Below are 144,179 nucleotides of genomic sequence, written 5' to 3'. Positions count from 1 at the left end.
TAACTTTGTTTTGTTGTGGAAAGGAAACCATTTAGATACTCATGCGTGTAAGAACACACACACACACACACACACACACACACACTCCCACACACAAACAAGCTCTCTCAGACACAAACACAAACATACCTTCACTAGGGTTCAGGATGATGAGGGTGCAGCTACAGCTTACAGTGTGTGATTTATTAATACCTCCAGCGCAGGTCTGATAGAATACAATGCTGAAATGCTAAAATGAGCATCTTTCAATATAGCTACTGACAAGAGGCCACTTATTATTCAGATTAATAATTAACAAACAGTGTTAAAAGGCATTCCGAAAAAATCGAAATCGAAAAGTGTTGTCTCTTTCATTTCCACATGATGACAGATGGTGGTCCTCTCACTTCTTCGTCAACACATTTTTTTTCTTTTGTGTTATTTTTGTGTCTGCTATCCCTTAGTCTACCCACAGACAGATGAGGCCTTGGACACAAAGCAGTCAAAAAGCATCCACTCTCTATTTTCCACAATGGCTGCTCAGATAACTAGCTCAGCACTCTTTCATGCAGTGATGCAAATCTCTGCCCAGTCTTCAGGGTGAATTTTTCAACACACCTGCTGAGATGGGAAGGCCTTATATCAAAACAATGCCCCACCAGACAGTTTTGAATGACTTCTGCTGCGAGACTGAGAGAAGTAGTTCTTTGAAAGAGTTAAGTTATGCATACGTTTGTCATGGAGGAGTAGCTAGCTTTCCAAAAATAGCTGGCAGTGACAGCACCATTTTATGCTGCTGTTTTCATGTTGTCATTTCAAAAGTGAGCTGCATAGAAAAGAGGGAAAAGTGTAGAAAGTATATTGGTGGTCCGTAGCACAATGAAATACAAATACCAAAAAACAAAGAAGAGAAGGAAATAAAGCAAAAGAAAAGAGGAAATAAATCAAAGAAATTATCCACAAAAGACATTCCACAATGATGATGATCATAGATAGATAGATAGATAGATAGATAGATAGATAGATAGATAGATAGATGTAGATTAGCAGCAGACACAGAAACTATCACTCTACACAACACCTGCTTATTATAATTACCTTAATAGTAATTATCCTCTAATGATGCAAAACCTTGCTTTTATCTCACAGTGAGGGAGATCCTCTCTCGTGGGCGTTAAGTAGAAATTCTCATCGCAGGATACATCCGTAGATGTGAGCATCTTGTTGTGCTACATTACAGAGAGGAGGGCAATTTGACTTATGAGTCTTATTCTGTTTGCATAACACTCAATGAAAGAAAATCAGGAACAGAACAGGTAGCAATTGGAGACTGTGTTGTACACATAACTCAGCAAGCAAAGCAAACCCTGAACCTAATGTGTTAAAATGAGGCTTTCAAGATACATATAGGTAGCTTGTTTAAATTGCATGTTACTGTCATGTGACACTGAATGCCTTTAATTCAATTTCTATTATATTTGATAACAGTATTTTGACCATTTCTTGAGCTATCCAAATCCTGAGCAGACTGCTGAGAGACATTGTCTTTAAAGTTTTTGGAAGCTAAAGAAGGTAGAAGGCAGCACCTAATCTGCTGATCAATAAGAGGATTTTACTTCATACAAAAGACAGCTCATCTGCATTCACCACAGCAGCCGGGAAGCAGCCTGCAGTGGTTCCGGAATACTATCTCTCTTTTCCTGTGTTCTTTTCCCGCCCTGCCTTTTCTCCATGTTCACCTATCGTCTGTTAATCCCTGTCTTTCATGCCAACAGGAATGGGCGGATTAGAGCTGGGAAAGTATTCACACAGCACACAGACCTCTCACACTCTGGCTATATATCCCTTCCCCAACCCACACTCTCTTCAGCAATTGTCTGCATGCAGTTGTGTGTGTGTGTGTGTGTGTGTGTGTGTGTGTGTGTGTGTGTGTGTGTGTGTGTGTATGTGCACAGTGTATGCTAACCACTATGGGACTTCCATGTAGGTGTGGGATGCGTGTGGGTGGTACAGTGCTTTACAACACAGTCCATCTCTACTTCATCTAATCCAGTTTAAATAAGCTTCTTCTGAAGAGATGCTCAATACACACACACACACACACACAGACAGAGCATGCACGCGCCACACACGCACACACACACACACACACACACACACACGCACACACAGGCTACAGTTTACACAGACATATCGTTCGTCTTTTTCTCCCTCTTCCTCTCTCACACACACTTGCGCACCCTCACTCACACACACACACATACACGTCTATATAATTAGCAACAATGGACTATCAGGCTACACCAACCAAGTGTGGACTTCTATTTCTGGTCATTTAAAAAATACAAAAATAGAAAAGAACATTTACTTTTAAGATCTTTTTTTTATAATATTACTGAAAATATGATGTTTTTTGCCAAGCGGGGACTTGCATCCCTACGGGATGTCTGCATATTAAAGAGGGGACCTCCATATACTGAAGTGAAACTGTCTGTACCCATTCTTTTAATGATTGTTTGTTTAGAGCAAATATTTAGTTTTTATTTTAGTTTTTTATATTTAGTCAAAGATTGATAATTCAACTTTATTCAAACATGTCTCTGTTATACAAATATTAAGAAATAAACAGGCCACTTAAATAGAGAATAAATAATGTTTTACCTGCAAATCAGAAGTAACTTGACTGCATGCACTTATATCAAGGACTGAAGTATTAGCAACAACATTGATTTTATCAGGTTCATTTATATATAATCTTCATATTTAACTGAAATAAAATTATCAAACAAAATTGCCAAACATGCTGTTGAGAAACACACACGCACGCACGCACGCACACACACACACACACACACACACACACACACACACACACACACACACACACAGAGACACAGACACACACACACACACTCCACAACAGCTGAGTCTTTTTAGCAACTTTGGAGAAGGATAAACACACCTGTTTAGAGCAGACCAGTCTGTCTTAGGCACCGTCCAAATGGAGTTAGCTTTTAATCCTTTTCACTCTCCCCTGTCATTCATGAGCTTCCTTCATCTGTGGGTATAGCTAAACCAGCCCTGCCACAAACAGACACACACACACACTATACACTCAAGCTGCAGTTTCACTTGCACTGAGCCTTTGTGGGACTGAAGCAGCAAAGCAAGCAGTCTTTCACAGATGACGGGCGAAGACTGGCAGCATCTAATAAAATGGTATAAGACGTCCAATCTGTCCAATCCATTTAGGGCTGATGCCTCTGCATTCCTTCTCACTGCAGATGGTTTGGTTATGGATTAATTTCCAGACCTCTTGCAGAGGCAAAGCACTGCACAAGAGGAGGGTGACCCTCTCTCTCTCAGGTCACATGCTTGATCGACCACAGAATGCACACAAACACACATTTATTCTGGGGTTGGAGTGGGTGCTATTTCCATCATCCATTAGTAGTTGTATTAACACTCCACCTATCATTTTGAGACCTCAAAGCTTTCAGTGGTCTAGTGAATGATGGGTGCTCTTAAGGCACTTAGATCTGCAGACCTTGACACAAGCAAACCCAAGTGCACATGCCCATACACACAAAGGTCATTTAGTCTTCAGTGTGTCAGCCACACAGCAATAAAAAAAGACGAACAAGGCTTTTAAAGACTCTTAAAAACATCCAAAATAAAAAAAAAAAATCTTATAAAGAGCACAAGGTATTTAGGTGTAAAGAGCAATATGGTAACAAAAGGAGGACTAAGCTATCCATGCCATGGAGAGCAAGAGAGTATGCACATTTCTATTCCAACCACAGACCGCACTTGGTTATTTTTGCTAATTACACAGCTCAGTGAAATCATCTGGTGCAGCCTTAGATGGTTGCCTATCAGTGATCTATAGTATGTGTGCTGCGGATCATCAATGACTGAGTAGAGAAAAAAAAGCTCATACTGCACAGCCCCAAATAATGGTTTTGCATTATGTGTCAAGCCAACGCAAGACGGAGCAACATTTAATTAACATTTCTAATTGTGCCTTAAAGGCTGCCTCGAATTAGTGGCGGCTTCATCCACGGCTGATTATGTTGGGATGATGAGGTTAATGGTGCTGGAGACTTGGCTGCTTGGCAAACAGTGAGCGCGAGGATGCTGTGGGGTCTGCGTTGCCTCTGGAAACCCCATATTCAGATGTGAATTAATAAGGGCTGTGTTTAAGTGTGTGTTTATTCAGATTACAACCTGTGTGACCTTTTGTGTGTGGCTTTGACCATGCCAAATGTTTTATGAGGCTTGACTTGAATCAGTTTATTCAATGCAGGCTACTTATTCCTTTTAGGGTTGGGTATCGCCAATGATTTCCGTAATCCCGATTCGATTCTATATCAATTAGGTTAGGGCAATTTCAGTACCAATTTTGCTTGGCTATAAAAGAGATTCTCTGAAACTTGTGCTGTAAATTATACAAGCAAGAAGCAACCCTCAAATATTTTAAATAATGCACCAGGTTAATGTTTACATTAAGAATTGACCCCTAAAAAGCAGTTTTTACACATACATCCATGGTAGTAAAGTATTTATTAAAAGATTGGTTTCTGGATTTTATGAATCAATATCAGATCACTCAAACAAAAAACGATTTTATTTGGATAATCGGTTATTTTAACCCAGCCCTAATTGCTTTCCTTCAAGGATACAGAGTTGCTGTCCACAACCTCAACAGTCAGAGCACGAGTATATACTGGAGTCCTGCTGTCCATATTTAAAAACACCACTTCTACCAGACTGAGGCATATTGCAAGTCCCAGGCCAGTTAGTTGCTCTGTGTGGATGGCCTGTTATATAGAAACTAACACAAAGTTGTTGAGCCACTCATTTGGAGCAAATTCAAGCAAAGCCTTCCACGAAGAGAATCATGGGTTGTGCACCAGTGAAAGCAAACACACACTTGGAAAGGCACATTTCAGCCCACCACACTCAGCCCATATTATTCTGCCTCACTGAGCTCACTTGACTCTGCCAGTATAACTGTAAGTCACCCCCCTCCCGTCCCTACTTCTGTCTACACTCCTGTCCTGACTTTCCCTTCCTAAGTTGCTCCTTCCTTCTCTCCTTGCCTCTTCAATTCCAGCTCTTCCTCCCATTTCAAAATAAACACCAGTCATCCGGAAACGAATGAGGGACATAAATGGGCCCTTAGTTTATTGTTAACGGATAGTATGCAGCATAGAAAAGCATTCATTAGGACACAGCGCCGAGCAGCTGTTTACAATGGTCGTCCAGAGGAGAAGATGGAATTGGTAGAGCAAATATAACAGCTCTAAGATGAAGAAGACAAACCTGCTAACACAGAAAGAGTCAGAGACGCACCTAGAGATCTGAAAGCCATTAACTCTGGTGCTTGCTAGGAGGAATGGGGTCTGTGATGGCCTATTTCTGTAGGCTCTATATCTCATCAGGGGCTCTCACCCAAGATGTTGTGTGATTTATTTGGCCTCAAAATCCTTTTTTTTTTTTTTTTTATCAAGTGTGTGCATATGTGAGCCCAGTTGTACAAGCCTGCTCCAGCTATGTGTTCCATCACCAAAAGGCCTCAGGTGCAGTTGTCATGGAGATGGGACACAGGTGCTCCAATGGCTCCCTAGACACTTGTGATGTCATCATCGAATGGGAAGAGGAAATAGTTCTGCTCGTAATTACCCTTGCATACAGAACTACTTAATCTTGGCCGCAACATTGTTATGACTCAAAACAACAACTTCAGCAAATTTCTGGGTCACCAATCCGTGTCATGCTATTTAGTCTGATTCACAATAGTCCATTCACTAAGCACAGTAGGCCAGCTGGTAGGGTATAGCATCCGCATTCAGCCAAAGACTTTATAATGAGACTGAGAGCTGTAACTTTTCTTTGATGATGCTGTCCAGTCATGTGAACAAAAGGGCCATTCTTGATCGTCCATGTTTGGGCTAAATGTTGATGGTAGTGGAAGGGGAGGACAGGCCTCGAATCTGTGTCGAATGATTTGAGTTAATTGAAACAGGCTATTCAATAACAAAATCCAGTTAAAAAAGTATTCACATGTAATTCCAAAAAAAATGGTAAAGGAATGAGAAAAATGTAAAGGAATTTCTAATATTTATGTAATTCGTTCTCTTGTGATGACCCCTCTCACCACACAGACACTAACACAACTGAAGAGTAGGAACTTGGCAGAACAAGAAACATGGGGTTAATGTCCGCCTGTCCTCAGGTCTCAACTCTGACGCAGGAAATGAGCTGATGTGTCCACCAATATCTTTAGATAATAGAGAGATTTATTAGAATGAGGTTGCTGCTGCAGCTGTGCCAACCCTAATTAATTTTCCTGTGTGTGTGTGTGTGTGTGTGTGTGTGTGTGTGTGTGTGTGTGTGTGTGTGTTTGTGTGTGAGACAAAGAGAGCGAAAGAAAGACTATGAATGAAAGAACTATAAGTGTGAATATATGTGAATGAAATACTGTATGTGTCTAAATGTAAATATTCCCACGTAGGGAATGGATAACGTTTGTTTTGTTGAAAGCCGCAGGTTCCAACCCGACATGTACTCCATTCGTTGGGAGACAATGTAAAACATGTGGGCTTGGCAAACCAGAGACCTATAGATCAGACAGCCAGCCCCGGCCAGATGGCCCTGGCCAAGCAGCCCTCCTCTCTGTCAACCTCAATACTAATTAGGGTGTTTACATTGGGCCGCATGTGTCTGTGTGCGAGTTTAAGAGTTTCCTAATTGAGCAGAGAGATGAGTGAGGCGCTAGTTGAAACTGCAGTGCTTAACTGCTTTTTCGGAGCCCTCAAAACTACGGTAAATGTGCAAAATGTGGCACAGGCATAGCTTGGCAAACAAATGAATGCATTTTGAAGGTTTTAGGCAAATGAGAGGGATACTCTCTTGACTTGAAAGTCAACTTTCAAGAGTTATTTTAACTTATTGCTATGGCAACATCAATCAATAGGTTTTAGAGCTACATTCAAAGATTCAAAGTTATATCCTGGGCTGGGATTCACCACTTCTTCTCTGCTTGAACATAATGAACAGGTTGATGCAGCTTTAGAAAATAACCAAACCCAACTGTCTCTATCTGAAGAAAATCCTTTGTTTATACACTCAGAAACAAGAGGTTTGTCAAGTTGTGCCGAAGAACACACCTTACCAGTCCCACATCTACCCTGCTACCTTCATAATAGCTATTGAATGAGAACGACATTACCTCATCTCCTCTCTGCTAAATCACTGCCCTCAATTTCTCCATGGGTGACCAGTTCTTTTCTTCTATCAATCTCAACTTCTGCCACCACTTATTTCTTACCCCTCTATTTTACATCTAAATGTTCTGGATCTCTCTTGGGTTCTCAATTACTTAAAACCTTCTTTTCTTCTTCCCTACACATCACACTATTTTACTCTTCTGTGTTGCTGTATGAGTCTGGAACCACAGCAGTGTGATGGCTGACAGCAGGGGAGTGTGTTGAAGGTTTACTAAATGTTTAACATGTAGTCAGAACCGGCCCAGACGGGCAACCAGCCAACAAGCTTGTTTTATTTGCAATAATGGCTTCCTCTTAACAAAATATCTGTTGGCGGAGGCTGTTGATATTTGTGTCTGTGTGTGAGGGAAATTTATAATGTCATCCATGAGCGGCCATAACTTGTGACTCGAGATACTTTAACCTGCTCATCACAGATCTTTTATTATGTGTTTGTGTGTGTGTGTGTGTGTGTGTCTGTGTGTGTGTGTGCATGTGTGTCTCTGTGAGTGATTGTTTTTTGATACTGTGCTACCCCATACAATACATCTTCTGTAATGGCTGGATGACTGGACAGGCCCCTTCTAGATGGTGGGGGTGGCGTAAATCAGAGTTGATTTGGCTCCCTGCCACAGATGTGTCAGCTCACCCTGTCCAATGAGGATCCAACAAATAGCATTCCAAGTCACTCACATCACACTCCATAGATCTTCCAGACGGCTACAGTATCCCTCTGACTTTTTAAGACAGACTCCCCCAGACTTCTGGTAGTGCCCCCCAACACGTCCCTCCTATGGATTTGCTGTAATACAATGTCATCTCTCTTCCTTTGGCCCCTCAAATAGGCCTGTCAGAGTATTTCCACTGGATCAAAAGCCCAGATGGCTACAGTCAGCGGGAGTGAGAGGGAAAGCCTCCAGTACAAAGACTGGAATGGAATCAGATGACACGGAATATACTGTGTTCAAAATCTCATTGTGGTGCAAGAACACATAGATTGATCTGCCTTCATTCATGTGCAGCATAAATAAATGTAGCAAGATATGGGAAGGAAAAAAAAAATGAGAAACAGGGTGAGACACTGAGAATCCCTTTTTTCCACCAAACCATACCTGCTGTTCTCATGTCGCAGTTGTTTTTGAGAGAGAGGCAGAGCGCTGCTCCCATTTCTGTGTGATTGTCTGTGCTTCCTGCCATGTCTGCTTTCTGTGTGTAATTGCTCCAGTGACCATGACAGAGGAGCAACTGTACAAAGTGTGCAAAGACAAAGCGGTGTGTGTTCACGCTGCTGTTCTCCTCCTGCCTCTGCAGTAGGACAAGCAGATTGATGCTACAGCAGTGAGCACTATTTCACTAGCATGCCAGGTCACTAGCTGCACACTGTGCCTCAGGAGAAAGTGAAAGAAGAACATTGTTCCCCCCCTTTTTCTATGTCCTCGTCTGCCTCGTTTTCTTCCTCTTCCTCTGACCACAGGCTGTTCCTTCTCCTCAAGTTAACAAGGTTCACAATGTGCCACCCGTCATCTTCAACGTTTGACTGCCTGCAGAAGCACCGTTTCCTCCAGTGTCCAACTCCTGCTTGTGGAGATAGAACACAGGTTGGTTGAGCAGCTGACGTCAACAGGATACAGTACACTGGAGACGGAGTCACCGCAGACAATTATTAGCATCATTGATATCGCCACCGCCACAGCCACAGCCACAGCCACAGCCATTTGATTTAGAGAGATCTCATTATCAAAAGCAACTTTGTTGTCAGAGGATCTTTTGAAAATCAAAAGAATCAAACACTGCGATATGAGAAACTCATATGAACTAACATGCACACACACACACACACACACACACACACACACTCCAACACTGGGGACAGCGCAGAACATCTGTGATCGATTGAATTAGCATGAAAATCCAACTAACGACAGCGATAAAGGCGAGATTATTTTGGCACACAGGGAAAGAGGAGACCGATAGACAGTGAGGGAGACAGAAAAAGGCCAACCGAGATAGGGTTGTAACCAAACAGTTTGATATTTTCACTACTAATGCTACACTGGCTCAGATTTGTGATTTACTTACGAGGTCAAGGCAGCGCGTCTGAGAGCATGAAAATAGTTTGAGCAACTGCCTAAGCGAGAGGGATATTAGAGAGAGGGAAAGAAAGAAGAGATGGAGCTCAGAATAAATGGGAAGGGGAGGGAAAATGAGAGAGGCAGACAGGGGTACTCATTAACTTCTCTTTAATAAAGCTCAAGTCGCATGGGGACCCTTTCATTCCTTCATCTATCTAGTCACACACACGCACACACAAACAAAAGGCACACAATGTACTCTGGTGCCACACTGATCACCTCCAGATAACCACACAGATAGTGATCATACCCAAGTCTCTAAAATCATTTGACTCACATTACAAATCACTAACATAGAACTTCATTGGTGATGGGATGTCCTTGACAAACCTTTGTGACTCTAAAGTTACTGCAGTTCATACAGTGCTGACAGTAACCTCTCCACTACTTTATTATGTGAATAAATTACTGGAGTGCTGACAGAGAAGACACTGAATGTAAATATTGTGTAGGCTCAATCCCATAAAGAAACCAAAATATCTTAAAGCAACAGCACACATGCGTCAAGGAAATGAAGGAGATAGATAGGAGATACGAAGGAGAAGCGAAACATTTTTCACCAATTTCTCTTTATTTGCAAGCCATCTTCAAAGACTATGAAAGGGAAAAGCATTTCCATGATAAACATTGAAACTGGCCCAGTTCCAGATTCCCTTTTGTCGTTATCGCTTATGGGATCAGTTCGCTCTGACTCGGATGAGGACTTGGATGGTTGGATACTATACAAAAAGAAAGCAGGGATTGGAGCATTAAAGCTTCTTCTACAGTATATGTGTATATCCATTCCTTCCCTAGGGGCCAGACAGCAAGGCTAATTTAAGAAGCGTGGGCCCTGTCAGCTGCCATTAGCATGCCCGCTCACAGACACACACAAACACACAAGTGGGCACATTTGTCCCAAAACTCACATACCGCGCACATGCAGTCACAAAGCTAATTCCAGAAATGTGGGCAACTGTCAGAAGTCATCATCTGCGAGTACAAAGCCAACCAACATGTTACACAACCTGGCGCTCTAATGGGTGGAGGCAGGGAGATAGAGAGAGTCAGACAGATAGAGAGAGATAGAGGAAGAACTATTGATTTACACCTGAATATCAACTCAACAAAATAAAACTAAAATGATATTGCAAGTGTCTTCTAAGCATGGACCCCATCAATCCGGGCAGCAGGGCTGCAACTAATGATTATATTCATTGTCGATTAATCTGTTGATTCTTTTCTTGATTAATCGATTAGTTGTTTGGTCTATAAAATGTCAGAAAATGGTGAAATATGATGGTCAGTGTTTTCCAAAGCCCAATATAACATCCTCAAATGTCTTGTTTTGTGACCACAACTCAATGATATTCAGTTTACTGTCATAGAGAAGTGAAGAAACTAGAAAATATTCACATATAAGAAGCGGGAATTTTTAATCAAACCGATTAATCAATTATCAAAATAGTGGGCCATTAACTTTAATAGTTGACAACTAATCGATTAATTGTTGCAACTCTACCGGGCAGTGTGTGAAGCAGAGCTTTTTGATGTGTGAAGGTGTGTTAATCACATCAGAGAGTCTGTAGGGTCAGTGTATGTTTTGGTCATTTGATTTTCATTTCAATAACAGGTATTAAAAAACTAAAAAAACGAATGGTTATTTGATTTTCGTTTTAAAATACAAAATTGAAAATTGAAATACAAGGTGTCTTTTCCTTTTCATGGTCAAAAGGGAATGTGAAAATTTAAAACATGCTTCGATTTTCATTTTCTATTTCATATAACAAAAAATTAAATCACTAGAAAACAGAAATGAAAAAATGCCTGTTTTTTTCATATTCTGAGACCGGATGTTGCATTTCCAAGGCAGTAGAACGCTCTCTTAATACATCTGTCGGTACACGATCCGTGCTGCCTACACGATCCGTTCTGCGCATGCTCAAGATGTTCGTGCATGCGCAGATGATAATCCTGTTGTACGAGGATTTACAGGACACTGCACGATCTGTTCCACGCTTCTGGATCGTGCAGGCAGCACGGATTGTGTACCGACAACATCCATGAGTAGCACCGGTGTAGCCTACCAGTTTTGCTTTAAACCAGACTGCAGTTGAGGGAAACTGTAGCCTAACTTCCTGAGCGACTGATCATCCATTTTTTGCACCTCTTTACATAAATATAGGCTACATAAATATGGCTATGATGAAATACATCATGAAATACATAAATGAGGCAATACATATAAACATATGCATTAGTCATTATAGTTCAATAGCCTAAATACAGATGTTTTACTTTTATTTATTCCAGGGGACTTTTATTTATTTCCGTCTATTTATTTGCACGTTATAAAACACGAGCGCGGCAGATTCGTCTGATTCCCATCTTAGCTAGAGCAGGTAACGCCAGCTCTGCAGACGGACCAGAGTCAGTCAGCACCGGGGAGCGAACCGGGGTCCCAGGTCACAGGGTTGGTGGCTAGCTGCTAGCTAGCTGCAGCGGCAGAAGCGAACATTATAACATTAGACCCAGCACCGGAGGTCTGATCCCCATGATCTGATCCTGAACCGCCGGTGACTTTCTGCCAGATCAGCAAGCTTAACGGTAGCAACAGAAAGTTTGCTGGGATCAGACTTTGGCGCTTTGACTCTCTTCGGGCAAAGTTGTCTGCGGTGAGTAGAGACAGAGAGTCAGAGGAAGGCAGGGAGAGAGGGTAATAAATAAATGTGACATTATGAAATAAAAGTATCTCTAAGCATTATCAAGAGTATAGGTTTCCAAAGTAATTTTAGCCTGGGCTGAAAGCAACACTGGCGCTGTTGCGCTGGAAATGACAACATCCGGTCTCTGTATATGAAAAAACAGGCCTTTTTTCGTTTCTATTCTCGAGTGATATTAATTTTTGTTATATGAAATAGAAAATGAAAATCAAAGCATTTGTATGCATGTGGAAGCACCAGAGACACAAAATAACAGTGATTTTTCATAATATGGGCACTTCAAACTGATCTAGGAACTTTGTTTTGAATTGAAGACTTCAAGAGATTTCGAGATATTTCCCCACATCTCTCTAATGATTATAAAATGTTGTTTAGTTGTATAGGATAGCTCATGATTGAACAGTGTAGAGGGGCCTTTGGTCAGGGACATTCCCAACATGCAAATCTTGCATCTTTCAATGGTGTCCGTCTAAGCAAGGTCAGTCAAAAAACACAAGTCCAGACCGAGACCACACACACAAACACACACACACGCACGCGCACGCGCACACACGCACACACACACACACACACACACACACACACACACACACACACAGTTTCTCAACACCTTAACCCTACATAAAATCAAGAAAATTCACAAATACTCATACAAATCCTTTTTTCTTTACGGTTCTCATTCCCATATGAAATGATCGCATTCAGGTGTTCTGTGATCAAGAGGGATTTCAAAGCAGGGACTTGCATTGCCAGTCTCCAGGGGCGACTGCAGCCTAGCCTATCAGAGACACAGATTCCAATCCACCTGAATGGGCTTCACTATAGAGATCAAAGAGACTTTTAAACTGCAATCGAATAATTCTAACAAACATGATACACTGGCTGCCACCTATGGAATCCTTATGTCAGCAGTCATGCAATACGGTTTCTCTGTAATTACGTGCACAAATTCAATTTCACAAGATACTGTATGACATTCCTCAAGCAGATTTCCATCTCATTGTGTGCACGGTCGCTCATTCATGCCTATAATACAACTTAGGGGTTTGGCACTGAAATACATTAGCATTTTAGAAGACATTAGCATACCCAAAGGGAACTGCAGTAACATTGATTACAAATAACCGCATGCATTTAGATGCTGCTCTCCCTCTGATCACACACAATATGCCATCGCTACACTATGCCCTCCCACACACACACACACACACACACACACACACACACACACACCTTGTCTCGGTGAAGCAGTCCCACCCCCTGCTGCGAAGCAGGTGCCGTGATAGGATTCTCCCTTCATCCATGCATGCTGACACACATGCATACACACAGACACACACACACACACATGCATGTCAAAGAAAGAGCTGTGAAGCGGAGGTGACAGGTCTCTGGTTCCATGCCATCCTCAGCAAATGTAGTGCTAATTGACATTCCCCCACTGTTAGAGAGCAGCGTGCCTCCAACATGGGGTCCATATGGACCTCAAGATGGAGTCATCTCCTGACTACTAAACGATCATGGGAAGAGAGAACAATCGAGCAGTGCTCATTATTAGGCTATAGGTAAGACACGCCCACACATAAAACATAAGGAAAATATACAGTATAAGCTGTTAATTCCTTTGTGTATTTAACTTCAGCTCATGAACTCGTATTTGCACAGGCACATGGAGAAGGTGGTGTTATTTTAATATGACAGCTGATTAGAAAGATGAGAGATTTGAGTGTGACACCTCTAATGATCTCTTCATCTGATTGACGGGCTAGGCAAGGCTTCAATTCACACATCTCGACAACACAGAATGCGGTGTACATACAGCAAAGGGGCACAGACACACACACACACACATACACACAGACACACACACACCACGAAGATGCAGAAATATGCCACACACACTGCTTCACTGAATGTTAGAAAAATACTATTTGCTTCCATAAATCCCTCCTGTGACTTCCAGAATATTCCACTATTATGTTGGCCCTAGAAGAGCTATTTCCTCCCCCAGTTAGCCTGTCATCAGGGGTATTGTACTGTATTGTCAGGGAGCGAGCCTAAATGGGGCCCTTTCAGGGGTATTTTCAGGTACTTTCATGGAAGAATGGAAAGGATATTCATATCACATTTCAGTTTTTTTCTATCGCTGAGCAAACTCAGTTTTGGACAACACACAGACACGCTTGCATTGAGACACACATGCAAACACACACCGGCACTTCCTTCGCTGACCCAAACGAGCGAGTCAAGTGCATTCCAGCTCCCAGTGATTTCCTCCATCTTGTCCCAACAGACAGGATCCCATTACAAGCGCCTGGCTGTTATCTCCTACAAAGGCAGCAGCAAACATTGTAATACACATTGCAAATGGAATGTTCTAAACATTTCCATAAGACATATACAATTTTGGAACAAAATTACGTGACCAAAATTGTATTGAACTTCCAAAATTAGCATTGGCAGCCATCGCCACAATTGCTCTCTCGCAAAAACCTATTTGATTAACCTGATCTACTAAACGAGGGCAAACTGATCAGGGATTTCTTAAAGGAACTGGCAATCTGAGCAAGCTCATTTAATTGCTCTCTCACTGATCCATTTTGTGATTATTGGCAATTATCTTTCAATTAGCAATGTGCTGATGTCACCACAATGTGAAAGGCAAAGCAATCAGGGGCTGTTAGTGTAGAAAATGGCTGTCCATATTAATGACCCGATCAACTGTCCAGCTCGCACAGAGGTCCCTGTGTGTTTGTGAGTGTGTGTGTATGGTCCTGGAACTAATCTCCAGTGTGACTGCAGCAATCACAGCATAGCAGGCCTGTCAACACTGCTTCATGTCTACACTGCTCAGTAGTTTCGGGGGCTGCTAAATAGGATACATATGCCACTCTAAAGGACCTTGACTGAAGCACACTTAACCCCTACATCAATACCCCCCTTACCAACCATCACCCCAGTGAGGTGCCCCATTTATTTGAGTCATATTAAATCTGGAAAGAATGTTAATGTAATATAACTGAATTTTGTTAATTGCTCTATTGAAATTATCTGCGCTTTGGGAGTGGGTGGAAGTAGATCCGATTTTTACATCTTACATTTTTTTTTACACATTTAAAGCAATCATGGACTAAAAATTCTAATCTATTATGTTACTTAAAAATGTCCTTGCAGTGATATATTTTCAGTTCTGTTTTGTAGTACTAAAAAAAAGAAACTTCCTCTCACTTTCAACTGCTTTTATTTTCAGCCAACTTAACATGTGTAAAACTTTCTATGAACATAAAAAAATTCAACTACTAAGAACTAAACTGAACAACGTTTCACAGACCTGTGACTAACAGAAATGGAAAAATGTGTCCCTGAACAAAGGATGGTCAAAATCAAAAGTCACAGTCAGTATCTGGTGTGGCCACCAGCTGCATTAAGTACTGCAGTGCATCTCCTCCTCATGGACGGCACTAGGTTTGCCAGTTCTTGCTGTGAGATGTTACCCCACTCTTCCACCAAGGCACCTGCAAGTTCCTGGACATTTCTGGGGGGCATGGTTCTCACCCTTACCCTTCGATCCAACAGGTCCCAGACGTGCTCAATGGGATTGAGATCCGGGCTCTTCGCTGGCCATGGCAGAACACTAATATTCCTGTCTTGCAGGAAATCACGCACAGAACGAGCGGTATGTCTGGTGGCATTATCATGCTGGAGGGTCATGTCAGGATGGGCCTGCAGGAAGGGTACCACATGAGGGAGGAGGATGTCTTCCCTGTAACGTTCTGCAAATTTTGATTTTGACCATCCTTTGTTCAGGAACACATTTTTCCATTTCTGTTAGTCACATGTCTGTGAAACGTTCAGTTTAGTTCTTAGTAGTTGAATTTTGTTATGTTCACACAAAGTTTAACGCATGTTAAGTTGGCTGAAAATAAAAGCAGTTGAAAGTGAGAGGACGTTTCTTTTTTTGCTGAATATACTTGCTAACTTTGGGACATTGCTCTACATGGAACAAACCCTTTGTTTGCCCTGTTAAATGTTTACAAAAACACAAAGACACATAAGAGATGACAAATCATCCTTGTATCCACCTAACGCAACCAATCCATCAGACACACTCTCGCCTCTCAAATAAACAGAGGACGCTCACGACATCTGTCATTCCCTCCGCATGCTGTGATCCATGATATGATCGCAACGCTCATACATCCTGAACGATTCATAATCCATCTTCAGAGCCAAGGCAACAGACAGAGATAGAGAGCGGCTTCTTGTTTTCATTTTGTCTTTTCCGATTTCTCAGAAGCACTATGACCATCTTCTAAAAGAAAAAAAGTTTGTCTGTTAGAAGCTGCGGCTTGATGTTTATCAAAAGAGGGAGATTTTCAAAGCATTACCTGAGCCTCAAATTGATTGAGAACATGTGTGGAAATGCAAGTCACTCTCCATGCTTTCTCTACCATTTCAACTGTCAATAATAGCAGATAGAAGGTGTCCTCTTTCAGCCAATCATTGCCAGGTGTCTTAAAAAGCCCTTTTAGAGCAAGCCGAGGGATGTTTTTTTTTCACATGCTTGCACACACGTACACACAGTCAGACACACACACAGTGACCTTGTCAGGAGTTATAACCATCACATCAAGAGAACATTACACATATGTGTCCCTCTGTTCCACCTTTGGTTAGGTAACATTTCAAGCAGCCTTCATAAATGCGAAAACAGATGGCATATTTTGGGATTGTTCAAGAAATAAAGGCACAGTTTTAGATTGAGTACATGTATTTTTTTCAAACTTTAAAGTAACGTAAACATGGCTGGCACCAGGTGAGCTGTTAAGATTGTAATGGAGCACCTTTATTTACTTACAAAGAGGGGAGTCATGTGTTACACATATACACACACACACGCACACAGACACACACACACAAACACACACACACACACACACAATGAAAGAAAGTGGAAAGAATCAACACATAGTCACATTTACCTAAGAGTGCAAACACATGCATGTATGCACACGCATGCCCAGACACACACCGAGACTAAAACATTTCTCATCATTTCATTAGATGGTAACAATGAACAAAAGAAAGAAAAGAAAAGAAGAACGCATAAATAGAAGCATGAGTTTGCAAATCACAGCGGCCTAATACACTCACGCACAGCATTTAAAAATATGCAAATACAGAGGCATTGCTGCTTCCTCGCCCTAACCTGTTTAGTATTGTCCGGAAAGAGAAAACTAAAGCTTTGGCATGGAGAACAAAAACCAGGGAGATGTCACACAACAACAAATCCCTGCATGACTCTGCATGGCCAGCTGCTTTTGTCTGGACAGCCGTTGAGTGGTATTACACAGTCAGTATTGACATTACCACAGGTTGGAACATGATACGTCTACTTGAAATGGTTGGGATAAACTGAGTAATGTGCTTCATTCAAACTTAAGCATGTTAATACTGAAATGATGCCCTTTCACAAGGGGAAACATACCGTACTCTCTGGCATAAAAGTGATAATATCCAAGACCTCCCTGTAAGAGATCAGTCATGTTTAGAGTGTATGTGAACAGAAATATCCAGTGTTAGGGAAATTGTGACAAATCCATGTTTTTTCATGTAAAACCACACATATTTAGATTTACCGTGCAATTTTAAATATTAGTGAATACGTAAATAAACATCAAGTCATTATCAAGTCGTTAGTGTTCATTTTGTGCAGCATTGTAAGTTAGATCAAGGGTCATGAAATTGTGTGGTAAAGCAAAGTGACGGAAAGCAGACCCAGGAAATAGCCTACATCTACCAATTTACATTAAAAATATATTTAATATTTCTCAAAACTCGTGCTTGGGCTTTAACATCCCATCCAGAGCTTTGAGTCTTCACAATTTGTGACATTCCATTGTATTAAGAACAGCAACAGTGGAGAGGCAGCATCAACCTAAAAACCTAAAGACATAATGATTTGCTTGAGTGAACAGATATGGACAAATAAATGCTACATTTTAGCCACGCCTTGCTCCGGCTCTGCCATGTTTTGATTAAATCATTAATAGACTGTGATGGACAACGTTTGCATGAGACATCATGATGAGAGACAGTATTGGTGTCAGAGTGGCCAGCCAAACCCTTTTAGCAAAAGTATTGCTTTTATGTTTAATGTAATTGTTACATTACGTAATCCTTAGACCGTACGCATAAACTTGCAGAGTGTGAAACAAGTTATAAAAAGGTAAAATATTCTTATAGAACACAATAGAGCCAGACACACACACACACACACACACACTCTATGTGGCAATTTGTGAGAACTGAATACAATATACACTCACACAAACATAAACACACACGTAACAGACAGACAAGATAGGCCTTTATATACTAAGCTTGTAGTAGAAACCCAAGGCTGTGCTGGTGCGCATTTAGGCAGACAATTATGATAAAAGAAGCCAACATTGGATATTATGCATTAATAATCTCTCATGACATATATGTCTAGTATCTAGTGTATCTTTTGATATTGTCTGAGTTTCCTCTCAAACTGATGTGAGACAGGAGAGCCGCTGTACAATTACATTCAGCTCAGCTTAGTGGGAACGTTTGTCATCTTGACATATCATCAGCTGAATGCAGCAGCACGGCCATAGAGGAAAATTTGTGCATCTGAACGAGTACCTCTGTTCATTCACGTCCACATTCCACTTTACTTTATTGAAAACTACCTGAGCGCATGCCATATGTGTGTACAGTATATTCAAGCAGTTCATTTCCCAAGCTCTCAGAAATGGGCTGACTCCACCCAGACATCAGTGTCAATCTGATGAGTGGGTGTCTAACAGTGTGTGAAGCTCACATCAAAGGCATGCCGCTTTAAATGCCCAGCCTTGGGAGAAAGCAGGGAGGGGAAAGACTTCATAGGAATAAGGGATAGAAGGGAGGGGCATGCATTTTATACTGTTCAGTGAGCCTCATTACAGAACAGGTTTAGGTTAGAAGTGTATGACTGAGACCGCTATGGTGACTAGCTGAATCAAGACCTTTGTAGATTTAGCAGCAACCTTAACAAACAAGCTCACACACACTTTCCTTGACTCACTGGCGCCAAACAATCTTCTCCACATCATTCATTATAGCAATTTAAAGAAAAGGCAAATCACACTCCCAACAGACATGCATGGACTCTCAAAGATACACGCAGACATACACACTCTAAAGGGCTGGATGCGCTTAAGGGTTAGCAGCCAGAACCACCAGCCACCTCATTAGCACAAATAGGATCTTAGGCAGATACAGGCCTATCCTTCTCTCCCCCTCTGTCTCTTGGTCCCTCTTCGCCTCTCTTCTATTGCACAAATGAGCCCTTATCCTTGTCCTCTAGCTCGCCTCTAACAGAAAGAGTAGCGCATACAGCTGTAGAGGGACGACAACACCAGGGAAGGAATACTTCACCGTCTCTGTGGGTCATTTCTTCTCCCATTATTTATGCATCTGCTAAAAGTACATGCTCAATAATACTGGACAAGATTTATCACCTAAGGACGTTTGGTTGTAGTGTGACCTCAGGTTGCGTTACGTTGAAATGAGTCCCCTTGGCCCTTACTCCCATAACTATTCATGAAGGGGAGGCTGAGGTCAACAGGCCAACATGGGCTGGGATCAGTTTGTCATGAATATAATAAATATGCAAACTTGGGAGAATATATTCAGTAATATTGAATATTAGATAACAGAATCTGATACCCACAATTTCAAACAGACATTCCCAGGCTCAATTCTTATCTGCTTTGTCCCCTGATATACTCTCTTTGCCAAAATACACGGAACAGAAATTGAAATCCAAACAAACCGCCTATGACTAGGATTGGGCATCGAGAACCGCTTCCAACTTGGAACCGTTTCAAAAATGAATCGTTTTTTTATTGGAATTCCTCGTTTTGAATCCAATCATCGGTTCCAAATTTAACACGCACATGTTTTGTTTTCCGTAGCGGCCACCGTACTTCTAGGAACTTGTTTTTCCTTTTATCTGTTAAATAAGCATATGATCCATTTCAACTCCACCCCTCAAAGAATCGGAATCGAGAATCGATAAGAACCCAAATCGAAAGGAATAATCGGATTTGTTAAAATCAAAACGATGCCCTACCCCACCTATGACCTTGGCTCTTTTAGGGAAATGCCTCTTACACTCCGTCAGATTCCTAGTTATACTCAAGCCAGCCAGGCAACAGCTGGTAGATCGAGATGCTGTCCACTCATCTCCCATTACCCTCTATGCTTCGAATCAATAGTTAATTACCTCCAAAAAGCTCTCTTCTTATCGAGCTACAGAAGTGGACAGCACAGGACAGGCAGCAATGTGCCTGGCAGAGGGATTCAGTGTTATGCAGGGTGAAAACTGCCCTCCCACCACTGCTACTTATTGGCCCATCAGTGTCCCTCTCAGAAGCTGGCATTCCATTTTGCACTGCGCCGGCACTTCTTTCTCTCCACCACACAGTTTTCATTTCTCATGCTAACGCAGACACGCGCAGTGAGACACAAATATATATGCACAATTTCTCTCTATCTGCCCCTCGCTTGCCAAGAAGTCAATGCTTAATAAGAGATTACATTTATGGTGAGGAGAAGGGCAGGGGAATGGTGAAATATGTCCACACATGTCCTGAACCTGGGAAAGGCACTGGCACTTACTCATTAATAATGGGACAGGCCCCAGGCCCAAGCCCTTAGCTCTCTGTCTTTACTCATTTCCTTTCTGCACATCAAAGCTCTGTGTGTGTATGGCTGTGTGTGTGTGTGTGTGTGTGTGTGTGTCAGTCCCTATGAGAAACAGCCTGTGGAGGAGCCGGCTTTTATTTAATCACAAGTGGAGCAGCTTCCACCACCATCCGTAATTTCAGCCCTATTAACGTTCTGCCTTTAATTCCTCTGAGCGCTGGAGACGCAGCCTCCTGTGGGCTGCTGATTCACTTAAAATGCAAAAAGTACCACCAAGTTGTTGTTTATTTCCCCTGTACAGCAGCAACTTCCTATATTGGACATTTATACTTGAGAACCAAGGGATTTATTGGATAAACACAGTGATATGCAGAGTTTGTGATGTGTGGTGTGCACAGTGAGCTAAACTGATATTCTTATCAGTTTGATTGTAGACTTTAAAATGTTTGCCACACATTGAAAGTCACAATCACAAAACGGCTGCACCGCTCTACCTGCCTCCTCCCACTTCTTGGTCAGCCTCTGCCCCACACCCTTCCTGCCTGCAGCCCTTAAGCCTGAGCCGTAGGGCTTAAAAGTCAAATGAAATCATTTTCGACTCAAAAACAGATCTCATTAGAACAATCATAAATGAAGCTCTTTGTTCCTACAAGCCTACAACCCCAACAGTCTCTTAACCCTCTTCCTGTTCCTGCCAATGCTGCGTCTATTACGTCTACAGAAGGACATACTCATATTTCACTTTTTTTCCTCCTTGTAGTAAACCCTATAATGCTTCATAAATGCATCTGTTCAACAAAAAAAAAAAGAGGCAGGTGAGGGAGGGAGGAGGGGAGAAAAGAGAGAGACAAGCCGGTAGAAAGAACCAATTATTCCCAGGCTGGAAGGTTCATGACAGGAGGTGGGAGAGAAGGGGCTGTAGCTTGCAACTACTCTCAGATTTAATTAAAATTCATTGTAAAAAAAAGAACACTCTAGAAGGCAAGAAGAAATGGCCAGGAAGTTGATTTAACAACAGGCCTTTGTGGATCTAAACTGGCTGGAGCTGATTTAGGGAGGGTTGGGGTGGACAGGGGCTAAAGGGGCCAAGGGGTTGAAGAGAAACGGTGGATATGGGCTGTAAGCATAGAGGCCCCAGTAGCCAAGCTGCGTGAACATTGGGAAATAAGACTCGATAATCAATGCTTTCTGTTTACACCTCCCAACCCCACAAATATCGAAGAGACTCCCCTTTTCCTGCTGACTGAACAACTGTCACCCAATCTCTAGGACAGGTGATAATGGAGGGAAACAAAAGCCTGAGAGACAGAAAAGGAATAGAAAAAAGCCCATTTTTCACACCACCATCCTTGAGTGGTGGGAAAGCTGGGTCACTGCTCCCAATTAATTACTTGTACTGCCATTTTCCACTGTGGTTTAGAGGGTTATCTCTAGGGATGGGTCTCGAGACCCTGTTCTATTAGGACCCGGTTCCAAATTTCTCAAAACCAATCAATAAGTTCAGAGCTTATCGATACTGCTATCGAGACTAGTGGATCATATAACATTATGTCTAAAAATAGATACGTGCGCCAACCGGAAAAATGATTTACGGGCACAGTAGCTAAGTTTCTATCCAATTGTCAATCGAATTATCTAAAGTTCGGTAAAAAAAACTCATGCGAATAAAGCTGATGAAAGTGTGTTTCCATCCAACGGCCTTAAAGCGAATACAAACCTGTGCGTAATGACGTCACATGCTGTTTTGCGATCAAATTGGTATATCGAATTGATTTTAGACATTTTAAGGTGTTTCCATTCATTTTCGCACTGAATCGCACAACATTCAAGCAAACATAGACAAAATGGATCGCGCCATCTACCAACAAATGATCAATATTGCACAAGTTGTAATAGTGCTTATATGCCAGCTGATAGCGACATATCAAGCTATAATAAGAAAACAACAACGCTATCAACACATTGCTATGATGATGCAGATGCAGATGCACGTAAATGCCCGACGACAACGGAGGCGGCCTGTGGTGTGGGAATGACAGTGCTCCAAACAGTTCTGGGAGATCGTGGTTCAGAGACACTTCACAGAAACCCTTTGATTGAAGCATTTTCGGATGACCAAGACAACATTTGACCTGTTGTGTAATTTTTTTGGCCCATCCGTTTCCCCAGATGTCGCAAGCTATCGCCCTCCGGTTCCAACCGAGAAGCGTATCGCCATTGCGCTCTACAAACTGGCTACATGCGCAGAGTACAGAGTGGTAGGCGAAACGTTTGGAGTCAGCAAAACCACCGTGCACCGGTGTGTTTACGCCGTGTGCAATGCCATACGAACGAGGATGATGCGAAGGTACATATACCTACCTGGAGTGAATAAGGGGCATGATATCTCGCTGCGTAACTCCAGAGCGCACCTCGTGCCACAGGTGTATGGCGCAATAGACAAGACTCACGTCCCGATTAGACCCCCTGCTGAAGGCTACAGGGATTTTGTCAATAGAAAGGGCTGGCCATCAATCGTACTACAGGCTGTGGTAGACGATCGTTGCATCATAAGGGACATTTGTGTCGGCACTCCCGGTAGTGCGTCTCCTTGTTCGTCCACTACCATATGTCTTTGTTGACACCCGCCATGTGTGCAAACAGAGCGGAAATACTGGGCGGAAATTAACTAAAACTTCTTCTTCTTCGTTTTGTGGCGGGTTGCAACCATAACATGACCTAAAACTTAATCGCAATTCATTATTTATTCGGCAAATAACGTTTCAATCAGCGTTTATCACATAATCCGTATATCGATCAAGATAAAATCCGATGAGACCGAACATATTTCCTTTGAGTCGATATTCATGAAATTCAATCGAATTTTACTGTTTCCATAGGGCATTTTTCATTCAATATCACTTAATTCGGATAAAAACGTGTGGATGGAAACATAGCTAGTGTGAAGACCATTAGGTAAAGACCAGTATCTACCGGACGAAATAGCAACACGGATTTCGGTGCCTCTTAAATGTGCTCTGATGCTCTGAAAGATACGTTAGAGGCAACTGAAGCATCGCTGCATGTCACGTTGGTTAACACTAACGTTACACTTGGCAGCAGGGAACGTTAGCCTACCGTTAGCTAGCAGCTGGATTAAACGCGGTTAAAATGCTGACAGCTAAACAGTGTAGTGTGACTGTATTTCACTGTAGAGGATTCCAACAGCGGGGCGTAGAACAGTCTGCTGCTAAAGCTATGAGCTAAAAGACACCAACTAGCACTGTTAACTGCTGTTGTTGGATAACCTACACAGAAGTTCCGTTTACTTGAAACTGGTAAACCTTGTGATGCATTCAAAGTTATTGTAAAATACCCTTTTCTCATCTGTTTTTGTCGTTTAACAGCAATTTAGGTTACTGGTGAAAGAAGTTATTGTTAAAAGTTATTGTTACACAATACATAATTGTTTTAATTCCCCCCTAGTTCTGTTAAGATTAAGAATGTGTCGTCTTGACTTGCCACCAAATAATAGAAAAGTATCAATAATGGTATCAATAAAGACTCGGATCGTTTAAGCAGTCTCGAAAATGGTATCAATAACGGTCCCCATCCCTAGTTATCTCTAAGTTTGTGCTCTTGTGCACATTAAGTCTTGGTGAGTATGCTCGTGGGTGTGTGTGTGTGTGTGTGTGTGTGTGTGTGTGTGTGTGTGTGTGTGTATATGTGTCCATGTTGTGTGTTTGGCATTTGAGAGAACTGGCTTTACCAGGAAACAGATGACTCACACAGTTTGAGGTTGAACTGTGTCACAAGCGTCACCGCTTTCACTCCTGTGCTCTAATGTGTTTCGTATGTTGCTGATGCAGTGGGTCTGCTTATCCTCGAGATTGGACAGATAAGGCCGTAGCCCTCGTCCCACAGTCGGCCACCTGCTCTGATAAGGGCCAAGCACGAAGCAAGACGGGAGGAACCTAACACTGCTGATAGCATCTCCTCGGCAAATCTCGGGACACAGGAAGACACAGGAGGACAACATAGTAAAGAACATGAAATATCCGCTCGGCGAGAGAAAGAAAACAAGACACGAGTCTGGAATGGAACAAGGCACACAAACAAACGCACATACACTATAGTGCATGCTGCTCTACTCCTCTCCCTTTCTCCCTTGATACCACTCGTTCTCACACTGAGATGTACACAAACATGTGCACATGCATACTAACCCCCAACCTGCATCCACCATCTGGCCTTCCCGAGGCTCAGATGTCTCTGGGGTAAGGTGAGCTGTGAGGGGGGCTCTGTGTGTGTGTGTGTGTGTGTGTGTGTGTGTGTGTGTGTGTGTGTGTGTGTGTGTGTGTGTGTGTGTGTGTGTGTGTGTGTGTGTGTGTGTGTGTGTGTGTGTGTGTGTGTGTGTGTGTGTGTGTGTGTGTGTGTGTGTGTGAGAGAGAGAGAGATTGAGGAGCCAGCGATCATATTATCCAAGAGAAAATACGCACTATAGAGTATACTGCAATATGTGAGAAACCATATTGGAAAAGAAGCTACACACAACACATCTTCTTGCCACAGTGCCTGAATGCAAGCACAATACATCCACATAAGGCAGTACAACACATTTACAGCACTGCAGGTATATGCGCTGCAGGCAGGGATTTTCACTCGGGGTCGTCATAGCTGACTAGGCTGTGTAAGCGCACCTTAACGCAGAGTAGTCTTTTCAGTGTGGACAAAATAAAGCCTCCATTATGGGATGAGGCCACGTCTGCTGCCCCTGCCAGCCATAATGGCTTTAGCACTGTACTGACGACACAGGCACCCAAAGGTACAATACACACACCGCACCCGTACAAAACAAGTGGAAAATTGAATTCTACTTCAGGTGGTCCCAGGTCAGTAGTAGTGTGCCCGTGGCCAAAATACACTTGTACAATCATGTAAGTACTCACACACACACACACACACACACACACACACACACAGTCCTTCATGTCTTTTCAGTCCTACCACCTCAACCCGTGGACCTGTGTTGCGCTTATATTTTCATTCTTCTCTTTTCTAACCATCGGAAATAGTACAGGGGAAAGGAGCAATCTTGCATTCACATCCATTAGAGACTCAACAGGAGTCTTGTCACAGGCTGTCTCCTCTGCACAGCTGGCGAGCTAAAACGCACACACAACTCACATCAAGTAGTAGAGAATTCTTAACTCAATAGGCTACTACACTGGCCTCACAAAGCCAGTCTATATCACTACGAGCTCAGTTGGACTAATCTGAGAACCAGCAATGTGCTTCAAATGAAACAAGATTTGGTCAGTGCTAATTTTAGACTGATTTCAGTGGATATTTTAGATGAAATGTGACATTTCCAAACAGCCAGCATGCTTTTCTAGTTTATAAATGCAAAGCAATGACCAATAACAGCCCAGCACGTGGTCCATTTGTCCAATCAGGTGCATGAAGGGTTCATGTTAATATCTGAATGAAGCAGAAAACTGTCATCTACCATGCACCCTACTTGATCTGACAGCTGTCTCATAAAAACCCCTCTAGAGCCTTGCCAAACCACAATATACACATAGTAGAGGATGGATACCCGACCAGAGCCCGACGGGCCTGGCCAGGTTCGGACAGATATTTAGAAATGATGTTCGGGTTCGGGTCGGGCTCGGTCACGTCAGCGCGATAAGTTTAAATTTAAAACAGCTTATTATGTAGGTAGCCAATGGGCCTGTTTCACTTGATGCAAAGGTTCGTTTTTGTGATTAAAATAAATTAAAAATATTATAAACACATATTATAAAATATAAATTGGCTATATGATTGGGCCTCTTGTGCGTGCCTGTGTTAACGTGCGCTTGTTGCCCCGTGTACGCTACTGTGCTCATCTGTTGACATTTCCAAATGCCTTCCTACAGTTGCTTAATAAAAGCGGGCTTTCCACACAAACAAACGTACATGCGTCATTAGTATGAGAAAAAAAATTTGATTTTAACTGTGTCGGACTCGGACATAAATATCTTAATGCCTGTCGGGCTCGGGCCGGGTTCGGTTATTGCTCTGCCGGACACTGGGCCGGGCTCGGACAGAAAAATGCGGCCTGATCCGCACTCTAACAGACAGCACAACGGTGAACTGTGTTAGCTTTGGAAAGTTAGTTTTCACTTTCTAGCTTCCAGCTGCTCTGATTAGAAAAAAAAACAACAACTCACCAACAGAATAGCAATAATGTGATACTTTATGAATCCTGGGAGGCTGATTCTGACCTCTCCACAGTGGGAACAGAGTGGGTCAGCTATGAGACAGTGCCCCTGGAGCCGAGTCAGTGTCTTGCTCTAGGACACTTCAGCAGGGCAGCGGCATGCTGAGACGAAGGCTGGAACCTGCCCTTCAACATTCTGTCCTCCAACCTTCCTAATCAATATGCCACTCTCACTCTAATGGTCCTAATGAATGTATATCAACAGTGTGTGGTTCTGACCTCCATAACTATTATCTGATGCTTAAGCTATTATATTGTTTATTCAGGAAGCAACAATATACTTGGCCCCTGAGGATGAGGCATTACCATAGTATAGTACAGTTCAGGTACTTAACACAGCATCCTTAAGGACTGGTTACAGCACATTACTAATGTACTCTTATCATACTTATACTTAATGATGCTGTTGTTTTACCCCAGTGTAGCATGGTACACTCATCTATGTCAGATAACTAACTTCAATTGCCAGCAACTCATTTGCAAAACACGCATACTGTTTCGCTGACCTCCCTTCATCTGTCTCTCTCATCTTTTTTGTTTCCCTTGGTCCCTGTCTATCTTTCAGCCGCTGTTTCATCCCCCTTGCCTCTGCTCCTCTTACCTCCACCAGCCAGTTCCAGGCCGTTAAATGAGCGGGCTTATCTAAGTCTAATTGGTTTAAGGGCAAACAGAAATAAGCAATGGCTCTGTAAGTAGGGTAGAATTACTGCTGCTGTTGGCAAGAACCATCGGCACACCACGGAGAGAGAGAAAGAGCAGAAGACGAGATAAGGGAGACAAGAGAGGAATGGGGAGATTAGCGGAGAGAATTATGGAAGACAGAGTGGGATAGCGACATGGGGGGAAAGGGAGGTGTAGAATAAAGAAGGCAGAGAGAAGATGATGGGAGAAATGGAGAGAGAAGACAAATGAGGGTGAAACAGAGCACTGCACATGCATCTTTTTCTAATGGCATGCAAATCCCTGTCTTCCCTCTTCTCTCCGTTAGCCCTTTGCTTTACATGTAGGTCTGACTGCCCCTTCAACAACTTGTCGGTGAATGCATTTCTGTTTACAGATATCATGACTTCATGTGTGTGGGATTGTGCGTGTGCTTGGTAGCTCTGCCTCAAGTTTGAATCCGACAACTTCGGGGCGACATCTAGCTCACCCGGTAGAGTGTGCACCCCATGTAGGCTCAGTCCTTTGCAGCAGCCCGGGTTCAAATCCGACCTGCAGCCCTTTGTCGCGTGTCATTCCCTCTCTCTTCCCCCTTTCTATCTGTCTATACTATTTAATAAAGAAAAGCCCCCCCCCCCAAAAAAAATCTTTAAATCCAATAAATTCTAAGTTCTATAATCAATTTTACACTCAAACTTTTGGCCCTTCACCACATTCGGAAAGACAAACATACACTTCTACTAGAGATGCACCGATTGACTGGCCGGTGACCGGCCATGACCGGAGACCGGCAGGTCAGTCTGACATATGCCGATTTTATGCCGGTCAAATGCACTCGGGCGGCGCATGATAAAAATCACGCAACATCAGCATCGCACGTGCACACGCACCACCGCTCCATCAGCTGTTTATGAAATGTCAGAAAGTCGTAATTATACTCGGCTCTGCAGAGCCGTTTTCTCTACTGATCTCAGGCGAACGGTCAGCCGCTCTCTTTCCCCCAACTGGAACAAGAAAACCTCACTCACGGCTACAGTTTATTAAATAAATATTTGTGTGTGCTGTAAGGTGGTTAGAAAATATGAAATCGAAATCGGCAGTTCAAACTCAATGAAAAATCGGAATCGGCCTAGAAAGTTGTTATTGGTGCATCTCTAACTTCTACACTCACCACTGCATACTCGAGCTTCAACTCATTTTCCTATAATGCTCAGCTGCCTCGCATCTATCCATTCATCCCACAGTTCGTCAGTTCATCGATGACGTGTGCGGTGTTTATTGAAAGTGTATGCATTTGGTCAAATAGTCCGTTTAATTTATGGCAAGTGTGCGTCCATATGATCATGGCTGCTTCTTATTCTAAAGTCTCTCTCACACACACACACACACACACACCTCTGACCATTTGTGATTATCGGTTGATTTGGACTCTTAATCAGATTAAGGGTGACAGGAGAGGCAGGGATAATGTGGTCAATGGCTCCACTCTCTCTCTCTCTCTCTCTCTCTCTCTCTCTCTCTCACACACACACACACACACACACACACACACACACACACACACAGACAATGAATGAGCAACAGATTGCAGTTCAGATCAGTGAAAATTTTAACCTGCCCATGGGACAACCTCCTTTCAATTAGCGACCAAAACAAGGAAATCACTTTCATTCTTGTTACCGAGGTAACTCAGGGGCCAGCTCCCTGCCCATCTGTTTCTTTCTGATCCCATCTTTTAGAGGAAAAAATCCCACACCCCTATCCTCGCACAGAAATATCACTCCTACCTCCCGTCCTCCACTCATCTCTCTGAACTGACTTTTCTGATGTAGTTTCACACTGCGTAAACATTTGACCTCAAAATATCCATCCTCGCATAGGTAGCAATTTGGGCCTTGGTTTGGTATCCATAGCTGTGTTGAAATCTGATGAGCACAAACAAGAAAGCCACTGCCGAATTACAGAGCAGAGCACAGCCGGAGAAAGGAGCAGTCCAGGAGCAGAGTTGTAAATGATTAAAGAGAAAAGGCATGTGAGAAAACTAATTTTATTTGTGCTTCTAATTTACTTATTTATATTTTGGGGAGTAGATAGAGACAGCCATGGGAAGCTGATGTGTTCCTGTGTCTGTTTTGTTGGAGAGGATGAGCTACCGTACAATATACATGATGCTGCCGGGGTTTTCCATCCATCAGCCAATGTCTGAGGCTACAGCCCAGTGTTCGGTCCCCAGGGTCCCTCAGCGGAAATGAAAAACATGTTTAACTGAGGAGATCTTGGCTACTAGTGGCACTAGCGCTTGTCCAGATGAGTGTGCATAAGAAAGAAATTAGGAAATAGGAGGAGATGCAGAAAGACAAAGAGAGAGAAGAGAATGGAGATGGATGAAGAGAAAAAAATACAGGGACAGTCCGAGAAAAGGGGAGAGGCAGTTGAGTGTTTTTGTTTTTTTTTTATAGATCGATTTCCAAAAGGAAAAAAGAGAGATTTACACCTGCATAAAATCCAGGTTACAGAGAGGCTTCCAATCAGTGCAATCCACAATCTAAGAGAGTTATTCTCAGCGATTCAAAATGCCACAGTGATGCTCAGGGGCTTGTGATAATAGTGTTTCATATGTACACTTTAATGAAAAAGGTGACAGGAACCCTTGGAGGTTTGACGGGCGCTTACAATGTAGCGTTCGCTTCCCACTGGGAGAAACTAATCGCTCTTGGGATAATGAGAATCTAAAATAACACAATTTATAGAGGATACTGGTCATGTCCGCGCTCTTGCTGTACAGTTCTAAGAAGATTAAAGAGTGAGGCAAAAAAAAAGATTTTACAAGAGCGCATTTAGCCCCTAACAAACTACCGTATGTGATTATTAAACACATTTAAAGTGTAGTTCTTCACATTGACAAGCAACATCAGTGACAAGCAGCGGAGCGCCGCTCCGAAATAAAGGGGCAATCTGCTGCGATCCACGTGTATGACATCCCTGTATCCCTATCCCAGAGGCGCAGCGCTGGCCAACGGAAAACGTTGCAAGCATCCCCAACACCGCGCGTCTTGGACAGGAGCATTTCCATATCTACAACAAGTATAATCCCAATCTCTTATTTACCTTCCATCGCAGAGGATGTGATGACCAGCACGCATAAAAGCGCAAACAAATCCACTGTCATGGCAGAAGGGTAGTCTCCACAGCCTGTTCCCAAATAACCAAAGACGCACGGTGCGCGTCAAAAGAATCCCTGTTGTCAGAGCGGTACTCCAGCAGATAGCCTGTGTTGTTGAGTCACATTTCAAGCCGTAGTAAACAATGTGTGGCAATCAGCGCCGGGGAAGAGCGGAGTGTAGGGGCTGAGGGGGTGCGAGGAGCAGGGGGAGGAAGAGGAGGAGGTGGGGGAGACCCGACATTGCCTGCTCACAGCCCCATTAGAACGCCGGGGCCAATCACTGACTGGGAGCTGAAACTCACTAACCAACCACCAGCCCGCCGCCCCGCCCACCTCGCATTGTCAAAACACAAAACTTTTCCTTGACCTATTTGGAGCGGCGTCCGCTTCACTGAAGGGAAATAGCACCACCACTCGGGTGACTACAACCACTGCATCCCAAGCGCACACAGAGCCAAGCCTAACCCCATGGGAAACGATCTAAACGACTGTATACTAGCTCAGTGGTCCGTCAGCCAATGGTTCAAAATAATACTGCTGTTGAACAATTTCTCAGGCTTCCACATGGTATGCTCACTTTCCCAATAGCTGGAATAAATATAATCCTGATTTAGGATATTACTTTTTTAATTCATAAAAATCACAGGGATGTCTTGCAAAATAAAGTCTCCCAAAAGCCAGTTGAGCTTGGTAGTTTATTCTACTTTCATCACTAAACTGACAGCATGTTTGCCAACTCCACCAGCCCACCCTGCTACCTAAGTTGACACCATACTTTTTTTTTTTTTAAATATCTAGAGTGGCATAATACGCAGTCTGGCAGCCTCCCTCGCCCATTATGCTCACACAAGTGCAAACCTCATTTGCAATGAGAATGTTCCTGTATAGCTTTGGCAAATTCAACTGCACCTCCTAATGCTATTAAACAGGCATTGCACATCAGCTCCCTCCCTTTGCCCCTGTCACCCCTTTTTTGTGCGCGTGTGCTGCAACAGATGGTACACACAATGGGCTTTTCCCCGCAGGGACACAGAGGACCGAGGTCTGCCTCAGCAGTGGAAAGGGGGCAGTTGCCGCCCTGTAGCCCAGTACCATGCACCTGTCTTGGGCTAGATATGTCCCCCCAAGTCCCTAGAGCTGAAGAATTGGGAAGGAGTTGTTAATCTACAGCCTGAGTAGGCCTGGTTTTACCCGGGGCCACTGGATGGCCTAATACTTCACTGCTGTCCCTTCACAGCATACTGGCCCAGATACTTTTTACCTGCTTTACTTTTTATGGACTTATGAATGGGTTGAACAATAGGGCTTTCCATATAGTATGTAGCTTATAAAATGAAAGCCTATATTTTATTGCACAGTTAGTGGATCTTAAAGAGGCCACACTTCACTCTTAAGAATGAGCAGCTTTACACCCCCCACCCCCCACCCCCCACACCCCCAACAAGTCTGAACTGTTTTCACTGCATCTATCTTCAACTCCTAACCTTTACAATGACAAAAAATCAAACACACTGTAAATGAAAAGTGACTCACACTTAATAAATGGTTGTTCCAACTGTGGCAAAGGCCAGCCGATGAACTGGGGCAGACACAGTGCTTCAGGAGCATAAGGCAGCGGTTGCCAACTTGGGAAAGCAGTTGATGAGAGCATTTGTCATTTTTAATGGTGTGGTGAGGAGTGGCGCTTTAGTGTGGCATGGCACAGCACAGCATGGCCCCTGGTGCTGGCTGCTATGCAGGCCTATGATAGCCACCTGGCCTTATTTTTCACCAGGCCAGTCATCATCACCTCTGACTCTACAGGTCATCTCCAAATACAGAAGCAGCACACAGCAATATGTCCCTGTTTGCTGTCCACACCCTGAGGGGGGAAGGAAGGAAGAAAGAGTATGAGGGGAGGTAGGAACAATAGTGCTGCTGCTGTAGCACATCCTCCCTCACAATGCGCACACAGATAAATGCACACATACTATAACACACATGTGCGTGCAGTCGCTCACCCACATAGCACTCAGATAATGATCCACACAAAGCTACACAAGTACTTGCCTACTTCAGCTCAAGAGCCTCAGTCCAATACCAATACTGAGCCCAAAAACATTGTAGAGAGCCTCTCTTTCTCTCTGTGGCCTAATTTTTTTCTCTGTGGTTAAGCCTGTAAGTGCAGCATCCCAGTTCTATTATCGTTTCTCAGTTCCTCCATTCAAGACCAGATTCAAGACAAAATAAAAAGACAACCTCTCCAGCCGGGGTATTCTCTGACTTGTGTTTGATTAAATGTTATCCATTTCCTGCGTTCTGTGAGCTGACCCTAAAGTTATTGTGCTTTTAACCTGTAAACATCCAACTGGTATATACGTCTCCATGACCAATGTGCCATGACCTTAACATTTCTCCTCTCCGTCTCCTGTTTCCTGGTTCCAGTTTGGTTTCTGGAAAAACAAAAATCACAATTGCTCTGTTTTTCAGTGGAGTCAGGTAGAAAATATAAAACAACATAAAGAACAGAGAGTACCTGCCGTACACAAGAAAGACCTTTTTAGGATGAAAAGGCAAGTGCATTTTATGGAAACAGCAATATTTATCTAATTTTCTAGATGCGTGATACATAAGTAGAGAAGATAAATATAGTTGGTGACAGGTGACATACACTCCTAAACAGCTGGATGATTATAATAGTACAGAATGAGAAAGGCAGAAACAGACATACAGGAAAGAGAGAGATGTTTGCCAGAGACAGTGGAAGCTGGAAAGCTATGTCTGGTGATGAATATGAATGGATGAAAATGAAATGCCTAAGTCAATATGGAGACAGTGCAGGGACCCAGGTGACAGAGGAGTGCAGTGCTACACCCACCCTGGGGGGATGGCCTGGTTATTAGGCTGGGCTTTAGCTTCATCCATCTTCAGGAGTCTGGGCACTGGCCATTGACAATATGAGTGCAGAGCCAGGGCTGAATACAGATGTGCTCTGGACCAGTGTTCCCCAAATAGAGGGTCAGGACTCACTAGTGAGTCCCAGCCACAGTCGTACTTTCTGGGTCACGGCTCAAAAGAGGCGATGGAAAATAGGTTCATTGTGGGAGATGCATAAGGTTGGTTAAGTTTGCCTCAAAAATGTTTTTTTTTTTTTTTTTTTAAAGGCAGCACAGGCAAAGGCCAGTGACTTTGTTTATACTGCAATGTATAACTCCAAAGACAATTTTCCTCAGTGAACTAAACATGTAGATATACAGTAGCTGTGTGGAAAAACTCTTACTGACTACTAGCCAGTCACAATCAATCAGACATCTATTAAAAGTTTGAAGGTTAGAGTTATGCTCATGTTTAAAACTCATACAAGAAATAGTTTCAAGAGTACTCTCTGACAGTAGGTCCAACAGGGAGACAGGGCAGGAGAGCTAAATACAGCACTCTCATTAATCTGCCAATGATGCCAAGACTGATGGTACCTGTCCCCTGCTATCAGCACACAGACACTTTAGAAACCTCCATTGCACTTCACTGACTCACAGAAGAGGAGACACATCTGTGGGCACGGAAACAGGCACACAAACCTACGCAAGCAGACATGAAAATATTCCAAAGTATACACGCATACAGAATAGATTTAACAAATGTAGAGTATGTTTTTGTGTGAGAAAGCGAGAGAGAGAGAAAACAGGGATTACACTCCACTTCTCCTTGCAGAGATGGCATTATTTGCTTTAAGTATTGCAGTTTGATTAATAAGTCTTCAGCTCACGTTCATTCTATTCAAGATTCAAGCTCTTTAGTTACCATTAATCACAACAACACAATGAGGAGATTCTGCTCAGCTTTTAAGAGCATCATTATAGCTCACTCTTCGTCAAGTGTGTGTTGTGTGTGCTGTGTGCTGTGTGCTGTGTGCTGTGTGCGTGTGTGAGAGAGACAAATTGACTGAGTTCATGCCATGTTCCCACTTGTATTTCTTTCGCATGTGTGCGCACGTGTTCACACTCAAACGTGCACGTGTATAGTGCGGCTGACTCGAACACAGAATGATGGATAACAGATTGGTGCATCCCCCTCCTCAGTCACTCTGCTCTGTCAGCTGCCATAGGGTTTTCTGTTGCAGACAATGTTCTGGCAGCAAGCACCCAATCCATCTCTCAAAGGGTGCCACCAGTCCAAAAATAACACTGTGGAAGATCCGACATCATGCACGGACCCTGTAACAATTTCCTGATTGTTTTTCTTGATGGCCACGGTGATTAGGATGCATTCATGTTCTTGTGATTAGGGATCTCTAATCACTGAAGAGGTTAATGGGGTTCTTGTTCATTCACCTATTCACTTGCAGCATTTAAGGAAAGTTTCCTATTAACCGTGTGGCCTCAGCCTCCACCCGTGTGATACACCTTTCAATTTGTGCACCAACCTTTTCCACCTCCTTCATGAGAGGTGCCTTGACAACAACAACATTTGACACATGGTAAATTGTTTTTTTGTATCCCTGAACATGTTATCATAGGCCAGTCGTCTAGAGAGGCTCATAAAGTGGTTTTCTGGCTACAAAAAGCAACATTTAGGAGGTGGACTTGTTAGTGAGGAATAACAAAACTAGCCTGACAGCTCATCACTTTATGTCAGCTCCTAGTGACAGCCTATCCCACGCATTCCCCGTCTAGTTGTTTGTTTCACAGGGACACCATCAAAATGCATCCCTCCGTCTCCTCCGACCTGTCTTTTTCTCCCCTCCCCTGGCATGTGACAGATTCAGTATAATCTATCAACCTCAGTGTGCCTCAGTAAGGGCCATTGCTTTGTGGAGCCAGGGAGGGACAGAACGCACACACGACAGCCCACATCCCTGAGTTCGTCACGCTAAATGGGATAAACATCTGGCGGTGGAAGGGGGAGAGAAAAACGGAGGTCAAATCAATCTGCCCTCAGGCTGCCATACACTGATCCCCTGTCATAGGCTGACCTCTGCAAAACCCAGCAAATGAATCTCCAGCGCTGCATTTGAATATAAAGAGTGCACTTCAGTCGGACTTGTACACAGTGGATGAGAGAACCTACTGACAGATCAACTCACTGGTGGACTGAAATGTTCATTCCCATTTTCCCTTTTTTAAGTCAAACTTTTCAGCTAATAGGGTTATAATCCTTTAAATACATTAATCTTCTCACTATTGTAAAAATATTTTGCCTTCCTTTAATAAAGTAATAACATGTTTTTCTTATTAACATAATACTTACTACATTGAGCTATAACATTGTTAAAACGGGCAAAAAAGGAGTCTTAAAAATGTAATCATTGACCCCATACAATAACTTTAAATATAACTGAGACACATTAAACTGAGACACACTAAATAATGGCTTTGCGGTTATTACTGTGGGAACAACATGTATTGAAGTTGTCTTTTGTAGTTATTGCAGATGGTTTACATTGGAAACCAAGGTCTGTTGTTTATATTTATACTGCGATAACAGTGTTTTGTTTGACAATTAGGTTGAACCACCACTTTACATGCTCATGTTATTAATTGGTAGTTGAATGCTGAATGCGTCTATAACCATTATGAACACAGGGACACAGATTAGTAACTGTAGAGGCTGCTGCAGTTAGAGCAAATAAACTCAAAGCCTATTTTTAAGTCTGATTAATTCATTACTTCATTATATGAGAGACTGATTCAACTTAATTAAAGTTCTGTTTGTTTTGCTTTGAACATTTTGCATAGTCTTTTCTTATTAATTGCTCTGCCAGCTGAGTGTTGGAGTTTGTGATTGCATTATGTTTTTTGAATTCTTTGTTGTGACTGTATTTCATTTTTATTTTTTCCAATTTGAGGTTTTATTCTGCACCACGAGGTCACTACATTCAGTGACACATGTCACACATAATTAAAAAGATGAACCTTAGCTTCTATCATACAATGTTCACATGTAAAATGCACATGTAGTCAAACGCAAATACTTTTGTGCATACAATGCATTCACTCTCTCACACACACACACACACACACACACACACACACACACACACACACACACACACAGCCTCACTGATCAAGGATGTAATGATGGATGTGACAGCAGAAAAGATAAAAAGGATTCATAAAAAGATGCACAAGCCATCAATAAATGTCATAACAGCGGTGCTCAAAGCTGAAGGACTGAAAGTGTAAAATGATACTTGGCCGTGGGACAACAATGCACTTGGACATTTGTTAGTTGGATAATGACCTCATTTAACACAAGCACACATCTACACAGCAGTTATGCAGTCATACACACACGCCAACAAACAATAGCGCAGAGTTAACACCCTGACCTTCTGATATTTACATTGACCTTTGAAAGCTATCTTTTCTCCCAGCATGCTTCATCAGATCAATAAACATTGTTGCCAGGTGATGCTCGGAGCATTATCGGCCTGTTGCAGGCTCAATGACAGGGCGCACACACACACACACACACACACACACAAATGCAACAAAGCCCATGTCAAATCCTAAATGTCAAAACCTTGTTTTGCACACAGAATGTGTGTTATATTAGTAATTACCTCAGTAGTACACACTCTCAAAACACACTATCACTCTGCATTGACTTGTTGACCATTACTAATTGTTAATCATTGTTTTGTGTTATGTTGTTAGAAGCAATGAGCACTATTGAGAAAAGCAATTAACTGTTCCAATCCCATCTCTCTCACTGTATCACTCCTCCACATTTTCCTGTGTCTACCCTTTTCTCTTATTTTTGCCCGCTCATTTTGAGTCTACACCCCTAACACATAAATGCAGGTGGCTCAGTCATCTCTCTGTTCTTGGTTCAATCTCCTTATCCAATCAGAAGCAGACCCCATTACCACATAGTTTCCCAGTCAATGATTTCTCATTTAGACCACACTTTTCAGATCCTCAGCTCATTGAAAGCTTGATGGATGACCTGTCTAATATGCATATGTGTGTGTGTGTGTGTGTGTGTGTGTGTGTGTGTGTGTGTGTGTGTGTTTATGTGTGGTGGGGGGGGGGATGAGAAACCAGATTTAAAGGACCAATGGGCCAGAGTCCCCCAGCACTCTTATTCCTGAAAAGTTTAAATCTTTCACAGTGACAGCATCTTCATCACATGCTCATTTTCTGTAAAGAAAAAAAACTATGAATAATACAAAGCTTTGGTAGCCTCAATCTACTTCATGGAATGTTTTATCCACCTACAATAATTGATCTCTTCTCAACAGAGCTGATCAAGGAAGCATGCGTTTTGATTAGTACACAGTAGCAACCACATCAGTCTGGCTTATCCACATATTCATTTTCAGTTCACTATTCCCACTGTAGGATTTTAGTGGCATGGCAAGCAGAGCAGTCTCACCATTCTGCTGGGAAATGTAGTTGTTCAACAGTCAGCTAAGACGCTAAGGAGATTTTGACTATAGCAGAATTTTGACTAGTAGTAGTAGTAGTAGTAGTAGTAGTAGTAGTAGTAGTAGTGCATTCACACTGGAAAAGGGACATTTCTATGCTACATGTCAGTATTCATACTAAAAAGTTAGATTTTGTTTTACCACAATGCAATTCACAGAGGAAATGGAAGAGCTGCTCAAAACTGGATACATTTTAATTAAATTGTGGATAGTGGCAAGACAGCTCGAGGATGTCTTGGATAACAAAAAAGTATTAAATATTTTCAGTGAGGTTTAATGCCCAGTGGCAATGCAAAGTCGCAGGTTTATTAATGCCTGTTAGCACATTTAATCAAGATTTCTTTTACTCCAACATAAGCTCTGCCTTCATACAATCTCTATTATCACTAAACTGAGCACAATTAATCTTGACATGTTGAACACAATTTAAAAATCCTCATTTCCATGACAAGATATTACTATTTGGCAGAGGTGTGGACTCGAGTCATGTGACTTGGACTCGAGTCAGACTCGAGTCATGAATTTGATGACTTCAGACTCGACAAAATGTACAAAGACTTGCAACTCGACTTGGACTTTAACATCAATGACTCGTGACTTCACTTGGACTTGCACCTTTTGACTCGAGAAGACTTGCTACTTCCCATGAAAACTGGGGAAGAAAATGTTCACACGGCCGCGCCGCTCTCAGTTTATCTGCATCTGTGAAAAAAATGTGCACCACCCATAGACTGTATATATTAGTGGACAGCGCATCCGGTTCAGCAAAATGCGGCAAATGCGGAAGTGCCTTAAACCTGCATTCTATCTGAATTCCAGCAGGGGGCGAGACGTGCGGTTGCAAAAAGGAGGTCGGTTTCTATAGAAGTCTATGGCGAAATGACCCACTTCTCACTTGATTTATTACCTCAGTAAACATCTTCATAATGAATTTATGGTCTCAATCGCTAGTTTTAAGTCTTCTGCAACACAGAATGATGTTCATTTTTTGAGTTATGGTCTCGTTGATTTTAAAATCGGCGATAAAGCAGAGGGTGTTTTAGGGCGTGGCTATGATGTGATTGCGGCCTGTCAATCATGACAGGTTTAGCAAAGCTTATCCATGGCACGTGAACTTCATTTTGAGGATTGACCAGCTTTCGTCTTCGTGACTGTGACACTTGGTCGCCTAATAATGTCTTGTTCAGCGTTTGGTTGTACGACAAGACACTCAAAGGAGTCGGCAGTTCAGTTTTTCCGGTAAGTAACGTTACATTTTGTTTTAATACTGTTTTTCGTTAGCCAACGTTAGCATCCCAATTAATATCAGTTAGCTAGCTGGATTGCACCTTGCTTACCAAGCTAGCGGGCTAATTAATAACGTTATGCAGACCGTATAAACGGATTAAAATCATACTGTCAATACAGTCTATGATTAATATATATATATGCAACGTTACAGTATGTATGCACAACGATCTCGCCGGTGATCTGTTTTTAACCATATGTGGTGTGGTGCTAATCGGTGTACATGTAATGGTAATGTTAGCTTAAAATCAAAGCCTGATATAGCTAACGTTATAGTGCAAATTCATATAAACCCTATTCGCACGGGATTATAATAATTTTGGGACCGCGTATGATGTTTAAATTACCCCCACACATCTGAGGTTCGTGTGGCGCATTGGCACGGGACAAGCGGTGACTGCTTTTACTTGAATATACTGAAATATATGTACCCCAAGGTTGTGCAACGTCACCCGGACGCGCGCGAAGGATGGCCAGGGCAGGGCCGCCGCACGGGCCGGGGTTGCGTGTCCTTTTTGGCCCGAATTCACCAGGCACATACCCTATCATCCCCACGGCGGCAGCACCCACACAACATCATCGTCACCCCTCGGATAAAGCTGCCGGGGGGGCGTCAAATCGGAGGTCTCAGTGCGGGGGCAGTGGGCCAGAATATCCGTATTTGCGATAAAATGGCGCACATGAAAAAAAAAATATATATTATTGTAAAGTTACATTAGTGTTGTGTCTTGAAAAAAACTTAAATGTATATTATTGTCACATCTTAACTTAATCTATTAAATATACATTTTAATAATTTTCATTGCAGATGCATACAGCAGATGTGGTGCCTTGTTAGTGTAAATTGATAATATATACACCTTCTGGATGTGAGTTCTAAATGCACAACATGAACTGCATTTCTTTCCAAACAGATTTCCTTCTGATGGCAGGCTGAAGCAATGGTTGGTGAACATGAGGAGAGAGACCAGCAAATGGAACCCCAAAAAGTCACGTCTGTGCAGTTCACACTTTGAGGAAGATCAGTTTTTCACAAACTGGCAGGTAGACATTAATTTTAATGCATCATTTATACTTTTTATATATCACTTACAGTAGTGGTGTAAGTGTCTGAAATACATAACACGGAGTACCAAAACAGTAAAAAATATTCTTAATGTGTGGATAGCAACATTTAATGAAATGAGAAATCATCAGACACCCAAAATGATGTCTGTGATAATGGTGTCAAACTTTTCATTTCCACCAACATCATTTTGTTACAACTGTGTATTATTGTCCTTATGGCTTCATTGCTCCTGTATAATGTAAATATTTTTTGTATATACAAATTTTTACATTTTTATTTAGTATGCCAACACTGTTGTTTTGTGTATGTTTTTGAGTATTTTATTATTAAAAATGAAGTACTTGTAATAGTGGTTATTCAACCACTATTAAAAGTCTGTACTTTATTTTTCAGAATACACCATAATTTGTACAGTATTATATTCCTGTGATATGTATCTTAATCTACCTGCTGATGTTTTATGTATTTACCATTAGGGCAAGAAGAGGCTGAAGGACACTGCTGTGCCTACCATTTTCAACTTTCCACCACATTTGTGTCCAAAGGAAGGAAGGAACAGAGCCACACGGACCAAGTTTGTAAGTATGACTATGGAGGTAAGTAACAGTTTGGTCTCTACATCTGGCTCTTCATGTTCTTCATCCAGCTGTCTTGCTCAGCCTCATGGGGTGCCTGGATCCTCTGATTTGTGTTCTATGTTGGATAATGAGGCAATCACTGACAATTTAGATAGTGGTTATATTCCTTTTTCTGATTATAACAATGTCATTGTGATGCCAGAGACTGCTGAGGAGACCAATGCCATTGACATGGTCCTTCATGATGACATTGGTATGATAGATGCCCATGCTGAGGTTGAGGTCGCTGATGATGACATAACTGAGTGTACCATAAGCGGAGACTCACAAACAATCATGCTTGATCATGACTACCAGCGCAAACCACAACAACAAATTTCAAGCATAGATCACAATTACATTGTTTCAGAGTCTCCAAGAACACTCAAGCGTAAAGTAGATGCAGTACAGGATCAGCTTGGTGTAGCTCGCAAAAAGCTTAGATTGAGGTCTGAGCAAGTAAAAAGAATGAAATCGCGAGTCGTGTGCTTGAAAGATCTGACAAAGATTCTTCAGAAAAAGTTGATGATCTCCAATGAATGTGCTGCTCTTCTGGACTCTATAAATGATGTACCTAGACATATTCTAAATAGAATTCAAAAGAAGTCGAAGTCAGCAACATTTTCTGAAGAACTAAAACAGTTTGCGACTACACTACACTTCTACTCTCCAAGGGCATATGATTTTGTCAGAGAAAAGTTCAATTTTGCTTTGCCGCATCCTCAAACTATTCGCAGATGGTACAACAGCGTCTCAGCAGATCCTGGATTTACCGTTGCATCTTTTACTGCTCTCGAAAGTCATGTCTCTGAAAACCGTAAAGAGGGAAAGGAAGTTATCTGCTCTTTAATGATGGACGAAATGTACATTCACCAGCAAATTGAGTTTGGAGGGGATCAAATTCATGGCTATGTCGACATTGGTACTGGCGAAATAGAAAACACGGTAGCCACACAGGCATTGGTCATCATGGTTGTAGCTATCAGTGGGTCTTGGAAGATCCCCATTGCATACTTCCTCATCAGCAGCATGACTGGAGCAGAGAGGGCGAACATCATTCGGGAGAGCCTTCGTCGCCTACATGCCATCGGAGTTCAGGTTGTGTCACTGACATGTGATGGACCATCACAAAACTTCTCCATGATCCAAGAGCTTGGTGCCAACCTTGACATACACAACATGAGACCTCATTTTCTCCATCCAGAGGATCAAACACAAAAGGTGCATGTGCTCTTGGATCCATGTCACATGTTAAAACTCTTGAGAAACTCATTTTCTACAGCTGGAGTATTGGAGACAGATGATGGGAAACAGATCAGATGGCAGTACATTGAAGAACTCAACAAACTTCAAGAAAAGGAGGGTCTGCGTCTTGGCAACAAGCTAAAAATGGCACACATCAATTGGCGACAACAGAAAATGAAGGTCCACCTTGCAGCCCAACTGTTCAGCAGCAGTGTGGCTGATGCACTGGAGTACTGTGAGCAAAAGCTGAATTATCCCCAGTTCAGAGGATGTGCGGCTACAGTTCAGTTCTTGCGAACGGTTGATGCAGCTTTTGATGTCCTTAATAGCCGCAATCCATTTGGGAAAGGACTTAAAGCACCAATCAAGCCTTCAACAAAAGATCGTGCCAGGGCTATTTTGGAAAAAGCAGAGTCATGTCTTCGTGGGCTCAAGGTTAAAAACAAGAGCAACAACTTGGTCTACATGCATGCCACTCAGAAGAAGACCCCAATCTGTGGCTTCATTGCTTGTGGTAGAAGTGTGCTCAATGTCTACGAAGATCTTGTGGAGAGACCAAGTGCACCATGCAGATACCTTCTGACATACAAGCTGAGTCAGGATCACCTGGAGCTTTTCTTCTCGGCAGTCAGGGCACGTGGTGGGTTTAACAACAATCCCAATGCAAGGCAATTTCGTGGAGCCTACAAGCGCCTTCTTGTAAGGCACCAGGTGAAGAAGGGCACAGGCAACTGTCTTCTTCGTGACAACACAGAGATCCTGGACTCTACACCTGCAAATGTCAACATTGCACGCAGGGTGGATGTGGCGCCTGTGGAAGTGCGTTTGCCTGAAGAAGAAATCCTGACTGACCTTGCAGATGTAGATAACCTCTCAGAGTACAAGGAGGCAGTCATTAGCTACATCACAGGCTTCATCGTGAAGAAAATGAAGCAGAAGGTTACCTGCATGCCTTGTTCACTGGCACTGACATCAGACTCTGCACATCCTTTTCTGGAGTTGAAGAACAGAGGTGGCCTACAAACACCATCTGCCGGCATTATTGCTGTTTGCCAGGCCACAGAGAAGTGCTTTCAAAGGCTGTTAAAAACCAATGGGGGAAAGGCTCCACAAGGACGGGGAACAACAATGCAAATTGTCAGTCAAGTCCTTGCTGATTGATTGGGGAAAAATCTATTCCCAAGTTTGCACAACCACATGTTTGATATGTGCGTTGAAGCAAACCATGTCCATGTTCTGGCCAGGATGGCGTCTACCTGGTATTGTAAAGTTCGGCTGAATCATTTGGCAAGAAGGCAGACCGAAAAAATCAAAGAAGGCAAGCTTGTACGCAAGCGACTCACCAAATTAATACATTTTTATGGTGATTAAAAGAGGGTGCAATGCATGGTGTGTGTGTGTGTGTGTGTGTGTGTGTGTGTGTGTGTGTGTGTGTGTGTGTGTGTGTCTCCTTTATATATGGTGTGTGTGTGCGCACTGCATTATCTTTTATTGTTGGCCAGATTAAAAAAAATTCATGGACAAACAATCAAACCCCAGGTTTAGGCACTGTTGAAATTTTGTATTAGAGCCTGCATCTACGAGGCCTAAGTAATCAGAATTTCAACACTAAAGCCAGTACCTGTCCACCTGATCTACATTCAGCTGTTGAGTATAATTTTTGAGGATGGTCTGGTTATTGCTGAACTTCAAAGCATACTGTTTACTTAGAGTCTGCACATGGGGCATAAGTATCAGATGCTTTACTTTGCCTACTTCCAACAACATAGTTCAATTGTTCAATACATCCACCTATACGTTAAAGGTTTTTGTATATAGTTTTACATAATTGTATATATTGAAATAAAATTGTCATTTACTTTTTTGTTTTTCAAGAGCATACTGTACATAAATTAGGGCTGCACAATATATCGTTTATCGTCATTGTCATATGAACTCGCACAATAAACATCGCAAGAGGCTGCGACAGAGACAAGACAGGTTTTTTTGGGTTAGTTGAAAGATATGCTAGATAACTCTACTTTAAAATGATTTCTTTTTTAGTGCTGTCTATTATATTCAATGTTCAATTTGTTCAATAAAATGTTGGAAATTCACATGCATTTAAGTATTGCAATATCCTAGTTCCTATGTGTTCAATATTTTTGGTCAATAGATAAATATTTCTGAAAAAAGAAATGGATTAAAAGTAAAAAATAAAAACTGTCAAAGGCACAAAAAAAGTTTAGTTCTTGAAAATGTTTAAGCAAAATTCAATAAAAGTTTGTTACAAAATTACAATGTTATTTGTCCCATTCATTAATATGTCTTATTTTTGTTCATGTAGTGTTGTGTGTGTGTGCTCTTCTTTATTCATTATGTGTAAATGTATGATTGTTTTGGTTTGTATGTATTTTTAGTCTTATTTTTATTTTATGCATTTCATTGTCTAGTTCAGAGATCTTCAACAGGGCGTCCGTGACCCCTAGGGGGAGTTACTGCTGTTGCTCCGGCTCTCTTTCAGCAAAGGGACCTTGACTTAAACAATGTTTAAGACTCCTGGTCTAGTTCATATTTTTTTATTAAAAGAAATGCAGTATGTGTTGTGTGTTTAGTGTGTGGTGTTATTTTATGTATTTCTTTGTCATTTCTGTCCAGTCTTGTGTCCCCACTCTTGGCCTGCACCTTGTCGTGGTGAGTGGGCTTAAAACCAAGACAGGCTTTTATTTAACAGTTTGCAACGTGTTCAACCAACTTTATGTGTTCTCAGGAAATGAGGCTGTGCTCTGAAAAATCTTCAGTTCTGCAGCCAAATGTATTTTATAAAGCACCAGGTTCAATATTGGAGATTCACTATGTAAGATCTTTTCTAAAAAAAATTCTAAATACATTATTTCAGGCTGTTAATGTAGCTAACAAGCATGCTGTTGCAGGAGTTATTAACCACTGTTGTTGATGCTGTTACACTGATGTGAGGACCTTCTGTCAGCACGAGTCTGTTTTAAGATGAGTCACATACATGTTACAATCTATTACAAAAATGCTGTTTATTACCAAAATGTACATATCACTAAAAAAGTGTTGCATACAATACACAATAAAGATAAAATTTGACACGTAGGAGTATGTTTACTTAATACTGCAAGTCCTCAACTGAAGCATACCTTCATGTACAAGCTCATATATTAATATAATTCATTGTGATCTACCATGCCTTAACTACATGTTTGTCTTTTACTGTAATTACAAAGGTATCCACACTGACAACTGAAGGACCAGAGCCTACAGAAAGAAGACCTGTGTATAGAGCGATGTATTGGATGCCATTCATCATCGGTCCTTGGTATTTAGAGGTTCAGTTTATTGTTTGACTTAGTTTCTGCTGTAGTTTGATAGGTGATAGTAGTAATATTAAGTAGTTGTGTGGATTGAAACAAATATATTAATATTAAACTGGAATAAAATTATGGATCTACTCTAGCATTCACTACCTTAACAGGTAAAAGTATTTTTTTGTAATTTCACATAAAAGGGTCTTCAATAGCTGGAACTGATCCACCAGAAGTGCACCCACAAGCAAAATGTGAGTCCTGTAATAGATGTGTCCTGGTGTTACTGTTAGGCCTGCTGCTATTAGGTAGCTTCTCTGTCTCTCCTCTCTCCCTCCTCTGTCTGTCCTAACTGCAGGAGTGGAGTCTGGTGTGTGGGAATCAGTGTTCCAGCTGCCTCTCATCTACCACAATCAACCTCTGCTTCATATACCGGGTCATTCCTCTGCATCAGATCGTAGTCAAGTCTCGCTCCTGACAAACCTTGTGTTCTGTTTTGACATTTGTGTATTTGCCTATCCTTATCCTTTCTCTTGTGCCTCAGCTGCCATTGGAACCTGACTCCTGCTACCGTTTCACTCCTGCCATCCACTGGACCAGATAACCACCACTGGACCCCACCACTAGACGACCTACTGTCTTCCTCTGACAGACCTGCTCCTTCCCAGAAACCACCGGACCTGTTCTCCAACCTGGAAACCTGGACTACCAGTTACCTTTTAGAAGTATGAATTAGGCATATAATTTATATATTTTATGTATTTAGGATTACATTGTTAGAATTAGATATTGACATTGCATGTCCTTGTATGGTTTTTAGTTTTCTTACTTTAAAAATGTGCACATTCATCAGGCACATTTGATTTAATTATTACATTTATGGTAATTGAATAAGTTGTTTATTTTTCCTTTGCAATTTGTGATCATACTTTTGTTATAATACATTTACAGTAACCCTACACAAATTAAACACTTTCAAAATTAACTATATTAAAGGATTTTGGTGAAGTGTTTTCATGGTGATTAAAATTGACAAGTACATAAAGACACAAGAAAAGCACAAACTACATTTTCCTGATCCTTCTTTGTCAACATGCAAGTATGGTATCATTTAATAGATTTATATTTGTTGATTAAAGCCAAAATAGACACTTTTAATCAATTACAAATTATATCATAAATGTCTTGTATGACTACACAACTGTAATATGTTCCTATAGTTACTTCAGAAAAACAACAAATGTAGCTTTAAAATGTCCTTTATTTCACATTGAAATGCGCATTAACATCAAAAATTACATCACAAACACTGGCAATATTTTTAACATTATGTTGAAAATTGAAGAATTAAATCATGTAGTTCACCTTTTACAATCAAGTGTAAATTCCACACATAAAACACTGCTGTGGGTCAAGGTAAAGGCAAACTTAACTGTCACAAGACATTAATTGGTCCCAGTAACGACCTCTAGAAGTATGTAATGCTCTTAGAACAGCACACTGATACTAATTATAATAACGAAGAACTATGAACGCTAACGTTTTGAACTATATATATACTATAACAATGTTTTACAACTACGTCCGACAGAGGGGAAGAGAGTGTCAAAGACCATGGGGTGGTAAGACTGGGGTGGTAAGGGAGGTAAAAGAAAAAAACACGTAATAAAGGGTGTAGGGAACAAGGAAGAGCAGAGCTGGTAAGACAAACAGTGTTATGGCCACAATTGTTAAATAAAAAAATTAATATGTTAAATAAATGACACTCATCACATAAGGCATGACACTACAGGCTTTCTTTGGGCTAAAAAAAACAAACCATTAAAACTCAACTTCAACATGGAAAAACAACAGACATGAACATTTCACCCTTGTTCAAGTTGGGCTTTAATAGATTCTGCCAAATTATTTAAAAAAATATCATTTCCCTTAGTGGTGAAATGAACTCCATCGTGCAAAAAAAGCCCAGGAGTGTCAAACCTTATTTGAGGGTGTTTAACAAAGCTGCCACTTAAACAATGAACATATGTAGCCATAACACTGTTCACAAACCTGCGAGCGTGGTCGATCTTCCCCGGATTGGCAACAGCCCTCCACCTGCATCTCTGGGTGATGCCAGAGAAGATGATCTTCATGCCAGGATACTGCAGGTGGAGGTGCTGCAGGTCCTCCTTCATTCCTGCGACGAGGTTGACGCCCTTGACATCTCCCAGGTCATTCCCGCCACAGTGAACAAGGAGGACATCCGGGGCTGCTCTTCCTTGTAGGGACTGGAAAAAGAAAGGGGGAAGGCTCTTCCACCGCAGACCACCCCAGCCGAACCAAGAAATGTAGACATCCTCAATGCCAAGGTTGTTCCCCGTGGTCTTTGCCGCTCTCTCAGCCCCACGCCGGACGTAGCTGTCTCCAATGATCCAGACTGTTGTTGGATGGAAAAACACATAGTGTATCATATTTTAGGCTATAGAGAAAAATTATAAATGAACAGCACTCTTTATTACACACAGTTATTTGAAAATGCATTATTACCTCGGCTTAGTTGTACAAAACAAATTTGCTAAAAGTTTAATGTTGTACAATAAATAGCAAAAGAAAAGTAACTATTACTTACTTCTGTGGCATTGGGTGGGTGCACAATATGCCATCGTGGCTCTCTGGCTCTCTTCACTCTCACGCATTTCTGAAAGAAACAGAAAGAATCATCAATTTCCATTTGAGCCCCTCATAGTTAAATATATATGCACACTAGCATGTAACTGTACTTAATTAATTATCTAGAATAATACACATAAACCAAGTCTAAGTCTATTGTTCTTTATTGTAACTTTAACTAGTTAAATGAGCTTATTTCTGCTAACGTCAGCTCTTAAAAGCATGTCATGGCTAAATGCGCCAACCATAGACTGATGGAGCAAACAGTAGCAAGACATTATGGTGCATTATGGTTATTACAGTTAACCAAACGTTATAAGAACCCATTTATATTAATTTGCTAATAGTTAGCGTTAGATAATGAAAAGCATTGGCAATCCCCGTTTTGCATTTCGCTGATACTACGTCTAAATTAGGAAAACGTAGCAAAACTTCGATTTTGCAGAAAATTTACGTTAGCATGTTTTACCATAAGTGGCAAGCTAACGTTACATACAATTTACATGGTAACTTCAGATACATTTACTTTACAATGTGACTTTACAATGTGACTCCTCTTATAACTATGGGACATAGATATATTTAAAACCTAGCGAAGCTAAATCTTACCTCGAATTATGTAGGCTAGCTTTCAGCAGCAGTTGCATCCAGATTGCCAGTGAAAGTGTGTAATGTTAACGTAGCGTTGAGTGTAGCTAAGCAGCGTAGCCAACTCTCAGCTAACGTCCCAGTCAGATACCGCCCATAGACCGCCCAACAGTCTATGGCTCCTCCCTCACTCCTCCCTCTCGTCTAAAAACGTCACATCCGCAACCAGGATGGCTGCGCCCATAAACGCAAACTCGACGACGGATTTCTGATCTCCACAAACCAATGGGTGACGTCACACATGCTCTGTCCACTAATATATACAGTCTATGGCACCACCTTGTATCAAGCCCCCAGGAAGAGCGCCGAGTCTAAAAGCCACCATGGGCTTAGCGGATAACGGTGGTACTGCACCCCATGGCCCAGAAAGCCTTTTCACATAGACTTTGCATGGCGAAAGAAACGTCTATATTTCAGCGGATAATTTGTTTCTGGGTATATCAACTTACCAGCCCGAACACTGAAAGGGTCCTTGTTTAAAACATTACGTTTTAAACATTTTTAACATTCACTAGAAGCGAATCCAGAATTATTAAATTTGACATGATGAACGCGCATAGTGGACGCGAGCAGAGCCGCGGGACTGCGCCCGCCCGCTCACATGACTGTTCTCCCGAGCTCATGTAGCTAGCTGTAATAATGGATATAGCTAATGGTTGTAATTCACCATGTGTTCTATTAATACGTCCATGGTATTATCTTATGAAGTCATGATACATTCCAGGGATGTATGTAGCTGCTGTAAAGCCTGTTAGCTACGTGGATGTAACCTCATTAGCGTTTCCCAAACTGGCGGGCTATCGGCTAGCTAGCTAGTTGCTAACATCAGGGGTAGCTAGCATGGCTGTATTAAGATCTATACATAGCTAGCTATATGCCTACATAACGTTACTACAGACATAGTGATTACATCGCCTTGGTTCTCTTATAATACATCCGAGGGCTGTATGCTGTAAAGCTTGTAACGTGGATGAGAGCTGAAGCCATGGATGAGCTCTGTTCACGAAACTGCAGGCTAACAGCTAGCTAGCGCTAGTTAGTAGGTAGCTAGCTAGTAGCACAACATAATTATTAAATCTCCTTGGTTGTCTAGCTAAATACATCTATCGTTTATTTAGCTAAGCATGTAAACGATAGGTAACAACGAAAACAATGTTTAACGTTAGTGAATATTTTAGACAATGAAAACGGCGAGTTCATGAGTTCGCCAGTAAGAGACACGACAGAGAAGCTCATGAACACGCATGTTGCTACCGGTTGCTACGACAACGCAAACAAATTGTTGCTAGTGCGCATGCCCATCGTGAGCCAACCAGCGTTATGGGCCAACAATGCGGAAGAGCCGAGCTCCATGTTTGCTTTATGTGCTTTTGAGCACTCTCATTGGAACGTACGGGGCTTCCCGCCGAACACTGTATCCAGTTCTCTTAATACATCCATGCCTTGTATGCATGCAGAGAGCACACGCGCTGCCTGCACGACATCCAATCACTGTAGTCCCACGTTGTTTTGATTCGACAGCATCTAAGCAGGCACATTGCAAGACAACCAATGAAGCACAAGCAACAACGAGCCAGTTGGCAAAATGATACCGAAGATAGTTTCGTTTGGCTATAACAATTACGAGGTAGTCGACAAAAAAAGAGTTGCAATTTGCAAAACATGCGGGTCGAAGATTACAGACGGAGCTGCCACAACGTCCAACTTTGTTCGACACCTGAAGTTGCACAAAGAAAGGTAAGTTTTGAACGAATGCTAAGCACCTTATCGGATGTATGTACCGTAACATACTAGCTGCTGCATATTTACTGTATCAACGAGACAGTAAACGCACGTCTCCCTTGCTGGTTCATGCTTACAAAAATTTGGATTTTTGAAAAAAAAAATCCCAAAAAAAAAAAATGGGATTTTTGAACCCTGATTATATGAGGTACATGAGTGTAGCACACTCAGATGGAAAACCTCGCCAACATCATGTCAACGTCCGTTTTAAAGTAACGTTACCATAACACAGTCACAGTAGATCCACCATTAGCCTTCCCTTTTCATATCAGGGGTTGTATTCGCTATAACTACCGCCTCGCTATACATTATCCCGCTTATTACATGGCTACCTATCAAATAAATCATTACTTTGACACAAAATATTGATTTAAAAAGGAGTTTATTGATTTAAAAACGATTGTATTGCTTCCGCTAAACCGAACTGCGTCCATAGCAACGCTCTGTTTTTCATGGCAACGGTCTGTTATACTTCGCAGCGGTCTGTTATCAAGAAATAACAGGCCGCATTCTACATTGGAATTCAACCAAGCCATGTAATAAAATAAAATAATAACGATTATAGTAGTAATGTTCAGAGATGCAATAGATTATTATAGTGCAGTTCTTAACTAATGGGAATATTGTTTAGCTTATTTTTGGTTTAATTTGGTTTACTTTAATTATTTAATTTATTCAATTATTTTGTTTTGCTATACTTTTCATGCCAACTTGCCATGGCCCCCCTAGCACTCCCTCGCAGCACCCAGGGGTCCCCGTCCCCACTTTGAAAACCACTGCTATAAAGCATATGACTTCAGTTTCTTGAGAGAAAGGGCTTTCTTATGACTTTTGAAGCAGTGAAAATATTCTTAATATTGCATACACTGAAACTGAAATGACTTGAAATGACTCGAAACTAAAATGGTAGGACTTTGGACTCGACTTGAGACTTGTTGGCTTTGACTTGTGACTCGACTCGGGACTTGCCTCATCTTTGACTCGACTTGACTCGGGACTCGAGGGCAAAGACTTGAGACTTACTTGTGACTTGCATAACAATGACTTTGTCCCACCTCTGCTATTTGGGATGGACATGAGGACAGCAGGGTGACTATCAAATTCACAATTCCCCCTCTCTCTCCCCTTTCATGTCTAAAGCTGTCCTGTCAGAAATAAATGCCAAAAAAATAATCTTAAAAAAGAATTATGAAATACTAATGTAGAGGCCATATAAATTCTGATCACACAATCGTGCCAAGGAGAGGGTAAGCCTGAAACTGTTGTGGAATTGACTGCAAATGCTCTAAATGCCTCAGAGAGCACAAGAAGCATAATTAAGCCTTTGCTTGGGTCAACTAATTTTCCAGGTTCTTTAATTCCAAAAATGTTAACATTATGAAATGTCACAGCTTAATTCCGCTTCACTGTTTGCTTCTGCTTCTCGCAAATATATTGTGATGACTAATGAGATACATACTAAAGTACTAACGTGAGATAAATTGTGGCAATTCATCTGAGGGCTTACAGGACTTAACAAAGTGGATTGTCCTCTTCTTTTGTCCTCCAGGACAGACAGAGTGACAAGTTCAGCAGACTGACCTCTCTCTGCAGCTCCAGCCACTCCCAGCTGAACTCCAAGAGCAACATGACAACTGAGAAGGTCAGGGGGTCAGAGGTTATTATGGATTGTTTGAGGTCACCGATGATGGCTTCAGTCCCCGTGGGTTGCTCAAATGTCAGATGGATTGATGAAGCGTCATCAGGAATCGTTCCAAGCTGCTGGAAAAGTGTGTCGGCACTGTAGCCTTTGTGTAAATTATATATTTGTGTTGCTTTATTTTCCCTTTGTATGCAGCATGAGGAAGGCATGCCTCACACAAGCACTGCCACTTCCCAGCATTGAGTGAAAACACATCCTGTGGTGCCACACAACACTTTGATTTACTGCTATCATCAGTCATACGGTGATGCCACAGCGCCATCTAACGATCAAAATATGCAACTGCAATTAGACATGGCTTCACACACGTTACTGCAGCTTGCCCTTAGAGGCTGGTGCTCAAAAAAATATGCTCAAAATTCTTACTTGGGCTGTATTTTTCAAAGCAAACTGATAGATGTGAAATAATGCAGAAAAAAAACAAAGGTTTCTTGACAAAATGTAAAGACAATCTGTTGTCATTTTTCTGGCACAAACTCAAAGTCAGTTTTGAGTTTCTTGTAGTTTGCTAATGTTGATGACCTCATTACAGTTCTTTAATTCAATTTAAATGCCTTTCCAATGTGGAAAGTATATATTCTTTTATTGTATTGCCTATGTGACATGATTTATTGTTTCCCACCAATTTGTGAATTGTTGAATTACCTTTTAAAGTAGTGTTTCATTGAGATATTTCAGTGTGGCAGTTAATCAGGTTACATTCTTTGTTGACCTATTGAACTTGATGTATAAAAGCGACATTTAGTCAGAATATGTTTTTCTCCTTAGCCTAACACAAACAACATACTATTTCTACACTTTCCAGAGCCGGTACTACAATTTAACATCTTACACCAGAGATTATGTTTTAAAGGTAACATCTAAGACTGCCTGGCATGTTTGGGTTGCTAATACTATAAGATATGTAAGCTACCTTTCTCTATCGTTACACACTGGCACAAACTCAGCTATCATTATTTGTTTAATTGTTTACACCTATGCTTTTCCTGCAGTGACAGGGAAGAAGATTGCAAGATAGTAAACATTGGATTTGGATGGACTTTATTTAAAGAGGAAGGAAATGCATTCAACACGTTAGTGAGACCCAGTGCTGGACTGGTAATCTGGTAATACCGGGCTTTTTCCTGGTGGGCCGATGCACCTTGGGACCGATATAATTTAATTCATTGTTTTTGATTAAAAAAACAAAACAACTAGGCCCATAAAGCAGGCACAGCTGCCCATTGGTCCATTTTCTAAACTGACACTGGGCTGGCACAATCACATCTCTTACTAGGCCCCACACCTCCCCCTCTGTCCTCTCTGTTTCTCATGTGAGATGCCATAGCTCCCAGCCCAAAATGTGTGGATTGATAAGGGCATCAAAATGGATAAACCAAAGCGCAAGAGAGGTGCGGAAAAGTTGTGGGCCAAAAATTTTTTAAATAATCTAGAGGCGGATGCAACCAAATGTGCAAAAATAAACAGACATGTTTGCTGCAGGTGCTGCAGTAGCTTCAACATTTACAGTGCCCGACATTGTGCAGCAACAGGTGGAACTGGAAGGAGAGGAGGCTGACCATGGCTACTGCCTGGCAGAGGAACAGGCGTGTGACAGGGAAGCAGAGGAGGGACAGAATGAGCATGACAGAAGGAGAGTTTAGTTGAAGCGGTAAACATGGAGTAGCTTCATGATCAGCAGGGACTCGCAGGGATGGAGTGTGTGTGCCATCCAAGATGACGATGATGATGATTAATCCAATTAATGGTGATGGTAATGAGATATTGATTGTAACGCTATCATAAAGTGAGACTGTCACCTGTTCCACTTCCACTGGGACACTTGTCCATGGCACTTACTACACAGCCTTGTAGTAGTTTGGAGGAAGAGTAGGCTACAGTACAGACTGCAAGGATGGTGTAGGCCTACTGGTGGGTGGCTTCCGATCGATTGTGCTGGGCCCGTGCCTGGACCAAAAATGCCGGGGCCAGTTTTTTTGTCCAGTCCAGTTTGGTGAGTAACACTGAATGTAAACATAACTTTTATTTGTTTGCTAGAAGCTTGATGCCTCTTGTCAGTTTCGGGGCGCCATACATAGTCACATATTCTATCTAATCTATATGTATAGAGGAAAACACAGTTGGCTATTTTATGTAGTATGGAGAATTCGGAGCGCTAAACATATTAACTTACAGTGTATAACAACATCATGAAATGTATGCCAATGGTTGGGAAGACATTAACTGTAAGAGTGTGATTTAAAATAAATGCATGTAGCCTATTTATGACAGGTAGTAGAGAATATAGATTGGGTCATACCTTGACATGTTGTGGTACATCTCTGCAGTACTGTTAAGTTTCACAACTTCCTGAAAGTTCTTCTTCTTCTGTTAGCTACTCTCAAAACAAAACTGCAAGAGCTGCTATATGTTGAGAATTCTTCTTCTTCATTGACAGTCTGGAGGCTGTTATTCTGAATACCGCCACCTACTGGAGTGGAGTGTGCAGCTGTAGATAAAAATAAAACTGAAACCTCTCTTCAAAAAAAAAAAACTGCTGCTGTTTACCGAGGCCTGCAGTGCACTCTGCTGTGTGTGTGTGTGTGTGTGTGTGTGTGTATGTATGACAGGGCAGAATTCTTCTTCAGATTCTTCTTCTACAATTCTTAAAGAATTAGCATATAAAAACCTACACACCTAAACCTGCTTATCCGTGTGGTCTGGCCAGCTCCTTCTGTTTTATAGATGTTGACTTGGCTTGAAAGCCAGATAATATTATTTATTATTTATTATTAAAATGTATATTATTATTATTATTATTATCATTATTAATAATGTTCTGAAAGGTTACTTAAAAATGAATGAGAATTATTTAGCATCATCACTTCCCAGACTTCCCATCACTCTTCCGTCAGTGCCAAGGGTTACTTCAGTTAATGCATGTGTATTCTAAACCAGGGATCTTCAACAGGGGATCCGGGCCCCCTGGGGGGTCCTCAGAGTCAATGCAGGGGAGCCTTAAAATTATTGTTAATTTTTGAAAAAAATGTTGAAGACCCCTGTTCTACACTGTGTGTGTTTTGTATGACAATGTGTCTGTTCAGTTGTATTCCTGTCAGCCTTTCCAGGAACAATGCTTTAAAAAAAACAGTGCTTCATAGAGCCAAGCAATACTAAAACTTTGTGCTGAAAAAAGTGCTGAATTAGCTTTGGCCTCTGACTCACTACATATCTTCTCATACAGTATCACTATTAGGAACAGTGTAGTACCCTGAATCAGACAAAGTAACATTGACCCCTGCTGGCAACAAGCAGGAACTGAATCCATTCTGAAGTGCATAGTTTTGGGATCACATCATTTAAAATTAATATAAAAATATATATTATATTGTTGCATTAACAGTTTGGATCTTGATCCTCTTGCAATTTTCTTCTTAATCCATTCTCCACCATCTTTTTGTCAAGCAGACAAACTGACCGACACATATATAATAAAAGACTTGGCATCTGTGTATCACTATTGCCACGGAAAATATTGCGATATAGCTGTATCATTGCCCCCCCCGCCCCCACACCCTTAATAATCAACATCTAACTTCAATGACAACAGTCCTCTAGTCACCCACTACATAAAGCTATTCATGCACTGACAGCATGCTACAGATGTTCTGGAGCCGCATATTCTTTAACTGTCTGAATATTCCACTATTTATTTCAGGGTTAGTCTGAGGCTTTTCCTAGCAAACTTTATGGAAGGCATGGATATCAGCACGTACAGTATATTTGAATTATGATTGACTGTTTACATTTCATGGACATGTGCACAAGCACACTTCCCAGTCACACTCTCCCATAAGCTCTTCTTCCTCTACAAATAACTCTGCTAGCCCACAGGTCAGCTCTATAATTCCACTATTTTAATCAATAATAGACCATACAAAGTGGTGAATCTGCTAAGTAATAAGAAGAACTTAACTGCAAACATAGTCAATTTAGCATCAATTCCCCGTTAGCCACAGCCAGTCCCAAAAAATGAGGCAGATCATTCCTTTAGCACACTAACAATAGCCCTACTAAACGTCAGGTCTTTGGCTGGAAAATAATTTTTAATCAATGATTTTATTATTAAACACAATCTTGATTTTATGTTTTAACTGAAACCTGGTTAGACCATAATAACAGTGCTGCTGTTCTTATCGAGTCAGCTCCCCCTAACTTCAGTTTTATGAGCGAGAATAGAGTAAATAAGAAAGGAGGTGGAGTCGCCATTTTGTTTAAAGACTCATTCCAATGTACGCAAATTTCTTATGGAAATTTTGCTTCTTTTCAATATGTGGCTATTTAGCTAAGATCCTCCCCTCAAGCTATATTTCTAAATATCTACAGGCCACTTTAATACTGTGCGACCTTCTTCGATGACTTTACTGAACTGCTGTCTATAATCTATATTAACTTTGACTGTGTAATTATTGCTGGAGATTGCAACACTCTGACAACCTCCAGGACAGAGGGACCAAAGAACTGTGTTGTGTCTTTGAGAACTATGGACTGACTCAGCATGTGACGGAGCCCACACACAATAAGGGGCACACGGACTTGATTATCTCCAAGGGTCTGAACATTTCCAAAGTTGTGGTGGCTGATGTTGCTCTCTCTGATCATTCCTGTGTTTTTTTAATGGCAATATCTCTGTGCACAAAAATGTCCTAACAAAGTACATCACTGAAAACACCAGTGAAACATTCATTCAGCTTTTCTCCTCCACACCCACCCTTTCTGAGGCCTCAGTCACTGAGCTTGTCTTGTAGATAATTTTAATTGTAAAATTACAAATGTTATTGATACCATTGCTCCCACTAAGGTCAAAGCTGTCTCTAGTAAAAAAAGATCTCCATGGAGAAATGCCACACTGATAAGATCCAAAAAAAAAAGAGTGTCGAAAAGCTGAACACAGGTAGCGAAAAACTAATCTCCAGGTCCATTATGAAGCCTATAAAGAGAGACTTTGCATTTATAATTTGGAACTAAGGAATGCAAGGCGGTCCGTCTTCTCTGACATTATTGCTAGAAACAATAATAATTCACGTGCTTTGTTTGCTACTGTCGACAGGTTAACAAACCCTCCAGTACCAGTAGCATCTGAACTTTTATCCACCAAGGCATGCAATGACTTTGCCATCTTCTTCAGAGAAAAAAATCAGAAAATTAGACAGTCAGTGCCTCCATATTAACAACAGGGTATGCGTTGTCACAGTGTCCAGCTAAAATGAATTCCAATATGACACAATTTCATACGATCAACCATAACCTGGAGGACATTATACAACATCTGAAAACCTCCTCCTGTTGCCTTGATATTCTACCAATGGGCTTTTTCAAAAATGTTTCAAATTGTTTATCTTCTACAGATTGTAAACACGTCTCTTCTCTCAGGTATCTTCCCACAGACCTTGAAAACAGCAGTCATCAAGCCACTCTTAAAAAAGAGCAATCTAGACACGTCAATAATGAGCAACTATAGGCCGATATCAAACCTTCCATTTTTAAGTAAAATCATTGAAAAAGCAGTTTTTCAACAACAGTTTTGATGCCTTCCAGTTGGGTTTTCAACCACACCACAGCACTGAGACAGCTCTTGTTAAAGTCTTTAATGACGTCCACTTAAACACAGATAGTGGCAAAACTACAGTTTTATTATTACTTGATCTTAGTACTGCATTTGACACGGTCGACCATGACATATTACTAGACCGATTGGAAAACTGGGTTGGCCTTTCTGGCTCAGTACTAAAGTGGTTTGAATCCTATTTAAAGAATAGGGACTACTTTGTGTCTATAGGTAATTATGTATCTGAGCATACAAATATGATGTGTGGAGTTCCCCAAGGTTGCATTCTGGGGCCTCTTCTGTTTAATATCTACATGCTTCCACTGGCTCAGGTTATAAAACAACAAAATAAGTTATCATAGTTATGTGGACGACACACAAATTTATATAACCTTGTCGCTCGGGGACTATAGCCCAATACAAAAACTGGCTGCATTGAACAAATTAACGACTGGATGTGCCAGAACTTCCTTAAATTAAATGAAGAAAAAACTGACGTGATTGTTTTTGGAGCAAAAGAGGAACGATTGAAAGTCAGCGCTCAGCTTCAAACGACAATGTTAAAAACAACAGACAAAGCCAGAAATCTTGGTGTAGTCATAGACTCAGACCTGAAACTCCCAGATAACTGCAGGTTCGCCGCAACTCTTAGTTCTTTTAAATCAAGGCTGAAGACATTTCTTTTTGACGTTGCCTTTCTTTAATTTATTGTACTGCACTGTGAATTTTAATTTTGTATTCATTTCTAACTGCTTTTTAATGTTTTGCCCTGTTGCTGAAATGTGCTGTATAAATAAAGCTGACTTGAATTTGTGAGGTAAAACCAAGATTTTCAAGTTTTCAAGATTTCTGTCTGCTAAAATTTGCACAAAACCAGTGTGGGCCTCCCTGAATTAATAGAAGTCAAGTAATCGTATGCAACAACATCTAACCAAACAGTTAGCGTGTGTAGCCGACAATATGCAACATGCATTACAAGTGTAGCAGTTGTTACAATAACTGTTTCTCAGCCTCATTTAAACAATAATTTAAAACCAAGGTAAAAGTGTTGATTTACAAACCTTTTCTGCTTACATCAATTCCATTGACCACACCCAGTATCATCACTAAACCCACCCTGACACTTCTACACCACAGTAGGCGGGACCTTCAACCACTAGAGGTCGACAGACACAAGAGTTTGAGCTGATATTACCGTTAGTTATACTTTGGTCTCGCTTTGCCAGACTTTCCTCCACAGCGCTGCTGAGGAAGGTCTGGCTAGTCCACACAGCATTCCGGGTTGGGAGAAACACGTGCTCTGGTTAATTGGCATGTCTTTAAACCGATCACAATCGTCTTGGGCGGCTCTGAGCACTGGACAGAGCCCTGGTGCTTCTGCAAAATAGCCTCTGGAAGGAACTTGTTTAGGTGGAACGCTCTAAAGTTGTTTTAGTCGTGCAACAGGAAACTCAGATTGGACAGATAGTCTAGCTAGCTGTCTGGATTTACCCTGCAGAGATCTGAGGAGCATTTAACCATAGTCCTTAAATCCACCGGAGTTTAAAATTCCAACACAAAGGAAGCAGAAGGTACCTGGCATCCGGCCGAAAAGAGTGAAATCCGGCAGAATTTCCAGCGGCAACATAGCAATCCCGGAAGTGGAGCGTCGTGGATATAGACTAGTTATAGTTTACAATATATTGAACAAATACCACAAGTACAAGTATGTAACATATCCCATTAGTCATTGCCACCCAGTCAAAGCCAAATGGGGGCTTACACAGTTCAGTTACAGTTAATTGTATCTGTTGGCTTATGATGTTAGCAGATGTTGTCGGAAATTACAGAGATCATTCATGCATTTGATTGTCTGGTCAACTTTGTCCTTATAATCATCATTTGTATTTCATTTCATTTCATAAACCATCAACACCACACCACCAACAGAAACCATCACTCTCATCCCAACTTGTATTTTGAGCGATCACATTTTCCCCTTAAAATGTAATGAGACCCTTTCCCCGCTGGGTGGCAGTATGTGCATTTGTACTGTACAACCTCAGGGACAACTGTATCTGCGTGAGCCTTTTTGTAGTTTGAACCATCTCATATTTAATCGCCTGACAGAGGCAATGATGTGAAGCCCTTGATCCCAACTATAAGTACCCATGTAAAATTATCTAAAAACTCAGAGACAGCTAGAGAGAGCGGGAGAGAGAGAATCAGAGAGGGAGCGGGAGGCTTTAGTTCAGTTACAAGGCAGATCAAAGAGTGAGAAAAAAGGTGAGAGAATATGTCTGATCAGCCAAAAGGCAAAAGAGCACAGCACACATTTGCAGCCTTGTAGGAAGAGTTAGATGGAGAACAGCCTCTGAGTATTTTTAGCTCAACTTCAAGACTTGACTGATGTTAAAAAAGACAGGGATCTCTCTTTGGATTTTTAGCATTTTTATATCAAGACCTGCATGCATCCTTTGTTTAATTTAAATTTAAATATATTGGACAAAGCGGCTAAGACAATAGGATAGCTACTTAACATGCCATGTTTAATCTATCAAACATTCCCTTACTTTAGTGATAAAAGATTTGGTAGGTTTACCCTAGCACCTGCTGCCAAGGAGAGAATCAGACAGAAAGCCAATTTTGAACTAATTCAGCTAACCAATGTGTTGCTCTCATACTGAAATGGTATTGGTTTCAAAATGTTAAGGAGTACACCATTACCCTGCATGCATTACATCTCTGCGAATAATATATTTGAATGGGTTCCATGAGATATTAGGTGCACAATCCTGCGTGTTTACCGTAAGGCACAATGGAGCCCGGGGGCAAAAGCAGTTCAAGATGTACTGAGCTGAGGAGATTTTATTGACAAGTGTTTTTGCCCTGTTGAGCGGATATTTCAAATACAGAGACCATGTAAGGTTGTAAAGCAATCACTCATAAAAGTGCTTTGAACCAAAGGCCAAGCTGAAAGCCAAAAGGCTGACAATAGGGCATTTTGTGCAGTGGGCGAGAGCTGTGAGCAAGAGAGAGAAGGTGAAAAGCTTCAGACACAATCGATAGCTGAGAATGTGAATGCGTCTCCCTGTATGTTTGTACAGAAGCAGTTGCCGAGGGAAGGGGACTGCAGAGAGATGACTAATAATTTCAGTGAAATTGAATAATACTGTCAAACTGTCTCGATGTCGGGAGAGAAATGCACCCTACCTATGAGCAGAAATAGGCTATATTAAGTATGAGATTGATTTTAAAAACAATTTGAGAACTGGGATTGGTAAATTTATTCAGACACAGTTTGTCTTTGAATCCCCATGTTGTTACATCAAACAGAAGCTGGTGTGAAGAAGGTCAACCTACAAAGACAGACTGCGTATTTTAGCACTGTTCAGAGGCAGATAGGATGGCAGATGAGACTTATTGTGATTGTAATTTAATATTCATAATCTTTAATCATAATCTTTAATCTTGGTTAAAGTGCTCATATTGTGCTTTTTGGCTTTTCTCCTTTCCTTTATTGTGCTATATATCTTTTATGTGCATGTTATAGGTTTACAAAGTGAAAAAGCCCAAAGTCCACCCCAAAGGGACTTACCATCTCCAACAGAAAACACTATTCACAAACTGCTCCAAACAGCTCTATTGTAGTCCAGCCTTTACTTCCGTGACGAACGTGCGTCACTTTGTAACACAAGTTATAATGCTCGCCTAGCTGCTAGTGTGGCACTCCCTCATACTCTGCAACTGACAAGCTAGCAGTACTTACTGCGCATGTGCGACTCCCAAGAAAAAGATGGAACAGAAGTGAGATGTCTCACTCTGTAGCTAAAACAGAGAGCTCAACACACAGGGTGAAAAGAGGAGCTGCAGCAATGTGCAGTACAACAAAAATATGGTGTTTTTAAACCACATAAATCTATTCTGGTACAACCTCTAAATATTGCTGCTTTGACCCAACTGCATGTTCAATTCTCTCCTGGCTTTCTTTGCTCCTATACTACCTCATGACAGACATGGAAACATGTTAGCTCTGCACTATAGAACCACAAAGTCCTTAGCTTCTGTTCATGTATTGGAAGCACTTTGTACAAAGCAGAGCTGTATGTGAAGCGTGGCATTTCAGTCTCCCACAGGATGATGGTCAAGTAGCTGACACCTTGTTAAAACCATCCTGAGGAGGGGGGAGGATTTCATTGTCTACACACAGAAACAAGACAAAACACTTAGTGTGCTCTGAGCATGTGGCAGTTCCCACCTCTGACATCATCACTGGAGTGCATTGGCCCTTTTTAGGTGGCAGTGTGCCCCGGTGCGCTCTGGGAATTTTTTTTGGGAGGATGGTATGGACAGTTTCAAGAAGAGCAAACACTTCAATCCTAGATACAATGGATCTGAATGTTGTTTGTGTGAGTTACATGGTTTGTGAATAGAATTTAAAACCTTTTATAGTTCATCCATATGTTTGTATAAAACAATACAGTATATATAACCTGCCGAGGGACGACAGCAATCTCTGGCACATTTACAAGAGGAAACTAAAGGTTTGATTAATGTGCACTGTCCCTGGTAAATAAATAAAGTATATATATATATATATATATATCCTTTTTTGTTTTATTTTTCACACACACACACACACACACACACACACACACACACACACACACAAACAAACACTATTAAAGAAACAGGACACTGGCATGTTGAAAATCTTACAATGTATATAATTGACACAAGATTTCAGGTACAACAGCAAATGAGACATTTGTATTTTTCAACCTCTTTCTGGCATCGATCTTTGACATAAGCACAAACTCTCCATAGATTTCTGATAACAACAAAACCAAAGTACATAAAAACGAGAATTAAAAGTACTTTGTTCCTCATAAACTGGCACCTTTAAGAAATTCCTCGTATTCAACAAACAGTGTAGAATAAAGCCGTCTTTAAATGGTGGGATAACCAGCTTTGCATGTTTCCACCCAATGAATGAGCGCAGGATTAAGGTGCACACACTGATTTAAGATCAGCACTCCGGACAAACCTTTCTTCCTGCCGCTTTGTTTTTACACTGTTTCACCATAGTTGAACAGGAGACGTCTTGCTGGGCCATATCTATCTGCATACGCACATCCCCAATCAATAGTCGTTTTTGGAAGGTGTTGACTCACGTATTGATCGACCATCTTGTGATGTTTTTGTGCAGACAATGCCATTCATTGGCCTCATAAAAGTGCAGGTTTTATAAAAGGGAGGGGGGCTTTGAGCAACAAATTAATGAGATCAAAAGGTGGATGAGGAGAGAAGGGGGGAGGAGGGGGGTGGGGGGTGTTGTGCAAATTTCAGCCGATGACATTGTGAGGCAGTCATTGAAACTGAAGTTGTGAGTCGCAAGTTGTCTTTGAATTGGAATGTCACCATCACAGTTGGAGTCATTTCTCATTCTTTACAGGGCTTAATGTGGACTTTCACATTCAAATTCAGATTTGTCTAGAGGGTCACAAAAAGAAGACTAATGCAGTGCTCTTACTAATTGTTCAATATGTTCAATATGTGTATTTTTCCCCTATCTAATATCATTATATCTCTGTTTTTGAATCTAAAAATGGACCCCAACCCTAGACAATGTGTCAAAGGCAGTCACAGGCAGATTTCTTTAACCAGGGACTAACAGAAAGACAGACACACTCCGCACATAGACACACATACGCACAGCAAACATAGCAATCATTAATTAAGCAAGTCAAGGGGGAAAAAAAAGAAAATATCAAAATAACATGTCAGGTAACACTTATGACAACTGCCTCACCTATTTCCAGAGCAGTAATTAACCAAGTATCTAACAGATGTGGTTCTCAAAATTTGACAGAGCCTCCAACAACTTAATTGGACCTGCAGTATTATCAACTCTCAGATGCATATAGTTTTTGTTCTCATTAAATGAATCATGGTGGATTGTTCCAACATGCAACTAAAGCAGTGATGTATTTTAAAACTGTGTGTCAATTTTCATCCTCCATGTATCCGTCACATACAATACTGACAAGCAGAGATACCATCAATACGGATTGGGAGTTATTCCAGTAGTAGATTAAAAATCCAATTTTTGGGGGGGGAAATGAGCTATATTAATCTCCCGTTGCTGTCAGTTGTATCGCAAGTCAGACAATGTTAGTCTGATACATTTTAATACATTTCCGTGGCCTCCAAACAAGATTTATAAAGGCTCTATTGTCTGTCCCTCTTTTGCTGTATCAATCAAAGACAAGTCCACACATTCACACACAAATATACACACATGCAAGCATCGTCCCATCATCCTGTACACATGTGGTATGTTTCCTCCCCAACAAGCTTCTCATCAGGAAAAGCCTTAAAACGGTGTTCCCACAACATTCCCAATAAGGTTGACACATAATGAAACACTGTGTCATTGTCATATTGCCTTGCCACCATGTACTGTAGAAGCATGAGGGATGCTTTAAAGGTCATTATAACTGATGAGCGGGGAGGAGGGTAGCGGGAGTAGGGGGGTGGGAATAAAGAGGCACTGATATAGAAAAGTTGCAGAGAAATGGAAGGCAGATATGGATACAGATGATGAATGAAATAAGAGTTATAGCATAAGATGCCGGCAGTTAAACATTTTTTAAGCTAACTGGTGATTTTTTTTTTCTGGAAAACAACAAAGAAGAAACCAAAAGCATTTACACTGTTGTGTCTGCCATACAAATAGGTAAGTACGATTCAAAGACGTGCATGGTGTGGCTGTTACTGTGATACGGATCGTTGCTGCAATGAGACAAAAAACGCAAGCAGCAATTTTGATGCTAATCACAGAAGCACTGGGCCTTTGCAGGGATCACACACAATTATGCATATTATATTGTTGCTCTGCTGTGCACATAAAAAGAATACTGAAAAAAAAAGCGCTACATGACAGCAGTGTTTTTGCTTCTGTTTACATTTCTGTTCTGCTACACGTTTCCAACATCATGAACTGTCAATCCTTTGCTGTGATGGCAATCTTAAACTGACACCCCCATTCCACATACAGTGCTCTATAGTGGGAAGATGCTGTCATCTGAGACTTGGCCCGGCCCAGCATGTGTTTTGCTTACACCAGACTCTCGAGTTGATCCCACACAGCCAGCAGAGTCTGGAGAGAGAGAGAGAGAGAGATAGAGAGAGAGAGAGAGAGGGAGATCTGCCCCAGCAGGGGGAATGTAGGGATGAGCGGGTGGATGGAGTGGTGGACGGGTCACGTTACTCCCACATTAGACGATCATGTCAGTGTGAATGTGATCACGGCTATTATTACGGCTTACATGATGAAATGGCAAAAAAGTGCTGACGCCGAGTGCTCGCATCCTTGCTGTGAGAGATAGTGTGTGAGTGTAATCATATTGAGAGGCTTAATGCATTAAGAGGTCTGCTGGGTCGTGCTGTCCAGATAATCCTCCTTTAAAAAGTCATCAATATTGTATTTCATTTAAGTTTGTGGTTCATCTATATTTTCTATAAACATTGGGGAGTGATTAAACCACTCTGGGCTCTGTTATGGGTTATTGATCAATAAATAATTCTACTGAACACAAGTGCTGTTTTAAAAAAGGAGTGGAATAACAAATATACGTATCTAAGCGCCACTGCAAAGCCCCATTCTCCCTCTCCCTGTGGTGTCAACACCAACATACTGTGAGCAATATAGTCTTACACATCTTAGGTACAGATATAATCTCAGAGAACCCAAAAACCAGAAACAAAACATTAGACGATGCGAAAAGACCAGCTCTAATGGTGTCATAATATAGCAAGAAATAAAAGAAAAGATCCAAGCAGAACCAAAACATTCATGAATACTCATAATTCCATTTTGTTCTAATCCAAAACCAAAAGAAAGTCCATCCAAGTGATTTTTGTTGTTGTTTCCTTATACTTAGTATTTAGTTTTGGCAAAGTAACTAACCCCCATCTTCTCCTCCCTCCCCTTTCAAACTCTCCCCAACCTCCGTGTCCCAAACTCAGTCCCAGTTGGTAGATTCCCCGTCAATTATCGCCGGAGCAGCAAAATAAGCAGTGGAAGCAGGTAAATGGTAATGCAGGGGAGGTTCTGCTTGGCGTGGTTTCCTTTCACCCCTTCGTTTACTGGAGGGGGTTGAAAGAATTTGGGTCGGTCGGTGATGGGGACAAGGCGTGGGCCACGGGAACACATATCGTCGGCGCACATTCCGCTTCCTGAACCGCTGACATCATCACCTACAAACAAAGGGTTGGGACATGAGTTTAATGGTACGACATACATGCAATTTAAGATAAGATAAGCCTTTATTGTCTCCTATAGGAGAAATCGTCTTGGGCAGTCGAGAGAACACAAAAAAATAACATACAGTAAGCGCACATAAAACATAAGCATTCATCATCTCATCCGAACGCGTTCAGTAAACAACCGATAAAAACCTCACACAGGACCCCCCTACCTTCTCCCACACTCACAGAAGAAAGAGAAAGAACCCACAGCACATCCTTCCCCTAATATTGCACTTAATTCTACCCAAATTGCACATTTCCTGTTAAATCATGCTATGCTCAAAACCTTATGTATTGCACAATACAAAAAGTGCAAAACTGCTCAATACCGTATAAATATATATATATATATATATATATATATATATATATATATATATATATATATATATATAAATGTGTTGCTTATGTATTCATAGAATTACCATATTAAGACCACTGCCATATACTCATACATATTAAACAAATATACATAAAACATATTAAACATTTGCTTAACTACTAGCAAGAACTATGAGGTTTACTGTCCAGGTGCAGGCCCCAGAAAAAGGATGAAAATTTTGCCTTGTGTTACATATAAATATGACCTCAATTATTCAAAAAGGCACCTTTATTTAGGCCATGCATTTTTATATCTTCATTTTAACTCCAAACTTTCTGCCTTTTGCCATTTTGCTAGAGCTCGTACAAGCTAATAGACGTTTACTGCCTCCTCAGACAAACAGAAATAGAGTTACTTCCCTTAATCTAGAACTTGTTAAAAAAGCTTTTAATCATCGGTGAGCCATCTGGGAGGACGTTTCTTGTGAATGTTCTTTCGAAACTCGTGGGCTGTGATGGTAGAAGTACTCACTGGTGTCCTGAAAGTCCACATCCTGGCCGTTGAGAGCATTCTTCAAACGGTGCGTCATGATCTTAAGCTGCATTATCTGTTGGCGTATTGTCATGTCTGGTTTGGTGATGTCGATTTCCACCTCAGGGTTGTTGATCTGGCTGGCGAGGCCATCACCCATCACCTCGGGAAGGTACCTGGCACACATTAACATTTGAGTAACATGAAAGCACCTAGTCTAAAACATGTCATCCCCTTGTGACAGTTAATTGGAGACTATACAGTACATTACTATTGCTGAATGGGACACTGTGGCCAAAAGTTAGCCTGGAAATCCAGACCCAAATCCGAAAGATTAAGGGTCTGGGATTGAGTAATGAAAATGGCCCAACTCGAGGGGCGGCACCAAGCATGCATTTGAAAATCTCACTGCACGCAACTGGATAACACTACGACCAATCAAAACAATACACGGGGTGACGTATCCACAGCCCCATACACTTAACTACCAGCGGAACTAACTGGTAGATCAAACTGTCGTCATCTGTTTAGCTCGCCTCTGGCCCGCCTATATCAGATACACTGATGTGATTGGTGCAGCAGGGCTACAAGGGCATAGTTAATGAGCATCATTACTCAATGCCAGAGTGACTCGCTGAGCAAATTCAAATTGTGCTCTCGCAAGAACTCTGGATTTCCAGGGTAGCCAAAAGTGGCAATGGCAGAATAAAAGCACATTGAATTTTCTTCATTTCCCAGGATTCTGTAGAATCTGCTGCTTTAAAGACATCATCATTAGGTGACTGACAGTGGCCTATACTGTAAAATGCTGGTTGCCAGCCGGCTTTAAAACAAGTAGAAAACCACGCAGAGTGTGTTTGGAATGGGACCACAAGCAGGAAACAACTAATATGTCTCTTGGTGAGATGCAGTGTGGTTACTTCTTCTTTGTGAAAAAAGATTGAAATGTTTATCTATAACAAGCTAAAGTAGCGTAAGTAAAGAGGAAGTCAGCAAACTGACTCAATAATGTACACAACAATATCTATCTAAAGTTTGCTAACATTACCTATCCTGAGCTACTGGTCATACCAGAACAAATAACCCTACAGTCACATTAGCTACAAGAGACAGCGACAAAGCGACAGGCTGCCATTCATTTTCAATGGGAGTGGCCGTTTGCCAGCGACAAGCGACGAGCTTGCCGCTGCCACGAGCGAGGCGGGGTTGAAATACCGAAATGCTGAGCGATGCGACAAAGTGACTGCCAATCGGAGTGAGGCAGCGTGAGGGCAGCGTGACGTATATACGTTGGTTGCTCGAGTCGATTCAATTTCAAATCATTCAAGATGGCGGAAACGCTTCAGGACAACGTATTTCTGTATATATCTGATATGTTTGGCATTTTAGGTCATATATTTTGTTACTTCTATCGAGAAATAAATGCTTTTAAATCCAAAATCATCGTTCTTGTGACTTAACAATACCTGACTAAGTGACTTTTAAGACGTGCTTGAAGGTAGCACAAGAGAATTTCTGTTTACTGTTGCCAAGCAACCAGGAGTAGGCTAGGCACGCCCAGGAGCGCCCACAAGCGACAGTGTGTCGCTCTCTTTTGTAGCTAATGTGACTGTAGGGTAAGGCTGCATCAGCAAAACTACTAGCCTGATTTTCATGGAACCTGCTATAAGGGGGTAGCATGGGCCAAGAAACAACCCATTACATTTTGGAGCGGATCCGAAACACAGGGAGGATACAAGAATTATTTTTCACAGGCATGGTGGCGTGACTTTTCCACTAGGTGGGGCTGCAGCATTATAGGTAGCTCTGTGTATTTTGGCCGTCTTCGTTATGTTTGCAGCTGCGACTCGGTACAGACAGACACTCAGTGGCGACATTTAGATGGCGCGTTTTAGTTTGCCTGTTTGATTATGATGTTATATTTATAGTATTAGCGTTACTCAGTGTCACCCTCAAATTGGTCATTATGCAAGTTCAATAGTGGTCGCAACATAGGTTTAATAGTGGTCCTAACAGCTGGTTCTTCTGATAAATAGTTAAATAGTGGTCACAACACCCGGTTCTGCCGGCGATCTCTGACATTACTGTCTTTAAGACACTGCAGCGGGCTCAGTTTTAAAGCTAGAGTGAAGGTATGAGTATCATGTCATGCTAGCTTGTAGGGAAAGGGGCTAAATAAATTTAAGTTTCTAATCGTTTTGAAATATAATATATTCGAATATATATTCAAAATATATCCAGACATAAAGTGGTTGTGGTTGCAGATTTGCATAGCATAGAAGACTGGACTATTGGCCTTGGTGGAGGTCTGCGCTCTCTGAGTGCCCTTCTAGTTGCTTATTAATTCAAGTTTTCATTTATAAGTCGAATAGTGTAAAATGTCTTCCATTCAAAACTTACTCAGTCTAGCTTTACTATACAATACAAATACCATGTATATATGATGGAAAATATACTTGGTGGCTGAGGCAGTTTTCCATAAATGAAAAGAAAAACAATATTACCTCAGTAGCATCATACAGTATATGTTACATTGTGCATTAAACACCATTATTTTGTAAAATATCAAGTACATTTTGTACTTTCATATCTTATTTTAAAATACATTTCTTTATAGGGTTTATATGCCTTACCTGGCACGGTTCATGCCGTTCCAACACTTATCCTCGGCCCCTGTTCCAGTGGCCACTCGGTCACTGCAGAGAATGGTTGGGAGAGAAACCCAGTACGGCTGCATGTCCCTCAGTCTCACGGTTACATCAGACACCTGAGGCAGAGTTGACAAGAGCAAATTCATGAGCTTCTATACTTTATTCAACATCACGGCATGATGGTACACTCAAACAGGAGAGTAAGAAAGACTCCTGCTTCTTCAATAACCAACTGCAGTGCTCAGTCATTAGAGTCACTGATCCATCCGAGCATTCATTCCCCCCTAAACACCCCATAGTAAAGGTGAAATCAACAGCAAGAAGGGTTTAATTGCCCATGATGAGCAATGGCTCCTGGGTCATAAACCATTACTATGAATGGGCCAGATTAGGCCATCAGAGAGCAATAATAAGGACACCGATTCAGTCGGGTAAATACGAACCAGTTTGTCCATTTTGTTAGAGCTGGTTCCCAACTTGTCCTCCACTATAACCTTCCCTCTCTTCATGGTGTCGGCGGGTCCCGTGCTGCTGGTTCCTCTGATGTTGCCACATGCCTGGAACAACTGGGGCAGGAGACAGTGAAGGAAAGACAAGACAGAAATGTAGAGAGAGGACACATGAGAGGTTAATAAAAAGGGTGAAATGAGGAAATTAACTCAGTTCTGTTCAGAACTAGAATCACTGCCTTGCGGTTGTATGCCTCCGCCAACCAGTCAAGTTGTAGTTTACATCCATGTCTGTCTAGACTCATAATATAATGCAGTGAAGACTTTGAAGGAATTTAATAAAAAGGTATTGAGTGTATTTTTTTTTTTGGCGAAACATAGATGCTTCACACACTTCTTCAACCTGGCAGCACAGAAGATCTTTGTGTGTGTGTGTGTGTGTGTGTGTGTGTGAGTGTGAGTGTGAGAGAGAGAGAGAGAGAGAGAGAGAGAGAGAAAGAGAAAGAATAAGAGAGAGGGAGGCTGATGCTCTAACTGGAAAACAGTTCTTCCAAGTCACAGTTAAAACCAGTTTTAACAAATATACAGTGAAAATATAGTCTGACTATCACCAGACCAAGCTCAATCTTTTAAGATTGAACATTAGTCTGGGGAATCTGCTCTGTATTTTCTCTGCACAAGCGGTGTGATCAACAGGCATAGTTCAAATGATTCTATACGCAATTGGATAGTCCTTCAACCAATCAGACCAACGATCCGGGTGACGTAGCAGCGACAGCGGCATCAACGGGTTGCTGCGCTTCGGTGGCCGACTTGTTGAATGTAAACAAAAAGCTGCTTGGTTGCTTCTCTATCGTCATCGTGTTAAACCCGCCAATAGCGCGCCAGGTGGATAAGCCAGTTTGTGATTGGTCCCCGCAGATTTGTAACGGAAGCAGGATAGATAAATGTACAGGTTTCTAGCCTGAGCTGCAGGGCGAAATCAAATCACCGGCAGATCGGGCTTGGTTTACCCAGTCTAGTGAAAATAGGGATCAGGCGGGAAAATTCCCTCCACGGTGTCCTGAGATACCGCGTTCACAAAAATGGGATGGACAACCTGAAAACATGCCTCCAGCCACGGCTGTCTCCTGCACGTAGGCATAAAAATGTTTACAGTTTACTCAGCTTTCAAAACACAGCTAGAGCCAAAAGAGTTAAATCTCTTTTGGCTTTTGGCTAATTCATCTTCAACTAGTAACCTAAACTGTAAGGCTTCAGACTCTGGCAATAAACTTTATTTTCCTAGTTTATGTGGTTCATATTGGTGTTGGTGTTAACAAGACTGAAATCTGATGCTGCTGAAACCAGCTCTCTGAATAGAATCCAATAAACCCATACTTGTACACAAAGAACCTTTGAGCACATTAGTACACACAAATCTCTACCTTTTGAAAGCCAACAGCGACGAGTGGTAGTGGTTATTTGCATGACCCCAAGTGTCAATCATGTCGCTGCAGCAGAATGATTCACAGCTCAGAAAGCACTATTTGTCCCTATGGGGCTTACATTTTATAAATGGAGACCAGGGAATACAGTAAGACTGCAGTCAATCTGTCATCCAATCTGGCCTGCTCAGAGGAGCCTCAAGCCTTTGAACCTTCACACATAACTATAAAATAATCCTTTCTTAAGCTTCCAGTCATGTCTGTCAGCATAACTCGTTGGTGTTGTGCTGCAACAGCAGATTGAATAATGGTGATAAAAAACATGGCATAGACTCTGTTACTGTACAACAGAGTAGTGGCAGATAGACCTCAAGCACATTTACTTATGCGCCATGTTTTTATAGGGAAAGTACACATACATGCACAACATATGGCTTTTGGTGTCAACAGATTATATAAATAGGAGATAATCTGTCCTACACAGTGTCTACCATAATACTAGGCCGTAGACTTGAATTGACTTTTGAGGGATCAACACGGCACTTTCCCCTGGAGATGAAGATCAGAAGCTGAGGCTGTGTGTGATTACCATACCGAACCGGGTCAGAGGCAGTCCGCCAGACTCTGGCTCACCTTAAGCCAGCCAGGCTCTTTAACAGCAAACCAGCACAGGGGAAGCTTTGTCTTTTCTCTCACCATCTCCACTGTTTTCCATCCTCACCAAACAACTTCCATTGCTGCCAGTGCCTTTTAAGGATCATATAAAACTGTTGCTCAAACACCATTAAACAGTGAAGTAAACGCTTGGCCCACAGGCACTGTCATGACTCACATCTTTTTATTTTAAATCAACAGCATTAATGTAGTGGTAGGATAGGTGTTAATTGTACAAACAAATAAATGTAAGGGCAATAGGGGACACAGTCTCTGAACTGATGGATCCAGGGTATGTGTATCAGTTTGCACCAAGATTTTTGAGTTTCTTACTTCTACTGCTTTACCAAGTGGTATGAATATTTTAAAGCCCCTGAAATCTATTTCTCTTTAACATTAAATATTCATAACTAAATAGGCAACAATCAGCTAATGTGCTTCAGCATAGACAGTAAAAGAATGGACACAGCGATGCCATATATTTCTACGAAGACCAGTGAAGTCACTTTTCCGGTGATAGCTGAGCATGCTGCGCAACCTCAAACTGAGCTTGACGACGTAGATGTGACGTGAGCAACCTGTCTGAAAGTTGTAAGTCTTCTGGTAGCTGTGCCAAGAGAAATCTCAATCATTGCGAATCTTGCAGAGACGGAGAGCGTAGGTATATGTAAGGAGATAACATAGGCACAGACAAATTATTGCTAACTAAAATGCTAGTTAACATTAGTAATTAAACTTAAACAGCTAATGTAAGTCGAAACTGCCTGCGAGCTTCTCCTGACTATACGGTAATTTCTCTACTTTGCGACAGAAAGTCGCGTGGTTATGACACAATCGATAGCCTATTTTTACAAAAAAGTCTGCTACGGAGCCATAACGTGAGCTACAAGGTAATGGAGCCTTTTAAACATTGTCGTGTTTCTTTAGAAATAAACAATGGACAAATAAAGTCTTTAAACGCTTCAGATGTAAAGTTATTCGCTGTCAAAGTGACGTCAAATGAATGGGAGTCGATAGGATGCTAATGGGAGGTGATGGCTTGTTAGCCTAGAATCTCCCCATTGGAGGTACGTTTTCAAGATGCATGCTTACCCCATTGGCTTCAGCAAGACTATGTGGGAGTGCTTTGATTTGATTGACAGTTGCCTGGCTACATAAGCAAATAAGGACAACTGCTGTCTCATTTTGAGTCCAATATTGCTAAATCCTGATTGGTACATGGAAGTGTGTGACGTCATTTTTTTTATTTCCAACGGTGAACCACTGAGAAGAGCACAGACACAAACACAAATACAGAAATCGCTCTTGTGTGAAAAATAAAACTGTTTTACCTTTGGCAGAGGGTTGTGTGTGTTTGTGTGTGTGTTAATGTAGGAACACCTGCCTCATAGAAAGAAGCAAGAAAGTAGGTTTTCAGGACCTTTTAAAATATAGCGCCAACCATTTTATGGATATATGATTGCCAGTTTGACTTTGATTTACTTCCCTCAAGCAGGAACAAAAGATACACATATTTAAGATGCACACATATAATAATCAAGAAAATGGTTGATTTGATTGGTCTTGGCTGAAGCAAGACCAGCACACCTACTAATACTGTATGTTCCAATGATGTTGACGGTGTGTTGTATGTTACAGGCCTGCACAGCTCTCTACTTTGTGTCTTTAACCAAATTAAAATCACAAGGGAGTACAGTGTACATTTTGTTTGTGATCAGTACTATTCAAATATTTTGATACCAGGGATATTCAGTGGCAATGGTGGTTTAACTCACAATATCATTTGATGTCTTTTTCATGGACTCTTCATTGTATTCTGTGTAGCTTGTATGGTTTAGTTAGCTGTATCTGTGTACCAATGTGTGCTCTGACCTTGCTGTTGATGGTCTCTATATTCTCCATCATGGTAGACATGGCTTCTGATATGCGACTGGGGAGGGTAAGGACCACGCTCTCCACACCAGATGGACCATCGAAGCGACCAGCCACCTGCATCATTGTTTCTACAAAGACAGGAGATACAGTTAGCGTGACGAAATTGTGAATTGTTTCATATGTAGTACGCTGGTAGAAAGATTCTGATGTATTCACTGCACAAAGTCGGGTTTGAGCAAACATATGGCTGAACTGGATGCATGTGTAAATGTGTGTGTGCTCCCCACCTGCCAGATGTCTCCACTCGGTGTTGAGGTCAGCCTGGTTGGCCAGACAGCCCTTCATGACGTTGCTGCAGTAGTTGGCACATGGTCTGGCAGAGGCCATGCCACGGCAGTGGGGACAGTAAGTCATCCTCATCATGGCCCGCGTGCACTCGGTGCTCAGCTGCACCTGGGGTAGGGCACAGACAGAAATAAACATACACCACCTGGATGAAAAATTACTGTTTTTGTCAAGTATATATGATCTAATAGTCTACAAGATACAAATGACAGCAGCACTTTATCAAACTGTACATTTGACCAGGTTCACTGTTCGAAGCCCTGCTGTCGCAAAACTGTGGGAGGTCACCTCCCATGATGACCTTTTTTCAGTTTGCACCAGTCTTTCATTCAACACAGTTTCCTTGGAAACCACTTTGGGAGAACTCGCCTTTTGTTTCACATGCGATGAAAAGGCCCTGACATTCATACAAGTATTCTCAGTCCCTCACTCCATCCTTCCAGCTTCCTCCGTTTCTCTCTCGATCCCACAAGGCTGTTCCCCCAGGAAAGGGCCTTGTTGCGTGAAAAGTGAAACTGGGTTAATACCAGTAAGCTGTAAGCTCTGTTCACAAGAGAGTACCGCTATGCATACAAAACCTCAGGAAGTGAGTGTGTGCATGAGACAGAGAGAGAGAGAGAGAGAGAGAGAGAGAGAGAGAGAGAGAAAGCGAGAGAGAGAGAGAGAGAGAGAGAGAGAGAGAGAGAGAGAGAGAGAGAGGTGGAACGAGCCCAGCTACGCATACAAAGCTCCTCTAAGCTGACATCTGGGCCAGCCTGATGCTTTTCCTGGAAACAGTTCTTCCAACAGCAAAGTCACAGTTAAAACCAGCTTTTTAACAAATATACAGTGGAACTAGGACAATAGGGATTAGGTGGGAAAACAAACCATAGATGCGTTGAACACTCTGCAGACCTGTCAGTGGTAATGATAGTCTGCTCGGCATAATTAGGCATACAAATTATCATTCTCAGGCCACGGACAATAGTGATAACTATAATCAGCACTAACAAAGGCAGATCCTCGGTAGCACTTGTGCTTCATGGTGTAGGCTAATTAGTGTGTGCATCTTAGTATTGTATGTAGTTTATAGCTCTTTACAGATTTTCTTTAGTGATCCACACTTTCTCTCACGCTTTAGAAACATCCTTTCACCAGTTCTAATGTTAAAAATGTGGTTGTAAAGTTTCAAACAACCATCAATGTGTCCTGTTGCTAGTCTTTTTTTCTTGGTATTCAATGTCTATTTATGATTGTATCAACCCAGTTTCCCCACAAGGATCATTCAAATTTAATCTAATCATATTTGATGCACATAGGGCAAAAGTAATGTATTTTGACAATGCTTCAACTCCAAATTAAATCATAAACCACATACCAAAAATAGGACTACATTAGTAAATGCATCTCTGATGTGTAAAAGAGATCAATAGAATTACAGTAGGTAAGTATTGCCAGTTGCACAAGGAGGACAGTATAAAGTGAAATAAGTGACACAGAAAAGCAATAACCCCACCACATTCCCAGGCTTAATCTCAAGTCATATGAGACATGAGTCAGATCCTAACTCCTGCCCTCCTTTTCTCCCCTCCTCCCATCCTTACCCTACCTCTCATTAGCTAGGGATGAGTCAGACAAATGCTTCTTCTGTGAGAGAGAAGAGTGAGGGAAGGGAGTGTGGAGGGATAAGTGAAAAAAAGAAAACGAGAAAAAAAAACGAGAGAGATAGGGGGATGTTAAAAAAGCTACAAGATTCACCAAGGGCGTTGGCAGGGGAGTAGATAAAACACAGGGTGATGTTAATGAAATACTTATTAAGGGGAGACAGTCATTAATTCTGTTTCTGTTACATCATCCAAACAGTATTAATGCTGGGAAATCCCAGGCCAGGCCCAACAGGCACGAAACAGTGTGTAACTCCTCTGTGGTGCTAATTGGAGGTTGATGTTGACAACTTCCTCTGTAACCTTGGAGCTGCGGTGCACCAGGCACTGTGAGGGAGGGTCTGTCAAATTAGAATGTAATAAACGGGTTAAATTGGGTTGGGACTGTCCGGGAAAGAAGAAGACCTCAGCCCACTTGTCAGTCAGAAAGCACAGATGGCAGAGAGTGATAGGTGGAAGGCAAGGTAGAGAGAAAAATATAGAAACTGACTATATGTAAATTGTTCTGATATGCTGCTTAAACGATAGCCTGGATGCCAGCCGAACTTAGCCCCGCCCACAACATTTAAGGTCGGGAAGTTCGGTCTGGACTTGATCTGTTGTGGAGCAACTATGCTTGAACCAGAGCTATTCCAACCAATCAAATTGTCAGGGCGGGCTTTATACGATGATGGATGATGATCAACAGTAAAGTAATCAACGTCACCTAAGAGCGCTTGGATTGAATTTGTTTACAACAAAGATGGCTGCCATCGCGTCTGTTATAGAAGATATCGACAGTGCATTCATTTTAAAAGAGGAACAGAGAACTGCGAGCACGTATGTGTACACATTGCCACACCCGTCCGCAAGACACGGAAACTGTCGCCTCTGCCTTTGCTCTGTCGAAGCCTGCCTTTGACTTGCAGCTTCTGTGACGTCTGTCTCCGTTGCTCTGATTGGTTGTAGGTCTATCTAAGTGAGTGCAGAGGCATTTTTTTTCCTGGTTCGGTTGAAACACGCCCCATGATCACAGCCCAATGGAGCAGTATCAGACTCATATTCTGACTAGAATCTGAGTATGACAACGTCAGGCTACTTAAACGATGTTTCGCTTTTACAAAAGGATACTACAACTTTGATTAGCCTTTTAGTGTTCAGAGCAGAGGGTTGTCTTACCTTGTTATACTTTAGTTTACAGTTTGTTAAATGACATCAATCAGATTTTGTAATCTATGCGCACACACATGCACCCATAGCAACCCTGAAACCACAGAGCCTCCCCACATCACAAATGCCAATTTAACCCCTGGTAATAGGACTCATAGACTTAGGGCTGCAACTAAGAATTATTTCCGTTATCACTGATTCGATTGATCATTTGTCTAATAAACTGATACATTTGTTTTAATTAAAAAGCCCATCTCAATTACCCAGAGCGCAAGGGGTTGACGCCCTCAAGTTGTTCAACCAATTGATAAGAGATATAAAGATATAAAACAGGAAAAAGAAGAGTCAATCTTCATATTTAACTGAAATAAAATGACCAGGCAAAATTGCCAAACATGCTTCTGAGTAACACGCACGCACGCACACACACACACACACACACACACACACACACACGCACACACGCACGCGCGCGCGCACACACACACACACACACACACACACACACACACACACACACACACACACACACTACAAAGTAGAAAGGATCTGTATGCAAAGGCTTTCTGTGTGAGTAAACGCACACACAACCAAATACCGTAAGAGAACATTTCAAACCACCTAAACTAAAAAGGATGCCATTGCCCATTAGAGAGATGGATTGACAGCAGTGCTAAATAAAGCTTTGTAGCAGTGAGTCACTCACAATCTGACCTGATTCGAATCATCTCCACACTGGCCTATCGAGAGATATCAAAAGAAAGTTTTAGGTGTGAAATACTCTCTTTGATGTTTGCACGTGTAGCTCTTTGACATGACTGTGTTACATTTTAAACAGCCATACCCTTACTTGTCCCTGCTTCACCTTCACAGCATGCTCCCCACACCTGTCAGAACCTTCTACAGTACATTGCTCGTGGCAATCGAGCCAGAGACTCTTCTGTGTCTCTCTCTCCCCCTCTCTCTGCTTGTCTTTCCTCTGTAATTAGTAAGGATATATGAGCGACCTCTCCCCCTCGTGTTATAGTGCGAGACAATCCAGACTCCTTGCCTCCAGAGTGAGCCATGCGGCGCGTGGCCTACTTCCTCCACTCCCCTACCCGGGGGAATAAAACAGGGGACACAGCAACGGGTGCAGCCCTGAGCGAAGCAAGGGAGGAATTAATATCGTAGCAAAAAGAATGACTGCGTCTTACTGTTGAGATCTCCTTTTCTGTCTCACAAAAACATCTCTCAAATGTTTCAGTTTTTTCCACGCATCTTGGTCTCTTGCTGTATTCCTTTCATGACCTTTTCGCCATAGTTCCTATTTCAAGGCTAATCCAACTCGAACATAGCAGGGATCCCTGTTATGTTGGTAGCAAACACAAACACTGCCTTGAAAGACATTTGAAGCACACACATACACAAAGAGTATACTACTCTCTCCAGCTTCACGCTCAAGCAGTGTGATACCTCCCTGAGCAGCGTGTGGTAAACATCTTCAGTCACTCAGCTATAGATAGGGGCGGTTGTCTCATTAGGACCTAATCAATCGAAGATAGAATTACAGAGAAAAGGATGGGAAAGATAAGATCCACATTTGTATACCATGCTGTTCACACTGAAAGGAGTGCGCAGGGCACAGCTTGGGGAAATATAAAACAGAAAAGTACAATTTACTGGGTGAGGAAGGAGAAAAAAGGATTGAGTGAGCAGTAAGATAGGGAAAAAAGAGGATGCTGGAGTTTGTCACAGTCTTTTCTTCCCTTTTCTTGCTTTTTCTCACTGTCTCATTTGTTCCCATCACAGCACAGTGCTGGTCCAATATGCTTAAGTACAGCACAGTGCTGATTGTGCGCCGGGGAAGACAGGGACACAGACTGACACACAAATTATGAATTTGAAATTAAACAGTTGGTTGAAGTCTTTACTTCTTTCAGTCAAATTGTACCAAACAGGCCTCGACTTGGATGACTCAAAGACAAATTAGACATTCTGTCTTCTTGCACAGTTCAAGGGACCTAGCTTGGGAATTCTCGTTAACATAGTTTGACCAAGTGTGTCCATAGCGCCTGTTCTCACAATACGCTCTTGCCTTCTCTCTTAAGACTTTTGTTAAGTGTGTTATAATAGAAGGCAGCCCATGACCTTATTCAGAGTGGCAGCCACTCCAATGCACTGGTATTAGCACTGGTGATGACATTTTGTAATTTTGTAAAAGCTGTGCTAATTATTAACACATTTTCTCCAGCCAGCCTTGTTTAATGAACATATCGCTCACTGTCTTTCAGCACCAACAAAATGGCATCAGTCAGGAAATGTGCATTAGGAAGTAGCCACACGGGGGAAATGTGCTTCCCTGTTGGAGCGGAATGATGGAATGATGGAATGAGGTGGTGTGTGTGTATGTTTACTTCTGTGTGTACATGAATGTTTGTCTAAGAGAGATGCATATCAGTTTAGAGTCCTGCTGGCAGTGGCTGAGCTCTGCAGGGATCATAAGCTACTCTGGCTGGTCCAGGGGTACACCCAGTGGTTAAATTGGGCCGGGGCTCTCCGGGGCTCAGCCCCGGCACATAAGCCTGCTCGTTTGTGTCCGGATGTGCCTGCTTGCAGTCATTTGCCTACTGGAAATATGTCACATAAAATTTGATGAAAGTGATGCTTTTGAAAACATGATATTTCTGACAATAAATGAAAGATTTTTGAAATGGCATGTCTATTTTGTCTCGGCGGAGATGAGAACAATCGGAACATGGCAACAACCCGCGCAGCATTGCAGACAATTCACCACTGCTGGTCAACTACATAACGCCTAAGCGTCTACGTCGGTAGGACTAACAGATAAAATTCCTTCTCCTAAAGCTAAAAACCCCATTTGCAGTGGTGGAAGCCCGGTGCTCGGAAGCTCCAACGGCCGCTACAAGTTCAAGTCGCTTGAACCGGTCCTCGCCGTCGCATCTCCTCGAGCGGCAGGGTTCCGAGCCGGCCGTGGCTCGCCCCCGAGCATCGGAGAGCCCCACTCGGCGCTGTGTGTGTGTGTGAGGTGGACCTGGTCACCACAGACCCAAATCTTCTCAGCTGTTGCTACTGTCATATGCTGCACTGTCTCTTCATGTGGCACATTATGTTTGGCACATTGTATGGGTCACGTCTTATATCATAACAAGGTAATACAATGTGTAATCAAGTGATGACTGATTAACAGTAATGTAAATGCTAAATGCCCTAATACCTGTTGATACTACAACAATGCAAAGGCTCTAAACCTTGCAGTTTTGCACATATCATGTAAGACTCAATTTCTCCATTTCTTTGCACAAAACTCTCCAGAAAGTGCCATTTAATGGTTTATTTTTCAAAAAGATTTCCTGGGGGGGTATACCCCCGGACCTCCCTAGGGAGAGCCCCACCACATAACAAATCCCAATTTAACCCCTGGGTTCACCCATGGGACGCAAATCATGAACAGCAATTTCAACACAGCATGCTGCCCATGCTAACTCTGATCCTTACTTCCCTGTTTGCTTGCTTGAGTCAAAGCGTAGTAACTGTGTCTAGCTCCGTTGGACTAGTTGCATGATTCCCTTAGATCCAGGTCAGGCAGGTGTAGTTGTCACTGTCACTGTCTTGTTTTTCACTAGCTACGCCAGAGTAGCTGTGTTCATGATTATGTCTGATTTTACTCCCCTGTGGCTGTGCTAGGCTTTGCTGCGTGCAGGCACTTAATTGCGACATCAGGTCCCTATGTGTAGGTGTGAGACGTTGCGGTTACTTTCTGGGCCAAAGAGATGCAGAGAGAGATATGCTAGGCCAGGCTGTCTCACTCTGTATGCATACAGTACTGTATGTGCCACCCGCAGTGTGAGCCAGAGCACATAAATCAGAGCGAAACGCAGAAGGATCATATGGATTCTTTCTTTGACATGTATCCAAATGTGTGGCATTGCAGTCATGTATTAGTACAACAACCTATTTTGTCATTTTCTTTTGTCCTTATTTCATGCTTGCAAACGGCCTGACCTTGTAATAGTAAGAATTGTACTGTAATATTTGTCTCTGGCTGTTTCCTCGAAAAATATGCTTATATTTCTCATGGGGCCACTGCACTCTGCTCCCTCCTTGCCCAGTGTCTGACGGGAGATATTTTTCCCCCGGTGCGTCAATACTGGCCACTTCCCTTTCAGGAGCTGAAATGATTTCTCAGTCTTGCTCTGATCTTAACCTTACTCTTGTCTTATACACAGAGGGGACCATTTCTCTTGGGAGATATTAACCCTCACCGCGGCCTAGGGAGACATTTTTCAGGGTGAGGCTGACATTAACTGTTGTTGTAGGGGCTGATTGTCTGAGCCGGGGGCCATACTTTATGGAGCCTCTCGTTTCCACCAACATTGATCTGCCACTGCTTTATACTATGCACACGGACTGATAAAAACGTGCCTATGTGCCTGTGTGCCTGTGTGTGTGCGTGTGTGTGTGTGTGTGTGTGTGTGTGTGTGTGTGTGTGTGTGTGTGTGTGTGTGTGTGTGTGTGTGCGTATTCACCAAGAAGAGATGAATACGGACCCCTTAACAGAAGAATACCAATGTGGGAGCAGACGATATGGGCTTTGCGGCAGATTAGACACCAGTAAAAAGGTATGCGAGGCAATTAGTCGCTTTCATAAAATACAATCAAACTAACCAGCATGCGAAGTAGGAAAATGAGACTATAATTTTACGGGAAAGAGACCTATCACAGGTATTGGACGGAGGTGATGCCATTGAAAATGAAAAGGTAAGAAAATGGGAGAGAAAACAGTTGCGGGGTGGGAAGAGAGGTTTTTACCTGGGACACTTTGCGCACCACCTCCCCACTGACCACCAGTCCCTGAACAAAAGAGCGTGCCGCCACAAATGTGCGCGTGACCATCATCTTCATTACACGGGGTGTGTCTCCAAAGGGCCGCAGTGTCTCTATCTGCTTGGACACACACTCCAGGTAGTCCTCACCTGCAACCAGCATACACATTCATTCAAATGTTTATCTAAGTAGAGAACACATCTAAAGATTATGCTTAAATAAGAATATGAATAAATGGGACATAAATTGATATTGTCAAAGCCTCTTGATATTTTCTGCTCTTTGTCTTATGTATACAGTATATTGTATATCAGTACTGGTCTCAGGCAATAAAGCTGCTCTAAGAAAAAGCTGGATGTACCTATGACATATTGCTTGTTTGCCTGGTAGAAGAGCTTCTCCAGCAGCTTGGCCCAGAATTCGTTGAGCACCTCTTCCAGGTTGACATTGGAGCCTCGGTAATAGTGCCTCAAATCCGTATACAGGTCAGAGAAGACCTGGGAGTTCTGGGAGTATATGGAGCCCCAAGTTGGAGTGAAAGTCTCCTGTAGACTAACAGTCGAGCGGTTCAGCAACTCCAGGAAGGAACCTAAAAACAGTTATAGAAAATGAATGGTTTAAATCTCACATTAAATCATATTTACAGTGTCAGCAACCACACACTGCACATTATTATTTTGTTCTGTGCTATTTTTTTCCCCCTTAACCTCACATTATCCTACCCACTTATGTACTATGTGCTGTTCAGTATAAATCAGTGTCATTAACACAAGAGGTATCTACTTCTCAGAGCCATAAAGATGTCTCTAATATTTACAGATAACCACTACAGCAAACACACAGATTCTTTGTTTTTTTTTTTGTTTTTTTTTTACACAATTTCCTTCTTATTCTAACTGCTTTGTGCTACATACCAATGTTGCCTCAAACTGTCAGTAAACTTAAAGCTGATGTATGTGAGAGTCCCTCTAGGGGATGTCAGAGAATTGACAGCGCTTCAGGGTGCAGTATATACTGTTCCGAGTGATGATTTACAGATATATGATACAGACAGACAGACAGAGGCAGACTGTCAGTCTTGGAAAAAAAAAAAAGTAGAAGAACGTTGAAGTCTGACTGAGACAAGAACAAACAAAAAAAGCAAATGGAAACACAGCTGCACGCAGACTGCAAATCCAAATCCTACACTAATGTTTTCAATGTTTCATCCAAACCATTTACAACCCCAAATGGATACAACTCCACTAATCTCCACACTAGGGATGCACCAATCCAACTTTTTCAGTCCCAATTCCAATACTGATGCCTGGGCTTTGTGTATCTGTCGATACCCGATACCGATCTGATACCGTGGTTGAATTAATGATACACTGTATACCTTCTACCTTCTACCTTCCTTCCACCATGTGGAAGAGCGTAAAGGCACCACACTTTCCTAACTAAACATTACTTTCCTAACTAAGACAAAATAACATAGATGTAATGTATTGAATTCTTATTTATTTGTTATATGAAAAACAATTGTGCATTCAAATCGAAAACAGAATGTAATCAAACTTCTTAAAATAAATTTAAATAAATAAAATGTAGCAGTAGAAACAAACTAGTGTATTGGTCAAACATACAATAGTAACCAAACAGTTACCAAACATTGTAAACATGTAAAAAAAAAAATCTTAAATTCTTATTTACTTGTTTGTTTGTTTTTTAAACTGGATCGGCCCGTGGATCTGTTAATTTTTCCGATCCCCGATCCAGCTATTTTGTCAATATCGGGGCCGATATCCGATCTTAATATTGGATCGGTGCACCCCTACTCCACAGCCTCAGAAAAATAACACAGTCTACAAAAACATTTTTAGCTTATGAAACTGTTGTATTGGATTGCAACAGACTGGACAGGTGTAGCTAAAAGTGATGACTCACTGCACTGCATTTATGGGTCATGGGTGAGTTTCCGTCAAGGTGCATACATTCACGCATCAAGTTTGTTTTCATGAACCCAAGCCTTTCTGTGGCCAGTGCCATACACATTTTTTCATCTGTCTGGTGTGTAAACAATGTTTATAAATGAGGCCCGTGTTCTGACAAATGTATGGCAACAGAATGTGCAGCACAACGACACTGTCCCCAAACCATCCATCCATTTAGGATTAAGATTTGCTCTGCATCTCCACATACACAATGGGTTCAAACCTGGTGCATGTGTGTGTTTGTGTTTATCTGTTTGTTTGTTTGTTTGTCTGCCTGTCTGCCTGCGTGTGTATGCTTGCGAGTTTGTGCGGCAGGGAGATGGGAAGCTGTAGTCTGCGGCAGTGTTTACTTTTTAGGTGTCTTATCTCTGCCCGCCACCACCTCAGATTGGGAGGAGACGAGAAAAGAGCCGGTTGTGGCCTCCACAGGGGACACCCCCGCCTGGAGTTAGCTTATTCCCCTAACGAAGCAGTTTTTAAAAACATCATAACACACACAAACTTCTACCACACACACACACACACACACACACACACACACACACCACAGCATGTTTAAAACTAAATAAAAACACACCCTGTCTTCTATCAGTTTCCCTGACAACAGCATATGGAAAAGCCAAGGTATACAGTAGCAAGACCCACATGCCTAAAGACAATCACAGCACTTGGAGTTACATAACATTTGAATAATGCTAAGCTCATCCTGACCCATCTGCGTGGCATTATCCAAGCATTGGCCTTGTTGAATACTGTATCTCTGTTCTTCTTTCCCCCTCATTAATAAACACCAGCCGGCCTGCTGCACTGCTGCTCTTATTTGCTGCTTTTGTCTGGCACTTTCACAGACTCTGGGCTAAAAAGGTCTACTCTAGGGCTGCTCGACATTAGGAAAATATCTTTTTGCGATTATTTTGACTGATATTGCGATATGATTCACGATATTGGAGGGAATGATCATTTTTGTATCATTATTCTCATTTTCATTGAAATATATATATATATATATATATATATATATACATATATGTTTTAAATTGAAGTGTAATTTTTTGCAAGGATCTGTACCAAAGAAAGATTTTTTTCTTTAGTCTGTAGGATATGATTTGTAGGCCAGGATGTCTCTGCAGCACCCCCATACTTTATTTTAGAATGGTTTGACACATATTTTGCCTTCAACAAATATTGCGCCCCCCTGCGATTTGGATATTGCACTAGTTCATACTGCGATTTCGATAAAATTGCGAATAATTGTGCAACCTTGTCTACTCTCATTGGATTAACTGTCATTCTTTATGCTTAGTGAGTGTTTCCAAAGGCCTACAGTATATCTGAGAAATGTACCTAAAAGTCATCTTGGAAACATCAAGGGGCACCTCTCCAAGTATCCAACTTTGGTTTGGTTTAAAAAGCTCTACACTCTGACACATCAGCTCACGTTCCTTCTCATACAACCACAGTCTTGTTCGGTGCCACAACCAATTGCCCTTTGAAGTTTCCCTCAGTTGGGTTCACGCCCAAAATAATGTATGTCAGTGTACATTATATCTGAGTTATAGTAATGTTGGGACAATGAGCTCTGGGCATAAATGTGTACTTCTAAGGGGTTCAAAAATGCAACGGAGTACTGATATCTCAGACAAAATGCCTTCTTTTTTTAACATATTGGCCTGCTCTTCCTCGTTGGTGTGATACAAGCAATTATTTTAATGATATGTGGCAGTTTTATTGTGTTACTAAATGTGTACATTATGTTTTAAAAACACTGGAAGAAACAAACCAAACCAAGGAACTATTTGGTTTTAAGGCCTACTTGACCGGGTTCAAATTGTATAATATGTTCTTTATAAATAAATGAGTGTAAAAGCAAACAAGGCTATTTTCTAAAAGCTGATGTAAATGTTTTCAACAAGATACAGAAAATTTGACAAGTAAGCTCCTTATTATTAGCTACAGATCTCAGAGTGCAGAGCAAATGGCAACTTAATGAATGCTGTGTAGCCTGTGTCTTTGTGTGTGGCGTAAATCATTTCTTAGAATATAATGCTTGGTGAGATAAATGCTTCTGACATGCAGCGGCCGTATGTCCAGGATTTGTTTAGCAGCGAGACTTCCTAGCTGGATGACACATTATTCCCCTGTTTCCTGTCACTCAAACTATCTAGAAACACAGCTCTGGGCCAGCCTCAAAGTACCAAGAGAGCTGCATCTGTGATGCTCACACAAGCACATGCATTTATGCAAGCCAACACACAAAGACATACATCCAGGAGTCAGCAGAAAAGCACATGCACACACATTTACCCAGAGAAACAAACCAACATCAGCGCGATAAAGCATTGAACATTTTAAATTTAAAAAAGCTTATTATGTAGGTGCGCGCCTGTGTTAACGTGTGCTTGTTTCCCCGTGTGCGCTGATGCGCTCATCTGTTGACATTTCCGAATGCCTTCCTACAAACGTACATGTGTCATTAGTATGAGAAAAAAAATTTGATTTTAACTGTGTCGGCTCGGGTCGGGCTCAGATATAAATATCTTAATGCCTGCTCGGCTCGGGCCGGGCTCGGTTACTGCTCTGTCGGACGCGGGCCGGGCTCGGACAGAAAAATGCGGCCCGATCCACACTCTAACACACAGACGCAGAAGGATCACAGACCCTCACGCAGACACACAGTGGCAGTCAGACAGACGGACGGAGAGCTGCTATGACAGGTGCAGCTTTGCTTTTTAATCCCCATTAGAATTCATTCCTGCTGTGTACTGTCAGCCATAAAAAAAACTGTAAAACTGCCTCAGGTCTGGCTAAATGAAATGAGTTTCAGCAGATATAGTTTCATTCAGGTGATGGAGTGAAGTAGTTTTCGCCATTAAATGAAGTTAAGGCAGCTCGATTATGGAAAAAATAAATCATAATCACCATTATTTTGGTCAATATTGAAATCACGATTATTGAACACGATTACTCATTGTCTTATGGAAAGATGTTGCAATTCTTGAACTTCAAAAACAGTGAAACAGTAAAACAAATCAACAGTGAAAACACCTTGAACTGGGAAATTTCCCTTAATACTTTTACCATTTAAACTTTGTTATTATTATTATTATTCAGAACACAAGACATAATATGAGTTTAACTTGCAAAACGTAATGTGCGTATTTTCTCGATTACTCTGTTTTTGATTAGAATTTTGATTAATTGGACAGCCCTAAATGAATTATGCACATTTGTGTTTACAGTCTTTGGGCCTTATTTTAACGATCTAAGCGCACGGCGTGAAGCGCCTGGCGCAGGTGCGTTTAGGGCGTGTCCAAATCCACTTTTGCGAGTTTGACGGCGGAAAAAAGGGTCAGTGTGCCGGGCGCATGGTTCCAAAGGGTTGTACTTAGTGTCTTCATTAATTCATAGGTGTGTTTTGGGCGTAACATGCAATAAACCAATCAGAGTGTAATCTCCCATTCCCTTTAAAAGCCAGCCGCGTTTGTACCTTGGCGCATTGTTATATGATGGCAGATTATGTCATATGTTATATGTAATATTTTGCATGTTGCGTGTAAATGACGCAGTGCTGGAGAAATTGACAACTGCGTCGGTCTTACACTAAAGACACTTGCGTCGGGCTTTGTGCTGCGCCGGGTGCAAGCTAGGGCCCTTTATGTGGTTAGGGCATGTTTTGAAGTGCTCTGGGATCACCACATGTGGAGGGCAGATCTTGGTAAACGGTATCATGCTGTCCAGTTCTCCTCTGGCCTTCAGCTCTAGTGAATAATGAGCATCATTAGTATGACACAAAGCCCCCTGTGCATGTGTGTGCGCCTGTGCTTTTGTGTGTGGAGATGACCTTTCTCATTCTTCATCTGTTTGTGTTTCCATGATACAGGGAGCTACAAGCTCATTCTTTCCCTCACCGCTCCTTTTTACACTCTCCCTCAATCATAACCTCCACCTTCTCTCCCCCAGCGTCTGGTCTCCAGGGGAAGGAGTGATGGGAGAGGGTGCCTGATTGCTGATATCCCAGGAGGGCTGCAACTAACGATTACTTTGATTGTCGATTAATCTGTTGATTATTTTCTCCATTAATCGATTAGTTATTTGGTCTATACAATGTCAAAAAATGGTGAAAAAATGTCGATCAGTGTTTTCCAAAGCCCATGATGACGTCCTCAAATGTCTTGTTTTGTCCACAACCCAACAATATTCAGTTGACTGTCATAGAGGAGTGAAGAAACTAGAAAATATTCACATTTAAGAAACTGGAATATGAGAATTTTTTACCTTTGACCTTAATTTTGAACTTTTTTTCCTAAGAAATGATTTAAACTGATTCACTGATTATCAAAATTGGAGATTAATTTAATAGTTGACAACTAATCAATTCATCTTTGCAGCTCTATATCCCAGCACATTGGACGTGGAGTGGATAGTTTTAGCCACGTTCACTGTAGTAGTCAGGAGAACACTTTATTACCCCTCAATGTACACAAACCTTAACATAGGTGATGTCAGTTAGTTGTAAGGATCGATAATTACTATTTTTGTAGGTACTCTATCTTGCCCGGTAACTCTTCTCTTCTGTCATTTTGAATTACATCAGGATACTTAATTGTCGTCTGATCCAAATATTTGATCAAATCATTCACAAATAACAAACTAGTACATAAAAAATTTTAAAAAAGTCAAAGTCAATTTCTTTACAGTATATAGTTATACCTGATGACATTCGAGCAGACCGACACGGTAAATTCACAAATAAATAGTATTAATAAGTATACCATCAGTGAAAGAGACAGTGTGCAGGAGTTTATCTTTTTATTTACAACCCAGATGTATATACAGTAAAAAAAACAAAAAACTATTGATAACCAGAATCACATTTGCCTCCAAGGGCTTTACAATCTGTTGAGCATATTACACTCGTTCTGTCCATAACCATACCAGACTGATTATACTTGTTAACAGAGTAGGTCTGGGCTATAATTCACAATTGTCATGTATCAAGTTTAAGTTGATTCATATTGTGACTCTATGATCTTATCATAACTGCTGCACAAATGAATAACTTCAAGCAAGCTGTTTAAAAACGGGCAAAATGAGCTACTGAGTTTGGTCTGATGTGATGCATACTGTAATAGTGGGAAATAGTTCATTATTTTAAACATCAATAGTGGGTTGTATACAAATATTGGAGAATATCATTTTTAAAATTATGATAATCCATACTTTCAAAATGAACAGCAAAAGTTTTTCTTTAATGTGACAGTGGATTAGGAAAATCTCTCTCGCCACTCTACCTCCATCCCATTCTGCTTTTCTTTTTTTCTTCTTCTCTCTAACACACACACTTAGAATAAGCCAAGTGAAGCATGTGTGTCTTAATGACTTTGTTCCCGCGGTGAGAGGGGAGTTAATGATTTCATTTGTAATCACTCCGAGCTTCACATCCAGGCCACCTTGACATGTCAGAGGCTTATTTTAACTATATTCCTACGTCCACTTATACCACTGCTTCTAAACCTGATTAAACACACGCGCGCGCACACACACACACACACACACACACACACACACACACACACACACACACACACAAACTCTAAAGTGTACACACAAATCCTTATATACCATAAAATGAAAGTATTTCCCCCTCTTCTACACTCTTAGTCTCAAACCAGACAAGTGGCCTCTACCTTCACATGCCCTGTCTCTATCTCCCTGGGGTCTCTCACTCTGTCTCCTGTGTCAAGTTGTGTTATTGACAGTGACAAGAGATTCTGTGTAACGCAGAGGTACCACTGATGTTCCTCCAGCAGCCAATCACTCTCGCTGTTCCCTTCTTACACAGAGGTATTAACTGACCAAGGCTTGTGCTACTCATTCCAGGATAATCCAGATTCAAGGTTTTCATACAGAGGGCTTAGCGGGTCTAGCAACATTTACCGCTGTCTAATAAAGTTGCAGCTCACACCAGCTGTTTGACTAATCTGATCTAAAACAGGTTGGTGATTAAGTAATCACAGGCTGACAAGAAATCACTAAACCTTTAACGACTTGTATTTTCTCACCAAACTCTCAGGTCTCCCGTGAAAACTCATGTTGGTGTTTGTTTCCTCCAATTGGCAGTTAACATTGTCTTGCATGTGCAGGAAATGTTTCAAAGCACTCGGGACTATGCCGAAGGACTAACAAAAATGTATAAGATATGTAATCCTGGGAAAAGCTTGATCTTTAAATCACATGGTTCTTTGCAGGAGAATACTACCCACACATTGAAATGGAAGACAAATGAAAGTAGATACTCGTACACTGATGTTGACATGAATGCTTAAGTGTGCTGTAGATGCATGCACTCACTCACATATAGTTATTGGCCATAAATAGAAAACTAGCTAAGAAACATGACAGATTAACTGAGTTCTAGCAGTGCGCCAGATACTGACAAGAATAGTAAAAGAATGAGAGGGAGTAAGACAGGAAAACAGGGCTGCAAAAGCAACAACTGAATATCTCTTTCATATCAGACAGCCTTAATTCTATTTGTCCATTTGGCAAGTGCTGGATGATCATATTAGCTAGATGGTTCTTTGGCAGGGAGGATAGAGACAGAGAGCAAAAGATGAGGCATATGCCAAGAGGAGAGGAGAGGAGAGGAGAGGAGGAGAAAATCAGGTGCCATTGGTGCATTAAAAAATAAAACTAGAAAGTACTCCGAGAGCACATAGAGTACCTTCGCCAAGCCTGTACACTGCTCTAAATTTGTTATTTTAATGATGGAACATTTTAAGCTACATCTGGATCCGATCTGCATCAAAATACACAATCATGTTGATTGGGCGGCAGCTGCAATGACTTTTGGGCAATATCCAAATCATGTCTGGGAATATTAGGCGTTTATACAAGAATGAATTGTGCAACATTCATGTGACTCAGGACTACTGAGTTACGGCCGATTAACGTGTTTAATCAATGGCAATATGGTGGTCCAATTTGCACGAAAAACGCATCCTAAACATCTAACTTAAAAGGCACAGGCCTAACTACTTTCCTCCTTAATTTAACTGAAATATGTTAATAAGGTTTTGCGATATCCACTTCACAGGACCCAAAACATATCCTCTATGTTTACTGAGAGGCACAGAGCTGCAAAATTTCAGGCACCCCCACCACCACCAACAACAACACCAAAAGCCCTTCCCTTTGTTAGTTCCCTACCTGTGCAAGGACAATATAAATAAACACAACAGGCACAAACAAACACTGCTGTCCTGGGCGCTCTGAATTCACAAATGATGATATGGGAGCCATTAGACTGTTTGTGTGTCAGTCTGACTCTCCATCAATAACAACACTTATCACACACATACTGTGCACCAGGAGCACTGCAAGCCCCTCAGCCAGCATTTAGATGCGATTAAAAGGTCCCTTATATTAAACAAGCTGACACATCACATAATGCATGTCATTTATCAACAGGCTCTCTGTGGAAGCTTGTATTCCACATCCTCTCTTCTGATTTTCCCTTGCTAGCATTATGCACCATTTACCCATGCATGTTTCTTTTTCTATCCATCTGGTTCTCTTTTTTTTCAGCTGTTTTCCCATGCTTGTTACCTCCCAAGCTCCATACCGTTCCTTACCCTCACTTTCATTTGGTTTGGTTTCCCTCTATCTCATCTTACTTTCCACAGCTTGCCCCAATGCCATCCTTTCTAACACTGCATTCCTCTTTCTTTTTCTCTCTCTTTCTCTTTCATTTTATCCTTCCAAGGCGCCATCGCTCCTAGTGAGTAATGTGTTTGGCATAATTAGGCCAGTGTACTCCAGGTCCCCACCAACGTGATTTGCATGCAGATAAAATGAGCCAATCAAGCACCACAATGGGAGCAGATGTCCTTGTCTTTCATGACATCATCAGAGGTGACCCTGAAAGCAGGAAATTAGAAGGTGGGCAGCGAGACGTGGGAGGTGGGAGTGAATCAAGTCTGTAGCTTAACTGTGGGAATATTGCAACACAGATGTAGAATGTACCACCAGTATCCAATCTTAGTTGGGTTTAGTGATTTGGAGGTGAAAAGTAAAAAAACACAGGGCTAAATTTGGTTGAAAACAATCAGTGGCCAGTGTATAAGGTACACTGAGCTAAAACTAATGCAGTGAAATACAACACCCTGCAATAAGACTCACCTTAAAATGTTAGAAAGGTCTTGATTACACTTGAGGTTATTTTGAAAGCTGTAGTCTGTGGTGCTGTTGAATTGTATGGCGTTATACAATACTGAGAGGTGTTTCTAAATGTAGACTTCAATGTATTGCAGGTCAACTACACATTGAAATATAGTCATAAACTCAAATGTATTCCAGTTTTAACCTAGAAATGCATGTCTTTTCACTTGCAAATTACCAAAATATCTTCTTATTAAGATTACAGCACAGTGTTTTCTCTGTATCAGAACTCCCAAGTGAGCTGCCAGACAAGTTGCGGAAAAGAAATCCGCAGGCTGCCGCTTGCTATCGGCTGATGGTGATATAGATTTGTCCTTTGATCCAAGTTTAGGGCCTGTTTCCTCAATCTGATAGGATACAATTGAGAGTGCTATATGTCATTCTGGTGGACTGCTACTCCTCAGTCTATCTCCATGGGAGGAGATGGAATTACTTAACAGTCCAGCTGGGAGATGTTCAGAGCTCTACTTAAATGAATAAATAAGCAAGTCCTGCTTGGCCTTTTAGAAATGAGTGTACCCATAAGCCAGCCAGCCAGCCAGCCAGTACTCTTCAAATCAGATTAAGCTCTATGACCACTGATCTGCCTTGAACTGAAATGGGCTGGAACACACTGGCCAATAAGTATTTGGCTGCTCATAAATACTGTGTGCCAGTGCACAAACGTGTGTGTGTAGTCTGTGTGTATGGATAATTCCTGAGTTAAGTTTCTTTGACCCGAACTCTCTGTATCTACATATTCATCTATCTTGTCAAAAACACTAAAAAAACCGTTTGATCTATAAAACTTCACCAACATATTCACCAGATAATGTCTGGCTTTTTTATTATTAAAAATGTACTTTGATGATAAATTGATTATCAAAATAATTGAAGTAAACTGGCTAATCATTTCAGCCCTTTTCTGAAGGCATGCTGCCATAATCATACACACTTAAAACAAGAGGTCAGGCACAACTAAAATGTTATTTTTTTTTTCATAACATCAAATGACTGAGAAAATCAAATAGAAACATGGATGGGCTTCTATTCATATTCATTAATTTTTAGCTCTGTCCCAATTCTTTTTTTTTAAATCAAGGCACAGACAAGCTTGGTGTTAGAGGACCTCAAGTTTTGTAAGCAGTGGGACCAGGACAGGAGTTTGCAGTTGTATGCAGAATACTGCAGGACCACGAGTGCTTTACATACTGTAAATGTAAATGTACTATTGGCGGATTCTGCCAAGCACGTTCCCATGGCTGTGGTTTCGCTAGATGGTAGGTAGGGACAGAGGGAATCTCGTTCATCCATTATTGCGCGTCACTAATTAGATGACGAGGCATTTGGCTACCTTAAGAAAGTCATAGTTGCATATCTTAAATTTGACTCTCAAAAGTAACAGGCATGCCTTTTGTTAATATTGCATGATGTACAGTATATGTGGCAGCAGTACAAGTGAACACACACACACACACACACACACACACACACACAGTGAATCCAGATGCTAGTGATGGCACCAGTATGCCAAACACCACCTGCCAGGTTTAAGGCTTCCGTCTGTCTAACACACCTGGTTGCCATCTAACACACAGCTCCCTTTGGTGCCATCACTCTCTGTGTCCGCTCTGACCTTTTCCCTCTCACTTTCATATGTAAACCCCTCTTTCTTTCTCTGTTAATTTCACTCTCTCTCTCTAGCTACCACTCTTCATTTCCACCTGTTTATCTTTCACCCTCGTCCTTGCTTTAACGACACATCCCTTTTTTCTCAGTATCTTTTATCTGTCTCATTTTCACTCCATCCTCTCCTTTGCCCCCCCCTTTTTTTTTCCTCCTCTGCATTATACGCATCTTTGTTTAATGTGATATATCATTTACTTTCTTACCTCTCTACACAGTATGAAGAGATTGGGAGTACCAAGTGCAAACCACAAACCCACATACTTTATACAAAGACCATTTTCACTCAGTCACACAGTGACACACACCAAATCACAAACTTACAAACACATGCATATAAACACACATCTGCATGCTCACATATATACAGCGTACACACTCGCAGACCCAGAGCCAGCTGTATGTGAGCTCGCTGGTCCTATAATCTGTGGCTTCTTCCAAAGTCCCTGGACCTAAAAAGGCCTAGTCTGCCTGTGCTGGAACTGTAACACCCTACACTTAGCCACATGGCGCTAGCTAGCCCACACCCTGCTAAACACAGCCAGATGTGCAGGGACTGTCAGCATGGTACAATGTCACTGTACTCTCCTTCAGCCATAAGGTGTCCTTGAGTGCTATGAAAGGCGGCCATAAATACAATGTATTATTATTATTATTATTATTATATGAACAAAATACTCACCTACTTTTAACCATAAACATCAACCTTACTGAATATTTTTCCAAGATCCAAACACCAATCCACTTCTAAAATGGTCGTAAGTTGTTTATCAAAGCCTGAAACAAAAGTAACTCATCATACTTTGCACTTCTCAACAGCAAAAGATAACAACAGGATGTCTTTAGAAAGCTGGCGGGATCCTCCAAAATTGCGCTGATCATCTGGCAGCAAATGTAAAGTATTATATCCAATTAACCCCAGTCTATCGCTCAGCTCTCGCCTTCAGAGGACGCAGTCAACAACAGATGGTTTTTAGACCTCAAGGTCTCAACACAGACATACTTCTCTCCTCCCTCTGTCAGCTCTGCCATCGCCATCTGATGCTCATTGGAGTGAGACAAGTGGACATGAGAAACAGGGACAAAAAAAATATATAAAGTTGAACAGAGCTGGAGCGGCTCGCTTTGGAGAGGAGAGGGGAGGAATTTCAGAAATTTGTAAAAGCACACAGGAACAAAACAAGCTACAAATGACTTAATTCTGAAGCAACACAAATTACCACGTTTGTGCCGTGTGTCTGTGTATTTAACTACAGTTTTTGGATGCACATCATTAGAATGTTTAGAGGTCGGAGCTGAGTGCTGCAGGAATGTGTGTGTCTGTAGTCTGTGTTGTTTACTGGCATGCTGTGCTAAATGAGGTGCTTGCTTGAAGAATGTGAAAGCTCAAGAACTGTAGGATGACATAAACTTGGAGAATTTCTATGTTGTGTTTGTGTGTGTGTGTGTGTGTGTGTGTGTGTGTGTGTGTGCGCGTGCATGCGTGCTTGGCAGGGTGACTGTATCCCTTTGGCACAGCCAACAGCGCCTGAGTGGAAAGGAGGGACTATGAGAGAGACACAGAGGACACAGAGCGCTAGAAGAAGAGTAAAGAAATGTCACTCTGCCACTAATCACCGTGATCTGAAAAGGTCAGGCTAACTAGCCAAACTCAGAGCCCCGACTGACAGATCCATTGTCGCCGACTGGCCAAGGGGAACAAGTGGAGCACAGAGACACCCTTCTATTAACTGGAGCAGGTCATTAGACACAAATAATTGCCTTGGTGCGCCAATGTTCTAAGATTGAAAATCCCTCTCTTATTCTCCCTCTCTCTGTCTCTCTCACTTCTTCTCTCACACTCGGAGCACTGCAATTAAGTACAGATTTTATTTCATAGTATTAAGAGCTTAAACAATATGTTGCTGTGGTGCAGACTCAAAGTAGACCAAGTGATTCAGACTCTTGCTCCAGTGCATGTCGCTACAACACAGCAATTACAATCATATATATAGGTTAACATTTTACTGGAAAATGTAACATAATTTGTCTGCAATGTCTCATGGGACATGAGAGTTGAAGTCAGGAATTGAAATAGTTTTCTTTGTATGTAAAGCCTTATTTGATTCAGTTGATAGAAATGAAAACATACTATAGGCTCAACTCCTCCAATGAAATAGGCAAGTATTGATAAGTAGGATCCACTTCACTGACTTAGGAAACTTGGTCCCAAAGTAAAAAAAACAAAACTTGGCATTCTGACAACACCACTGCAAGGCATTACCAACCTCCTCTGTTGAATCATGACAGTAGATCAATGCTTTTCATCAATCTGCAGACTGTATAATAATCTCTTACACTTACTGTCAGTCTGCGTGTAAGTGTACGTCTGTGTGTAGGATGAGTATGTGAAAGGAAAAACACCACTATTGGCAATACAATGTAGGTGTATGTAAGTCCTTGTATATGGGAATACTACAAACGGGATGAGCTGATTATCTTTTTTCTTAAATCTAATTCCCTCACCCATACACTTATTGCATATACACAAACTCACCATCGAAGGCCTTGTACTGTCCAGTGAGTGAGGCCTGTAAGGATCGGCCAACGTCTTTGAGGAGTCCCTCCATCTCCCTGCGGCTTAGCAAGGCCAAGTTGTCCTCCATGTCACTGGTGCAGCAGGTGTAACCCTGGGGACAGATGCGCAGGTGCTCCCCTACAAGGAGGACAGGTGGAGACAGAGGGGGAGAAAGGATGGGGAGGTGGTGGAGGAAAAGTACAGGGATAGTCGAGGAAAAGAGAACCAATAGGGAAGAAGGAGAATATGAGGGGATGAAGAAAAGCAGAGAACAACCATGGCATTAGCATTAACAGGTTCCATCAATTCAGGCAGCACTCAACATCACTGAGATTAATAGTTCCTATGTTGCTGCTCAATAAAATACTCAACATGAACATGCCAGGGTGAATTAGCTGCAGTGGCTGTTTTTTATGGCCTTAAACACCAGCTTGTTGGCAGTTGAGGTGGCAGGGCTGCATGCAACCGCCCCCCCTGATTACCTGGCAAGATGTTGAGAACTCTGTGGAAATGGGAGCAGTGGAGCAGGAGTAGAGCATCAGCTCCCATGCAATTTTAATGAGCACTCCTAACACACATGCCTGTGTATGTTTTTGCCAAATACACATACATACACACACACACACACACACACACACACACACACACACACACTACAAAGTAGAAAGGATCTGTATGCAAAGGCTTACTGTGTGAGTATACGCACACACAACCAAATACCGTATGAGAAAATTTCAAAGTTGGTTAAAACGTCAGTCAAGCTGCTGCTTGCTTCTGAAATGAGAAGAAATGATGTAAGACGGAAAAACCATCATCCACATCAACGCAACAAAGCCTAAGGCGAACAAAATTCATGTGGGTGATGTTAATTTGCAGGTGAATAGAGCAGATAATGTGTGATGCAACACTTTTGAAGATTCCTCCCCACTATCACTATTTCCAGACACAAGCACAAACACACACACAAACACACAATGAATCCACAGTGAAATAAACCGCACAACAAATCACATTGAAATATTTGTGGTGGGAGGAGGAAAAAAAAGGTTTTAATTTATTATATTGGACTTCTAAAGACAATAAAGATAGAACACTCCTTTCTTGTCCACATGAACATATTTATTAAAGCTTGTGATGCGCCCACATAGCTAAAAGTGCACAGACAAACATCAAAAAGGCTGTAGCAAGTATGCAGATAGGATGGCAGCCCTTTTTGAACTCAGTGCTCTTCCTCAGGCAGCAAAAAGGTCACATGTTTTGCTATCTACGTGCTGTTGCTTCTGTGGGGGTATAAGTTTTAATAAAGAAAATATTTTTTGCAAACAAGAAGCATCCAATTGTTGTGTCACTGTGGGCCTGTTTAGGAACCCTTTTCCCCACAGCCATGAAACACACACATTTCTTCTGTAGATCCACCTCCGATTCTCTAGTCCATTTAACCAACTGTCCGTCACACTGTTGATCAAAATTTCTCAAAACATGGAGGGTTGATAACCTCTACTTTCTCTCATTAAAAGAAATTTCCAAATTAGAATATGTGATCTTTGGTTTCAAAAGATACATTCCAACCCCAACGAATTTAACAAATGTTGGAAGGAGGATTCACCTTTGTATTTTATGTGCAGGTTAAAATCAGGTGATAACAATAACAGTAAGTGTTATTGACTAGTCCATAGTCTGTATTACAGAAGCCAACATATCCATTGTTATTTCATATCAGTGTGCCACTGGTTACACTTTGTGTTAAGCAGTGTTTGTAGACAGAGTGCAGGTTGTAGCCATTTCCATTTCGATTAAATTACTCCCTCTATGGAAGAGGCACCTAACTAAATCTCACTGAGTCTACCTTTCCATCCAAAGGCCCAATCATTTCCACCTCACCAGAAATTAATTTTATAGCCTGAAAAGGTACTGAAAAAAAAAACTCCATAACCTGTGGCAGATCACACATTGCATTACTCAGGTATAGCAAAGTATCATCTGCATACAGCGAAATACAATTGCATATATTCACCACCATAATGGGGCTTACATTCTGTGACGGCCATATTTCCTGTATTAAGGGTTCTAGTGATAAGGCAAATAGTAGCGGGGAGAGAGGGCATCCTTGATGAGATCCTCTACAAACTGGAAACTGGTATGAGAAATGGTTTCCAGGCAATACTTGAGCAGAAGGCCATTGCCATGTCTTTTAATTATTTCAACAGCACAATAACAACTAAAAGGGCACTCGGGGAGCACAGACAAACAAACTGAACCAAAAACTTTACATCAACGAGAGACTAATAGGAGATGACTAAACTTATTGTATTGTAATATCACATCACTGAGCTTTAGATAGCCTGCACAAAGGCATATAGTAAACAGTACGGGATTAATGATTTGATGTCCCTCAGGCTGTGATTAGCATGCGGCTGGTGGTGTTTCAGCTCAGGGCAAGTCTATAGGCACAGTGCTGCCATCAATAAGATTGATCCTGCCATCCTTTTCATCGTTAAAGCTAATGATTTCTGTGTGCACTGGATCAACGATTACAAGCAAGCATGTCAACTTCATTTACTTTAGTTGTAGGCTGAGTTAATCACTGCATATCCAGTCCATGATCTCAGCTGTATTTTACAGTCAATGTGTGTATGACAAGAATCCACGCACTTTACTGATTATATGTTAAACACAGTTTCTGTAACTGTCCTTTAAGTGCCTCATCCAGGCTAACTCTAAAGTGGAGCAATTAAAGGTGATTTTCCTCTTCGAACACGAAAGTGGAGGACAGTCTGCCCAGATCGGAGAAGGTGACATTGAGTATCTCTCAATACCATCTCACTAGTCATGGTGTGACTCACATCCACACACCGAGAGAGAGAGAGAGAGAGAGAGAGAGAGAGAGAGAGAGAGAGAAAGTTTGGACCTGGAGAAAGGCACTTGTATGTAAAGTCTGTGCAATTTGCCGGTGGGAGGAAAAATAAATTTAATGAGAGGATGAGTGCAAAGAAATAGAGAAGAAAAAAGGGAGGCGGATAGGATAGAAGAGTGAGAGAGAAGCTTGATGGAGGAATAGCATACAGCGCTATCAGGGGTCAGCTGCAATCTGTCAGCCCCTGGGATGGCTGTTTAAATGCCTGGACTGGTTTTAGTGTGTATGTGTGTTACGGGCCTGTGGCCATTTCTTCCAGTGCAATCTGCTTGCTGCCTGCCATTTGAAGGACATCTGTGCAAAGAACAATACACACTTAGAAGCACAATATGCGCACACACACACACACACACACACACACACACACACACACACACACACACACACACACACACACACACACAGTAGGAGGCGTGAGGCTTTTAGATGCAGCCAGGCAGAAACAGTCCGTTTTTTATATATATAAAAAAACAATGGGATGACTTTCTATATACACTCACATCTGCAGAATGGACACTCACACACACACACACACGCATGCAGTTTTTAAAACACATGCGACACAGCAGGAAATGTCACCTGTAACAGAGCATTACGTTTCCAGTTGGCTAAACTAACAGTCAGCTAATGTTACAACCAAGGCAGTCTCTTCCATTTGAGTCAGTAAACTGGACTAAGCGTATATGTGTGTGTGGGATTGTGTAAATCTGTGACAGTCACCCACGCTCGATAAACAAGCAGATCATTGGCCTCACTTTTTCACCTCTCTCTCTCTCACACACACACACACACACACACTCTTCAGTCTCATAGCCAGAGGATACTAGAGTAATCAGCAGAGGAGGACAGCTCAATCTGGTGAAGAGCTGTTTTAGTGGGAGGCTCCAACAGTACCATCTAAGGGGCCACAACAGAGAGGGCAGCTAATGCTTGAGACATCCAATTTTCTGTGCTTCCACTACCAGACTACCAGACACATCCCATTTTCTGTACTTGAGATGGCTAAAAAAAAACATCTTTTCATTACATACCACATGACCACTCCTTGTACATTTGAGATTTGGTCTTGCATTAAGCAATTTCCAGCATGCCCTCGCCATTTCCAGTCTCTATTGTTCCTGAATAGTTCCGGCAGTCTGAATAAACTTAATGGAATGCAAGATAAACTTGAAAAATAAGGTCATAATAATAATACGATTCATGTCCGGCAAGGGAAAATGAATAGCTTTAGTTTAAACTGATTGCGCAGTTGGCGCACAGAGATGAAACAAAACCACACATAAATAAGATCTGCTAAAATTAAATGATCAATTCAAATATATTCAAATTGACAGAGTAGGTGTTGTGCATTAATCAACCTCTTTCTGTGAGGCAAATCAGTACAGAGCAAGTCAATTATCTGGCCTCTCCTAAAATTACACACATGCATAAACCACCCACCCACCCAACAATTAATGTATGCGTGGGGGCAAAATTAGGGAAACTATTCACTCCATAAAAGCCTCCATCACTTCTTTCCTTTTTCTTTTGACACACACGGCTGCTAAATGGTGAGCAATTCCCTTACCATTAGCTTATCACTGTTCACCAGGGAGGAAGGCTCCTATTAAACAGCAATCTGGGAATGCAGAATAATGTTGTGCACACTGTGATAAAGCATGGGAGAGACTGACAGTCAGCTGCTTTTAGAGATGGTGGGAAACGCAGAGAGAGGAGTGGGCAACAGGAAATGAAGAATGACTCAAAGCCAAAGTGTCTCCGTCATATGTCTGGGAGTCTGTGAACAAAACAGGAGAAGTCAAAATGCTGGCCTTATGCTTCACTTATGTCACCATCACAGTGTCACTATTTAGTGTAAGTTTGTTTCTTTGTGGTCCACAGGAACTAAAAAACATGATAACACATAAACACTCTTACAACATAATGCACAGCCATTGTAGCAGTTTATTTCATCCTTTCAGACAATTTCACCCCTGTGGCAAGTTTTGATACAAAATTAGTTCCATTAATTCAGAATATGTTAACATTTGCAGGTGTTAAGATGATTGAGATATCCAATTTTGAGCTGGGGAATTAAGAGTTTGACTATTCAGTGTGTTCATGGAGGATTTTGAGCATGGCCCCGTGGTGCAAAGTTTATTCAAAACCTCTGTGTTTTTGTCCTTCAACGATAGCAAGGTGAAAAATTGGGCTGTAATTATTTTTTTTTTCACTGGCTTTTTTGGCTTTAAGCACCGTGTATATTTAATAAATTTTTCGACTATTATCACAGTGGCACAGCGGTAGCTAGTGCCTCACAGAAAAAAAGGCTTTCTGAACCTGTCCATTTCTGTGTGAAGTTTGTATGATTTCCTGCATCAACAACATTGTGCATAAAGCTCAGGTAGACAGGAGAGACTGAGAAAATGCCCATACTGTAGGTGTTACTGTCTAGACATAAACATTCTAGACTGAGTGTTAGACCTATGGGCACCTATGACTTTTCTTTGACTTCTTCTCTTGTGCATGTACACCCTGACCAATATGTGGAAACTGTTCTTTGGTTAGACATTGGGGGACAGAAAAAATAGGTTGCATGTTACCTGGAGATAACCAGGGTAGGGTTGGGCGGTAATACGGTATACCACAGGGTCTAACAATAGCAATGGTATCAGTTTCAATACCGTCATTAAAAAAAATGCAATGCACTTATATAGGAGACAAGGATTAAATATTAAATTGTGGTGACCCACAAGTAAGACTGAAAGAGACATCACCAAGGTTCTGTACCTTTAAGGGAGAGGTGTTATGATATACAAGTTCCGGGGCTGAATTATGTCAAACAACGACGGTGGTGAAAATGCTGTTGCTGCGGTGGCGCCGGCCGCTGCTAGCGGCGCGGCTAATGTCGGTATTATCTACGCGGCCACTATCAAGTTACCGGACTTTTGGCAGCACAACCCACGGCCGTGGTTTTAGCACATCGAGGCCCAGTTCCAGCTGAGAGGAATAACACAGGACGTTACAAAGTATTTCCACGTGGTATCGGCCTTAGATGCCTCAACAACAGCCAGGGCTATGGCGCTATTAGAGGCTCCTCCGGCTAACGGCAAGTACGACACACTCAAAACATTCCTGTTGGAATTCTTTGAACTGTCGGAGCTGGAGAAAGCAGACCGCCTGCTGTCCCTGAACGGCCTTGGCGACAGCAAGCCGTCCGAGTTAATGGAGAGGATGCTGGCTGTGCTGGGCGCGGCAGATCCCTCATTCCTCTTCCAGCAGTTTGTCCACGCGCTGCTGCCCCCCCAGCACACGTCTGCCCCGCTTGCACTCCACAAAATATAATTCATGTAATTATGTGTGGTTGTCATCACGTGACAGCGTGGAGGAGAAAGTCGTTTTTTGTAAGTTGTTGTTATGTTATTATTGTTTCAGTGTTAGTGTTTGGTATTCAGTTTCTGAACGGTGCACAAGCCAACAGTTTGGTGACGCCGTCTGAGCCTTACGTCATCATTTTGAATTAGTCACAGTAATACCGTATACCGCGGTAAAATAGGGAGGAGGTTTGACGGTATCAAAATTTGGATACCGCCCAACCCTAAACCAGGGTATTGCATTTTGCTTGATCTTGCTCTGCAAATTCACAAAAGAGCTCAATAATCAAGCCTCAATTTAGCCTGAGCACAGTGGGCATCTTTTGAACTGAGCATTTAAATATTTTCTTAACCCTTTTAATTTCATGATTTTTTGACTAAGCACATAAATATGGAAATAGCACAACATAACGTCATCAATTGCAGTGGTGTCATATGTCACTAAGGTAATCTTCAAAATGTTTTTTGTAATTTGTAGATCCTATTTGTTATTGGCATCTATTAATATTGTTATTTTTTGTTTCTACCTATGTCAATATCAGAATTATTTTATAACGTGAAGGTGACCACGCCCAGGTTTACCAAGCCAGATTAGAGAGTATATACTACAGAATGTAGTTTTAAATCAAGGTCTGAATAAGACCAATGATATTTCCACACATTCGTATCAATAAAGAAGATGGGAATGCATGCTAGTCTTCCCCGTGAACCTAACTAGAGTTCTGGTTTTATTTTTTCTGTCTGACACTGCTGGCACTGCTTGGAGAAGTATGCATATTGGAATTTAGGACACATTAGATGCGAACAGTTGGTAAATTTCCCTACTTCTGAAGCACATTTGGCAAAATAGCATGACTGCGACCACACTGATGTGCTGACACACTTTACTGATGGCTCCTGGTAATAACTGACATTGCATAACTGACACCGTTTCAAATGTGTATGGGTTTGCACGCATGCATGCATGCATGTGCACACATGTTGTGGGATCTGGGAGATTAGCAGCCTAATCCAGTGTGTTTGTCTGTGTCCACACAGCTAGGTGGATTATTTCCAGTGCCAAGGAAAATGCCCATGGACACCAGGAATCACACACATGCACACACACCCACACCCACACTTGAACAGATGAAAAATAACAGGGCTAAATAGCAGGGCTATTTGGCATTTGAGTTTTACTTTTTTGTCTCATCCACTAACTGTAGTGTACACATTACATTTTCACATACCGATACTGCTTATTACAGGCAACACTATGGTCTGTGTCGAACAGCTACCACCCTGCATTCCTGTTAGCTGTTAGCCTGTCTACTCGTCCGTCTTTTTTGGTGCTCCTGACTTTCACCCACACAGAACGACCTACGGCCGACCCAGGCTTTAACCTAGACCCTAGACGCTCACCAGTCTGGTAATGTGATCCAAGCAGAAAGTCACATAAATAGCTTCCTCGAGCCAGACGAGGTGGCGGCCACACAACACATTGATAACACATAACTACTGAGGCTGACTGATCTCCATGCTGCTTTCTTCAAGCCCACACTTACCATCTGACTATACCTGTACTGCTGGCTGACCAGAGAGCTATTTATTTATATGTCTACTTTAATGTAAATACTGCTCTCAACTGTCACACTAAACAGGTGCTCTTACTTGGATCAGACTCACATTAACGGGCTGGGAAAAGTTTGAGCAGCTACTCACTGGAGAGAGGAATGGCTAAAGGAATAATGTGATAGCGTAATGATGTGGGCCACTGGGAGAAGATTACTTAGTTAGAGTTAAATATCTCTGGCGGTGATTAACTCAGTGGTCAGTCTATGTTAACAAATGGGCCGGAGAGAACTGGAGTGGAGTAAGGAAGCAGAGCAAAGCACAGGATGGGAAGAGACATGATACTTTATTTTTACCATAACTGTGTGCTCATGCACCATTCAGTTTTCTGTCGCCCTATCCCAAAGGAAAATAAAACACGCATATTACTATTTTCAAAAAAATGCTTAAACAATTACTTAGCTCTCATTTCAAAGGTGTGCCAAACAAATGGCTTCAGTATAAGGCAGTGGGATCTAAAAGTGAACAAAATCATTATGGATTGTGTCCCTGTTTATATCATCTCCCATAGCAACAGATGTGAACCAGATGCTGGAACATCAGACTGGAGAACAAGAGTGATCGTGTCAATGTTTACATATTAAAATGGATTAGTGATGGCAATTTCGAAACATTACAAAAGTGAGAGAAAGAGGGAGAATGTGAGTGGGTGAGCAAGAGAGACAACCCAAACTGAAACTCTTATTTTTTTTATTTGGAGGGCCACAGTTAAGTGGAAGAAAATGGATGACATTACATGATCGTTAAGCTGCAACATTTACGCTGGGTCGGACAGAACATGCGAGTTGGGATTTATAAGGAACATGGTGGATTACAACAGGTTTTGTAGTTAAGTTGCCGTAGCCCTGACAAAACATGATTAAATGTACACTTCAATAAGACAGGCACAGGGTGACACGCACACACACAAATGCGCACAACGACATTTGCTCTTTGTCCTGTCTCCCTCTGACTCTCTCTTTTTCACACACACACACACACACACACACACACACACACACACACACACACACAGGTTTGTGGCACTATCTTTGTGGGGACACATCATTGACATAATGCATTCCCTAGCCCCTTACCCTAACCTTAACCATCACAACAAAATTCCTAACCCTTACCCTCACCCTAATCATAACCTAATTATATCCATAATCCTACAACCAAGTCTTAACCCTCAAACAGCCCTTTAAACTTGTGGGGTCCAGCATTTTGGCCCCACAAAGCGCACAAGTATACTGGACTCCCGGTTTTTGGACCCCACGAATATAGTTAAACACATACACGCACACACGCACACAAATCCCAGTGGTGAATGAATAACCACAGAGTGTGAGAGCCAGCTGCTTTAAATGGTGGCAGCGGCCTGTCCCATTCATTTAGCAGGTACAGTCACAGCGCTGTCAAAGAGGCTGATGTGGTGTTGGTAGCTTTCCAACCAGCCTGCCAACTTGCTCAACCATGTCCTGCCTTATTCAGTGTCATCCCCACTCTTTATCCATTCCCACCATTTTTTTTCCTGCTTTGTGTGTTGACTGAGATTAAATTGGACTGACCTGGAATGTAGGAGAATGTAATTTACTTAGACTTAACAAGAATAACACGTCCAACAATATACTGAACAGACAGTACAGACATACACTGTCCCAATTACACCCTATAACCCACCCTTCTCCCGTCTGTTACAGACATGCCTCAACTTGAGCTGATTTACTTGCTGAATCTCAATGTGTGTGAGCAAAAAAAATAAGGGAGTGGATAAAGTCTGTGAAAAAGTTACACTGAAGAAAGTTATCCTGTTGATGTGTATCTGAACCATATCTTAGACACACTGTATGGTAGGCCATCTCAAAATAAAAAGGAGTAACTACTACACAGGCTGCAGAGAGCTGACCTCATTTCTGTGTCCGTAGGAATGTGATGTGTTGATTTGGAGTGCGTGTGTTTGGGTGAGTTTTCCACAGATGATCTAGGTCTTTGACAGGAAGTGTCAACACTTGACACACATCAGGCAGAACATCCTGTCACATGATGCGGACTGACGCTTCTGCCTCCTGTAGAACTGTACACAATGACGTCTAGGAGCTGAACAAAAAGTCTTTTGAGATGACGGAGGATGAGGAAGAAATAACAGAAGCCCCTTTCACACAAGAGACCTGTAACATCGAGGGCTTCCAACTATCCTTGAGACAGTGTCAGACTTCTTGGCATTTACAGTTTCCCAGAAAGGAACAGTTCCGTTCTGTCAAAGATTCCATATTGAGCCCCTAATGCATTTTATCATCACTGACTTATGTTGCCTATTTTACATAATGAGACAAGACCCAAGCCATTAATTGAGAATTGTACCTATATGATGAACATAGTGGTGCTTTTAGCAGCTAAAGTGTCCGATCAGTCAAGAGCTCAGAAATGTTACAAGGTCCCGAGTCTGCAAATTACCAGAGCAACATTTGTGGAAAAACGCTATGGGTTTACTTTCAAGAACGACGTTGACATGTAAAACTGCATGGGTGAAAGTGGCTACACAGACAAAGAAATGGAGAGCGAGTGCAATGCGCCTGTGCTCGTGGACAGGTATTTGTGCATGTGTGTGAGGGAGAAAGCTCATAGCTTGACTCCTAAACGTGTAAGTTTCCCTTTGTGGCAGGTCTCCTGATGGTGAAAGTAAAAACAAAGTGGCCAGATCCCCTCTGCTCTGTGCTGCTAAGAGATGCAGAGGCTGACAGATAGGAGCTGACCTGCTGTTGTCAGGGCCTGTCAAAGCAACAAGAGCTAGAAAACACATTCAGCCAGGACTGAGTCAGACACATGGACACAGCAGGTGGTGGGGGATGCAGCTGAGAGAGATGTACTGTACGTAGGAGAAAAATTGAAAGGTGAGGACATGAAAGAGCTGCCGCGATGTGAAAGAAAAGGAAAAAAGATTGAAAAAGTTTTCAAAGGAATCACTGACGCACTTAAAAAGATAGAGAGCTGACTTTAGATGTAGCTTTTTTTTTTCTTCTTTTTATTTCTTTTCTTTTTTGGATAAGGTGTACTGTATAATGTCTGTCTATTTGTTTAATGGTTTAAAATTATTTTTTCCTTTTTTGTAACCACAAGAGGATGTTAGGGAGCGTTGGTTGTGGATCTGTTTTTGTTGTATAACGTCTGTTAAATAACAATAAAAAGAACCTAAAAAAAAAGAAAGAAAGATGGAGAGCTGGGAAATGTAAGGAAGGGAAAAGGGCGATGTATCAAATGATTTAGTGATCTTCAACTAACAATTGTCTTCATTATAAAATATAGCGGCTATAATCCATTTTTATCTACAAAGCGTTATAGCATATTTCTGACCGTTTTGGTTTTACGGCCTGCTACTTTATTATTTTGGCTCAATCTTTTGGCTCTCATCAACATCAACAGGCAGCTGTTTTTAGCGGATAAAGTTTAAAAACCCACCGTACTCAACCTGCCCAGCACCAATCGGCAGACACACAAAGTTAGCGACTAGCTGGTGAACTAGACAGCCAATTAAAACTCTCAGGCTTTGGAAACAGAACTAGAGTGAATTTTAGATTTACATTTGTCAGGTGGACACCAAATACACGTCAATGTCCCTCCACGTATGCTAGATGTGTAAATAGGCAACATGCTTGTGAAGAAATTCACATTATCATCTCCATTAAGTTATGACAAATCCCCATCACTGCACACCAAGGCCTGATGTAATGTTTAGAGATTGCCAACTTTGCCTGACTAGCAGCCAAAAACAGCCACAAAAGTGTTCAATATTATACTGAAACAAAAGCATGCAAGTCTCTTTGATGCCTTAAACATTAAATATCCATTCAGTCAGATGACTTAACAACTGGATATAAAATTGCAATCTAATAATTCCCTGCCAGTTGATAAATGATTACACAGTTAATATTCTCAGCAGTATTGCAAGGGAGTTGCAGGCACAGCTGTTACCTGTCAGGACCTTTGACTCTCAAAGCTCCCTGCTTTGATCTCAACGTCTTTCTCACAGAAATTGCACAATGCACAATATACAGAACAGTGCATTTTGTGCATTGTGCAAAATCACATTCTTATCTTCAAATCTCACAGTGTGCATCCAACAAAATACAGAGTGAGATATTTACTATTCTTCTTTATAGAGAGGTGAATAACAATAATAATGATAATAATTAAACCACTTAGACCTCCTGCATTTACATACTGTCAGCTAAGATTGATGCCTCCAGCTTCAACTCCACAGAAAGAATTGACTTGTTCACACTCTCATTCTTTGGATAGAAATGAACAGAAATCCATTTTTAATAGAACACAAATGGCACATGTGATGGAAGCCTTGAATGTAATGCTACTATTTAATCCGTCTCTTTTCTCTCTGCTGCCATAGTACAAAAGCCATCGCAATCATAGGCACTTAACACACAGGCACACACCCCTGCCACTCCCATCCAACCGTTTTCAAAGCCAGATTGAAAGGTTGTCAAATGCTCAATCAGACCTTCTTTAATCCTCGATAATGAGTCAGATAAGTATTAAATGTTGGATGATCTGATTGTAGATCAGTACATATCTCTGCCTCAGTGATCAGATCAAAGCACAGACAAGTCTCTCAGTCCATCCCTTAGTTCACTCATCTCTCCCTCCCTCCCTCCTCCCACCCCCGTTCCTTCCTTCGCCTCTGGCTTGGAATCTGGGCTTCCAAAGAGCAGATCCACACTTGCCCAGATCCTCAAACACTGGCATGTTTTATTTATGGCTGGGGCTAGAAACCTTGGGGGGTTTCTCTTATCTGTATTATTTGCCATTTGTCTACATTTTAAATCAAGATAAAAAAGTATAATCATCTGTCATTTTGTGGCATTATTGGTTTGATGGGAATTAAATTGCACAACTTACTGGTTATGTAGTGAGGTTTCTTTTTTGTACACTGCGTTTAAGCATTAAAATAAATAATCTAGCTTTGATCTGATCAATTAACAAAGAACCAGCAGGAACACTTTCATCAATGAACCAAAAGACAGAGATGTGTATTTCAGCGTGTGTGTTCCCGTTAACTGACAATCAGACGCATTATGGCTGTGGGCTTCAATGATTGTTCTCAAACAATCGCTCATAAGTCTCATAACCGCTGAGTCATATTAAAAGCCAGATCTGAAACAGGGGCTGACATGGGAACTAGCGCTGTACAAGGAAAGCCCTGTCTTGGCGATGTGTGTGTGTGTGTGTGTGTGTGTGTGTGTGTGTGTGTGTGTGTGTGTGTGTGTGTGTGTGTGTGTGTGTGTGTGCATGGTGTGCATGCCAAGCTGTCTATTTTAAAGTCAGGTCAGAACAGGCTAGCACTTCAGGCCTCACTCAGTCACTGTGAGTCAGTGAAATGTCTTGACAACAGACACGGATAACTGACGGCCGAGAGACCGAAAGGCAAACAAACAGAAACATGAAAGTCACATGGCAAATGGGTTGCAAGTAAACAGAATGGAAGACATTTTCTAGATAGGCAGGCAGGTAGACAGAGAGACAACAAGCAAAGACTGATAGAGACGATAGTCAACACATACACAAACAGGCGAAGATAAAGACGCTTAGAGAATGTCAGAACTATTAAGTCTGTGGTCTCTGTTGTCCTTCCCGCCTCCAACCAGCCTGTTCTCTCAGCAAACCACAATGACAACATCACAGAGCACCATCCGCCACAGTAGCTCATTTCAAAAACCAGGCCACCGTCGCTGATGTCACAAACTTCTCCTGCCTGATGTAAAACAGTATGGGCCTTGACCATTTACAAATAATGACTAAAGAACCACAGCCCCCAGCTGTGCCTGTTGGGAAAAAAGGGGCTTTATGGGAAGCTTAGTCACTTTCAGGATCTTAGTGGTGCACCAAAAATAATTTTAAGTATTTAGATACAAAGCAAAGCATCATATATTTCTTGGCATTTGATTTAGCTTATATTGAAAACAACTTGTTAACAAGGAACACATATTGGAATCAAACAACAAATTAGAGTACAAATCCTTTTGGCTCCTTTTTGACTTACTGGTACTACACATTACATAGTAGCATTACAGTACAGTACACAGTACATACGGACATACAATACAATACATTGTCATCACTCCAAAACCCTGTCTGATAACCATCCCTTGAGTTTTAGCTTGATGGTAAATTGGCTAAATCGCTATTTAACCGAGATAGTTAACTCCATACTTGGTTATGTTAGACAATCAGCTTTCCACTACATGATATATATTTTATGCATTATTTATGCATCTAGCATTGCACTTCCAAATTAAATGTACAAGTACAACCTTTGACTGCCACTTGCTTGCTGTATGACTGTTTGGGAGCATAATTACTGCCAACTAAAAATGACCCACTGTTATCGCTGTGGCAACCCGTTCTCACTCCGAACTCGTAAAATACGGACGTTTGGACAGTGGCTGTCAGCGTCTGAAGCGACGAAAAAAAGCTGCCTTCAGCATGTTTGTAGAACGTACCGGGGAGAGCAGCAGCTGCACTGGGTTTACCGAGTAGTATGTAAGGGGGAAATTCCGCGTAGCGAGGGTGGTCGGGGATGGTGGAAGGGTCAAACTCAGGACTTTTACCCAGGAGACCGGGGTTCGTGGCCCGCGTGTCTTTAACCGTCCAGTTATTCTCGCGAGTCACGGAAACGTAAGCCCACCCACGACCTTTTCCTAAACTCAACCGTCCTGTTTTTCCCATGAGTCACAGAAACGTAAGCCCACCCACGACCTTTTCCTAAACTCAACCGTCCCGTTCTTCCCATGAGTCATGGAAACGTAAGCCAACCCATGAGCTTTTCCTTAACCTAACTGCGTCAAATTGTGCCAATAGTCCCGACCAAGCGCGTTTGGTTAAAGCACGTTATATGACGCTAAAGGAGACTTTTAGCATCAATAACAACGACAAAGGCACCTGACCAAGCGTCCATATTTTACGAGATGGGAGTGAGAATGTGTTGGCTGTGGGGAAGGAGCTAACCCTGTACTGTGCGTTTTAAATTATTTACATGTTAAATTAAACATTGAATTAAATACAAATGTTTCAACTGTGGTATACTTTATATAACCACAATAAAATTCAAATGAAATATGAGTAAAGTAAAGCAGATGTTTTACATCTTACAATAAAGAAAACTAAGCTACACTGTATGTGAAATGTTGACTACACTATAGCTGCAGCGTTTGCACTGAAGTATAGTGTCCAGTAGCTATGCTGGTTGGCCTTTATGGCCTTACAAATGCTTTCACGGTGGTGTAATAATCTTTGACTGGAAACAACAATAAAGTCCTTTCCTGGAAGAGGGTCCACTTGATCTCTATCAAACTAGGAAATAAAAAAAAAAAAATAAAAACATCACAAAAAAGACTTTCACACATTTCACTGCTGATAGCCAAAATTCCAAATACTGCTGAATTTATCATGGGTTAGTACTTGTTAGCGTGACGGGGCAAGGCTGACTGGTCACACAATGACCCCTCAAGTGCTGGAACAAGCTTAATGATGTAAAAAAAAAAAAAAAATCATTAGTTCTCTCTCTGCTGACATTTATGTGCAGATTATGTGCAGTTTGAGAATTTATGTTTCACGCAGCACAGTCCAAGCATTCTTCGCAGATAGATCAGCGACAACCACAGCAAATTACTCTTCACCATAGCTGCAAGGGAAATTACATCCAGAAGGGCTTGGAACTGATGTACAACTCTGATGCTAAAAGGTCAGACTAGAATGTAACAGTCCGAGGAAGAGGAGAAGATATGCATTATGGGCCAAAGACATGCATGATTTTACTCTACTTGTGATTTACATTTAAATAGCGTAGGTAGGGAATATTGCTGGAAACTGAAGATCAGAGGTGTGTGCACATTATAGAAATATTAGTTTTATTTGGCTATAATTTACAATGATTTCCCTTAACAAAGACACACAACCACTCTGGTGTTAAGAATTTTCACAGACAGGCTTTTAAGTCTTTAGAATTCAAAATGTTGGCACATTGCCCATGTGGGAGCAGCTTTATTGCAGCGCTCTGACAGGTAAATGCACAAGATGTGTAAAGGAATGTTTGTGTCTTTCACTCGCTACGCCTCTGTCTAATCCCCCTTTCAGTCCGGGCCTGAAAGAGGGCTTTTCATGGGTTCTTCTTTGGAAAAAAAAAGAAAACCTAAATGCTTGTCAAATCTGCACTCCTGAACTTGGAAGTGCAGCAGTTCTTTGCTTCTCGCCTTCCATTTGTCCTGCTTTCTGTCTGCCTCTGTCGTGCTCTCATTCCTTCACTCACTCGCTCTGTCATAACCTCTGTTAATGTTTTTCCTCTCAGAGCTCATGTGCCTGTTGATTTCAAAAGTTTCAGATGTTTACAAGTCACTTGTCACGATTTCTTGGTTTTCTGCCTAGCTATCATGGAGTTTGAAACTCTTTTTTTGGTACTTTTAGGTTCCTTTATCCCCCACATTTTGTTAGTCTTTTATCAGTTTAACAAACATCAGATTTTCTCAAACATCCCTTTTTTTTAGTTTGTTCTTTGTCAAGACCTCTGACTTTCTCTTCTTTCCAAATTTGACTCCTCGTTTTTGTTATCGTCAAAACATTCCCACCTGCAGTGTTACATCTGAGAGACTGTGTTCAGTCTGCAGATTAGATGCTTGGTCTGATGAGAAACACGGCATTTCATCATTTGGTGCAAAAAAAAAAAAAAAAGAGATGATGTTGTGCTGATGGCTCCGATGTACTGGCAGTTGTGTTGCTCATTTTCCGTTTTGATAGGACCATTGACATCTGTTTTCAGCGTGAAGTCGAACTTTAAATTCTGTTTAATTGAAGTAGATTATGATTGTTAAACCTTTAACCTGCTGGCCCTTGAAAAAAAAGGTTCACATAACTATCAAATTAGCAAACATAGTGAGCCATGTAAGCACTGGTGTCAGATCAGCTGATATATCATTTCAACAAGCAAGGGTCAGATTTAAAGAGGCAGCAATCTTATCTCATCTCGCCAACACATTAAATTAAATGTCCTTCTCTGTGGTGCTGTCCAAATATTTAAAAAAAAAATGGTATGACTTCCCCTTTCCCCTGCGCTGGTGAAATGCACCAGAGTAAGTGAGACAAAGCTTCTGCACTGTCCCCCCTCACTGGAAACGGTCATTAGAAAGAGCTGGGCTGTGCTGAAAGGCTAGATGGTTATCCTCCTAGAGCGAGATGAAGGCAAATGAGGAGGGAGAGAGAGCTGAGAGCGAGGCCACAGGGAGACGGATAGGGCACTGGCTTTTGCTGAAAGGCTAGATGGTTATCCCTCCAACCAGGGAGGGAGGGGGAGAAGTTGAGAGTAGAAAAAGAGATTGAGAATTTACAGAGTATGGGTGCAGGCAGAAAGAGAGAGAGAGACACAGTAAGAGACAATGAAACAGAGAAAAGGACTGAAGGGCTCTCCGTGGTTATCTATGCCAGTCCTCTGCGACTCTGGGTCTTATCTGTGGTCCCGACGCCAGCCAAAAACAGACACAGGATGGCTTTGAGTCAGCAGCATCACTGCACAACCTCCAGGCTAATGGTACATGGAGACGTGAGCTACTGAATTTGCAGAGCTGGCATCTTTATTGGAATGTGAGCCTATTATTCATTTTATCAGTCCTTAAAAGGTCTTAAGAGGAAAATCGGTTCATTATACACATGCATTCTTCTTCATTATTGTCCCCATAATCACAATAATTAGTTTTAATGGCCAAGCTATTGCACAGATTTGGTCGATAATAAGAAAAGATTGGCTCTTTGTATGACATACGACCTCTTCAACTGTTATATTTATAGGAATAGTTCAAAACTTTGGGATTTACGCTTATTTGTTTTGAGTTAGATGATGCAGATTGATATCACTCTCATGTCTGTAGGACAAATATAAATCTGCTGCTAGCAGCCAGTTATCTTCGCATATTGCAAAGACAGGACACAGTCAGTACAGGAAATACTCCAGAATATTCTGGCAGTCTGATGAGCCAGGTTAACGGTTTCCCCTAGTTTCCAGTCTTGGAAGCTTGAAAAGCTAACTGGCTTCTGGTGGTAGCTACGTATTTAACATATAGATGTAGGAATATTAAACTAAGTATGGAGGTGCTAAACTATTCAGTGTTGTAAACTAGAATAACATTTTTAAATCTGCTCTAAATGAGAAAGTGGTGTGAGAGTGTGCTCTCTTTTACTTGTTTTGGTTCAAACTCTGGCAGCTGCATTGTGTACAAGCTGAAGTCTTCCTACTGATTTCTTAGTCCAGTTGAATGATTGGCTCTTTGTTGCAGCTGCAAAGTGTATGCGTACCTCTGACATATAATCCTCTTTGAACTACTTATTAAAATACATATTATTCACACTGAATGCAGTCCATTGCACAGCAGCTCCTCCTGCAGGATAGATTTCCACCACCTGCTCTTCCCACTCCTCCTCATCCAGCTGTGTGAAGGTGTTATAAATGCTCTGAGGAGAACCATTGGACTGAAGCCAGCACTTGCCTGACATCATGTAGCCTTTCCCTACATCACAGCCACCTACAAAGCCCAGCATTGTGTGGGCCAGCCCGTGGCCTCAACCCACGCCCGTCACACCTCCCAGATCCCGCTGCACTGGCATCAGTCAACGGACAAAAGGGCACTTTTAATTAACTTCAAATCTGTCAGCTACTACTGAGCCATGCCAAAGCAGACATGTCAGATCATGCCCCATTTGATCTTTATGGGGATTTTCCTCCCAAAATGTAAAGTGCAAAAATCCAACATAGAAAACTATCAGATATTTACACAAGTAGCAAACAGACGTCATGAGATATAAGTCCCCTTTCATCTTTTTACACACCCTTGTGCAGTTATACAACAGGTGTTTGTGTGTGTGGGTGTGGGTGTGGGTGTGTGTGTGTGTGTGTGCGTGCGTGTCTGTGTCTGAGGTATTGTGTACAGTAAGCTTCTAAGCTACATGCCCTGACTAGAGAGGAATGGGTCTAACGGCTCTTATCGCTGAAACTCTGAAACTCAAGAGGACGAACAGGCCAAGATGTTAACCCCGTATTTACAACTGCTAATCTAAGACATGGTTTTTTAAATCTGTCTAGATGTTAGATTTTGTTTTGATCTAACCTGTTTTTTTTATTTAGTTTTTTTTAATATGGTAAATGTTGTTTATGGACAAATCGTACAAACTGTTACAGAAATCAAAGGAAGTCCGGGATGGTATGATGATACAAGCTTCAGTTCACATATGACAGATTTGGGGGTGGAAAAAAGCATTGACAGTATAATATCTGTCTTTTGTGCTTTAAAATAGAACCGAAAGTAAAGATACAGGTCTACAGTAACTTGGTTTAGTGTTTGGTCCTGTGCTACTACTGTATTAACCTTAATGCATTATGTTATTTTTATCACCCTGTCACTGGAGGTGAAAATTTAATAAAGTGAGCTTGGAAACAACCTTTTCTCCTAATTACCTGTCTCCTTGGCTTCGTGTGAATCGCAAGCCAGGTCGAGATTTCACGCCTCAAGCAGAAAATTAGGATGAAAAGGAGAACCTCACCTTAACTCAGAGAGAAACATCGGCTATCTAACAGCTGGCTGAACACAAAAAAAAATAAAAAAGGAAAGAGAGAGAGAGAGAGAGAGAGAGAGAGAGAGAGAGAAAGAAGAAGAGATGGGGTGTTTCTTTTGTAGCAGAACAGGCTTATTTTCAGAGAGACTAAAGACACTGAACATCAAAGCCTGTTTTGGGCTAGATTTAGCTGAAGAGAAAAGAGGAGGGTGGAGAGGCAGCGAGAACTGACAGCCAATGGTCACTCACTACCAAGAAAGACAGAGAATGAGTGAAAGAGAAAAGGTAAAAAGAAGGAGCAAAGAAAGTGATGGTCCGTTTACTTCAGAGAAAGGAACATGAACTTGACAGAGTCTTGTTAAGGTGGCTGTCTCCAGACAGCACGCTAGGTTTCCTTTACAGAGTACAATAATAACTACAGGGGTAGTTGCCAGTTAACTGCCAGGGCAGATGTCTGTATCACCAAATACTGCTGCAGTACACGACCAAGTGCTACAGGCTGGTTTAACTACAAGGACAGACCTGCTCATAAAAGCAGGTATCTCCTCCACTGCATACAGACCACAGAAACACCTTGAGGTACAATAAAAAAATCTTAAACCGTGACAGATTCTGTTTGCTAAACAAGACAGAGACAATATAATTCTGACAAGAAGACAGATGAGCCTCTGAAGTATCTCCACAAGGACACACAGAGGCACAACGCACGGCCTTGTATTTCATTCATACATTTCATCTTTCCCGACTGAAAAAAAAAAAAAAATCATTAAATGCTCATGGGTTTATGTGGACACTGGGAGACCAGAGTTGTGTTTGTAGACAGGCTATGAGTGTGCCAATCCCAGGGAACTCAATTAGAGGAGATGGGGATCTAATCCGACAGTAAACAGTCGCTGGCCAGAGTAGAGCTGCAGTTTCCTTGGCTTTCTTTAATTTTCTTGCTTTGTTTATCTGTGATTTGCCACCTCTGCTACAGAGGAGGGGAGATCTTGACGAGGATACTCTACTTCCTGACTAGAATGAACTAGAGCTGCACAATATGAGGAAAATATGCGATTGCGATTCTTTTGACTGATATTGCGATTGTGATATGATTCACGATATTGGAGAGAATAATCGTTTTTGGATCATTATTCTCATTTTCATTGAAAAATATTAAAATATTTTTTCTAAATGATTATAGTGTGATTTATGCGAGAATCTATACCAAACAAAGATTTTTTCATTAGTCTGTAGGATATGATGTGTAGGATGGAACGTCTCTGCAGCTCCAATACCGCGATTTTGATAAAATTGTGATTACTTGTGCAGCCCTAGAATGAGCCACAATTAAACATCAGAATTTTAACCTTGTGCTGGGTTTGCAATTGACGATGCCTTAATGTCGCTAACTAATTGTGCAAATCCTTTTACTGATACCGAAATGATAGAGAGTAAATATTATTAGGACTTGTACTGGACATAAAACGAGAAAAAAAAAACAGATTAAAATGTTGATTTCATCATCACAAAAACATCATGGTTTTATTATTAAAAGTAAATTAATCTCGCCGGGATAAAAATCTTTAAAAACAAATCTGACTGCAAGAGTGATAGAAGGCAGAATACATTGGCACAAGACACAGGCATAATATGCAGAATCTTACTAAAAACTATGTATAGACTAATACAAAAGTAGTTCCTCTCAATCATCACTCATGACCCACTAGAAGTGTGGTGGTGTCTGTATCTAATACTCTGCCCTCTGCCTGTATTTTTTCTTTTCTTATTATTTTTCTGTGTGCGGGCCGTCTATGGGCGTCAGCAAAGAGCCTTTTGGCCACATGTGGCCACGTGGGTGTGTTACCCTCAGCCAATAACAGTGATGATTGACTAGCTTTACCAAGTCCAAAATGTATGTGTGGAATACGAGGAAAATGACTCCTTGTGCCATGACAAAAAAAACACCTTTTCAGGTCATCTCTTCCATTATCTTAGGAAAAAAAAAATCTCATCATTTGGTATACAGGGTTCCTTTTCCAAGGTCAAATTCAAGCACTTTTCAAGCACTTTCAAAGTCCATTTTAAAGCTTTTTCCAGCACCTTACACCACGTGAATTACATACCAATACATAGTCAAAATTATTATTTAGTGTTTTTATCACATTAAAAGAGATAATTAGCCTGGTTGACACCAGACCATTCTCAGTTGTAACTGAGAGTGGGTCTGGGAAAGGTTCATTGACAGTTCATTTCCAAAGGGGCGTCATCAACGGACACCGCTCAAATGCCTCTGGGCGCATTGGATAGTCCATAAACCAATCAGACCAACGATCTGGGTGACACTGCTCTTCGGTAGCCGTCATGTTGAATGTAAACAAAAAGCTGCGCTATCGTCGCCGCGCTATCGTCGCCGCGCTATCGTCGCCGCGCTATCGTCGCCGCGCTATCGTCGCCGCGCTATCGTCGTCGCGCTATCGTCACCGCGCTATCGTCGCCGCGCTATCGTCGCCGCGCTATCGTCGTCGCGCTATCGTCGTCGCGTAAAGCCTGCCTCAACGGTTGTGATTGGTGTAAAGCCCGCCTCAGCGGTTGTGATTGGTGTAAAGCCCGCCTCAACGGTTGTGATTGGTGTAAAGCCCGCCTCAGCGGTTGTGATTGGTGCCTCGATTTCGGGGACATTGGAAATGGGTTTGAATGGGCTTTACCAGACTGACTTGCAGAGCAAATCTCAAATTTGCTGGAAGTTCATCAGGGTTTACCCAGGTTAAGAGATAATGCTATAAACAGCCAAAATTGTGTTTCGTAATAGCAGAAGGATCAGATATTTCAGCAAAACACAAGTTTAAAAAAATGTAACTACACGTCGCAGCGACCGCACGTCGCAGCGACCGCACGTCGCAGCGACCGCACGTCGCAGCGACCGCACGTCGCAGCGACCGCACGTCGCAGCGACCGCACGTCGCAGCGACCGCACGTCGCAGCGACCGCACGTCGCAGCGACCGCACGTCGCTCGGCCGTGGCTTGCTAGCGTTGCATTTCCCGGTTCTCCTGCTCCATAAACAACATTAAATCAAGGAGGGTTAACTTTTCCTGCTACAGATTTCCCACCTTGGTCAGAAAACACAGGGGAGACACTTTGTTTCTCTCACTATGACTCTAGAGTCGGTACTCGCTCCGAAGCTAATTGCCGTCACTCTCTCGCTTCTCCCTCGCTCTAACACACTCCCCACACACACACACACACACGCACGCCGGCTCAACGCACACACCAGCGCACAAGTATAAACATCAGGCCACTTAAGTAGGCTACGGCGAAAGCTCTGCGTGGAGCCTCCGCAGAACCATAAAACAGCCATTAAGAGAAAGTTACAGTAAACATAGAGCTTTTATTGTGACAAGAAAAGCGGAAGTGGATAAAGTGTTGTATTTTCTGACGTTTGACTGTGTCAGGGTTGAATAAAGTGGGACGTGCAGTGCCGTCTTGGTTCCAGCACTGGAAGCTTGTGTCTTTATTTTACAGCAACACATGAGTCTAGACAGTATAAGAAACCCTTGATTACACTAACATTACATTATCACACCAAGTACTCTCAGACACTTAGCCTGCGAATTCCTAGCTAGCAGTTACTAGCGTAAACAAATAGGCGCTAACGTGTACAGTAGGCTACTTCAGTTGGCTAACTTGAAAAGTCTATGTCTTACCCTTCATGTAACTCGAGAGCGCAGACTCGCCCATTGTGAAAAGCTGCACGTCTTTTTTGCGGACTTTACAAGAGGCAACTCGTGGGGGTTTTCATCTTCCAGCCAACGTTCATTGAAACGACAACCTGCCGGCGATATTACGAATCGCGCTATGGCCAAGCCAAGACCCGGCATTTTACCTGGAGTGGTTAAGGTTAGGATAGCCGATTGGTAGGGTTGCATCGTTTGGATTTTAACAATTCTGATTCCAATTCCGATTCTTCCTTTCTATTCCAGTTCTTATCGATTCTCGATTCCGATTCTTTGAGGGATGGAGTTGAAACGGGTCACATGCCTATTTTCACAAATAAGAGGAACGTTTTATTTTCACACTAGAGCGCTGCTTACTGTGCTCTAAGGCTGCAACACAACAAGCGCCTGGCAGCTTCGGAAACCAAAACTAATATTAAATTGGGAAGTGATGATCGGATTTGAAACCAAATCCTCTAAACAATTCCAAACGACTCCAATAAAGAAATAATAATAAATCGTAATTTTTGAAACAATTCCAAGTAGGAATCGGTTCTCGATGCCCAATCCTACCGATTGGTCAGGAAATAGAACACATATGGAAACAGACTGGCAGATCGCAGTCACACATGCACACGTGAGCAGGTTACATTTTAAGCTCTCCAACATTTTATTTCTCCATTTAATAAACAAACCTCAAACCTTGAAAACACAACATCAAAATCCAAGCATTTTCAAGGACCCGTACGAACCCTGGGTATAAGAGAGATAGAGTAACATGTTAAAAGAAAAGCATCTCCAGAGATGCCAGTGTTGCTTCTAGCATAAAAAATGACTGCTTTCTGTTTTAATCTAACTACACAAATGCATAAAGAAGACTGTTGTATATGTTTCAGCAAAGCATTGATCAAATTGATCAACCTCTGCTTTGGGGGCAATTAGTGAAAGCAAAAAACACTTACTGTTTAGGGATGCGGTATCTTAATGCTAAACTAACTGTAAACTGGCACAGTATCCATTTGTATTTCACTGTGGTAATAAATCGCATAATAAGACGCATGGGACACAATTAGTTAACTGCCTGTCCACAGTTTAAACAGCAAGACTCCACTTTCACTCTCATGGCTCCCGTGACAGTAGGTGGAAATAAAATAATAATCAAATAACAATGGAAGTGTGAGCATGGTCTATGGAAAAGAGTATTTATAGCAGTGTAATGGTGCATTAGGAACTGTGTTCCCAAGAGAGAAGGGGCCTAGCTACAATTTGCAAAATGGGTGAGGTGTGTGGGAACAGTTAAAGCAGCCTCTTCTAACAACTGCTGCATGTCATTTAGCTACAGAAGAGCTGGTAGGCCGTCACATAGAATATCTTGATATGCCTGTTAGAGGAAAGCAAACTGAGAGTAAGAGAGCAAAGTGCTTTTAGAAAAGGTAACAATATGGTAAAAGGGTGGGGCAGATATTGCAGCTTGACAGTTAACGCATCTCAGATCTTAGAAGAATCTCAGGAGGGGTTGAAGTGCTTTCTTATCAAAATGGAGCGATGTCCGTGGAGGGTTGTCAGAGATACATTTAGCATCCGTTCAAGTTATATTGGTACTTTAGAAAAAGCGTGAAGTCTTGAAAACCTGTGTTTCCATTTTATGGTACGGAAAAAGTGTTATTAATGCCATATATAAGTCTGAAATGCAATCAATTCTACTTACAATACTGTACAATGGGTGTCTGTGTATGTGTTGACACATATTTATCAGCGTGCACGGTACACGTGTAATGTCAGCGTGTTCATACATTTTGGTCTGCACATGTACCCTCGCTAACATAGGCACATAACAAAATGGCCATAGGATGCAAACAGTATAGGGCTGGAACAACTATAATTAGATTGATAGATAATTAGATCGGATTCTCAGAAGAATGTCATACATTTGCTGGTTCTGGCTTCTCAAATGTGAGGATTTGCAACTATTCTGTGTTTTATATGTAGGTGATCTAAATATCTTTAGATTTTGGGATGTGGGTCGACCAAAACAAACATTTAGAGGACGTCACCTTGGGTTTCAAAATGATGATGGACATTTTTTTTTTTTTTTTACTATTTTCAGAAATTGTACAGACAAAATGATTAATTTATTAATCAAGAAAATAATAGACAGATCAATCAATATTGAAAATAATTGGTTATTAATTTGTTGAAGCCATACAAATTTGTGAATTGGACTTTCACAAGCAAATCGGCAAATTTGTGATCAACATCAACATGTGATCAGCAAATGTTTGGTAGGTTTACTTACTCAAAGATTTTATCCAATAATCCGAATAGTAAATCTGTTAAATTTCTCGTTATTAACTAATTATTCTTTGACTTATCATTTTAGCCCTTAACAAAATGCTTCAAAACATATACACCATATCCTGCATACTACACCACAAAAAGTATTTTATGCAACCCATATCAACTACATAATGGCACCACATAACTGTCTTAGAAAGTGGCAAAAACATACAACTAACCACTCCTTTTCATCTTAGTAACATGCTTTCTTGAAAGCAATGTTTAGTTGTTTTATCAGGCCTAGATGGGGTTGAAGCATATTTGGTATGCTCAGTGAGTATAGAAAATGGAAAACTGAGGGCCAACAAGTGCAAGTGTGTGTGTGAGTGTGTGTGTGCGTGTGTGTGTGTGTGTGTGCCACAGCATACTGTCCCGTTCCAGAGGTCCTCTCACCCTTCAGCTCTACCCCTGCCCAGCTAGCAGCGGAAAAACACAGACAATGGCGAATGATTTAAGTTCCCGTCACCTCAATGTCACAGCCCAGTCTGCCATGGCCCGACTGCCTCGGTACCCTGCAGGTACACATCTCTGCCTCACACAGTGATTCAGAGGAGCTGAGCAGTGCTCCAGTGCCAGTCAGATGTATTGCTCTCCTACTCATCCAACCAGCAGACACTACCATTAATAAGAATTTGATCTCATTCGTCTGCTAAAGATAGAAAGATAATAATCGAGTCAGTTATAAGAAATTGAGGGGAGGGCTATTTGGAGAAGCAATTTGTGTAATTTAACGAGTATGCCGCGTTGTAACTCGAATAAATACACGCGCACGCACACACACACACACACACACACACACACATTTATGTATTGGTTGAATGACCTGAGTCAAAGCAGTCAGAGGAGAAAGCAGAATCGGCACTGTGTCCAAGGCATAAACAACAGTTATTGACGTCACCCAAAATCAACAGTGCAAGGGCCTGAGAAAGACAGACAGCCAATTTATATAACAATGTGAAAAAAGAGGGGCTTTGCGATGAGCGCGACAGCTGTGCTTAATCACAGGAACTAAGCCAAGAGAGATGTGAACGGACACAGAAGGCCTGAAAGAAGGTGAAGAAAGCTGGAGGGAGGAAGAGAGAGCTCGAGGGAAAATAGGAAGATGGGATATAAGACTGTTGAAAGGGAACAAAGTATCAACTCTCAAACCCATATATTTCAAACACAGAGCCTGAAAAAGGGATGGAAGATTTAAGAAGAGAAGGGCTGTTGCACGGAGAGTTCAACCCTGTGAGCGCAAAACTCTCTTGACAAAACACCCCACATATGAAGCATGAAAGTTTGATGCTTCTCTTTTTGCATCACCAACACCCTGCAAAGAGGGGTACATTTGCCAGAACCAAGACAGGGAAAGGGAGTTGTTGTTCCACTCAATCAACCCACTGTAGTTTCAATAAGAAGAGCAGTGTGCTTTGCTTTTCTTACCTCTATTCCATGGGGAAGATCATCAATTAAATAAAATGCTACAGGATGGGAGACCTAAAATGTGTGTTTCAAAGTTTTTTAAAGATAATTTTTTAGATATGGTAATATCAAGTTTGAATGATGAAATCAAGACATTTCTGTTAAATATTCTACACTACAAATCCTCCTGTGAAGAGACCTACACCAGATCTACTTTCCTTGGTTCAGTCCATCCTGTCCCCTAGACCCTGGCCATTCATCAGCAGGCTTCACAAGACCCGAGCCATTCATCCTGAGCCTCACAGTCTGCCCAACAGGATTTGTGATTCAATTTGACTGAGTGATGTCCTGCCCTCCCCGCCACGGGCCAGAACTAAGGCTACTGGGGTTTGCTGGGAAAGTAGGGTGCAGGGAACAAGGACACACAGGAGACAAACGGTGTAACAGCGGCACCCACTACTGCTGCCGCACAGCTCGAGGAAGAGATTTAGTCACATATTGCAGATGTGCGTAGCCAGTTTATCAGAGGACACAAGCATGCCAGCAGACATAAACACAGACATACAAAAATAGATGCAAGAGATGGACAATGATTTTGAAAATGCTGCACTGACTGTGATACAAGTACTGTACTGCACACTGAGGTGAAACGCAGATAAAGCAAGACCCAGGAAAACAAAGTGGATGTAAGTTACTATTACTTTATAAGCCCTACGCGTCATCTCTGTCTCTCACTTTATCTCAGCAGGGAGGTAGCGAGAGCATGAAAGATTTAAAGAGAAGGCTTTTAGTTTAAACCAGAGCCTGGCCCGAAGACGCATACTCAGACACAGGATAGAGAAGACAGATACTGGGCTATCTCTGATAAAGCTTACTGTTAATATAATATCGATAGAGTTCCTGGGTAAAAACTGTAACATCCAAACACATAGACAGTTGCTAACACCAAGTATGCCTCAGGCCCAATAAAATCCTTCTAATATGACACTGTTGAGTCTAGGGTTGCACGACATGAGGAAAATATGCAATAACGCTGTTGAACATAGCAATAATGATACTTACTTGCAATAAATAAACAGAAATTAAAGTGTACTCCGTTCTGCATTTCAGCTGCTTTCAGTATTCTGCTAAAATACAACAAATTGCTTGTTGAATTTAAAACAAATGAAAGGAAATCACCATTACATATTACAACAAATTGAACATTGAATTGAATGGCACCATTAAAAAAAGAATGACAGTTACATTTGCCATTTTCTACTGATATTTTCTTTCAACTAACACAAAAAAATCTGTGTGTCTTTTGCGATATGTCGCAGCCTATCGCAATGTGGTTTTTGCACAAGTTGATATGGTGATGATGATGATGATAAATATATATATATATATATATATATATATATATATATATATATATTGTGCAGCCCTAGTTGAGTTCACAGTTGAAATACAGTGCTGCTAGATGCTGCACTTACTGTATCGCCTTGTGCAAGTGCAGCTCAGACACATTTAAACATGTATAAGGGGTTAAGACATGCACTGCCAACAATAATGTTGGCCATCCTGCAGATCTGCACTGTTGTGTTCAGTGGGCGGATCAACATTTGGTCTGTGACAGGTTGACGTGGAGAACGTTCACGGTAAAAGCTTTCGTCTTTCCCCACCAGCTATTATCGAACTGAGCTTGAATGAAGCAGTTAGCATCCAACTATTTCAATGAATTGCCTATAATTACACTGTAGCTCTCGCTGATTGGCATACTCCCAGTATATGTATCCAGTATGTGCAACTATGTACTCCTGCACAAGAGAGCAGGTCATTGCTGTGAATAACACGTTCTTAGTCACCTTGTCTGGTGGAATATCAGTTAAATAATCAAATGATAAACATTATGTAAAACACGTCTCATGTGCATACAGGCACGCAGTACAGCAATGCAGCAAGACACTCACACAGATGAACAACATTTTTACATAGTATATGTTCAAATACACACGCTATATATAAACACATTATATGCATTAGAAACGCACAAGGCAGCCAGCCATGCGCTAAGCTTGAGTTGACGGAGTTCATTCGGAAGATGTAAAATATTTATGAGGGAAGACTCTGCAGGGTAGGAAGAAGAGATGAAAATAGTGAGGGAGCAACAGAGGGATAGCAAATAACGAGACGAATGAAACAATGACAAGCGAGCCCAATTCAAATGTCCTCTGTTACGGCTGAGCAGAAGAAATGCAAGCTAAATAAGTCATTGTCATTTCAAGTTCATTAGCTCACTGCGTGCCATCCCCTCCTGGGAGCACGGAGAGACGGGGGAAAGGTATATTTGTACAGTAGCAAAAAAAAACTGAGCTTATGTACAATGGAATATAAACTCATATTGAAGATTGCTTTATGAGTTTTAAGCTTGTATTTTTAATATTCCCTATTCTACACAAGAAAACTCAGCGATTACACTTTTTTAATGGCAAATCCTTCATTGTAGCCTCTCCAGTTCCATAAACACGGCTATCTATAATTCAGTCAATTGCTGCAATAAATGTGTAGCCAAAAACAGTCACAAATGTATCAAGAAATGTTAAGTTACAAACCAAATTGTATATGTTGAAACAACATTTCCTTACTCTTCGATTATTCTTCCATATTTTATGTAGACATATATACAGAGAGAGTACCAGCACCTTGCTATTAATTAGTTTAAATGTATGTGGAGGACATGATGCTACATAGGATGTAAAGAAGGGTTATCTATAGATGGTTTACACAAATGGACACATTAAAAAGCAGATTAGACTTAGTGAAAGGGCTGCTAAAGAGAAAGTGGAAAAAATAAAACATAATAAGATTTTAGGTAATAAAAAGCTAATCCTGTACCAGCAAACAGGATGACAATTGACAGTAATTACATATTGCCCCCTGTAATTATGAGCTTTTTTTGTGCGCCCCTCTTCTCATAAGGCCTTATCCTCTGGTCATTCCCGCTCCTCCATCTTCAGACAGTCACTCTACCTCCAGATCTAAATAGCCAAGCGTGGTCAAGCCAAATAAGCAAACCACCATTAAGTACATTGGGCTTTCCTTAGCCACAAATAACTATGAGAAATGATGTCACATAAAACCAGATCTCACTATCTAATTACAGAAAAATGTGCTTAGAAAGCAGCAAATCCAACAGGAGATGAGAGTTGGAGTGGACTCAGAAAGAACAGAAGAAAGCTGCTTCGCCACAAACTGGGAGAGAGAGATATAAAGAGACTGCAGTGCACAGCTCGAACAACCAATTTGGGTATTCTGGTTGCTAGAAGAACTAATGTTAAGGGGGACCAAGGATCTCTGCCGTTTAAGCCAATTATACAGTGGAGATCCCGAAAATGTACCGGATGGAGAGGAAGAGATGCAGTAGGATCACAGAGCACTAAAGCCTGGAAAAACTGGGCATGCTGGGCCTCCAGGAAGCCAATAAAACAACACACAGATTTCACTGTAATTACATTTAAACTCAGAGAAAAGGAAGTTGGGGGGACGGTTAAAGTGAGTGTGAGAAAATGGATTCCCACAGTAGGATTTGAAAAGAAAACTGGACAACAGGATGCTCCATAATTTTACAGAATCTTTAAATCACATTGAGGCAACATTTTAAGAGCTTATTTATCTTATTACCACACTTCTCTCCCAAGGCCCAGAAGACAGAGGAGTCCCCGGGTGCCATCATGTGTAGCTCTATAAACATTGAAGATTTTCTTAGATTTCAAACATATGTTTTTGTTGTTCAGGCTATAAAATGGGTGGTAAACTAAAATATGAAGTACCAGAAACAAACTAGCAATGTCTTTGGAGAGCATATGTGAGCATGCAGTAAATTTCACAAGAAGAATTAATGAATTCCCAACTTACTTTGCGGGAGTAGATAGGAGGGGAAGAATGAGAGATAAAGCCTCAAAGGCAGAAACGACTTAGGGAGAGAAAACGAGGGGAGAAAATAATTACGATAATGGAAACTAGTGTGAAACAGTTTATCTCGATGAGAGAAAACCTGCAGGAAATTATGAACGTCAAGTAACAATAAAGCAAAATAACTATTGTGTGGAGCCACTTGCCTGGAGCGGCTAAAAAACTAAATCCTCCAAAATGACCAATTTAAAAAAAAAGCCAAAGAGGGAACTGTCAGAGAGCGGCAGATTGGATGAAGATGAAGAGAAAGTGGCAACTGTTCTGCAACCCAAGTGTGGAAACATGTTTGTAGTTTGGAAGAGATTGTGGAGAAAAATGTTGACTCCTCTGGGGAGATAGGAGGGGAAACTGGAGACAATGAAGATATTCACAAATCTTGAAACACCTGGGATATCTGCCTCCCACCCACATGCAGAAACACATACGCCATCATGCTTGATAACTTGTAGTCCAGTTTTATTCTGCAGATGTGAGCTGTAGTGTGTTTTTAATAAAAACCTGTGTGGAAGAAAGGGCCACTGTTGAACAGAGCCGAAAAGAAATGATTGCTTATCAAAGGGAAGTGTGTAGTAGAAGGATGTGTGTACTGCTGCGCCTGTGTGTCCTATCTTTATTAAATCTGTTTTGTGTGTGCCAGGCATCTGAGCAGCGAGCTGCTGGACACATTTTAGGCATTCAACACTTAGACGGCACCTTACTGATTTTATCATCTATTCCAATCGTTTTATATACTGGCCCAGTCTCTCATCTCTATCATATGTGAGAGATAGGAGCCTGAAGGCAGTCTCCATCAGAGAATATCCATCTATTTTGGCAATTATATCCACGAGCTGGATCAGAAGATGGGGAAACGTTAAAAAAAAAAAAAAAGACATTGGACAATGTAGTCGCTGCACACAAACTGCTTCAATCATTGAAGACATGACATAGTATTTTCAAGTCGTAATGCCTCAGAATCAGCTGATCCTGGCACGTTAAGTAAAAACAAAATAAAAACCTGTCCATTATTTGATTAGATTAGATGATATAGATGATTGACGGGAATTTAATCCACAACTATTTTGACAATCAGTTAATCATCAAAATTATTTGTCAAGCATAATGCATAATATTTGCCGATTCTTTTGAATAACAGTATTTTTTAGTATATATGTGTTGCTTTTCTCTGCTTTATTTCATTTTTAATCAAATATATTCAAGTTTTGGGCTATTGGCCAGACAATTCACATCTTATTTACTTACATATTTTTATTATCAGAATCAATGACATTTAAAGTGCCCATATTATGAAAAAAACTTTTTCTGGGATTTGGGGTGTTATGTTGTGTCTCTGGTGCTTCCACACTCATACAAATTTTGAAAAAAATCCACCCATGCTGTTTAGAGTGAGATACAGTTTCTGAATGTGTCCTGCCTTCAGTCTCTGGGTGAGCTGTTCAAAATCGGCACGGCTTGTGACGTCACAAGCTGAAACGAGCAGGCTAACATTAGCTCGTAGTGTTAGCATGCTAATGCTAACGCTAGCATGCTACCTCGTTCTCAATAGCAAAGCACTGCTACAACACACACAAGTTCACCATAATCTACAAAAGAACTACTTCCATGTGCGCCCTCATTTAGAAGTCTCCCAGCTAATCCTGCCTTGCAACTGACCAAAGTTGTAGAAACAGCCTTTCTTTTACTGTCTATGAAGCTAGCTAGCTGACATGGTCTACAGCTGAGCTACTGGGCATGTGCAAGTGCAATCAAAGATAGTACAGAAGAAGAAGAAGAAAAGAGGTCTCACTCTGTAGCTAAAACAGAGACCAGCTGAAAAGAGGATCTGCAGCAGTGAGAGAGAGTGTTGCAGTACAACAAAAATATGGTGTTTTTTGAAAATTAAACCATGTAAACCTATTCTGGTACAACCTTAAAATACAATTATGAACCTGAAAATGAGCATAATATGGCTGCTTTAAGGAATACCCAACCCCATATCCTGAATGTGTTGCCATAGTGCCAGAGCCACAGGACTTCCCAACAAATACTCCAGTCCACAGCTGCACACAGTGCGTATGTGTGTGTTGGTGTAGGGCGTGTCACCATGTAAAAGTCATACTGGGTGCCCTCACTTAATATAGTAGTAGGTTTGGGTCTGTACCATCTGTCAAGCAGTGGGACGGCAAGAGGAGAGGTAGCTGGAGCAGAAGCGAAGCCCCGCTGAGAGCTAAAGCCAGTTCCTTGTCACTTCAAATACCCCCCTAGTCTACAGAAAGCGCTGCTAGAGGGAACATGAGCAACAACAGCTTGTCATCATGGCACACGTATTGTGCATTTACATAACTGACGAAAGGGCAAAACAAAAAAACACTGGCAATCATGCACACACACACACACACACTTTGCACACAATCCAATTCAAATGTATGGCAATGACAGCAAATGGAAAGGAAAGGAATATTTAATAACATTGAAAGTATGGCTTTAGAAGTCATGCAGAGTCCACACACATCTGTGCCACACACACAAATGTGTGGGGCAGAGAGACAGTGAAGGGGCTTGCTGTGACAAGGGAATAATTCTCCTTTGACACAACCAATTCCTCTGAAGACAAAAGAGGAGTCATACTCCAACACACTGCAGCTCTCAGAGGAACAACACACATGTCCCCCTCACTACCACACACACACACACACACACACACACACACACACACGCCTGTTGCAATGACACTGCATACCCCTGTGGTGACATAAAAAGACTGGCCTATGTGGTCATCTGTGTGTGTGTGTGTGTGTGTGTGTGTGTGTGTGTGTGTGTGTGTGTGTGTGTGTGTGTGTGTGTGTGTGTGTGTGTGTGTGTGTGTGTGTGTGTGTGTGTGTGTGTGTGTGTGTGTGCGTGTGTGCCAAAGGAGGGGTGTACGTGTGAACTCCTACTCTCACATTAGACAAGTGACAGGGAACAAAAGACACGAGGAGTGCGAGAAGAGAGAAAAGAGAGGGGCGGCAGCAGCTGAAGTGCATGCTGGTCCGCGAAGAGGCAGCTGATACTTGCTAAGGTATTGTATTGCACTGTATTCTAAAAAGCAATGTCTCTTGGGCCTCAATTTCCTACCTTTTACACTGAGGTGAATTGCTGTAGTTTTAAATTAATCATAGGAAATAGAAAGTAAAATAGTGACATGTTTGTCAGCTCTTACATCTTTCTGTCAAAAAATGAGTAACTATTTTCTTGACTTGTGCTTTTTAAAGAAAATAGGATTTTTAAATTGTAGAGTGGCCTCTAATTGTCTGCTCAAAAATGATTTAGATTAAGACGACGACTACTATCGCCCTCACTCAAAAAACAGTTAAGAGTGGAATATGTGAAAAGGTTTCTCCGTCCTTGTTCACACACTATGGAGAGTTCAGAGCGACTAAACATGTTTGAACAGACTGTCCTCCAGATTTCCATGTAAGTTTCTAACAGGCCTGCGACTGAAAACGATTACATAAGAAAATGCAGCGCAGAGCACGTTTTTAAATGGAGCCTTTTTAGCTCCATCTTTTCTCTTTTCTTTGTGTTGTTTTTTTCCTACAGTACATATAGCCCGTCATAGGGCGGAGCAGGGTCTAGAAAAAACCAAGCAGACCAGGGCAGCCCAAGTAACAGTCAGCAGTCCATCGGCCTGCTCTATCCCCCCCCCCCCCCCCCCCTCTCCCTCTCTCTCTTTGGTGAACATCAAACACACTGTGGTCTGTTTCATGCTCCCTGCAGACCATTATGGCTTAATGCTTCAAGAGGCTTCTTACTGACTTCAGCGTTTTAACAACTCTAGCATATTCAGTTGGTAGGCAAACACACGTATGCAGAGAGACATGCACGCTCACAGAAACGCATAAACAGGCACAGACAGGAGCCCAGATGCAGGGATTCACACTCTTTAACTGCAGGAGAGTTATGGGCCTGCACACTGTGATACAGAAACAACTGTTGCTTTTGCTTTAATCTGTAGAGGAAGACCAACAGATGCATGGGACTTTATGCTGACATTAACCTTCAAATAAGCGCTGGCCCTCTTATCTCCAAGACAGTTTTAATTAGTTCCATTCACAAAGGCAGCAATGTGTAATTCAGTGCGATCAATTAGCTATCCACCACATGGAGAATAAGAACCCCACATCAGCAGGGTTATTAATGGGATGGAGATAAGGCTTCTGTCCAGAATGCCCACAATGACAACACTGCAAGCTTATCTCAACACACAAACACACACACACAGTATTTACTATTTATGGTTAGGTTTGGTCTGTGCCTTTATCTGTCAAGAGCCCTTTTCAAAAATGGAATACGTAACATTGCTGGCTTTATGCGTTTAAGTAATGTGTTTTTGTCAGTCGGACATACAGTAGGTGTGCAATTTGCAAATGTTGTTATGGCTTTAGAGTTTTGCTAAATAAGCATTCAATCATCCATGCGGCTTGCATGAATTGAAAATGTCTGTTTTGTGTTTTGTGGGACTAGTCCATTTTTATTTTCTTTGTGCATAACAGATGATAATTAAGTGACTAATTTATTACAGTGGTTTTCTTTTTGCTCCTATTCATCCTCATTCTGGTTTAGCCTGTACATTAATGGCATTCAGACTTCTGCCATGTTGGAAGTGTTGTGGAAAATCCTATGATGTCCGAGCTTGTGATATTGCTTTTTACATAAAAATGACCCTGGGCAGGGGTGTCCTGGTGCCCTAGGTTCACATCCAGTTGGGACTTTTTTAACATGCCTCCCTGAACTGAGACACAGATTAAGTCTCTGTGCCCTACTCTGTGTACTATGAAGTGTCCAACAATTTAGCTCAGAGACACTGTTAACTGTGCTATGCCAGTACTAGAAGGTTACTAAATAATTGATAACACTGTGAATATATTTTTTATAATCCTAACTGGCATTAGAGTACATTGCTGAGGGGAAAAGAATGAGGTGCCACCACAGGTCAAGCAGCCTCACAGGGGAGCTGGAGGGTCTTAAGCTTACAGCAATTGGTGGTAGCTATAGATATACTATAAAACTCCACAGAGATTAAGAGCTTTACAACATACAACATTGTACATGGTCTGCATTTTACTCTGGACCATGAACACTCAAGTAGATGGGCCATTTGGATTGCAGATCATGCAAATTCTGAAACCACTGATGGTGAAATAAAAAGTCAAATGAGTATGACTCCTTCATATATTTTTGCTGTTTTGTTGTTGGTTTTGCAGCCTCTCCCTGGCTGACCAGCTATGTTGTTTTCTGGCAGTGGACTCCTATCTCCATTTAACCTCCTGCTGGAAAGTATTGTTGCGGGCAGCAAACCCACTAGCAGCCATTATCTTATCATTACCCAGAGTCAAAGAGGTGAGAGAGTTGCCCGGGGAGATTTCCTACCCAGTGTGTGAAAACTCATGCTCTGTTTTAGCTACAGTGCTGCTATTACTGTATACTGTGCATTCCAAGACTCGTACACAAATTCACAGTCAAGCTGTTAGTTCAAAACATTCCCATACTTTTTTTTCGCTGTGGGCTACCATACTGATCAGCCCATATTTCCAGCCACAAGCCCGTCTTTAGTCAACAACAGTTCCTAGCAAGCCTGGTGAGCAGCAATCCCACTGTATCATTAGCCAAACACTGGTTAGAGATGACACTTCAGAGCACGGAGAGACTCACACAGTCAGCCTGTAGCAACCAGCAATCAACAACAACACAAATACAGCATGGGAAAAGCCAGTGCCGTACCAAAATGTTACCAGCCTTCGTGCAGATGTCTCATGCAGCTTGTCTCTTTGTATAGACTTATATGTCATTGAGCATCTCCTACTCATTGGCTGCCAGCTGCTTTCAAAGAGCGTCTGGCGCCTCTCCCTTTAAGAGCCGACGAGAGAGAGAGAGAGAGAAACAGAGAGATGAAGAATGTCATCCCCCTGAAAGACAAAAAGATTTGTCATCAAGACTGTAATGATGGGGTGGGAGAGGGAGGGGGCAGTGCAGGGAGGAGACAGATGAACCTCATAAAAATCAATCATCCATTTTTTAGTAAATAAATACTAACAAAAAAGCTGTTTCCAAAACTGATTACACTGGACGGAGTTAAACTAGCATCATCACACTTGATGACTTGCGAACCATCGCTTTTCGTTTCTGCTCAACTGATGCTGTTCCCATGGTCCAGTAAACACAGCTTTAACACAATAACAAACAGCATACCCTTAACTCAATAGCTTTCTTCCACGTGGCTTTTTCTCTAGGGCAAATGACTTAAGGCCGGGGGACTATCCAATCTGTTATATGAGGCGTATCCATGTGAAAGCAACATATAGGAATCTGTTTCTGCCGCTGACTGAGCATAATCAAACTGTGATATGGGATGGGGCTGTTAAGCTGTTGTGTTTAAAAAAATAAATAAAAAATATGTACCTAATTCAAATGTAAAGAGCAGATGTATAAAAGTATATCTTTAAAACTCAAACACTTTGAATTTAATGAGAACAACATATCAAATGAGTTTAGGAGCATATTACTTGCAGACCTTGTTGAGACTTTAATTGCATATGCTGTCATGTTTGAGTATACACGTTTGTGCTTCTGGAAATGAACTTTAATATTAAGTTCAGAAGTATATTTGCAACCTTGTGTGCCAAGGGATTTAACCTCGTACAGTATATTGTGCTGCAGCATTGAAAAGCATTTGAAAGGGCTGCGACTGGACATCATTTTTAGACTTGGGGATGCGGTCATCTCTCATTGTCCTCCCATACTGAATCGGGCTGTTGTTCTCAGCATGTCACCTTGAGTCAGGGCCAGCCAATATATTAAGTTGATCAAGCTCTGGTGTCACAGCAGGAAATATCCTTCTGCAAATGTCAGGGATCATGCACAACATTCAGGTGGCTCATAATTTGGAGGCATAAATTAAAGCTTTCATATTTTACTAAGGTGTTTAATATGCCAGACTGGAGCAGATGAGCGGTTATTTATGCTTGAGAGCCAAGAGACAGGGACACGAGGAGAAATATTGTCAAAGCCAAATCTCCCCTTTCCTCTCTCTCTTACTCTGTCTCACATCCATCCACTGCTGCATCTCTCTTTTTCTGTCTCAGCTCTCTATCTATCTCTTCCTGGCACTCAGTGTCTGTCCAACTCCCTTATTTTTTCTCTTACCCCAGACTTAAGTAAGCTCCACATCATTGATTGAAACAAGAGGAATAGATGGTGTCATGACAAGACAGATTTCTATCTTTAAAGCATTATGGATTACAGACATTTGGAAGAAAAGAAGATTTTTAAGGTGCCTGGGCTGGCGTTAATTCTGTCAAATGATTTATTCAGTATGGTCCATCAATTAAATTAGAAGTGTCCAGTTACTAGTTGGCACTCACTACCTTATGATGTATGGTGTGATGACATGAGCTAACAATTTCATCACATTACCGCCCCACCCTCAAATCTTATAATCTCTCCTATCCTATCAGTGTAATCACTAGGAAAGATCTACTGTATGCCTTTGCATCGGATATCATGTTCCTCATAAGCCTACTCTTACAGTAAAGCTCCTTTAAGGCATCTTAGTCGCAGCTTTAGATAATCACGAGGAAAACACCTCAAATCTGTAGGGCGAAAAGCAAAACCACGTTATAAATGTGCCATTTCTGTCACGACACAATGCTCTATCTGCAACCGTGCCATGCTGTGTGAAAGCCCATATGTGTTCAGAAAATAGAGCAGTTTCTACTATAGGATCATTATTAGTGTGTGTGACCTTTAGGTGAATACTGCCGAGAGTCACCCTTGGATTTCTCAGAGCCATTCGGTCTGTGCTAATGGACATCTCTGTCTTCACATGGGAGAAGAGTTTATCTACTGTCACAGTAGTGTGGCACTCCGTGTAAAATGAATTGGACAACATAGAGAAGGTAACTGACGCAGAGTCTAGAGGGGTTTTTTTGAGGAAAGGGTTATGTTATCAGGTTGGGAGGGACTGTGGCAATGTTACAGTCAAAATCATTGAGCACGTCCACACTCCTTTATTGTTAATAAAAGACTGTCGATTACTTCAAATGTGTACTGTTGTATAGTGTTGTACTTTTTGAAAACAGTTCTTCACATTCACTAATTTGACAGTTTTGGGACAATGTCAAAAAAAGTATGTGAGTTTAAAACTATTTAAAAAAAAAATGATTTTATATCCTTTTAATCTGGGCACAGAAAAGTGGTTGTGTAAGCATCACAGTCTCCTGTCTTGTCCATGCATGTACTATGCTGTAACTGTAGAACCTGAAATTGCAGTAACTGCTTGTGTTTGTTTGTGTGTGTGTGTGTGTGTGTGTGTGTGTGTGTGTGTGTCTGTGTGTGTGTGTGTGTGTGTGTGTGTGTGTGTGTGTGTGTGTGTATGTGTGCGTGTGTGTGTGTGTGTGTGTGTGTGTGTGTGTGTGTGTGTGTGTGTGTGTGTGTGTGTTCATGTGTGTGTGTTCATGTGTGTGAAAACGTTGCACTGAATTCCAGAGGAGGCACACGTGTAATCATCTGAACTGCAGTGGGGCTTGTGACTATCTGACATCAGACCATGAATGACACCGTGAACAACATAATATCACATTTGCGTGGGTACAGCACATGGTCAAGTGACTGACTGGCAATCTATAAAGAAGAATCCCATACACAAAGACCAGACAGCTTAAAGAAGGGGAAAGATTAGGGAGTGTCTTCAGAAAGTAGCACCTTAGTTTATTAGAGCTATAGTTATAGGGAAACTCAGAAATGAGAACAGAAACAGAGTTGCTGTTTCTGCATCTGTGTTTCTGAAAATGTCACATGTCACGAGAATTTGCAGGGACTTTCTCATATTTCTGATCAGGGATCAAAAAGCCAGACTGTCTGTGACATGTCTGTACTGTCCCAATATCTTTTCAAAGCAGCATTTCATCTTGAGAAATAGCCGAGAGCTAGAGCTCCTCTACTTCACCATGTGACCTGAAATTAGTGTACTGCAGGTTTAAAAGGTAAAAAGATAGAAAACTGGGTTTGCTCACTCTCACGACAAAACAAAATACAAAAATCCATCCTTGTAAGATTGTGGTGAACAAGTCAAATGTTTAAGTTAGAGTTTTCTGCACTAATGTGTGCAGTTTGTGAACCAAATGCACACATACCCACAATCATTCATTTATACACTTACAAAAAAAAATGGTGCTACTGCAGGTGCCACTTTGGCCCAAAAATAGACTAACATTCCGAGGGGGACTTGCAAAGGGATTAGGGTTCTCAGTGGCAATGAGTTTATAGCAACTGTATGGGGCTTCACAGTGTGCTGAACGTGTTATGGCATAATTTGAACAAAATGGTGTATTGTATTTGGACAGGTAGATGTTTCTGAAAGTGTGTTCGGTTTCAGGGGAAAATATCACATTTTGTTCACAGAAAGAGTGCGCACATGACCGCAGCAGACGTTGGTCAGGCGGTATTTTAAAGGAACTTACCTGATATTTCAGACTGAGGGACACCGTCCAGAGCGAATCCTTTCCCGCTATAAAACTGCCTGATATCCGAACAACTCCGGGCTTTGCTGGTCCCTTTGTCGCCATAGGCTGGTGCTGTTAGAGAGCACACTGCCAGAGCCGCGATGATGAAGGAATCCATCCCAGCCGACTGCTATAGGCTATGTGGACTTAGTCAAGTGCAAATCCGACGAAGCAACTGTGTTGAAACGGAGCAGGAGACTCCCGTTAAGTGGCCGCGTGTGAAACAGAGCTACTGAGTGCTGCTGTGCGTAAAATATCCTCCACCTTCCTACTGTATATCCCTCCTGCCCTTTCTGGTGCGTCTGCAGAGTCTGTGGCTGCTCTCCGCGCACGGCACAGGAGCGACTCTTCACAGCGCAGAGGTCCCGTGTCTTCCCACTCCTAGGGACCGATGTGGACAGGACAGGAGCTTTATTAATTTCCCCGCAAACAATTGAATCTTCTCACGCTGTGCCCAAGATGAGAGCAGACCCCCTGTCTGATACATCCACTGTTGTGGGTTTAGGCTCACCTAGAGAGAGGGAGAAGCAAGAGATGAAAGAATTAGGTTACGCGTTTACAGCGGAAATAATTCAGGTTGTGTCAGAAAATAGCACTGTATTGCGCTGACGCTGTGCAGCCAGGTTCTTTCGCCACACGCCTACCGGCTATATGGGGTGCGCACAGGCAGCTACCGCAGCTCGTCCCCAGCTCAGGATATTCTGAACGATGCTATGCCAGCGCTGCCACTCTGGAAATGAGGAGGAGGCGGGGATGGGGGGGGAGAGGGGGGGGGAGAGAGAGAGAGAGAGAGAGAGAGAGAGAGAGAGAGAGAGAGAGAGAGAGAGAGAGAGAGAGAGAGAGAGCGAGAGAGAGAGAGAGAGAGAGAGAGAGAGAGATTAAGTGAGACTGTGAGAGAGTATAGGTTTCGTGTTCCTCTAACGTTTTATTCTGTCTCATCTAAATATTATTTTTAGACATTTTTCAGAATAACATTACAGGTTTGAATCGTAGGTTTTGGAAACATCTGTCATCTTCATGTATTAGTCAAAGTGTGTACTGTACTGTATGTGGTGTTTTGCTTTATCATAAGGTGGTCTGGTTCTCAGTGAAAGAATGTGCCCTACGCGTCCTGACAGCGTGATCTCCACCAGCCAGGTGTCACAGGTGAACCGTGGGCGTGCACTCGACCCCCACGCACCCACCCACCAATACAGGTCAATGTTGAAAACCTCTCCTCCACTCCGCAGTGTGGCTGCACACATGCGCCATATCACTCCTCAAGGTGCAATTAAACAAGTCACTACCTGCCCAGTGCTGCGAGTTTAGCTGTCACCTGCTGAATGCCTTCATTATGCGAGTTTCTGTACTTGTATGTTTACTATGCTCACCTTCAGTATGAACCCAGGTAAAAAAGTAGTGTACTTTAGTGTATTAGAAATATGAATAAAGTACATGAAGTATAAAACAAGTATGCTTCTACTTGTGCTTTATTTAAAGAGTATTTAATATGTACTTTTTAAAAGTATACTTCAAAATAGATGTAATTAAGTTCAACTTCAGAGTCCAAAAAGTAAGTATACTAATTTAGCAGTAATCAAATTATTTTTTAAATGTACTTTTTGGAAGTGTACTTTGTTGTTAATGTATTTTAAATTGTATAGAAGTTTATTTTTGTATAGAAGTGTATTAAATTTGATATACTTTTATACACTACAATTCTGACCATCTCTTTACCTAGGCTACATAAGTTGCTATGAAGCCGCAAGATCTGAAAGTAGGCTATTTTTCCCATTAGAGTTTTACGTAACAACACCGATATTAGGCTAAGTAGTAAGTTATTTTTTATTTAACACAAACGCACAGGTTTGTGGATGAATAAATGATATTACTAAAAGTATGGTTATGTTAGGGCCGTTGTTTCCATAAATTTCAATTTAATTTCTGAGAAATCACATTTTTTTGTTGTTTCTGTATGTCTAAAAACACCAACTACTAGCTACTAACCACAGTCTATGCTACTAACTGTAGGCCTACTCATGAGCCACTGTGACAACGCTCCACTGTTTAATGCAATGCACGATGGGAACGTGAAAGCCGTTACTTTGCCGCAATCCGCTTTTGGCTGAGAAGCTGTCACTTTGCCGTCGCCCGCCGGACAGACCAGTTGCAGCTAACACTCGCCAGAGACGGTAAGTAACGTTAAGTAACGATCTCGCCCTCCCGTTGTCCATTGTTTAGCTATCGCTAGCTGCTGAGGAGTCAGACAACTTCATGTTTCCGTGTTTGTGTGTGGATTCAAGTGGATGTTGGTGAGTAGTGGGAAGCTATTTTTTAACTAGGTCGGCACCCTTTTTTCACCTGCTAACGTTAGCTAGCTACAGTTTAAAAAAAAAAATTCAGTTGGGGTGGGGGGGGGCTGTTTGTGAGGATTCGAAGTTAATCAGTTTGACGTCAATGGACATTAATTTAGCCATCCGTTAGCTAGCTAGCCAAATTACTTTTCTCACTGGAGGGGCTTTTTGTGAGTAACGTTAGTCAAAAACGTTTTAACAAGTTCGGCGGACATCAACGTTAGCCACCTGTTTGCTGGCTTAGCTAATGTCAGCTAAATTGCCTAAACCGTCGTTTTAACCAGTTCATAACCAGTTCAACTGTTTCAGTATTATTCTACTTGGGCGGCCCGCCTACATTAGTCTACTACCTCTCTTTCCTCTCTCTGTTCATCGCTTTTCTTTTTATGTCTTTTGTTTCTTCTCTGCTCTATCCTTTTCTTCCCATCAAATCTCCCCTCCCTTCTTTTCTGTCCTCTCCATTTTCCTCCCCTTTTGTCCTCTTGTACATAAACATTGTGGGGAATTTCTGGAATTTATTTGATAAATACATGTGATTATCCTTAGCAAGATGTGTTTTACTCTTGTGTCCATTATCTTCCAGACCACTGAGCCAACACACATCAGGTGCCTATGTCTTCGGGGACTGCCTGTCATCTTGGCGGATGATTCTTCTGCCTTCTTCAAGGCATGCTCATTTGTCTCATTTTAAGCCATTAATGAACAGTGCTTCTAATTTTCAGAATGATTTGATCAGCAATCAGTGTCTCCTTAAGGGCCTCTGTTAAGTCTCTATTTATTGCCAAACAGAGATAGCTTACCCACTTTCAGTCCCAGTTCTATTGAAAAGATTTAGAAAATTGCTCACCATAACTAAAGTTGTATGAATCCTTTTACATTGCCCACTTTGTTTTTTTACTTTACTGTCACCAGTTGGAAGTTGTGAAAATGTTCTCGGGTCTTTAACTGAAATGGGAGTTCTGAGTGCACATGTTAGATTCTGGTTGCTCAATTAATCAACTAACTTGATGTTAGTTTCAACCGGTGACAGTAAAGTTTACAAAAAGCAATTAAGGTGAAATGTACTGAGTCATATGATTCACAAAATTGTTACATAGCAACAAAGTTTCTGGGAGTAGTTTTCTACATCTTTTCAGCACGACTGTGACTGGAAGTGGGTAAACTCCATATTTGGGACAAAGTGTTGCAATATACTGTACAGATCCAAATATGGCATTTGATTTATCTAAACTGGTATCATCCTTTAGTATACTATCAGTGCAGTTTATATTGTACAACGCTTTTCTTTATAAACAGTCACAGGCTCTTTTTGGTGTACAAAACACCATTGTCTAACTGCATGTTTATGTTTTCTCCTTGTCACTACGTTTCTTTCACATTAGGATGTAACTGACAAGGACTCGTACAGTTAAACTCCAGTGGGAATTCTCTGCCTGGGTTGAGAAAATACCCAGCTCAACCCATTCAGTGTAGGGATCATCTTGGAAGGGTCTGTGGTAATGGATGAACTGGCCAACCTTTCTCAGGCCTTTTGTGTCCTTTTCGTTTCACACATACAGCCGTTTCGGGTTGATCTACGCCCTGCACCTGGACTACCCCATGTGCATGAAAAACACTTTCAACTTTACTCAGCAGGTAATGCTCAAACTGGGTAGAAGTGAGCTGGAAGCGTAAAACGGGGTTCGAAATGGCTTTACTACTGCTCCAGATTTGTTTGCCTCAGTTTGTAATGTTGGACTTTTGTGTTGTATATGGCTTGGGGTATACATACATGTGTCCTATGGTTTTTGCGCAATATTCCATGACAGACAGGCTCTGATTACATTTAATTCAAATGAGTTGGATATTTTGTGTGTTAGTTTTGTGTGAGTAATAAAGATCCTTTTCTGAAATGCAATATGTAATCTGTTGTTGTAATGCACTTGAAAAATGTAATATAATATACTTGCAGTATAATAGCAACATTTATGCTTAAGTATAACAAAATGGGGGTAAAAGTACAGATGAAGTATACTTCAAACACAATTCATTTCTTGCTAACACTATAATAACATTGCACTGAAAGTATGTGTCTATGATGTTTAGGTTGTTATTGAACTTCACTTCAAATACATTATTGTCATAGTGGGACACTTTAAAAGCACTAAATATAGTTAGGAAGTGCATTTGTAGATCACTTGAAATATTACAGAGGCATACTAAATTAACATAGTTTATAGTAACAAGTATGATAACAATATATACAAAATGTACTTAAACACAACTATAAGTTGAGCTGCAATGCCTTTTTAAGTGTATTTCCATTAGAATGGCGATATAATGCAATTGTACTGTAAGTGTGCTTAATTGCTTATGAATCTAGATTTTCATTAGTGTATTTTAGTGCACTTGAAGTTTGAAAAAAATTGTTCCATTTTAGCATACTATTTACACTTGAAGTGTAGTCAAATATATGTTAAGTTGAAGTTGATACATAATTGAATACACTTAACTATACTTGGATTTGATGAAAAAAGTACAAAATGTAGAAAATATACTTAGTACACTTTATTAAAGTATATTTTTAATAGATTTCTTTTTCACCTGGGAAATAAGTTTGCACGTGTGGTCTTACGCAACCCCCGCTTGTTTTTGTCTTTTACTAACCTAGTGTCTTACTGTAGCTTTTCCTGTATAAAGGATTTTTACCTATATGGCGTTTGGCAAACACCATTTCTATTTCTTCTTACATTTCTAAAGGAAATGCAATGTTTATTAAGCAGGATATATTTACATAAATTGATAAAGGATCAGTGACTTCCGGTTCCCAGCTGCAGCAGTGATATGTACACGATGAATGCATTTTTTTTTCTTTTTTTGTATGTGAGAGGGGAAAGTTCACTCAGTTCAGGATGGGACGCTCTTGCTTGAGGCAACATTTGAGGTCATATGCTGCAATGAGCGAGCTGATTACACTTTGGGTATTGCAGTGGTTTCATGAGTGCATGGCTCATGTAGAAGCCATGCATATGAACACGCATAATCATACATTTAGGTGAAAAGTGTTACATGTTTCATGTTACATTACAAACCCCAAACTGACTCTGTGGTGTAGACCTTTTATCCAGTACATTTGTGTTATAGCAATAGACATCCACGTCAGTTCTCTTACTGAAAATACTCTCTTTAGTCATATCAATGTGTGAAATTGAATCAGACAGTGTTTGATGTTGTCACTCCTGTGGGAGATGCTTTTTAAGGATTGTTTGCGGAAGAAGATGCCACCGCACATTATCACAGTGACACATGGGAAAAACTCCAGCCTGAAATAACCAGCCGTCACACGACAGATAGACAAACAAAAGTAATAAGCAAAGACGGAGAGGAGTGAGCCACATGGCAAGAACAGTCATATCCTTGCCTCCCAATTACTCTTTTTTTTATGAAGGCAGGCATTGTTTATGAATACATTAGGAAATCTTACTCTATAATTACTCTGTTCCTCATGACTGGATGAGTCCAAACAAAGAGGACAGCATCTCACACTAAATGACAAATGGCTACAAGTGTTCCCTATTATTACTGCTCTGAAATGAGTAGTGAATTACACCTTCGTTCTGCAATGTCAAGTGTCATTTGCATCCTGCGCATGTGTTTGGGCAACTCTGGCACAACACCATCGGTTATTCTACTAAACTTGAGAATTGTGTAACTGTGCCACAGAGCAGACAGACACCACTTTCTAATTATGGATGCTATTATTGTTTCTTCACTTTTCTTGTTGCTGTGGGGGAACACAGGACACATGTGGCCAGAGGTTAATAAGTCTAGTGGCCTCAAAGCGTGTGTGTGTGTGTGTGTGTGTGTGTGTAATAAAATGTGTTGGTATTTTATATGGGATTGTGTATGTATGACCTTTATATGTATGTGTCTGTGCACATTTCTTCAGAGGCAGTTAGTGTGTGTGTGTGTGTGTGTGTGTGTGCTGCGTGTGTTTATGAGCCTGACTGTGTCCCACATGTGGCCATAGGTTGACAGTTCTGTTTGACTGATTGGCCCTCCACTGTCTGGTGTGAAGATCATGTAATTAACGCTCAGTAAAGCCACAGAACAGCCATGTTTTCATCAGGCTTCCTCCCATTGAAGTTTTATTAGCTCTGACCATGAAAGGCCTTCTAATGAGGAGCAGGATGCTGGGGGGAAGTTAGGGAGACCGAAGAGAGCAAAAGAGGGGAGGCCGAATGGTAGTAAAGAGAGAGGGGAGTACGGGGTAAGAAACTGTCACTTTAGTGTAAACATGCCGTAATTATGTGGTGAGCATTTTTAGGGCGTGATGAGGGTTTCTAGTGAAAATGACATTGCTTCTATACAGAAATACTACAGATGTTCATGTTCTACCACTCCTTTCAGGCAAAACCACTCACACTTAGTTTCAATGTAGATAGATGGAAGAACATGTAATATACAGTAACAGCCATTTCCCTCTAAATGCACTATACACTTTACAACTTTGCACACTAAAAATCTGTAATATGTATGTTTAAAAGTTAATCAGCCAGGATAAGGGATAGAGAACACGATACGCTCAGTCAACACTTGCCTAACTCTAAAAGGTGGCTACTCCACTCTTTATCCACATACAGTACTTTTAGTGACAGTGACTCTAACGTAGCCAAGAATAGCTTCGTCAGTAAGACTGCTCTCAGTCTCAGTACTGCTCTTCCTGCTCCAGCTTGGTCACT

General features: G+C 41.5%; 2 protein-coding genes across 4 annotated transcripts in view; both read right to left on the bottom strand.

Annotated features, from left to right (window-relative positions):
• Positions 1-31,100, bottom strand: part of LOC116037268 (ephrin type-B receptor 1-B) — a 173,564-nt gene extending 142,464 nt beyond the window's left edge. For 2 of the 3 annotated variants that reach the window (XR_004101823.2, XM_031281087.2), the window contains exon 1: positions 30,815-31,100. Coding sequence is in view for 2 of the 3 variants with exons in the window: in XM_031281087.2 (XP_031136947.1) it covers positions 30,815-30,875 (61 nt within the window). In the remaining variant the exon portion in view is untranslated. The remainder of the gene's footprint in view (positions 1-30,814) is intronic. The other variant, XM_031281088.2, reaches the window with a different exon arrangement.
• A 31,759-nt stretch (positions 31,101-62,859) lies between these two features.
• Positions 62,860-137,890, bottom strand: gpc1b (glypican 1b). The gene is made up of 11 exons (XM_031281151.2): positions 137,770-137,890; positions 137,084-137,636; positions 96,734-96,892; positions 82,701-82,928; positions 82,325-82,488; positions 74,663-74,828; positions 74,373-74,503; positions 70,414-70,536; positions 69,953-70,086; positions 67,320-67,495; positions 62,860-66,415 (listed from the first exon to the last, which is right to left on the bottom strand). The coding sequence occupies exons 2-11, from the start codon at positions 137,241-137,243 to the stop codon at positions 66,210-66,212; spliced, it is 1,647 nt and encodes a 548-aa protein (XP_031137011.1). The 5' UTR covers positions 137,244-137,636; positions 137,770-137,890; the 3' UTR covers positions 62,860-66,209.
• Between the last annotated feature and the right edge of the window lie 6,289 nt (positions 137,891-144,179).

The sequence above is a fragment of the Sander lucioperca genome, chromosome 9 (assembly GCF_008315115.2).
Source record: "Sander lucioperca isolate FBNREF2018 chromosome 9, SLUC_FBN_1.2, whole genome shotgun sequence".
In the NCBI taxonomy this organism is placed as follows: domain Eukaryota; kingdom Metazoa; phylum Chordata; class Actinopteri; order Perciformes; family Percidae; genus Sander; species Sander lucioperca.
Note: the sequence above shows the minus strand (reverse complement) of the source record. Positions and strands in the feature narration are given on the sequence as shown.

Excerpts from the sequence above, each read along its gene's own strand:
- gpc1b (XM_031281151.2), bottom strand. The coding sequence starts at position 137,243 with ATGGATTCCTTCATCATCGCGGCTCTGGCAGTGTGCTCTCTAACAGCA. Across the intron at positions 82,489-82,700 it reads AAACAAGCAATATGTCATAG|GTGAGGACTACCTGGAGTGT; the intron begins GTACATCCAGCT and ends TGCTGGTTGCAG. Across the intron at positions 67,496-69,952 it reads AACGGCATGAACCGTGCCAG|GTACCTTCCCGAGGTGATGG; the intron begins GTAAGGCATATA and ends AATGTGTGCCAG.